A 144,179-nucleotide genomic window follows, 5' to 3' on the forward strand; every position below is an offset into this window, starting at 1 on the left:
GGGTCAATGGTTCCAGTAAATTAGTATACCAGACACTTACAAGATCCAGATATGCGATTCCAAACTCTATCCAGACAGATCTTTTGACCTGGCTGCAGAGAATGCGCCCTCCTATTCACAGGACGCCCAAGGGTGGCAGGCCCACAAACATTTCCAAAGTGCTTGCCCAGCGTAGTGGGGCCATTCCCAGCATTAGAGCACAAGGGTTGGTTCTCACTTGTTCAACCTTTGGGAATGCCTCCACAGCTATGTCTCCCATCTCTCTGGAATTTCCCCCTTTTGGCCAGAAGTGTGGCAACTGCCTCCAGCAGGCTGGGTGACGGTTTACAAAGGGCATATGGCAGTGCTGACAGCCACCTTCACATTCTCAATGTTTTAAATCAACAGCTATTTCCAAGCTTATTCTCTACATGCATGATACTGTGTTCGGAGGATGCAGCAGAGAAATCCTCACTTTGGGACTGATACTCCAATCAGTTGGCTTTTACCCATAGCCTTCCCTCGTTTGTCTGAAATCCACCTCCAAACTTGGCCATGGATCTGGGGAAATGAATTGGAGTGAGTCCTTCAATTACATATTCAAGAGTCTGGACCTCTTTCTTGGCAAAATACCAGCAGCGATTTTCATTAAGTAAATCAAAAATAACATATTTAATTGTATAACTAATTTTTATACTGAAAAACTATTTGCGCTACAACGGTCCATGAATTCTTCATAACATGTGGAATGGGATGGAGGGTAATTGTGGAAGCAGAATGTTTAATGCCCTCTGGTGTGAGCAGCACTCTGCCCAGTTTAACTCTTTAAAAACTTATAACAAACTTTTGTCTTTCATTCCTTTCTTTTTCGGCACTTTTTAAAGAACCAATATTCTTTTATTTCTCCAGCCTTCCCCAACTCAAGCAGAGGAACCGTGTGAAAATAGAGGCCAGAATTGCAAAGAACATGCAAGCCTGCTGACGATTCCAGGGCTGGCTCTGAACTCCCTCAATCTCAACCTGCCCAGAATTTGGACAATCTCAATGGGATTTAATTAAATTTGGAAACTAATGAAAAGTGTCACATCAATTTCCTTCTGTCTGGTGATGCACAATTGTACCAAGGTTAAGTGGTTGGTATAATCTCCTAAATAAATAGAACTGCTGCATGGGAAATATTTAGGTGTTATGTTTATGTAGTGTTCCTTTTAGTGTTATGCTTATGGGTGAACCAGCATCTTCCAACTCGGTTATCATTGACTCAATGGACGCACATCTGGAGTGTTGGGGGCTTTGGTGGGTATGTAGGTGACTGATAAGGTTGTTCTGTGCCCGGCACGTTCCGCTGATAATTGAGGTTTGAGATTTTGTCGTCTCGTGTTTTCTCGCTTCCTCAGACATGCGTTGATGAAGGAGGCAGCAGTGTTTTTTTAAATGTGGTCACGCCAGCTGCAGTGTTCCTGGGTGAGTTTCTCTTGGGGCTCATAGTCGATAGCCTAACTTCGAAGTGAAGCCTTCAGTGTGCCCTTGCAGTGCTCCCTTTCACGGGCATGAGAGCACACCAGACTCGAGCTCTCCCAGAACGTCTCGGGACTGGATAAGTTCAGTTATCTCCATATGCGCTCTCTCTCAAGCTGTCTATATTGACAGCAAGGCACAGGCAAGAATTGCCATAGTAAGCGTAGCCTTCGGCTGACTTCAAGCATCAGTCTGGGAATGAAGAGTAAATCTGCTTATCATGTGTATACGGTCTATTCTCGGATTGATATTTTTCGTGGTAAATTGGGCAGCGCTGATGGGGATGATAGGGGCAGAATTTGTGGGAACTGTGATCTTGGATCCACTGATTGGATGTGAGGCGATTGAATGTGAGGCTTAGTTCAGGACATCTGCAAAGGCCAGGGTAGAGGTTAGAATCGGGACTTCTGGTAGACATCGCATTTCATGAGAAGGTGAGAGTGGTGATTAAGAACTATGTGGAGCTTAATCAGAATGGTGAGGCGTCGGTGGACATTTCTTGGGAGGCTTTGAAGGCGGTGGTCCGAGGTGAGATTATTTTGTTTAAGACTCATAAGGGTAGTAGGAGAAGGGAGGAGCACCGGCAGATATTAGACGAGATAGTTGAGGTAGACAGGAGGTACTCGGCAGCCCTCATGAAGGAGTTGATGGCAGAAAGGAAGAAGTAGAAGGGGCAGTTTGATTGGTTGACAACTGGTAAGGCAGAGGGGCAGCTGTGGAGAGCGAGGTGGGGGGGGGGGGGGGGTGCAGTATGACTATGGGGAGAAGGCAAGTGTACGTTGGCCAGTTGGTTGCAGCATCAGGCAATGCCTAGGGATATTTTGCAGGTAAGGGTAGAAAAGGGGGAACTGGTGTTGGAGCCGTGAAAGATAAATGTGGTGTTCAAGGTGTTCTATAAGAGGTTGTATAAGGCCCAGCTGGTTGGAGAGACTGGGGATATGGGGTGGTTCCTGGACGGGTTGGAGTTCCAAGAGCTGGAGGAGGCCTACACTGAAGGAGCCATTGGGGCTAAAGGACATGATGGATTGTATTAGTAGGGTGCAATTGGGGAAGGCCCTGGGGCCATACGACTTTCTGCCTGCGTTTTATAAGTAGTTTGTGACAGAGTTGGCCCCCCACTTGCTGGGATGTTCAGTGAGGGGATGGAGAAGGGTTAGTTTCCAGCAACATTTATCACAGGCGTTGATCTCAATGATCCTGAAAAAGAGGAAGGACCTACTGGAGTGTGCTGTCATAATCTGCACCCATGCACATGAGGTAAAAGCAGGCAGTGACAGACAACCAGGTGAGCCAATCAACATACAGAACAGAACACGACCAATCACCAGACAGAACACCAGAGGGGGGCTTCCAACTATAAAACACACGAGGCATCAGCACTCTGCCTCTTTCCACTGGTGACAACTGTAGTGACAGTCAGGGTGTACAATTCATTCAACACCTTCTACACGTAGATCAGAGCTAGCCTGGTTTAGATAGTTGATGTTAGTTTACTCAAAGTAGTAGAGAGTCAACCCACAGGCAGCTGTGTGCTTCATTACTGAAGTTCAATAAATGTCATATTGAACCAACGCCCACGTTTGGTGTATGCTTGATCAGTTAACTGCATTGTGTGCAGTCCGTGTTACCCCAGGGTGAACAACACAACATGTGGGTCCTACAGGCCCATTTTCTTTTGTTTAACACGGATGTGAAACTGGCGAAGGTGTTGGCGTGTAGGTTGGGAGGGGTGTGTGTAGGTTGGGAGGGGTGTGTGTAGGTTGGGAGAGGTGTGTGTAGGTTGGGAGGGGTGTATGCAGGTTGGGAGGGGTGTATGCAGGTTGGGAGGGGTGTGTGTAGGTTGGGAGGGGTGTGTGTAGGTTGGGAGGGGTGTATGCAGGTTGGGAGGGGTGTGTGTAGGTTGGGAGGAGTGTGTGTAGGTTGGGAGGGGTGTATGCAGGTTGGGAGGGGTGTGTGTAGGTTGGGAGGGGTGTGCGCAGGTTGGGAGGGGTGTGCGCAGGTTGGGAGAGGTGTGTGCGGGTTGGGAGGGGTGTATGCAGGTTGGGAGGGGTGTATGCGGGTTGGGAGGGGCGTGTGCGGGTTGGGAGGGGCGTGTGCGGGTTGGGAGGGGCGTGTGCGGGTTGGGAGGGGCGTGTGCGGGTTGGGAGGGGCGTGTGCGGGTTGGGAGGGGCGTGTGCGGGGGTTGGGAGGGGCGTGTGCGGGGGTTGGGAGGGGCGTGTGCGGGGGTTGGGAGGGGCGTGTGCGGGGGTTGGGAGGGGCGTGTGCGGGGGTTGGGAGGGGCGTATGCGGGGGTTGGGAGGGGCGTGTGCGGGGGTTGGGAGGGGCGTGTGCGCGGGTTGGGAGGGGCGTGTGCGCGGGTTGGGAGGGGCGTGTGCGCGGGTTGGGAGGGGCGTGCGCCGGTTGGGAGGGGCGTGCTCCGGTTGGGAGGGGCGTGTGCGGGTTGGGAGGGGCGTGTGCGGGTTGGGAGGGGGCGTGCGCCGGTTGGGAGGGGCGTGCGCGGTTTGGGAGGGGGCGTGTTCCGGTTGGGAGGGGGCGTGTGCCGGTTGGGAGGGGCGTGTTCCGGTTGGGAGGGGCGTGTGCCGGTTGGGAGGGGCGTGTGCGGGTTGGGAGGGGTGTGTGCAGGTGGGGAGGGGTGTGTTCCAGAGGTGATCTCGGAGGATCATTCGGGCTTTGTGATGGGTTGGCAGCTCTCCAGTAACATTAGGAGGCTGCTGAGTGTAATTGTGACTCCGCCGGGGGGGGGGGGGGGCAGGCACCTGAGGTTATTGTATCCAAAAATGCGGAGAAGGCTTTTGATCAGGTAGAGTGGAGGTATCTGTTTGAAATTCTGGGTAGGCTGGCCAGAGTTCGTGGCGTGGGTTTGACTTTTGTACGTACCCTGTGGGTAGCGTGCGTACGAATGAGACGGGTTTGGAATATTTTGGGCTGCACAGGGGAACGAGGCAGGGTTTCACAATGTTGCCGTTTTGTTATTTGCGTTGGCGATCGAGACCTTGGCGATGTCCCTTTGTGCATCAGCCTGAGTTATGTGGGGTGGGTGGGGGGGGGGGGGAGGCAGGGAGCACTGGGTGTCACTGTATGAAAACAACCTGTTGTTTGTTTCAGATGGGCAGAATTATGGGCCTGTTGGAGAGATTTGGGGCCTTCTCCTGGTATAAGTTGAACGTATGGAAGAGCGAGGAGTTTCTGGTGAATGTGGCAGGGCAGGGCAGGGGGCCAGTTTGGGGGCGCTACCATTTAAGGTGGCAAGAGAGTGGTTCAGGTATTTGGGGATTCGGGTAACGCATGAGTGGACCATGATGTGCAAGTGGAAGAGGGTAAGGGGGATCTTGAGAGGTGGGATACTTTGTGTGGTGATATGATTTGCATAGCTGTCTGCCATTGGGACAGAACACCGGCTTACCATTGGCCCTGGTCGGTCATGTGCCTCTCGACCGATTGGTCGAGAGGCTGAGTTAACCACGCCTCCTTGCTGAGGTATAAATAGTCATACGCCCGGCGGTTGTCCATTTTATTGTAGACAACCGCAGGGCTAAGTTCTAGTTTATTAAAGCCTAACTTTTGTCAAGCAACTCGTCTCTCGTGCAATTGATGGCACATCACTGTGCACTTGACATTGGCAGGGAGGGTGCAGGTGGTAAAGGTGAATGTGATGACAAGGTTACTGTTTGTCTTTCAGACACTCCAGATCGTTCCCCCCAAGGCTTTCTTCCAGAGGGTGGAAGCACTGATTTTGGAGTTCACCGAGGGTGAAGAGGGCTCTGCTGCAAAGGCAGAGGTTCCTGAACCTGATGTATTAATACCGGGCTGTGAATGTGAAGAAGGTGGGGGTGGGGTGGGTGGAGTAGATTAGGTTGGTGGAGGAGTCCTGCAGGGGTTCTAGTTTGGTGAAGGTCCCGTTGCTGTTGGACCTGGGAAAATATACGGGGAGTCAGGTGGTGCAGTCGATTATTAGGATATGGAACAAGTTGAGGAGGCATTTTAATTTGGGTAAAATGTCAGTGTTGACGTCACTCTTTGGGAACCATAGATTTAAGCCTGGCCTGGGGGGGGGTGAGATGTATGGGAAGTGGAGGGAGGTGAGGCTGGAGCGGGTTATGGATATGTTCTCTGAGGGGAAGTTTTCTACACTGGACAAGCAATGGAAGAGGTTTTAGTTACCGAGTGGCAGTGAGTTTATGCATATGCAGATGCGGGACTTTGCACGAACGTTGCTGATGTTCTCCCAGCTACCAGAGTACACATTATTGGAGTGATTGCTGCTTCCTGATGACTTCCGGGAGGTTACGATTGGGGACATATATGGATGGTAAGGATTGCAGATGAAGCATAAGTGGGAGCAGAGAGGTGACATGGGGCCTGTAGTGTGAGACGATGTGGCGAGTGAACTCAACCTCCTCCTGTGCAAGAATGAGCTTGATTCAGTTCAAAGTGGTGCACAGGGTACACATGGCTCGGGCTAGGATGAGTAGGTTCTTTCCGGGGGGAACAGATTTATGTGAGAAGTGCGCGTGGGGGCTGGCGAATCATGCTCACATGTTTTGGAGCTGCGAGAAGTTAGAGTTTTTGAGGGGCTGGTGTTTGGGACGTTATCCAGAACAATGGAGTCAGAGGTCAAGCCGGACCCTATGGTGATGATCTTTGGGGTCTCGGAGGAGCCGGGACTGCTGGAGGGGAATGGGGCCAATGCTGTAGTTTGCCGCTCTGATCACCCGACGAAGAATCTTGGTGAACCGGGGTGGCAGCTTGGCTGGAGGACCAGTCTGATTTTCTATGGCTGGAGAAGATTAAGTTCGCTCTACGGGGGTCAGAAGAGGGCTTCAAAGTGTGGTGGAGGAAGGGAGGGGCGAGAGGAATTAAAAGGGGAAAACTTGTGCAAATTGTTAATTATTTTGTGTTGGATTGTTGTTTTTGTTATTGTGTATGTTTGGAATAAAATATCTTTGGGGAAAAAAAAGTCTGCTTACCAAACTATGCGCAATGGTCCTGCCCACTCTGCTGTACACACACCTGGACTGTGTACCAGTGTCACGCCAAGAAGCTCAATCACTTCCACTTGAGTGGCTTTTGGAAGTTTCTGAAGATCAGATTGCAGGACAAAATACCTGACACTGTTTGTTGCTCACCTGAGCCGCCAAGCCAAGCATCCGCACCATATTGAGACGGTCATAACGGTGTTGGATTGGCCGAAGAGCCAGAATGTCAGACACCCGTTGACCTCAGCGAATCTCCTGTGGAGAGCTCGAGTCTGGGTGAACCAGAGATTGAATTTGAATCCACAATGAAAGGTGCGAGAAGTGCTCTGTTGTAAAATTTCAACACTCTGACTCCAGATGCAATGTTCAAGTGTTTTTATTACGCACACAGGGAGCAAATGATGGACATCCAGATGCTTCTCCACTGAGATGCAAATGAGCACAGTTTTTCGTTATCAGTTACAACTTAAGTAGACAAAGGTCACAGCACAATGGCCTCCAGTGGGTTGATAATTGTGTTCCTGTACAGTAATTGCACTGCAGAGACTTTGATCTTGTCCTTCCAGAGATAGTAGAGAATGTGTGTATTCTGCACAATAGTTTGCGGTGATGAATTGATGTGCTTTGGGACCAGCAGACAATGTGACAATAGCCTTCCACATTTGATGAGGTTATCTTGTATATTGTTTGTGTGTCTCCCCATTTCTCAATTGCAACTGCTCTCATGTAAGGCTGTGATTCAGTATATATTTCAGCACCATAACCACTGGTCCTGACTGGCACTCTCGAGAGAAATCCAAATTTTGCACCCCCTTTTCGGTGTGTAACCGTTGGGTTAAGCTAGCCAATTAATCTGCATCCAATGGCTCTCCCAGGTTTAATGCTTCTTACCGTCCGAAACTCCTGTTTTTCTGGTGGTGTGCGGCGCCAAGACAGAAGCAGCCGTTGTTCCTTTAACAAGGGAGGCATAGTGGTTAGCACTCACTGTATCAGGGACCCAGGTTTATTGCGGCCTGGGATCTGTCTTTGTAGTATTTGTGTATCCTTCGCGTGTCTGTGTGGGTTTCCTCCCAAAGTCCAAAGATCTGTGGGTTAGGTGGGGTTACAGGGGAGTGGGCCTAGGTGGGGTGGTCTTTCAGAGGGTCCGATCAGACTCGATGGGCTGAAGGCCTCCTTCTGCACTGTAGGAATTTTATGGTTCTAACATTATTTTAGTTTGACATTTTAAGGGCTCTCCTCTTACATGCATGACATGCTGCAAGCCACCATTCTAATGCCAACACTTGAGGCATGGCGACGCACTGCTGTCTCAAGGCGCCAGGTCACTGTCCATGGAGTTTTACATGTTCTCCCCAAGTTTGCATGGGTCTCACCCCCACAACCCAAAAGATGTGCAGGTAGACAGATTGGCCAGGCTAAATTGCCCCTTAATTGGAAAAAAGATTGGGTACTTTAAATTCATGTGGGGGGAAAAAATAAAAATAAAACACTCACTGCATTGCGACAGGTATGTATGTGAGAGATTATTCTGATATGGAGGTGTATGTCTACATTCAGCCCCCAGTCCCACATTTTCTCCCACCATGTGCTTCTGTATCATTGATTAGTTTTTAAAATTTTGTCTCTAACATATAGTACTGTTTCATCACCTTCCGCAAGTCATGGGAAAGTATGGGGATCGGAACCAAGTTCGATTCAGCCAGAGCCGTTGACTGAGACCTGACTTCTTCGTTGTATGTATACCATTCGTGTATGTCAGGTAGTAACTAGGAGCCAGGGTGTAAAGCAGAGGTTGGGTGAGATATTGTCCTTGCGGAGATGGTACAGAATGTGTGTATTCTGCATAATAAGGCTGTGATTGTATATAATTCAGCACCCTCGCTGCTAGTCCTGGCTGGCACTCGGAGATAAATGCAAATTTTACACCACAATAACATGTTTCCAATGTTCACCCTGTATCAAATCACATCCCAATGTCATGGAATAACTTGAAGGAAGCACACACTCTGAATAGTTCATTTTTCATAATTTAACCTTGTGTAGTTCAATATGCTGTATAACAGACACAAAACAAGAGATTATGATCCCTTAACATTTTCGGATGTAAAATCAAAGCGAAGCAATTGTCATCCAAGGTAATGTGGGTTTTTTGTCTAGTTTACTTCTCCAAAGGTTACGATAACTGCATTGAGTCTATGGCACATTTGTCTATGGCACATTTACCGCATGATCACTGAAGGTAAAGTTGTCTCACACACTTACCAGCATTAGCTATCTATTGAAAGCGCTGTGATCATGGTAGTGTGGAATGTAAAGCCATAGATAGAAACAGAAAACTATTAATTTATTCCAATCACGTTATCTCCTCACAATCCGTGGCTAAAATGATTGAAGCCAACAAAGCTCGACTGAAGGGAGTTCCATAAGTCATTCTGCATGTTCTCCAGGTCAGGTCAAACAATGTTAAAGTATGTTTTAAATGTAAAGTCACAATAGGAGACCTTGCTTAGTCACAATAGGTGGGAATGGGAGGTAGGCTCCGTAGGTACAAAATTTCTAGTTTGGTGGGGAGAGTGAAAGCTGATCTGGCAAGGTGGGATGGTCCCTCTGTCGCTGGCTGGTCGGGTACAAGCGAATAAATTCATGTGTTGCTGCGATTTTTGTTTATTAGGCCGGTGTGTGTGTGGGGTTGGGGGGGGAGGATTGACCACGCTAAATTGCCCCTTAATTGAAAAAAAATAATTGCGTACTCTAAATTTATTTTTTAAAAAGTGGGAATGTTTACGGCAGACTGCACAATGTTCAGTACCATTCGTGATTCCTCAGATAATGAAGCAGTCTATGTCCAAATGTAGCAAGACCTGGGCAACATCCAGGCTTGGCTGACAAGTGGCACGTTACATTTACACCACATAAGTACCAGGCAATAGCCATCTCTTACAAGAGAGATTTTAACCACTGCCCCATGACAGTTAATGGCATTACCATCGCTGAATCCCCCAGAATCAACATCAGGGGGCTGGGTACCATTGCTCAGAAACTGAACTGGACTAGCCGCAGCAGCGCACGTCAAAGACTAGGAATTCTACGGCAACTAACTCACCTCCTGACCCCCCTCCCAAAGCCTGTTCACCATCTACAAGGCACAAGTCTGGAGCGTAATAGAATACTCTCCACTTGCCTGGATGAGTGCAACTCCAACAACACTCAAGAAGCTTGACACCATCCAAGACAAAACAGCTTGCTTGATTGCTCCACCTTCCACATTCAAACCCTCCACCTCTGATGAACAGTGGCAACTGTGTGTACACACGTGTGTAGCACCTACAAGATGCACTGCAATAACTCACCAAGGTTCCGTAGATAACATCTTCCAAATCCATTGCCCATGACCATCTCAGAGGACAAGAGCAGCAGATACCTGGGAACCCCACCACCTGGAGGTTCCCTCAAAGTCACTCACCACCCTGAAATACCCAGGGTATTCTATATCACCATTCCTTCACTGTCGCTGGGCAACATTCTGGATCTCCCTCCCTAACAGCACTATGGGTGTACCTAAACCTCAAGGACTGCAGCAGTTCAAGAAGACAACTCACCACGACCTTCTGAAGGGCAACTAAGGATGGGCGATAAATGCTGGCCTAACTAGTGACGCCCACAACCCGTAAATGAATTTTAAAAAAGGAAAGTGGAGTTAAAGTCACAATCGTATCAGCCATGATCTTATTGATGGGCAGACGAGGGTAAAGAGACTAATTTTCTTGTTAGGAATTTCTGTATTCATCACCTGGCTGATGAGTGGCCTCTGTGAAGATGGAGAAGCCAAGCTGGATCTCCCACTTAGCTTCTCTGGATGAAGATGTTTGCAATGCCTCAAGATCTCCTGCCTTGCCTTTTGCATATGCATGCCTTCAGGGTGGTGTGGTTCTCAAGAGTTTTCCCTTTCTGCTCGGAAAGTCAACCACCATTCACAACTGGATGTGCGAGGCTTTCATTCAACTGTTTGTGGGATCATTTGGCAGTGTATATATCATGCTGCTTACACTATTCAACATACATGTAGTTCAGTATTGTAGCTTTACAGATTGTACCTCATTTTCAAGTTCTCTTTCGCTGCCTTAGCTTCCAGGGCTACGGGGCAAATGTTGTAAAATGAGATTAGTCAGAAGTCTGTTGACCAGCATGCACATAATGGTCAGGAAGCTGTGCTGTGAACGTCTATGAATCCACCTAGTACTGGTTGGCATGATCTTCTCGACATTTCATTGGACAAGAGTTGGTCTTCCGGCTTGATGCTGAAAGTAGACTGGGGAGATGCACCACGAAATAGAAAGAGCATGTCAGAAAGGCAAGGTCACAGTGATCATGGGGGACTTCAATATGCAGGTGGACTGGGTAAATAATGTTGCCAGTGGACCCAAAGAAAGGGAATTCATTGAATGTTTACAGGATGGCTTTTTGGAACAGCTTGTGATGGAGCCCACGAGGGAACAGGCTATTCTGGACTTAGTGTTATGTAATGAGCCAGAATTGATAAAAGATCTTAAAGTAAGGGAACACTTAGGAAGCAGTGATCATAATATGGTAGAATTCAGTATGCAATTTGAAAGAAGGTAGAATCAGATGTAAAGGTTTTACAGTTAAATAAAGGTAATTACAGGCGCATGAGGGAGGAACTGACGAAAATCGACTGGAAGCAGAGCCTAGTGGGAAAGACGGTAGAACAGCAATGGCAGGAGTTTCTGGGAGTAATTGAGGACACAGTGCAGAGGGTCATCCCAAAGAAAAGAAAGGTTATCAGAGGGAGGATTAGGCAGCCATGGCTGACAAAGGAAGTCAGGGAATGCATCAAGGCAAAAGAGAGAGCCTATAATGTGGCAAAGAGTAGTGGGAAGTCAGAAGATTGGGAAGGCTACAAAAACAAACAGAGAAATAAGGAAGGAGAGGATCAAATATGAAGGTAGGCTAGCCAGTAACATTAGGAATGATAGTAAAAGTTTCTTTAAATACATTAAAAACAAACGGGAGGCAAAAGTAGACATTGGGCCGCTCCAAAATGACGCTGGTAATCTAGTGATGGGAGACAAGGAAATAGCTGAGGAACTTAATAAGTACTTTGCGTCAGTCTTCACAGTAGAAGACATGAGTAATATCCCAACAATTCAGGAAAGTCAGGGGGCAGAGTTGAATATGGTTGCTATCACAAAGGAGAAAGTGCTAGAGAAACTAAAAGGTCTGAAAATTGATAAATCTCCGGGCCCAGATGGGCTACATCCTAGAGTTCTAAAGGAGATAGCTGAAGAAATAGTGGAGGCGTTAGTTATGATCTTTCAAAGTCACTGGAATCAGGGAAAGTCCCAGAGGATTGGAAAATCGCTGTTGTAAACCCCCTGTTCAAGAAGGGAACAAGAAAAAAGATGGAAAATTATAGGCCAATTAGCCTAACCTCGGTTGTTGGCAAAATTCTAGAATCCATCGTTAAGGATGAGATTTCTAAATTCTTGGAAGTGCAGGGTCGGATTAGGACAAGTCAGCATGGATTTAGTAAGGGGAGGTCGTGCCTGACAAACCTGTTAATAGAGTTCTTTGAAGAGATAACAAATAGGTTAGACCAAGGAGAGCCAATGGATGTTATCTATCTTGACTTCCAAAAGGCCTTTGACAAGGTGCCTCACGGGAGACTGCTGAGTAAAATAAGGGCCCATGGTATTCGAGGCAAGGTACTAACATGGATTGACGATTGGCTGTCAGACAGAAGGCAGAGAGTTGGGATAAAAGGTTCTTTTTCGGAATAGCAACCGGTGACAAGTGGTGTCCCGCAGGGTTCAGTGTTGGGGCCACAGCTGTTCTCTTTATATATTAACGATCTAGATGACGGGACTGGGGGCATTCTGGCCAAGTTTGCCGATGATACAAAGATAGGTGGAGGGGCTGGTAGTATTGAGAAGGTGGGGAGGCTGCAGAAAGATTTAGACAGTTTAGGAGAATGGTCCAAGAAGTGGCTGATGAAATTCAACGTGGGCAAGTGCAAGGTCTTGCACTTTGGAAAAAAGAATAGAGGCATGGACTATTTTCTAAACGGTGACAAAATTCATAATGCCAAAGTGCAAAGGGACTTGGGAGTCCTAGTCCAGGATTCTCTAAAGGTAAACTTGCAGGTTGAGTCCGTAATTAAGAAAGCAAATGTAATGTTGTCATTTATCTCAAGAGGCTTGGAATATAAAAACAGGGATGTACTTCTGAGGCTTTATAAAGCACTAGTTAGGCCCCATTTAGAATACTGTGAGCAATTTTGGGCCCCACACCTCAGGAAGGACATACTGGCACTGGAGCGGGTCCAGCGGAGATTCACACGGATGATCCCAGGAATGGTAGGCCTAACATACGATGAACGTCTGAGGATCGTGGGATTATATTCATTGGAGTTTAGGAGGTTGAGGGGAGATCTAATAGAAACTGTGTAAACTGGGCATCACATTTTCCTGCATTGCTGTGACTACACCTCAGAAAAACTATCATCATCTCTGCTGGCTGGTGTGAAAATTGCTCAGTCTTTTCTCTGAATGACATTCAGCTTGCGCATTACCTTACATTTGCTGGTATGCTATGAGGATACCTTTCATTTGTCCCTGGTGGTAGCTGATGTTAAGGAAAACTGACATTTAACCACTCAACCGGTAATCCACCCAACTACCAACACTTAATTTGGCTAATTCTAAAAAAAAGCTGACGGTTGTTTTGGAGTGGTTGCTGGGGTGGGAGGAAAGAGAAGAGAATGAATAATCTATTCTACAATAACACATTTTACTCATAATAAGTCAGTATTTATTAATCAGGCTCTTATGCATCATATTGCTCAGTTTCAAAAAGGTTAATCTTCCACATTAGCAGATATTTCAAACCAAAGTACAGTATTACTTTTATACAAAACAAGCAATTCAGCAAACAGCATTTTTTCCACATTTACATTCTTCAAAAATACAAATCCATTGATATTCCTCACTCTTTGGGTTTTGGAGACATTCTCTTCCTTTGGAAGCAACTGTAACTTTTAACTTTTTTTTCACATCAGCATTCAGGAATGAAGACATTCCCATATATTTACACATTTAAATAGGTCCAGTAATACAGTACACACTGCAGTATTTCATCTCCAACATCCCTAATCCAAACCCTTGGCTTCACCATGTAAGGCTTGTTGAACATTACAGAAAAGTCTCATACAAGAGAATATTTTTCTCTGCCCATACCACAGTTTACAATGGTGATGTGGTTAGCTCGGAGGTTGCATATAGTCAAGATCCAACAATCCAAACACGTGTTGTGAACCAACTGTACATCAACAAACGACTGGACAAATAAGTCACATCTAGTGTGCAGCATGAATGTTGCAAAATATGTAGCAACGGGCTCACCTTAATATCACCATACAGATCTATACCTTTTCAAAAAATCAACCAATTACAAAGGATTAAGATTAAACACAGTCCTGTCTTTATTTAATTATTCGGGATGTGTGTGTCGCTAGCCAGGCCAGCAATTATTGCCCATCCCTAGTAAACATTTACTGTTGATCCCATCAGGAGAAAAGAATTAACGTCCAAATACATGTGGGCGGCATGGTCACAGGTCTAGAGATGCCTTATAAAGCAATATATAGCATATAGTTAAACTACTTTTCGCTCCTATTGCATTGTTGAGCTCAGTCACTGCTCCAGGGCAGCTTATCCCATCTGTCGAAACAGATTTCATTTCTACAGATCTAGAAGTATGAAAAATAATACATTAGAAAAGCGACAGTACAGCAGCGAGGGAAACCATTTCCCCATGTCGCCGAGGTAGCTGCACTGCTGTTTCAAGCAGAGACCAGGGAGGGGGAAGGTCAGAAAAAGAGAGTTGTCCCTAACCTGGAGAACAGAGGCAAAACAAAAAGGATAAACCATAAAATAAACACAAAAATGGTTCATTATACTTCTTTGTAATGGTTCAATTTTCAAAACCATCGCCAACGTTGTGACTCACTCTTAAAAAGCATTGCAAGCGGTTTGTAAGTCCACTTTAAGATGGCCATGAATCCAACTGAGGAAGCGCAGAAATATCTCTGCTACATAGATCACAATCATGTTTTTCCACATTAAGTCAAAGCAGCTAAAAACAAATGTAAATGTGCAGTGTTCCCATGAGCAATATTATATATATATATATATATATATACATACATATATATCTAGGTCAGGAAGAGAATCCCATGGGCATATCCACAGGCATAGACTCAGCCTGGGCATGGAAGAGTTGCTCTCCAAATTATAAACCTGCTCAGTAATAAGTCTATCTGCCTCAGTCTATCTGAAGACCAAAGTTTCAGCTCAATTTACTGTGTTCGTTTGCCTGTGCAAGTTAAGAGATCATTTTGATTGGCATCACCAGTTGGCATGTGCAATAGATTTAAAATGGACTTCAGACCAGTTCACTGTGCATCATTTACAATAATATATTTCTAAATCAAACTTTAAAAAAATATTTCTGCATCACGTATCCAGTCAAATGGTTATACAATGGAACAAAGTGGTTTGACTCCCAAGTTTGCATAGAGCCGAATAAAAAGCAGAGTACCACTAACAAAGTGTATGAAATTATTACAGTTAACAGGGGCCTGCTGAATGAAAAGAACAAGCTCTTTCCAGAGATGTATTCACATCAGAGCTCCCCTGAGGACTTATAGAGCACTCATCAATGCTAGTATTAATGTGAAATGACATGGACATAGTCTCTACTCATCATACACCCATAAAATGTTCAAAAGTAACATGTACAAATTAAAGCAAAATATATCTACATAAAGTTTTTGCAACAGAAAACAAAATAGTCATCTCAGTAGAGTGCAACAGAATACAATTGCAGATTAATCAACTTAAAGTGCTTCAATTTAAGGGATAAACAAAAGAAAAAGACTTGTACGGTAGCATAACAGTTTTCCTAGTGTATAGGTTCAACTAAAATGAAATGGCAGAAACTTCAGATGAAGCTTTCTTTCATTAATTCTTTCTCTCCCTTACCCGACTGAACAGCAACACAGTACAACATACATCTCACTTGGCATCAAAATAAGAACCTTCGATAGCTTACAATGTACTTCAGAGTTTTCAAAATACAATGAGCCGAAGATCATTTTCTGGGAAGGACGAACAAAAGTTGGTTGCTGTGATCAGCGAACAGATGGATGGGAAGATTTTCCATCATCGATTCTATACTAATCACATCGTGATTTTGGCACATAGTTCTCTGGGGAAAGTGGAAGAGGGAGGCATTCATTTGGTTCCGAAACAGATTTTAGGCAATCTTCACCATTCACGTGCCCCACCCTGTTCTGCCATAAGGTTCAATGCTCCTGTGTGGCATTACTATGAACTCGGAACAACTCTGCCACTGCAGATGGTGTACATTTCATTATCACCTTTGATAAATCAAGACGAGTGCAAAAGGTAACAGTGAACTCATTATAAAATCCCATTTTTGGAATTTTATATTTGGTCAGTGAATTTACATCAGCTGCAATTGAGGAGATTTAAACTCTAGCTTCGAAAAGCAAAAATATAATCAGTGATACAGACCATCATGCTATACAGTGGCCCTCAGATTCAACAATAATCACAATCTCAGTGCAGTTTGCAACAAGAATGAAATATTCCATTAAGGTGCATGAAAATATAAAACCAAGCCATAACCCCAAGTGTTAATATATGTAGGTGAAGTGTAGTAACACTGCTCAACAATCAGAGGGGCTGCTTGCAAGTTGAGAGAATCCATTTAAAATTTGCAGATATTAACACTTTTCACATAGAGTGCATTCTTCTTCAGAGATTATATTGAGACTGAGATGACGAGAATAGCTTCAATGGCCAAGAGGGGGAAATAGACATCTAAACTTGCTGTGGGCAAACACAGTCTGAAATTTCTCACTAAATTTATTCTGGGGCTTTCTCATTGTTTTGTCATTGTTGAGGACTACACTAAGTCAGTAAGTTTATAATTGGACGGATTCAATGGTGAAATATGACATGGTATTCACAGCAGGCTATGAAGCTGTTCTGCTGCCTGGCTGATAATTGCATACTGTCTGCCAAGATGTGCTGGCATACAGCTCAGACCACTGCTCCCAGCTAACACATTTTTTGTCAGTTTCAAGATGTGCAAGTCTTGGTGCCCATTTTGTTAAAACAACATTCTGGAGTTTGTACCATGCCCAACAGGTCCTAAATAGTCACCAGACATTTTTTGAGGCCACGATCCTCTAACCTAAGTGACTGAAATGGTTCCCCCACATTCCAGGGGCCTCACATTCCTACATGCCACATTCTGATTAGGCTCCAAATCGCATAATACTATACTTGTTACTTCCATTGTGTTAACAGAAAAATGGCAGTATACATATCTTTTAGCATGCGATTGCCTACTCAATGCTTAACTTTTGAGTTAAAAGAAAATTGCCCAAGGGGCACCACTGCTGTCTCACAGCATCGAGGACCTGGGTTCGATCCCAGCCCCGGGTCACTGTCTGTGTGGAGTTTGCACATTCTCCCTATGTCAGAGTGGGTCTCACCCCCACAACCCGAGAGAATCTCCTTGCTCCCCGTTACTTTCAAAAGTTGCAGCATTTCAAGCGTTTAAAACCCACATGATTTGAGCTTTTAGTTAGAGGACATTTCGGGTGTTTGCACGGATATTAAAAATTATTAATTGAAACTAATGGGAGGCGCACATTTTCAATTGGATACCGCTTCTAAAAGCTCCCAATTCTGCAAATGCGTTTTAATGAAACCCAAGGAATAGATTTTTTTGCCAATACAGTATAGCAATGAATGACAATTAAATACCAGTTTGTCTTTATCTTCTTGCTATTTTACGCAGTGAAAGAACTGTTGGCTATCAAAAAAACTTGAACAGAGATAATAATGCACTTATTTCTGGCCTGATAAATAACAGATGAAACTCATTCTTTTACACATTTGATATCTAGATTTCAATGTGTACAGAGGTTTTTAAACATATCAACTAGTTAAGGTTTCAAAGTTCTTTACTAGCCCATAGACCATTGCTGTTTGATCTTGACGATATTTGAGTTCAAATCACCCTCCTACAGTTCAACACTGAATTTCTGAATCAACTCCACTGCATAGTATTTCTACTTTTTCCTGTTTCATATTAAGTTAATGTTGAACAAATTGGCCAATGTGCAAGATTCTAAGAGATAAAATTGGACCAACATATAACCATAAGCATGCCTGATCAAGTATTCTGACCTATTAATGAGACTGCAATAAGTGGTAATTAGAAAGGTTGTGCCATTGTACTGTACATGTTTAAATAAAATTTAGTTTACCAGTTTTATTATTTTATTTACAGACCCTCCATCCCTTTGCCTTTCTTTATTTAAAAAATGCTATACACCCTGGTGACCTGAATGCAGTCTACAGTGCATTTATATAAACCCTGAATATTCCTATGCAATCTAAATTTCTGATCATTCAAATGTTGCTTTTTCCAGTCATTTTTAAAGGGAATCTACTCAAAGTATATCTTATTTTTCAAGTCAAGGTAGTTGAAGTCAATCCATTTGAAACCAATGGCCCATGTTAAATTGGAAACAAAATTCTGTCTCACATACAAATCGGAGCTACTTTACTCAAGCATATTCTATTATTTGTACTTCCACACACCTGACTCACAGGTAAAAGACTGGCCAACATCCAAGTCTATTTATATCATAGGATGTGTCTCACAATTCATCTGAATTGTACAAGAATAAAACATTAGAATAATGGATTACTGTAAATTACAAGCTTAGATTGGGTGGTAACATACAGTAACTTAAAAAAGGTTACATTCAAACACTTCCAAGTTCACCTTTTTGAAGCAACTTGTACACATCATTAAACAATCTTGAAATCCTGTTGTCCTACATAGGATAGTAGTTTGATGTGCTAGAGAGAAGTCACTCTTAACTACCGCGCTTTCTAAGGGATTCAATGAAAGTTAGGCATTGTGTCACTGGAACGATGGGGAAGAGGAAAGTTGGCAGAAATTACTCTTAAGTCCATACACACCACTCACAGCAATAATGGCACAGGTCCAGATAGAAATTTGTCACACTGTGCAGGCAAATTGTGATGGGGCAAGTTATTGGAAGACCACTGACCTGTGGAATTATAAGGCTTCAAGATATGAAAAGGAAAATAGAAATCACAGGTAAAGGTTAAGGAATGGGATTAGCTGCATGTGGAATTAATCCATGGAAAAGTTCTGTGATTTACAAAAGTCAACAGAATTAGGGCAATTCAAGTCTGTCATGAAAACAGCCTCAGTTCCCTCAGCAGCATTGCATCCATACATCATTGCACAGATAAAATATGCCTAACTGGAAACTACTAATCAGACAACAAAATTGAACTGAAAGCAGACTCCAAGTCTGCTCTATTAACTTTTTAAGTGTAGGGTGCAAATGGACATGCATTTTCTCCAACATAGTGCAGTAAAATCTAATAGTACAACCAGCAAGAGACCGTTAGTACACGGCTAGCTTCTTATTCAGGTTTAATTTGAAATGAGGATTACAAAGGAAAAAAAGCGTTTGCTTTTGGTAGCAATTTGGAAACTCTGCCCTGCAACATCTTAGCTATCTTAGAAAATGCATAGATTTAGCACATGGATCGATCCAGAATGGAATTTATAGGTCTGCAGGATATAGTAAACTTGAAAGAAGCTCGAGGTGACTTATGTCTCAAAACTGAATTGTAGCATCAACTCCTATCCCAGCATGTGTAAATGCCCGGATTTTGCATGCAGTAGTGAAGGGAAACGCTTGCCATTCGCCTTGTAGAAAGTCGCTCAGAAAGGTCTTGTGGCATGGACTTTCCCTTTCTTGATGCTAGTTTAAAATTGGGCTCCAAATCAAATCGCCAGGTGTCTGGAAAAAGTGATGTTATTTAGTACGGTAAGCAGCCAATCACATGGAAGTATCGCAGCAAACCAGGAAGTAAAAATGTACTGATTATCCTTCTATTTTTTTTTTCTTTATACATTTTAGAGTACCCAATTCATTTTTTCCAATTAAGGGGCAATTTAGCGTGGCCAATCCACCTACACTGCACATCTTTGGGTTGTGGGGGTGAAAACCACACAAACACGGGGAGAATGTGCAAACTCCACACGGACAGCGACCCAGAGCCAGGATCGAACCTGGGACCTCGGCACCGTGAGGCAGCAATGCTAACCAGTGTGCCACCCTTATCCTTCTATTTTTTAAATATCTATTTACAAAGAACAAAATAAAATGGGTATATGCATGGGATTAATGAGCATAAATGCCAACTTTAAAATATGTTTGAATGAGCAAGTTGAAGAAATTTGACATTCCACAATATAAAATGTGTTTCAGTGCCAAAGGTCTTTCAGAAGTAATTCCAACCTTAATACACTTAAAAACCTAGTTTCATTTCATGCAACAAAATAAAGCCTAAGGGTTTTTACAGTGAGATGAACAGCATAAAATTGCAAGTTCTGGTCAGTTCAGTGATTTCAAATTGATTGCACACTATGGGGACTTCAACATACCCTACGACGAATTTCAACTCACACAAGCGGACTCCAGAGGTTGCTGTATTTTGAACGCTGACTGTTTTGCCATCATTATTACTGCAAAGGTCAGTTTACAAGTTCTGGTTATCTGAGCTTTTTTTCATGTTTACACACAATTGGAATCATTGTATGTTTATCATTTTGCACAGAAGAAATAGGTCATGCTCAGCATTATATTGTGTGATGAGCATAATAACTGGACGACCTTGATGTCAACAAAGCAGTAACTTGAGATGGGCAGTAGTAATGAGGAAATGGTGCTTTTCACATCCTCAGAGTGTAACATGCAGTTAATAGAAGTATCCACAAAGAATTATCATCTGAACTTGTAGCTAACCAAATTAAATTAATGGCAGGAAAAGATTTACAAAGACAGAGAGTAAAGAGAGGAAGAAGGGCAACATTATTCATTTCAATACATCAGTCAAGGAGAGAAAATCACATTTTAAGGTTCGGAAAAGTACTTTCCAATACTTCTGAGAAAAAAGTTTCCAATTATGTTTGAAGACATAGAATAACTGGTTGGTTCTGCCAACAGATTATTGACTTAATACTATTATTAACAAGGATGGTACCAGATAGAGAAGTCCACTATTGGGAAACATTGAACAGTTAGGGCTTTCTTCTACAGAAAAGAGTCTTAGAGGTGACCAGACAGAAGTGTGTTGGACAGGGTAGCTGCGAATCGAACGGCTCCTCTTGTGAGATAATCTGAAGCTTGGGGGTTTTAATTACAAGATAGCTATTAATAAATCTAATAAGAAATAAGGGCTCAGGTAAAGTTAGAATGTGGAACTCAGTGCCATAGAAAGAGATTGAGGCAAACAGCATAGATATGCTTTCAAAAGGAAACCAGATGAGTCCAGGAGAGAAAAATGAGAGAGGAAGATATGCTGGAAGATTGAGATAAACTGGGTAAAGAGGATAAACACCAGCACAGGCTGGTTAGGCTAAATGTCTTGTTTCTCTGCTCTGTAATTCTATTTAACCGTTCGTACTGTTGGAAAAGTACGGAGTAGCTGTTCTTTTAGACTAAAAATAATCAAATAGTTAGATTTATGGGTTCCAACTCAATGATTCTAAGCTTTAAACTAAACTGATCAAAAGAGCAGATTTCTTAAACACTTCTGCTGTTGGGTTAGGCAGAAGAGATAAAGTAATATAACCAAAGTTCCCAAGTTCTGGCTACACTGAATCCTACATTAGTTAATATCCCAAATAATGTTCAAATTCTCTTTTCCTGATTTGATTTGATGTAACACCTGATGAGGGAACAAACCTTCTCACTCACTCCCAAAAACTGCTTTAAAAATTTCTGATGGATAATTAATTTTAAGCCATTTGAAAACAGTTCACGTATAAGTGCAATATTAATGCTGAGCTACTACTAGTGTACAATTATATGATTTGGACTGGGTAATCATAATTCCTCATGTGAGTGGGATTGAATTGGTGTAGTGATATAGGAAGGAAGTGAGTGTGGTAAGGGTGGAATGCGGTAAAGAGAAAGGTTTCCACATTTAACATGACTCTCATTCATCTTGTAGAAATTATTCTAATGTTAATAAAATAAATTTTATTTGCTTTTTAAAATTTAGCCCTAGCAAGAGCCATAAGATTCTTTGTTCGGTTTAGAAATCAGTGAGGAAAGATGATGTCTCACCACACAAAAAGATGATGTCTCACCACACAGTCTGAGCATTCTCCTGTCACCTAACCTGGCAATCAGCTCAAATGGTAGGCATCATAAGCCTAACAAGAAAACTTGGTTTAAATTAGATCTTTCACAACTGCAACATTGTAAGATGATTCACACTCAATGTGATTTTAAAGGCTGGTATAAAAAAAGTAACGTGCAATTTGGGAGAGAACAGAAAGAGTTCATGATCAACAGCATTCACTAACAAAAATCTGACTAGCAAAATGATATTTTTGCAAGGTTTGTGAATCAGAATTGGAAGCAGAGGTTTCATCCAGTGATCCTATAAAAGGCATGCCAAAATGTTAAAACTAAATGCAAGCACTTCCAGAAAGTTAGAATTCCAGAGAGTCTGGATCATCCATAATGGGTTTGGATTTAAATTTTAAAACATTTCACATTTTTCATATTTTCACGAATGCAAAGTTTAATTTAGTTGACAGGAGCCACATTAAAAAGCATGCTTCATGGAGTTGATCAATGGAGTAGTTGTAAACAGTGCAATTAGCACCCGCAGATTATTGGGTGTGGATACAAAGTCTAATGCAATTTGTCACTTGGAGGAATCAAGGATAACCAGATCTAAATACAATGCGGAAAGGCAATCAATCCAGTACTTTCCCTTCTGAGCTGTGGGTGTACTTGCATCACATGGACTGCAGCGGTTCAAGCAGCAGTTCACCACCACCATCTCAAGCGATAAATGCTGGCCGAGTCAGTGATGTCCACATCCCACGAACGAATACAAACTAAAAAATGCCTCTTGCTTATTTGTTTTTTTGCCAATATTCAAAGTAGGGCATAATCAGTCATTTTTCAAGAGACCCAAGGTCAAATAATAAATTCTAGGGTTACAAACGGTGATTAAATGTATTTTCGAAAGGGCGACACGCGGCGCAATGGTTAGCACCGAGACTGGGGTGCTGAGGACTCGGGTTCGAATTCTGGCCCTGGGTCACTATCCGTGTGGAGTTTTGCACATTCTCCCCATGTCTGCATGGGTTTCACCCCCACAACCCAAAAATGTGCAGGTTAGGTTGATTGGCCATGCCAAATTGCCCCTTAATTGAAAAAAAAAAATAATTGGTACTCTAAATTTATTTTTAAAAATGTATTCGCGAAGATTTCATTCATCACATGACTTATCCTCACACTCCGGCCATTTGTCAGCCAACACATTCATCCTCAGGACACACTGCCTTTCTACACTAATTGGAAACTAAAAGGACTCAATAACTAATTGACCATCGGCCAAACAGTCTGCACACAACCCTGGAGATTGATCTTCAATACCTTGAAACTCTAGGCCAATCCTGGAGAGTTGGCCATCCTAATGACAAGGCGAAACGGTGTCATCTACTTTATCCATTAGCAGTGTTTAAATATTTGTTCATGCTTTTATTTCATGAGCAGCTAATAACCATTGCTAACTTAATGTAATCAAGGATGGTCACAAGAAACAAAAACCCATCATTTAAACTCCATGAATTAGATCAAGTGTTCAATCACTCCATGGTGTCTTACCTTCTGGGCCTAGTTTTATATCAGCAGTCACCATGTGTGATGCTAATTCAGCTTTATATTCATACTGCAGGATAGATAGTGCATTACTATGTTTTATGAAGTAATTTGCATATAACTAATGTGCAAGAAATGCCAAGTTGTCCGGATCTACTTCATTCATAGGTGGCTGAGAGTCTCATGTATATTGTACAAGCCCACGGCCTATAAGAAATATCCTACGCCTTTGTCATTTCACCCTGACTATTCACTTTGAATACATCCATGTTTGCTTAAAACCTTTTTTATAAAATTCTCTGCATTTGAATACATTGACTTCACAGAACAACGGCCGCTGGGTAATACAGGAACCAGAAGAATTTGGATCAGTGGTGAAGAAAAATACTTTTCACTGTATCTTGGTACACGTGACAATAAACATAATCCAAAATAACGAACAAAGGCTGCAGCCTTGTAGGATACAGGGTCAGGTACCACAATGTCCAACACAGAACAACATTTGTTGGGTTACAGAGAGATCATGTACATGGCCATATTTTGCCTCACGTTTGATGCCAATTATGGGTTAAGTTCAGGTTTCAATCGTTAGGCAATACATCAAAACTTCCACCAGGACAGTTAGTTTTAGGTCTTCATTATTACTGGATTCCATTAAGAACAAAATTGCGTCTAAACTGAAATCAGATGGCAATTCAACATGTCTTGAGTGGGTCTGAAGCTTGAAAAATTGGAGATGTGTTGAAACTTACCTTTAAAAAAAAAACTTAATTTACCTAAATCTATCCGTATGGCTTTAACAAATAAAACTTCAGATTTTCCAATGTTTATTACACTGTTAAGCAACAAATATTCTGATAAATATATTTTGATATTTGAACTATAAAATGACATCAGAAATAAACTCTTTCTACAAAGATTAAATTAATTGCACTTTCCAGGCCAGCAACATTGGAAAGGAAACTGCTGCTATTGCACATAAACTTAACAAAAAAAGGAATAACTTTAGGCAATTGGTTTAAAATCCCTGCTCCAATTTGCAGTCTGCTCTTAATTCTGATTTGCTCTTAATATCACTCAATTCAAATGACTGGATAATTCATTTTTTACAACACAAAACAGCTTGGAGTTAGTGACCGTAGGCAGATTTCTCGAGGCAACTAATAGATTTAGAGCTTCCAAACAGTGGTTCAAGATACCACCAACTGCACAGTGAAACCAAACATCGACCCCATGACTGAATGCTTAATCCAATCACTGGTCTATTTGCAAAATGCCAACATTCAGGAAAAGTTTATTAATGAAATGAAAGCATGACTATTGTTGTGAGAATATCTCCATTACTAATACGCATTACTAATACTCTGATATTACAGAGCTGATCCTCCAATTCTAGTTAGATGATTGACATCATTTTCCAAGTCAGATCTTTAACATTCATACCTTTCCTTCTACCTTCAATTGATGGGATGCTGCATTATTCCACTCCTCAAAGAAAATGCGCCAAAACAATTGATGGAATGCTTCCTTCCCTTCTCTGATCACAACTTTAAGGTTAAGTGTTTTGTAGATTTACTTAAAATTGTGGCCACAATGGCAGCACCACGATTCTAGATTTCATTTTACGTTATCTTTAGTTTTATCCAGAAATTTCAAACCTCCAAATACATCTTAACAAAATCTTGCAGCAGAAAGCTTATGCCGAAAAGGGTCATAACAGATTGTGATAAATATGTCCAATATTAATAAAGAAAATAGACATATTAACACAACTATTAAAATCTAAATCTGTGGGGGGATTTGGTGAACTTTTGCAAGTGGCCTCAGGACTCATGTGTAACACTCAAATATGTCTCACTATATTCCTATATATTCAACTCCTCCATTCATAATCTAAAGGGTTCTATTGTACATTCACATGCAGTTTACAAGTGGAATCTGCATCACTAGCAACTTTACACAGTTGACTAAGTGTTAATTGGAAGCAGTTGGTTATTTAATATGCATGCGATTCCAAACTGCACTGGATTATTGGGAGGACTGTACCACGGCAGTAAAATGTGCAAAGAATGCTAAATCACCCAATATATTAAATTATTCATTTGCCAAATTCTCAATTGTTAAGTGCTGGAAACATTTTGGGACACAAATGGGACATATGGCAGACTTTTGGTAGAGTGACTTGGATTTGTTCTAATTTTGGGACACAGCAAGTTTAAATTTTTTCTTTTCTCAATGGAATGGTTTTGCAACTACAGAGAACTCTTTCTGACTCCTTTTTAAATTGAGAAGAGAAGATTGCATGCTCCAAGGATGAATAGGCATATTAATTGAAAACATTCTCTTATCCTGCAGTGTTACTTGTGTTAAATACAGCTGAAAGCTTAAGTAAGACCGTCAGACACATGTGCCTCGACCCAAGCTCAGAACAGCTTTTCTTACTGCACCAGTGTGATATTGCCATTTCCCAAGCCAGACGCCCCAAAGGCTTCTCTGGTAGAGATCTGCCAATTTGGATCAGTGTTCAATTGTATAAAGGTTAATTCTGTCATCTCATGTCTTTCATGAATTATTAGATGGAGATAGTTTGAAAAATATTAGCAGCTCATTCCATTGCCCTGGACAGGATCCAAATCTAGATTTTAGAGACAGCATTGTCGCACAATCCAACTTAAAGTCTTACTTTACTTTGGAAAATGGGCCAGGCCCATTCTAAAAAAGTGAGATTTTCAGCCATCATAATCCAGGGAAAGAACACGAGGACTAAAGTGACTTGAATTTTTGTTTACATCTATATTATCTGAAGTGGGATAACTCCAATTCTGGGGTGAAAATAAATTGTAGAGTTACTACCACCTGATCGTGTAAAAATATTTAGATCCAATGCTTAATGTAGATTCACTCAATGCTTTACTGCTACAGTTGTGTTTGGTCACTAGGGGCTCTACGTGAACTACAAAAAGGCTATTTTTAAAAAGCCTCTGGTGGCGGAGAGCAGATGCTCTACCATAATTCTTTTTATTTTACTGGTCCATCAGAACTTTCATCAGCATTTTCTGTAGGTCAAGAAAAATCAGCTCCCAGACGTTAAACCAGTAAAGTAATCCAAACCCAACTGCCCTGTGATCTGCCAGTTACGATGCAGCCAATTCAGCAGAACCCTCAATGCAGCTTTACTGTTCAATTCATTTGAACACCAATAGGCTGCCCTTGCATCACAGCACTGATGTTTGCCATTCTTTTTGTAGAACAAACCCTGGCTCCCCAACATCCACTCTCCCTTTCACTTGATGAGACTCCAGATACAATCCAGGCCCAACCAAATCTTCCAAGTGTGTTGCAAGTTTTGACTCCAAACTGAACCTGGAATAGAAGCATCCTCCTTTTCAGTTTACACAAAGCATTTCTGGATCCATTTAACAGCAAAATGCTAGGTGTAAACGGCACTTGTGTACACGGGACCTTTTTAAAAAATCCTGCATAAGTAAAAGATGGAAATTTCTTTGAATATTTATCCAGAAAAACAGATATGACTGAGCAACTTTACTTGGGGAAGCTGTTCAAGTCTATTTCTTCTTCCACCTTTTGCAGCAACGCCTGAATGTCATTCGCCTCTATACCAGACAGATTTGAAGGGGTCCCGGGACTCTCAAGAGAAAGAAATGCAGTCATATCCAGATTGTTCAAGCCTGCTTGAGGGTCTGTCTGCAATGGTTGCTGTGTGGCCTGACTGCTTTCCTCAGAGTTGGAAAGGAAAGTCTTAGACTGTAGCCGAGTCTGCTCCTGATCAGGGGGAATTTGGGAAGAACCGGCTTCCTTTGATGGATTTTCCTTGCTACTGGAGGCTTTTTCTTTGCTTGAATCACGGCAGGCACACTGGCACTGACAGGACTCCTCTTGTTTGATGATGATGACCGGAACACTCAACCCTATTTGCTGCACTGGGTTTCCTGAAAAAAAAATGATAAATGGAACATGACACACTTATCTACACAATACAACAAGCCCAAAAGAAAGGCCAGGGTAGAGATATTGCAATGACATTACTCACTGGTTTGTCCTGTTGGGGGTTGGAGCTGAGAGGGTAACAGTTTGTTGCAGGGTTGCTTGATTTTTAGATGATGTTTAAAGGCTGGGCTGGGCTTGCAGCTAGATAAATGCAGCTGAATGAAGTATCAACTTCATGTGCACACCCCCCACACTCCTCTCTGGGCATTAACAACTTGCATTTGTATAGCACTTTGAATGTAATGAAACGTGGCAAGGCCTTACACCAAGTATTATAAAACAAGTTGTGCAGAAAGCCACATAAGGAGATATTGGGCCAGAAGAGGTAGGTTTAAGGAATGTCTTAAAGGAGGAAAGTGAGGTAAAGAGGTGAGGTTTAGGGAGGGAATTTGAGAGCTTCGGGTTGAGGCACAATTAGAATTTGGGATACATAAGAGACCAGAATTATTGGATCAAAGATTACTCAGAGAATTATGGGTTGGAGGAGATTACAGAGGTGGGGACGGGCAAGATCATGGAAGGATTTGAAAGCAACGATGAGAAAGTTAAAATAAAGACATTGCTCGAATGGGAGCCAATGTTTGTGGACAAGCACAGGGGTAATAGGGGGGACAGGACTTGAGAGTTAAGACACAGACAGAGATTTGGAGGACCTCAATTTTACAGAAAATGTGAGACACCAGCCAGGAGTGTGTTGAAATAGCTGAGCCTGACTTCCGGTTGCGGCTATGCGGAGCTAAGCCGCACGTTCGGCAGCTCCCGCGTTAAAAGGACTTGTGGGCTCTCTTAAGGGCCCCAAACGGCGCTGATTCGACGATTCTCGGTGGATAAAGGGGTCTGGAGCAAAACCCCCAGGATTTATGGTTCGGACTCGAAGTGGGGCGAGGAGAAAAACGGCAGCAGCTCCCCTGGAAAAGCGGGGGAAGGTGGACAAAATGGCTGCCGGTGGAGCCCCTGAGGAGTGGAGGCAGTGGGCTGAGGAGCAGCAGGCGGCCCTTCTGCGCTATTTCACGGAGCTGAAAGGGGAGTTGTTGGAATCCCTGAAGGTGACGACGAGTAAGCTGCTGGAGACCCAGACAACCCAGGGTGCAGCGATACTCGAGTTGCAGCAGCAGGCCTCTCAGCGCGAGGAGGTGGTTTCGGCCCTCGTGGGGAAGGTGGAGATACACGAGGCACTTCATTAAAAAGTGGCAAGATCGGTTCGAGGAGATGGAGCTTCGGTCACGGAGGAAGAACCTGCGGATCCTGGGCCTCGAGGAGGGGTCGGACCTGCCGGCCTATGTGGCCGTGATGTTGAACTCGCTGGTGGGGGCAGGATCCTTCCATCTGCCCCTGGAGCTGGAGGGGGCCCATAGAGTGCTGGCCAGGCGGCCTAAGGCGAATGAACCCCCGCGGGCGGTGCTGGTGTGGTTCCATCGATTCAGTGACCGGGAGTGTGTTCTCCGATGGGCCAAGAAGGTGAGGAGTAGTAAGTGGGAGAATTCGGTAGTGCATATCTACCAGGACTGGAGTGCGGAGGTGGCCAAGCGGAGAGCCGGGTTTAACCGGACGAAGGCGGTGCTCCATGGAAAGCAGGTGAAGTTCGGCATGTTGCCGCCTGCACGCCTGTGGGTCACCTACAAGGACCGGCATCACTACTTTGAGTCCCCGGAGGAAGCGTGGGCCTTTGTGCAGGCTGTAAAGCTGGACTCGAACTAGAGATTGGGGGCTGTGGGAGATTTTCTATTCTATTCATGTATCATTGTTTATGCTGTAGCGGGTTATTCGGTTTGTTTTTGTTTTTTCTCTCGCTTTCGGACGATGTGGATTATGGTTCTGTGTTCTAAGGGGGGTACTGGGGTTTATGGTTGATCTGTGTCTTTGTACGCAGTTGGTGGTTGGGTTGGGACTGCGGTTTGGGAGCTGCATTGGTGGGGTGGGGCAGTGTGAAAGCGCGGGCGTTTCTCTGGTTTCCCGCGCTGCGGGACGAGGGGGTGGAGCTGGTGGCGAGGGGCGTGGTTATTAGACCGGGTTTCCCGCGCTGAAGCGGTGCCCAGGAGCTGATGCAGGGGAGGAGGGGGGACCTCATATCAGGAGGGGTCGCCGTTAGAGCGGGAGCTGCCGGGGTCAGCAGAAGTCAGCTGGCTCACGGGAGTACAGTGGAGGGAGAGTCGTGGCTAGGAGGGGTCCTAGCCTGGGGGGGGGGATACCGGGTTGCTGCTGGATTGGCCAAGGAGGAGTTCGGGGGGGTCGGGGTGATGTTCTATCGCCGTGGGAAACGGGCCGAATGGGTGATGGCCAGGGGCGAGCAGTCGATGGGTTATGGCTAGTCGACGGGGGAGGGGGGGCGGGGTGCCGCCTGATCCGGCTGATTACGTGGAACGCGAGGGGGTTGAATGGGCCGGTTCAGTGGGCGCGGGTGTTTTCGCATCTGAAGGGGCTGAAGGCGGACGTGGCCATGCTCCAGGAGACCCACCTGAAGGTGGCGGACCAGGTCCGTCTGAGGAAGGGATGGGTGGGGCAGGTTTTCCACTCAGGGCTGAACTCGAAGAACCGGGGGGTGGCGATCCTGGTGGGGAAGAGGGTGGCATTTGAGAAATCTGAGGTTGTGGCTGATAGTGGCGGCAGATATGTGACGGTGAGCGGTAAGCTGCAGGGGGAGAGGGTGGTGTTGGTTAATGTGTACGCCCCGAATTGGGATGATGCTGGTTTCATGAGGCGTATGTTGGGCCGGATTCCTGGCCTGGAGGTGGGGGGCTTGATCATGGGGGGGGGACTTCAATACGGTGCTGGATCCGCTACTAGATCGTTCTAGTTCAAGGACAGGCAGGAGGCCAGCGGCGGCCAAGGTATTGAGGGGGTTTATGGACCAGATGGGAGGAGTGGATCCCTGGAGGTTCGGGAGGCCGAGGGCTCGGGAGTACTCCTTTTTCTCCCATGTGCACAGGGTTTATTCCCGCATTGATTTCTTTGTTTTGAGCAGGGGACTGGTCCCGAGGGTGGAGGAGGCCGAATATTCGGCTATCGCGATTTCGGACCATGCTCCACACTGGGTGGATCTGGAGATGGGGGAGGCGCGGGGCCAGCACCCGCTTTGGCGTCTGGACGTGGGGTTGTTGGCTGATGAGGAGGTGTGTAGGAGGGTTCGGGGATGTATCGAGAGGTACCTCGAGGTCAATAATACTGGGGAGGTCCAGGTGGGGATGGTGTGGGAGGCTCTGAAGGCAGTGACTAGAGGGGGAAGCTGATCTCCATCCGAGCCCATAGGGAGAGGGGGGGAGAGGAGGGAGAGGGAGAGACTGGTGGAGGAGCTGTTGAGTGTGGATAGGAGGTACGCGGAGGCCCCGGAGGAGGGATTGCTGGGGGAACGGCGTAGCTTGCAGGCCAAGTTTGATTTATTAACCACCAGAAAGGCGGAGACACAGTGGAGGAAGGCGCAGGGAGCGGTCTATGAGTATGGAGAGAAGGCGAGCAGGATGCTGGCGCACCAGCTGCGTAAGCGGGACGCAGCTAGAGAGATTGGTGGAGTGAAGGATAGAGATGGGAATGTGGTGCGGCAGGGGGCAGAGGTCAATGAGGTCTTTAGGGACTTCTATAGGGAACTGTACCGGTCGGAGCCGCCGGCGGTGGGAGGGGGAATGGAGAATTTTTTGGACAGGCTCCGATTTCCAAGGGTGCAGGAGGAGCAGGTGGAGGGACTGGGGGCGCCAATCGAGTTGGAGGAGCTGGTCAGTAGGATTGGCCACATGCAGTCGGGGAAGGCGCCGGTACCAGATGGGTTTCCGGTTGAATTTTATAAGAAATATGCGGACCTGCTGGGCCCCCTGTTGGTCAGGACCTTTAACGAGGCATGGGAGGGGGGTGTTCTGCCCACGACGATGTCTCGGGCACTAATCTCCCTGATCCTGAAGCGTGATAAGGACCCCTTACAGTGCGGTTCATACAGGCCGATTTCACTGCTGAATGTAGACGCCAAGTTGCTGGCGAAGATCTTGGCCACTAGAATAGAGGACTGTGTGCCGGGGTTGATACATGAAGATCAGACGGGTTTTGTGAAGGGGAGGCAGCTGAACACTAACGTGCGAAGGCTGCTAAATGTGATAATGATGCTGGCAGCAGAAGGAGAGGCGGAGATTGTGGTGGCATTGGATGCGGAGAAGGCCTTTGACAGGGTTGAGTGGGGGTACTTGTGGGAGGTGTTGGAGAGGTTCGGGTTTGGGGTGTGGTTTATTAAATGGGTGAGGTTGCTGTATGAGGCCCCGATGGCGTGTGTAGCGACAAATGGGGGGAGGTTCGAGTACTTCAGGCTCCACCGTGGGACGAGGCAGGGGTGCCCCCTGTCCCCCTTGCTTTTTGCGCTGGCAATAGAGCCTCTTGCAATGGCTCTCAGGGAGTCAAGGAGGTGGAGGGGTTTGGTGCGAGGTGGGGAGGAACACCGAGTGTCGCTGTATGCGGACGACTTGCTGTTGTATGTAGCAGACCCGGTGGGGGGAATGCCGGAGGTGATGGAGATTCTTGCTGAGTTTGGGAGTTTCTCGGGCTATAAATTGAACCTGGGCAAGAGTGAGCTGTTTGTTGTACACCCGGGAGATCAGGAGGGGGGGATTGGTAGGCTCCCGCTAAAGAGGGCAGTGAGGAGTTTTAGGTACCTGAGGGTTCAGGTGGCTAGGAGCTGGGGGACTCTGCACAAGCTCAATTTTACTAGGTTGGTGGAGCAGATGGAGGAGGAATTTAAAAGGTGAGACATGCTGCCGTTGTCATTGGCGGGTAGAGTACAGTCCGTTAAAATGACGGTGCTCCCGAGATTTTTGTTTTTGTTTCAGTGCCTCCCCATTTTCGTTCCGAGGGCCTTTTTTAGGAGGGTGAACAGCAGCATTCTGGGATTTGTTTGGGCACATGGGACTCCGAGGGTAAGGAGGGTCTTTTTGGAGCGGGGCAGGGACAGAGGGGGGCTGGCGCTGCCCAACTTTTCTGGGTACTACTGGGCGGCTAATGTCTCGATGGTAAGCAAGTGGGTAATGGAGGGGGAGGGGGCAGCATGGAAAAGGATGGAGATGGCGTCCTGCGGAGGCACGAGCCTGAAGGCACTGGTAACGGCTCCGTTGCCGCTCCCTCCAACGAGGTATACCACGAGTCTGGTGGTGGCGGTCACCCTCAAAATTTGGGGGCAGTGGAGGCGACACAGGGGGGAAGTGGGGGGCTCGGTAGAGGCCCCGGTGCGGGGGAACCACCGGTTTGTCCCAGGGAACATGGATAGCGGGTTCCTGGGGTGGCACAGGGCGGGCATTAGGAAGTTGGGAGACCTGTTTATTGACGGGAAGTTCGCGAGCCTTGGTGAACTGGAGGAGAAGTTTGAGCTCCCCCTGGGGAATATGTTCAGGTACCTTCAGGTCAAGGCGTTTGCTAGGCGACAGGTGGAGGGGTTCCCTTTGCTGCCCCCGCGGGGGGTAAGGGATAGGGTGCTTTCGGGGGTGTGAGTCAGGGATGGGAAGGTGCCTGACATCTACCAGGTAATGCAGGAGGTGGAGGAGGCGTCGGTAGAGGAGCTGAAGGCTAAGTGGGAGGTGGAGCTGGGGGAGCAGATTGAGGAGGGGACATGGGCAGACACCCTGGAGAGGGTGAACTCCTCCTCTTCATGTGCGAGGCTTAGTCTCATCCAGTTCAAGGTGCTGCACCGGGCCCACATGTCCGGGTCTAGGATGAGTAGGTTCTTTGGGGGCGAAGACAGGTGCGTCAGGTGTTCGGGGAGTCCAGCGAACCATGCCCATATGTTCTGGGCATGCCCGGCACTGGAGGAGTTCTGGAAGAGGGTGGCGGGGACGGTGTCGAGGGTGGTGGGATCCAGGGTCAAGCCAGGCTGGGGACTCGCAATATTTGGGATTGGGGTGGAGCCGCGAGTGCAGGAGGCGAAAGAGGCCGATGTCTTGGCCTTTGCGTCCCTAGTAGCCCGGCGGAGGATCTTGCTGCAGTGGAAAGATGCAAGACCTCCGAGCGTGGAGACCTGGATTAATGACATGGCGGGATTCATTAAGTTGGAGAGGGTCAAGTTCGCCCTGAGGGGGTCGGTACAAGGGTTCTTTAGGAGGTGGCAGCCTTTCCTCGACTTTCTGGCTCAACGATAAGGTACTAGGTCAGCAGCAGCAGCAACCCGGGGGTAAAGGGTGGGGGGGGGGGGGGGGTGGTTTAGGGGGATAGTGTTTAAGTTAATTTGCTTATTGTTAAGTTATTCTGTTGTTTATTGGGGTTGGGGGGGGTGTTTGTTATATGCGTTGTTACGGGTGCCGGGGGGGTGTTTATTATTATTATTGTTATTATTGTTTTGTTGATATATATTTTTCAAAAAATTCCAATAAAAATTATTTTTTAAAAAATAAATAGCTGAGCCTCCTTATGAAAGCACGGATGTGGGTTTCAGCAGCAGGTGAGCTGAAAGGTGAATGTTACGAAAATTGTAATAGGCAGTAGCAGTGATGGTATTAGTGCGGGATTGGAAACTCATCTTGAGATCAAATTAAAGCTTGCAAACCGATTGGCTTAATCTCAGACTATGAGAGGGATCAACTATCCACAGGTGGTAAATGTACAGCAACCCGAGGGGTAAACACGGTAGCATAAGTGGATAGCACTGTGACTTCAGAGCTCTAGAGTCCCAGGTTCGATTCCCCGCTGGGTCACTGCCTGTGCGGAGTCTGCACGTTCTCCCCGTGTCTGCGTGGGCTTCCTCCAGGTGCTCTGGTTTCCTCCCACAGTCCAAAGACGTGCAGATTAGGTGGATTGGCCATGATAAATTGCCCTTAGTGTCAAAAAAGGTTAGGGTGGGTTATTGGGTTATGGGGATAGGGTGGAAGTGAGGGTTTAAGTGGGTCAGTGCAGACTCGATGGGCCGAATGGTCTCCTTCTGCACTGTATGTTCTATGTAACCTATACACCTTTACCAATTACTGTGCGAACCACAGAAGACAGAATTTGGTAGGTCTGTCCTCGCCGCGAGAATATCTATTTCCATAAGAAAGCCTGGCTTTTGCATTGTCTTCTGTGGTGAACAGAGAATGCAACCTCTTGCCATCTCTTGCAATGAGCACAAATGTAATATAGCAAAACATTTACTTTATAGATACATACAATTTACAGTGCCGAAGGAGGCCATTCAGCCCATCGAGTCTGAACCGACGCTTAGAAAGAGCACCCTCCTTAAGCCCATGCCTCCACCCTAACCCCATAACCCAGTAACCCCACCTAACCTTTTGGACACTAAGGGGCAATTTAGCATGGCCAATCCACCTAACCTTCACGTCTTTGGACTGTGGGAGGAAACTGGAGCACCCGGAGGAAACCCACGCAGACACGGGGAGAAAGTTCAAACTCCATACAGAGTCACCCAAGGCTGGAATTGAACCCAGGTCCCTGGAGTGGTGAGGCAGCAGTGCTAACCACTGCACCACCGTGCCACCCTTTATCAGAGACTTAGTATGAACGTTGTTAATGTTTCGCTTCTGCCACCAACTATCCCAGTAATTTCATGGATTTTCAGGCCAGTCTGCTAAATCACATCCAACAGATCTTCACAAATTACCATTATGTATTCCAGAGGTATCCCCGGGCCACATGCCAAGCCCTAGCATGTCCACGGAATTCAGTTGTTTTACCAATATTTCCTGTTCACTGACTTGTCATCCACAATGTTGGACTGGACTTTTATGTAGCCAGATTGGGCAGGGTTGGTAGTTCTATTCCCTATTGAATATCAATAAGCCAGTTGGAGTTTTGTAGGTTATTTTTGAGCCAACAAATGGCTCGATTTTGAAACTTGCCACGGACCTGTGGGTTGAATCATGTCCCCAGGACAATAAAAACATGCCTTGCCAGCATCATACACGTCGCAAAAACAAAACGTCTAACAAATAATTCTAAAGGTTTGGAAAGGATACTCTCGTCTCTGATGGATAAATCCTAAATCAGAGCATCTGATGTCTATGGGATCATAAATTTTGCCCATGTGGCCCATGAAGACAAAAGCTCACACTCCTTGATGTGTTTCATTTGATCATGAATTAATCAGCTCAAAGGCTATGCCAAAATTTTTAAAACCATGGCAATTTGAAAAAAAATCTAAAACATTAAGTTACCTGAGTTGCCAGTGACTGGTATGGCTGTGGTAAAAAACACTTTTTCTACTTTAGGCCCTTGATGCTGAAATGTAAAAGGCAGTTATTAGAAAAAAGGCTAAACTTAATCATTAATCACAAATAACACACATCAGTTCCATAAAATAATTAATTTTGCCATCTAACAACACTGAAGATATTCACAGGGTCACATCAAATTTATTTTCCACTCTTGTAGTGAAATAGCATTTTCGGACTGGTGACAAGAGCCAAGCTTGAAGATGACCCCAACAGTAAACGTTCTGCATAGATTTTCTAAACAATTATTGGCAGCTTTATAAAGCCGGACAAATGTAAATCTTGACAAAAAAAACGTATTTTCTTTTAAATCCTCCACTTTATATATGGGCTAAATTCACTCAGTTGACTGAAGACAACCAAGGTCATCATTGCTGACTTCACTGGTTGCAATTCAGAGCAAGTAGAAGAGCAGCACATGGGACAAAGTGAAAGGAAAATTAAACAAAGAACTTTATGGTACATATCACCTTTCACAATCTCAGAACATCCGAAGGCACCTCACAGCCAATGGAGCAACTTGAAACATTGTCACTGCAGCCAGACAATTTACACAGCTAGATTCCACAAAAGACAAGGTAAATAGCCAGACGTGATGATTAGAAACGACCCCACTCTTTCAATGGGAACATATGCATGTTTATGAGAGAGAAGATAAAAGACTCCCCAGTGGTGATTGTTTTGATGTTGTTACCAAGCGACTGTTAGGTTTAATTTCTACCATTCTTTCTTTGCTTACCTAACCTTGATGAGGCTTTACTTCCCTTAGTCAGACTTGAGCTAATCAGTACTTTTTAACACGCAAAACCTTTGTTAAGAACTATTTACAAATGCCTCGGGGCAGTGTTGGGCAACCTGTAGCCCAGCGGCCACATGCCGACCCATCTGGGTTGAGTGCGGCCCATGACATTTTGTTGACCGTTGCCCACTCACAGGGTTGCCACATTCCGCTAATTTCCATCCACATAGTGTTTTGCTTATCAATATATCTGAAGTGATACGCACGCAAAATAAGGGCAAGTGAAGTGAGGTGCAGTCTGAGGTGCGCACAACGTTGACTGCGAGAGCTGTCCGCTCCCTCTGCGTCCAAGGTGTAAATATTTATTTTGTTTTTACCATTTGAAGTTGATGATGGTTCTCTTAATATATGAACAATTAAGCATTTTCTATAAATCAGTATGAAATAATTAACATACATTAAATGTATTTATGTGATTAATGTACGAATTTCATATGTACACACACACATACATATATGTATCTGGTGCAGTAATGGTTAAAAGTCTGGATTAGTGTGTGAATATCGCTACTGCAGTAAGAGTTTAAAAAACCATGGTTTAAAAGGCAGGCAGACACTGGGACTACATAAATGGATAATTAAAGCACTGTAAAAGTAAGAACATAATTCATTCCAACCATGTAACATGTTTACCAAAATAGGACTAATGGAATTTTGTTTATAGAAAGGTTCCTTGGGGAGTAAATAGTTAAGAGAACTATGTTCAGCCTTAAAAAGATGGTGATTACTCAATTACTTGGATAGAGATGATGTAGTTAATGGGAAGAGCCAGGGGCTGGAGCAGTCAGGTGTTGAGTTTTCATTTAAAGAACTTGCTATGAACAGAACAGGGGATTTTGCAAAATGCTGGGCAGTTACACAGTAGTTTGACACATGCAAGCTGAATCTGCAGGCTGTTTTCTGAAGGATCTCTCTCTCATTCAAAGCAGTTTATCCAAGACTTCTCTATACAGCAAATATTCCTGAGTTTGCTAACTATGGGTTTTGACTCGAGATAGGTTTGCTTGATTGGGGGCAAAAATGATAGCAGCAAGGGATTAAATGTTTCATTTTATTATGAAACATTGTTTAACTGTTAATTGTAAACCTTTTTTGGATGATGTTAAAGTTAGTTTAATACTGTTTTAGTAATAAAGTGTATTTAATATACCATATCCCTATTTATGCGTGTAGTCACTCCTGGAGCAAAGTGTCCTTTCGTCGGTCTTACAAATTAAATTAAATATTGGGGTTTCTGTCCAGTATGCTAGCAACTGTTGTGGTCGGGTCCGGGATCATATTATTTAATCTTATTTCATGTGGTCATGGTTAACGATCAGATCAGATTTCAATCTTGCAGCCCACTGAGATGAAGGAGGGCCACTCATGCGGCTCACTCACTAGCCTAGGTTGCCTATCATTGCCTTAGAGTAAGCACATGGTATTCAGGAGACAGACCATTCTGCTCCTAACGCCCTTGGAACCTCTTGTCATCCGACTACTGATGTCACAGTTCCATCATTAATATCATGGTTTCATTAACACATTTATAAACCCATTACTCTACAGTGACTGACCTCATCCATTCCCAGCATTTCCTGTTTTATTTGTAAGAAAATTCCTCTTAAAACGCTGAAAGACCAAGGGAGTTTCATGCTACACTATGTAACCTTTAGGCAGAAACATCCAGATAATGTACGACAATTCATTTCTTCAGTTCATTAGTATTTTGCACGGTGCCCTTTGTAGAGTAAGAAAAACAATATGCCTTTGGAGGCCCAGATGAAGTACTGGGGGTCTCCAGAATCTTTTGTTTTTTGACTGGGCTGCCTGTCACAACAAGTCAATAAGAATTGTGTCTATGGAAGACTTGCCAAATAACAACATGCAGTGACTGAATGAAAAGATTCTTTCTGGAATAAGATTTTGGACTCGGGGTTTTTCGGAATCAGCTGAAGCATCTGCTTGCTGAACGAGAACATAATGCCGTCTGGGCAAAGACGTTATCCTGGATACTAAAGCGATGCTTTTAAAACTTCTCTTTGTGAGGATCTTCTGAAATTACTAACAATCCCCCTGGGGTTGCAAATAGCTATGATTTCTGAATGACGGTGCAGAAAATGCTTTTGTTAACATCCAGCAATAGAAAAGCGCTTATAAGCAAACACAGAAGAAAGGCAGACATTTGAAGGTTTAAAAGATTTCCCAAGGATGAGGAACGAGGCAGGCAAGTAGGATTATGGGTTAGTACCAGCAAGGGAGATGAACCAAATGGCCTCCTGGGCTATATTTTCTGAGTTTTATCTGATGACTTTGCAGACTTCCCTCCTTCACCTAGGTTCCTCTTACAGACATCCTGGTGACTGGACTTTAAAACAATCCTATTCTCAATTCAGCAGGCTAAAAAAAGGCTTGCGACTTCCGGTTGCGGCTATGCGGAGCTAAGCTGCACGTTCGGCAGCTCCCGCTAGAAACAGACTTTTGGGCTCTTTTTAGGGCCCTCAGCGGTGCTTGATCGATGATTCCCGGCGTGGGAAGGGGTCTGTAGTAGATCCCCAGGGTTCTATGGTCCGGACCAGGAGTGGGGCGAGCAGAAAAGCGGTGGCAGCGCCTCTGGAAAAGCGGGGGAAGGAAAACAAAATGGCGGCCGGCGGAGCCCTCGAGGAGTGGAGGCAGTGGGCGCAGGAGCAGCAGGAGACTCTTCAGCGCTGCTTTCAGGAGCTTAAGGTGGAGCTGCTGGAGTCGCTGAAGGCTACCACCGATAAGCTACTGGAGACTCAGACAGTCCAGGGGGCCGCAATCCGGGAGCTGCAGCAGCAGGCCTCCGAAAGAGAGGATGAGGCCGCGGCCCTCGCGGGGAAGGTGGAGATGCACGAGGCGCTCCATAAAAAGTGGCAGGAGTGGTTCGAGGAGATGGAGAACTGGTCGAGGCGGAAACATTTACGGATCCTGGGCCTCAAGGAGGGGCTGGAGGGGTCGGACCTGGCGGCCTATGTGGTCGTTTTGTTGAACTCGCTGATGGGAGCTGGGTCCTTCCAGGGGCCCCTGGAGCTGAAGGGGGCCCACAGAATACTGGCCAGGAGGCACAAGCCGAATGACCGGCCGCGGGCGGTGCTGGTTCGGTTCCACCGGTTCGTTGACCGGGAGTGCGTGCTTCGGTGGGCCAAGAAGGAGCGGAGCAGCAAGTGGGAGAACACGGTGGTGCGGATCTACCAGGACTGGAGTGCAGAGGTGGCTAAGCGAAGGGCCGGGTACAACCGGACGAAGGCGGTGCTCCACAGACAGAGTGTGAAGTTTGACATGTTGCAGCCGGCGCGTCTGGGGTCACCTACAAGGACCGTCACCATTATTTAAAGTCCCCGGAGGAGGTGTGGGCCTTTGTGCAAGCCGAGAAATTGGACTCAAACTGAGGGTCAGGGATGGGGGTTTTGTATGTAAAATTTACTGTGTCTATTTTTTGGAGGGGGGGTTCTCTGTTTCATGCAGGATGTGTGTTGGCTTCAGGGTGGGTGGGGTGATGTCTTTTTGTATGGGTCTGGTGGACGGGTTCAGGCTGGGAGGTAAACTGGGAGTGCGGGAAGCTGGTGGTGGGGACCGGCAATGGGAGCTGCCCTAGAGGAGGCGGGGTTGTGCAGGGCTTTCCTCTTGTTTCCCGCGTTGTGGGGTGATGGGGGCGGGGTCAGGGCTGAGAAGCGCGGGCCTTTGTTTGCTTGTTTTTATTTTCCCGTGCAAGAGGGGGGGGGGGGGAAGTGGGCCTGCTGATGGGCACGGAGGAGGAGTAGCCCCACGTGGGGAGGGGTCGGAGGTGTGGCGGGTGTCGCCGGGGTCAGCAGCAGAGGTTAGCTGGCTCATGGGAGTGCTATGGAGGGGGGGGGAGGGGGACACAGCTAGGAGGGGTCCTAGCCTTTGGGGGGGGGGGGGGGGGGGGGGGGGGGGGGAGTTGGTGGGCAGGGGATGGGTTATGGCTAGTCGGCAGGGGAGGGGGGCAGGGAGCCCTCTGATCCGGCTGATAACTTGGAATGTGAGGGGGCAGAACGGACCGGTCAAGCGGGCCCGGGTGTTTACGCACTTGAAGGGGCTGAAGGCGGATGTGGCCATTCTCCAAGAGACGCACCTGAAGGTGGCGGACCAGGTTCGACTGAGGAAGGGATGGGTGGGCCAAGTATTTCATTCAGGGCTGGATGCGAAGAATCTGGGGGTGGCGATCCTGGTGGGAAAGAGGGTGTAGTTTGAGGCGTCAAATGTGGTGGCTGACAGTGGCGGGAGGCATGTGATGGTGAGTGGTAAGCTGCAGGGGGAGCGGGTGGTACTGGTGAATGTCTACGCCCCGAACTGGGACGATGCTGGGTTTATGCGGCGCATGGTGGGCCGCATTCCGGATCCAGGGGGCCTGATCATGGGGGGGGGACTTCAACAGTGCTGGATCCCCCATTGGATCGATCCAGGTCCCAGACGGGTAGGAGGCCGGCGGCGGCTAAGGTGTTGAGGGGGTTTATGGATCAGATGGGAGGGGTGGATCCCTGGAGGTTTGCAAGGCCAAGGGCCAGGGAGTACTCGTTTTTCTCCCACGTGCACAAGGCCTATTCAAGGATCGATTTTTTTGTCCTGAGCAGGAGGCTGGTTTCGAGGGTGGAGGATGCCGAATACTCTGCCATAGCCATTTCGGATCATGCCCCGCACTGGGTGGACCTCGGGCTGGGGGAGGAGAGGGACCAGCGCCCGCTCTGGCGCTTGGAGGTGGGGCTGCTGGCAGACGAGGAGATGGGCGGGAGGGTTCGGGGGTGTATCGAGAGGTACCTTGAGGCCAACGATAACGGGGAGGTCCGAGTGGGGACGGTCTGGGAGGCATTGAAGGCGGTGATTAGAGGGGAGTTGATTTCCATCCGAACCCATAGGGAGAGGGGAGAGCAGAGAGAGAGGGAGAGATTGGTGGGGGAGATGGTGAGGGTGGACAGTAGAGATGCGGAGGCTCCGGAGGAGGAGCTGCTGGGGGAGCGGCGTAGCCTTCAGGCCAGGTTCGATCTACTGAGCACTAGAAAGGCGGAAGCTCAGTGGAGGAAAGCACAGGGAGCGGTGTATGAATACGGGGAAAAGGCAAGTAGGATGCTGGCACACCAGCTCCGAAAGCGAGACGCGGCCAGGGAGATTGGGGGAGTGAAGGATAGAGATGGGAAAGTGGTGCGGAGGGGGGTAGACGTTAATGGGGTCTTTAGGGACTTTTATGGGGATTTGTACCGGTCTGAATCCCCGGTGGGGGGGGGGGGGGGGGGAGATGGGGCGCTTCTTGGATAAGCTGCGATTTCCAAAGTTGGAGGCGAGGCAGGTGGAGGGACTGGGGGCGCCGATTGAGCTGGAGGAGCTGGTCACTAGGATTGGCAGCATGCTGTCGGGGAAGGCGCCGGGGCCGGATGGCTTTCCAGCCGAATTTTATAAAATGTATGTGGACCGGTTGGGCCCCCTGGCCATGGCGCTGAGGGAGTCGGGGAACTGGAGGGGCCTGGTGCGGGGTGGGGAGGAGCATCGAGTGTCGCTTTATGCGGACGACCTGTTGCTGTATGTGGCGGACACGGTGGGGAGAATGCCGGAGGTGATGAGGATTCTCAGCAAATTTGGGGGCTTTTCTGGGTATAAGCTCAACCTGGGTAAGAGCGAGCTGTTCGTTGTGCACCCGGGGGATCAGGAGGAGGGGATTGGTAGGCTCCCACTGAAGCAGGCAGGGAGGAGCTTTAGGTACCTGGGAGTCCAGGTGGCTAGGAGCTGGTGGGCCCTGCACAAGCTTAACCTCACAAGGCTGGTGGAGCAAATGGAGGAGGAGTTTAAAAGGTGGGACATGTTGCCGCTGTCGCTGGCGGGTAGGGTGCAGTCCGTCAAGATGACGGTGCTCCCGAGGTTTTTGTTCCTGTTCCAGTGCCTCCCCATCCTTATCCCGAAGGCCTTTTTTAGGAGGGTCAACAGGAGCATCACGGGGTTTGTATGGGCACACGGGACCCCGAGGGTGAGAAGGGTGTTCTTGGAGCGGGGCAGGGATAGGGGTACCTGTGTGGGTATTACTGGGCTGCCAACGCAGCAATGGTGCGTAAGTGGGTAATGGACGGGGAGGAGGCAGCATGGAAGAGGATGGAGATGGCGTCCTGTGTGAATACGAGCCTGGAGGCGCTGGTAACGGCGCCGTTGCCGCTCCCTCCAATGAGGTATACTACGAGCCCGGTGGTGGTGGCTACCCTGAAAATTTGGGGGCAATGGAGACGACATGGGGGGAGGTGGGGGGCTCGATGGAGTCCCCGATACGGGGGAACCACCGGTTTGTCCCGGGGAGCGTCGATGGGGGGTTTCTTAGCTGGCACAGGGCAGGTATTAGGAGGTTGAGGGACCTGTTTGTAGATGGGAGGTTTGCGAGCCTGGGTGAGTTGGAGGGGAAGTTTGGGCTCCCCCCGGGGGAACATGTTTAGGTACATGCAGGTTAGGGCGTTTGCCAGGCGGCAGGTGGCGGGGTTCCCTATGTTGCCCCCGCGGGGGTTCGGGGCAGGGTGCTCTCGGGGGCATGGGTTGGAGGAGGGAAGATTTTGGACGTGTACCATGTTATGCAGGAGGTGGATGAGGCCTCGGTGGAGGAGCTGACGGGTAAATGGGAAGAGGAGCTGGGTGAGGAGATTGAGGAGGGGACGTGGGGCGGATGCCCTGGAAAGGGTGAACTCCTCCTCTTCTTGTGCGAGGCTTAGCCTCATACAGTTCAAAGTGCTGCATAGGGCTCATATGACCGGGACGAGGATGGGCAGGTTCTTTGGGGGCGAGGATAGGTGTACTAGTTGCTCGGGGAGCCCAGCGAACCATGCCCATATGTTCTGGGCATGCCCAGCGTTGGGGGACTTTTGGAAGGGGATAGCAAGCACGGTGTTGAGGGTGGTAAAATCCAGGGTTGAGCCAGGCTGGGGACTCGCGATATTTGGGGTAGCATCGGAGCCGGGAGTGCAGGAGGCGAAAGAGGCCGGTGTTCTGGCCTTTGCGTCCCTAGTAGCCCGGCGTAGGATTTTGCTTCAGTGGAAGGATGCGAGGCCCCCAAGCGTGGAGGCCTGGATCAATGACATGGCGGGGTTCATCAAGTTGGAGAGGGTGAAATTCGCCCCGAGAGGGTCGGTGCTAGGGTTCTTTAGGCGGTGGCAGCCTTTCCTGGACTTCCTGGCGGAACGGTAGAGAAGTAGGCCGCCAACAGCAGCAACCCCGGGGGGGGGGTTTGGTTCGGTGGGGGGGAGAATTGTGTACATGGGTTTGTTGGATGTGGCGGGTGTTATCTCTTTCCTTTTTGTTGTTTTCTTTTTTTTGTTTTTGTAGTTGCTGGGGGGGGAGAGGGGGGTTGGTTTTTACCATAGTTGTTTGGTTAATATTGTTTTGTTGTTTATATTTTGTGAAAATCTTAATAAAAATTATTTTTTTTAAAAGGCTTGCATGAAATGAGTCTAGAAATCTGTCATGTAAGGAATAAACCTCCTGTGAAAGATAATTATTACTGTTACAATTACTCCCTTACAAGGGAAATTAAAGGATAAAAGGTTATAGAAAAGCAACAATCATGATCAAACACTTCACTAAATATTATGGCACCAGTCTTGGAGGAAGGGAGAGGAATCTTTATTTTGCAATGCAATTGGCAGAAGCATATAATATAAAAGCAAAAGCAAGATGCTTCTGCTCTACTGCTTACAGAAGTTTAAATTTCTCTGCATGAAGAGTTTCCCTGTGGTTCTTCATTCGATGCAAGAGATTAAATAAAATAGCAAGCACCCAAGAGTGCAAACTGAAGTTTGCCGAAAGCAGTGTTAATGGGCAATCTTTCTTTCCATTCCACAGTTAGTTATTATGAGCACCACCTCCACAACTCAACGTGAACAAACTTTCAAGTTAAGCGCCAATAAAACCACCCAACATCTTAATTATAAAGTGCTGGTTAACATGCTCTAGATGCTCTTCTATTGAGTATAGAGTTTTAGGTTTTTAAACAGATACCAGATACCTGTATTCTATTTAATTGATGACAGGCCCAGCACATCACATCACATTTGTGGGAGTATTGCCTATTTAAAAGCTTCACCCTTCGATGTCACATGTTCTTTTGGTGTTTGGGAATAAAAAGAGGACAACATATTTAGGTGAGGACAGCTCCAGCACAGATGGCAAATATGCATCTCATTCTTTTCTGAAATAAACATTGTTGTGTCCCATCATTGTGTGCTTTGGCATGATTTGAATTACATTTGAAGTCAATAACAGTTGTTTTCTCTGAAAACCTGCCACCATTTCCCCAGTAACATGCCCTAGAAAACAATGAGATGAGCCAATTGGTTAGCCGCTACTCTGCGGTGTTAGTGGAGGGATAAATGTCGGCCAAGACACTGGGAGAAGGCCTTTCTTATCAATTATGGAAATATGTTAGATGTTGCACTCTCATGCAGTGCATTCCAGACCCTAACCACTTGCTACGTAAAAAAGTATTAACTCATCCTTTTGCCAATTATTTTTAAATCTGTGCCCTCTTGTTCTTAATCCTTTCACACAAATGGGAATAATTTCTCACTATCTACTCTGTTCAGACCTCTCTTGATTTCGAATACCTCTATCAAATTTCCTTTCAGCCTTCTCTTCAAGGAAACCAGTCCCAAGTTCTCCAATCTATCTTCAAAACAGAAGCTCATTATCCCTAGAATCAACCTTGTGAATCTTTTCTGCACTCTCTTCACATTCTTCCTAAAGTGCTGTGAACAGAGCTGCAAGCAATACTTCAGCTGAGGTTGAGCTCGTCTCAAAGCTCAACATAACCTGGTATTCTATTAAAGAAGGCCTTGAATACCGAATTGTGTATTAACCACTCTCAATCTGTCTAGCCACCTTCATGACAATGTCAACCAGGTCCCCACTGCTCCTGCACCCCTTTCAGAATTTTACATCATCTCTCCATGTTCTTCGAATAACGAATAACCTCACATTTCTCCGTATTGAACTTCATCTGCAACCTATCCACCCATTCGTCTATGTCCTTTTAAGTTTGACACTATCCTCAAAGTTTACAATGCTTCTAAGTTTCATATCATCCCCAAATGTTTGTACTCTGTGCACCAAGGTTTAGGTCATTAATATACATCAGGAAAAGCAAGGATCCCAACACTGACCCCTGGGGAACTCCACAACAAACCTTCCTCCAGCCTGAAAAACAGCCATTAACCATTACTTACTGTTTTCTATCACGTGACAATTTAGTATCCTTGTTGCTACTGTCCCTTTCATTGCATCAGCTATAACTTTGCTCACATGTCTGTTATGTGGCACTGTATCAAATACCTTTTGGAGGGACATGTAAACCACATCAACAGCATTGCCCTCATCAGTCCTCAGTGTTACCTTTTCAAAAACTATAGCAAGTTAAACAGGATTTTCTCTTAAGGAATCCATGCGGGCTTTCCTTAATTAACCTGCATTTGTTCGGATAACTATTAATTTTGTCCTGAATTATTGTTTTGAGACGTTCACCACACCAAAGCTAAACTGACTGCCCTGTAGTTGCTGGGCTTTAAACACTTTCTGAATAAGGGTGTAAACATTTGCAATTCTCCAGTCATCTGGCAGCACCCAAGTCTAAGGAAGACTGGAAAATTATGGTCAGTGTCTAGGCACTTTCCACTTTCACTTACCTCGGTATCCTTGGATGCATCTCATCCGATCCTGGTGCCTAAGTATTGACAGCCTATCCACCTCCTTATCAATTTAAACCCTTCTAGTGTCTGAATTACCTCCTCTTTCACCATGGCCTGGGTAGCATCTTCTTCCTTGGTAAAGACAGATGCAAAGTATTCATTTAATACCTCACCTATGCCCTCTGACACCATGCGTAAAATCCCCTTTGTGGTCCCTAATTGACCCTATTTGTCTCTTCACCACTCTTTTGTTATTTATTTACCTAATTTGGGATTCCTTTTGTTACTTTTATTATTTTTTCATGTTGGCAGCTAGTCTCTTTTCATGCTCCCTCTTTGCTTCTATTATTTTTGTTTTTGTTTTACCTCGCCTCCGAATCTCCTATATTCAGTCTGGTTCTGAATTGTATTTTCTACTTGGCAACTATCATAGTAGAACCTTTTCTTCTTTATCTTAACTTCTGTCTCTTTTGTCAACCAAAGAACTCTGGATTTATTTTCCCTACCTTTCCCTTTTAAGGGACTATACATAGACTGTGCTCAAACTCTCTCTTTTTAGAAGGTAGCTCATGTTTAACTACAAATTTTCCTGCCAACCTTTGACTCCAATTTATTCCGCCCAGATTCCTTCTTCCCCCACTGAAGTTAGCTCTCTCCCCATTAATTATTTTCACGTTGGATTGTTCTTTATCCTTTTCCATATCCAGCCTAAATGTTATGATACAATGATCATTGTCACCTAAAATGTTCGCCTGCTGACACTTAATCCATTTGGTTCACCTCATTCCCGAGAACCATGTTGAGCAGTGCTTTCTAACTTGGACTGGAAACATATTGCTGTATAAAATGTTCCTAAACGCACTTTGGAAAATGTTGCACCTCTCTGCTCCTTGCACTACTAATATCCCAGTCTATATTTGGGTAATTACAATTACTCTAATTTTTTCACCTCTCTGTAATTTCCCAGTAAATTTGTCCCCCACATCCATAAGGACATATATTTGTGTGTTAAAGGGACCACTAGTGTACAGTAAGTTCTGGGATGGTGCTCAGATGCACACTTGTTGATTGTAACATAATCCAAAAGTTTTGGTTAACAGTACACACTCACCGTTTTATCAGTGTTTTGCTGAACAGTGCTGGCTCCATTAATGATCCACTGTAGATTCTGGTCTCCCATTACAATGCTGGGCTGCAGAATAGTGGTATTCTGTGATGGAGTAATTGTTATGCCAGAAGTGTTTGTACCTAAAGACACATTTTGTAGCATGGATGGCATTGACTCTGTGTTACCAGATGATGGTAGACCATTACTTGACATTGCTGGAAGTCCTTGAGTTGGTGGTTGAGGTGTTGGGGTAGGTTGAATGAATTCTTGCTGACTGGATGAGAATTGCGTCATAGCTGGGACAGGCACTTGAGGTGTCTGCAAAATGCTGGTGGGATTCCCAAATGCTGTTTGTTGTGGGTTGGTAGCCAAAGCATCCAATGAAGTGGAGAGGGGGCGTGGTGCTTGCTGGGAATGTTTCTCAGCATTTGACTGTGTTATGGTTTGAAGTGGGATGGGAAACGACAATAGTGATCCAGAATCTGCTAGAGAAGTATTAATGGCTGCAGGCTGAGTGTCGCTGCCGTATGCTCCAGGTATCCCAATTATCCCGTCTGAGGAGAGAAAACAATATTTTTTCATTAAAGTTTTTAGAAAATCACAACAACAGTTTAATAGGGAGCTTTCAGGCATATTTTGCAACTGTAATTTTATTCCTTCGTTTTACCCTCTCAAATCACAAATTTCTCGATAGGCGAGTAGCAAGAAACACAGCTGTAAATCCATGTTCAATGACCAGCTAGAAATAGCAAGCTTGCACCTAACGAAGGAATAAATAAAGTATTTCTAAATAGACCATTTTCCCAGTAAACCCAATAAAAACTTGAGCAATGTCTAAAGTTGTACTTCTTTTTGGAGTGAATATTTATTGTAATCAATTGTCTGGAAAGGAAGGAAAGTCACCATAATCACAAATGACCAGAGGCTGATTTCCCCTTTGAATGAGAGAGCTGACTGGTGGCGATTTAACCTGGGGGTCACCACACCTCAGGGGAGGGGCAAGATTGAGAAGGCGGGCCTACATGAAAAACCTCAGCCAGTATGGGAATTGAACCCACCCTTTTGGCCTTCTTCTGCATCACAAACCAACTGCCCAGTCAACTGAACTAAACCAACCCCCAATCAATATGGACAATCAATTGTCTAGAATTCAGAGGAAAAGATCTTTGGAGAACTTTGATTCTATCTATTTTTATGCAATAAAAACTACCGTTGTGGTCAAGAACCAATATTCACAATCCAATAGCTCTGAAAGGTGTTCTGAGCATTGAAGCAACTACACAAGGGAACTGGGTCAAGTCTAAGGTTGAAGCTAACTGAAGCAATTTTTCCCCTGTGAAAATTGACATTTGCCATTCCTTTCACTCTTCGGAGATCAGCTGAAGAGGAATTTGGAGTCTCACTTACTTTTGCCTCTTACTCTGTGCCAGTAGAGCTTGTGCGGGTGTTTGGTGGGGGTTGGAGGGAAGAAGACAGATTTCACCAAAATAATGGTCAACTACACTGCACTCTCTTGTTCAAAAGAATAAACTTCAAAATCTTCAGGGCACTCTCCCTCCTCTTTCCAGTAATCTGGAAATGAGAATCCACGTTTTCACCTACTCCATAATTAATCTTGTTTGCATGGGACACCGGCCACATTATTTTTCTATGCTGTAGAAGTGCCAGCGTTGGACTGGGGTGGGCACACTAAGAAGTCTTACAACACCAGGTTAAAGTCCAACAGGTTTGTTTCAAATCACTAGCTTTCGGAGCACAGCTCCTTCCTCAGGTGAATTTTCTAATTATCTCTCTTCCTCCCCCAAGGCAAAGCTTGTGCTAGTGCACATTCACAGAGACATTGACAACACTTCACTATTTCAACCAACTGCTTTCTAGTGTGCTTGAATGAGTTATTCCAAGCATGGAGATGAGCACAGTCCGGTCCTGTCCTCATTTAGCCTTCATATGTACTTGTTTTCTGCCCCACCCTCTCTCCCGCCCCCCTCCCTCTCCTGCCCAGTTCCCCCTCCCGCTCACTCTCCCCCCTACTCACCCCTCCTCTCCCGCCTACTCACCCCTCTCTCTCACACCCACTCACCCCTCTCCCTCACACCCACTCACCCCCCCCTCTCCCTCACACCCACTCACCTCCCTCTCTCACACTCACCTCTTGAACCCCCCCCCCCCAAATACACCTCTGAGGCTTCTTTTTGCTGCTGGAACCATTCTCGGGATGATTCAGTGCTGTTTTTTAAAATTCATAATATGGTGTGGCGCTGGTCGATTAGGCCAGTATTTATTGCCCATCTCTAGTTGTCCTTCAGGAGAAGATCGTGGTGAGCTGGCTTCTCTGAACTGCTGCAGTCCTTGCGGTGCAGGCACACCACAGTGCTGTTAGGGAGGGAATTCCAGGATTTTGGTCCAGTGACAGTGAAGGAACGGCATTATATTTCCAAGTCAGGATGGTGAGTGACTTGGAGGGGAACCTCCGGGTGGTGGGGTTCCCAGATATCTGCTGCTCTTGCCCATCTACATGGCAGTGGTTGTGGGTTCGGAAGGTGTTGCCTTGGGAAACTTGATGAGTTCTTGCAGTGGATCTTGCAGATGGTATGCACTGCTGACACTGTTCATTGACTGTTTGCGGAAGGCGTAGAAATAAAGCTGGCTGTTTTATCCTGGATTGTGTCAAGCTTCTCGAGTGTTGCTGGAGCTGCATTCATCTAGGCAAGTGGAGAGTATTCTATTATACTCCTTGTGCCTTGAAGATCGTGGACAGGTCTTGAGGAGGGGTGGGGGGAACATCATGAGTCGAGTTACTTGCTGCAGGATTCTTAGCCTCTGACCTGCTCTGGTAACCACGGTATTTATATGGCTAGTCCAGTTCAGTTTCTGGTCAATGGTAACCCCTATGATGTTGATACTAAGGGATTTGGCGATGGTGATGCCATTAAAGGTCATGGGGTTAGATCCTCTTTGTTGGAGTTGGTCATTGCATGGCACGAATGTTACTTGCAACTTGTGAGCCCAAGCCTGGATCATGGAATCATAGAATTTACATGCAGGAGGCCATTCGTCGGCCCATCAAGTGTGCATTGGCCCTTAGAAAGAGCACCCTACTTAAGCCCACACCTCCAACCTATATCCGTAACCCCACCTAACCTTTTGTTTTGGACACGAAGGGCAATTTAGCATGGCCAATCCACCTAACCTGCACATCTTTGGACTGTGGGAGGAAACGGGAGCACCCGGAGAAAACCCATGCAGACACAGGGAGAATGTGCAGACTCTGCACAGACACTGACCCAAGCCAGGAATCGAACCTGGGACCATGAAGCTGTGAAGAAACTGTGCTAACCACTGTACTACCATGCTGTCCTGGATGTTGTCCAGGTCTTGCTGCATTTGGACATGACCTGATTCATTATCTGAGGAGATTGCAAATGGTGCTGAACATTGTGCAAGGATTTCTGCCCAGCAACAGCAAGATGGAATAAATCAAATGGGCCAATAAGTAGCCAATTAGCATCCAGTTCTTCAAGAGGCTTTGCTCTAATTGGCCTATTTCATTACTGCAATTAGTTTTGAAATTGGTCAGTTGTTCCTTTCGAACCGGTGTTTGCCCGTCACATGGCAGCCACTAGCTCAGTGAAATCCCTGGAGACCCTTCATGGACTCCGGAGGGTATGTTTGGGAACCCTTGCTCTACAGAATACCTATGCAATCGAAGAGGCTTGTGTCAATACTGCTCTTTAAATAGCTTAGAGGTGGACAAGAGCAGCCTGTGAAGGTTGCAATCCCTTATATTTTCCCCCAACCTCAACTGTTGTATTCCATTCAGCAGTGTGTACAATCTCAAGTGGCCATTTAGAAAGAATGCACCTCGAGTCTTCTTATCTTCTCCCGACTCAGTTTGGCTACTTAATTTGTAGCTTTCTCACAAACAGAAGTCTATTTAGTTTATTTTGCTATTTTAATATGTAATGTGAAAACCTCCCAATTATCAAAAACCATTAATCTATACACTTTAACATTATATGCCTTGACACTCCATTTCCAAACAGGTAATTACAACTCCTATCAAATCGCCCATGTAGTCAATATTTTAAATTCCTGTAATGGGGACTGTAAACCCCCCCCCCCCCCCCCCGTATGTGCAGACAAATAGGTCTTAGAAAAAAGTCATGGTAAAAATAAAAATCACATGAGTTACTCGAAATTTACATTTATTTTTAACTGAAGAGAGTAGACCTACACTATTAATAGCAGACAGCAACTGCATTATAGCAAAGAGAGATTATTCAGCCTATTCATACCTGTCTGTTGAGAACCATCATGGCTGGTGCAGCTATCAGTATTGTTAAACATAGATTCAAATATACTTTCTGCTGAAATGGTGCTTAGGTCCCTTCCTTGAGTCTAACAGAGGAAACAAACAGGAATTAATAACTGCTAATTGGCAGGTGGTGGCAGCAGAACAGAGAAGTCATCAGAGAACAGAACTAAGTGCCTCAACATTTCCAATGTCTAATAAATATATTTTTAAATAAATTTAGAGTACCCAGTTCATTTTTCCAATTAAGGGGCAATTTAGCGCGGCCAATCCACCTAGCCTGCACATCTTTGGGTTGTGGGGGCAAAAGCAACGCAAACACGGGGAGAATGTGCAAACTCCACACGGACAGTGACACAGAGCCGGGATCGAACCTGGGACCTTGGCGCCGTGAGGCAACAGGGGTAACCCACTGCCCCACCGTGCTGCCCTAATAAATATATAACATGGCAATTGGCCACCCCAATTTGTTTCATCACAACCAATCTTAATTTTTCAATATCTTTGCCACCAATCACAAATTTACATTCCAACTGTCTGTTTATTTAAGAACTACAATTCCACTCTATGTAAACCTTCTCCCCTCCTCTCCCAAAGCCACAAACACTTGCTGGATTTAGATTCCATGGATCTTTCAACAGTGCAGCCTTTTTTGTTAAGTATCATCCTGTTTCTACTCCACATTAAGTTCAGTGATCCCAGGAGCAGACGTTAGGGCCACTCTGCCATAAAACCTCTGATTTGCAACTGAGGAATCACTGAATTTAGCCCTTTAGATTTACATCAATTTTCCAGGTAGGATCACAAAATTACAAACGGGAATAGGAAACCGGTCATATACACCCCACCTCAGCTCAGAAACACCCCTAACTGATAAAATCTATGCTCCAGTTAACAGCAGTGGGAAAGGAAAGCCTGACAAATAAGAAAAGGCCAATCAATCTTGGGACAAGACTTTATCTGTGTGCGAGATGTGGCAAAATTACATTGTCCTTTATACACACCTTCATGATTTTGCGATAAAGAGTGGACAGATTTTTTAAAAAACATTACCTGATTAAAGCATGTCTGTTCAGGGGAAGTGAAACACTGAAAGAATAGGTCCAATTACCAATTAAGCAATGAGCAAGTCTGGTACACTGTATATATTGTTAGATAGCAAATAATTTGTTTACAACAGAATTGATTATGGTTATCCTAGTGATAAAGATCCCCTTGTGGAATGAAAGGAAAACAAAATAGCCAAGCAAAGAACTTTTTCATTAATTTTGCACCCCATGTCCTCAGGACCTCCCTAAAGCACTTTACAGCCAATGAAGTACTGTCCTTGGGAAGCATAGTGACAAAATGTGGATGCAGAAACTGTATGCAACAAGGTTCCACAAACATCAGAGAGATAAATGACCAGATAATCTGCTTTTGTGGTGCTGGTGGAGGGATAAATGCACACCTGCATACTGCCTCTCTTCAAATTGCAGAATGGGATATTTTACAATCACCACAGAACAAATTGGGTCCTTGGTATAATCTCACATTAGAAAGAAGATCTGATGGAAGAGATGCACTCAAGTCTTTAAAGAGGGACTTGAGCCCACAGCCTTTTGAATCTAAATACAGCATCAGTTTGAAAAACATCCTCCTTTTGGGGAAGTGAACAATTTATCTCAGTAAATTGGATGACCAAATATGACTGCATTCAATGATAATAAATTCATAGAATTATATCCACAGTGAGATAAAGTATACATTCAGAGCAGGCTGGGATATTCAGCCAATTCAGATAAATGATGTCCCACTGAGATCTGCAAAAATAGTCTGAAAAACCGCAGCATCAAAAAGGTAACTGTCATTAAAAGTAGGAGCATATTGCAGTCCATGACTAAAGACAAGCAATGGCTTACCGACTGTGGATTTTCTCGGAGTTCTGAATCTGTAGATATCAAGCTCAGATCGCTTAAACAAAGAGATTGGCTTGTCTCCTACAGAGAAAATTGAAAACGTCACACTATCCCTTTATAAATCCAAATAAATCTTTAATATAATGGACAGTACTTTACAATTAATGTTCCATGATGCTTTCAACAGATGCAGATTTTCCACAACAACAATATGCAGCCTTGACAAAGAAGAGTCCGAAAATACGTGAAATGCAGTTCCCTTTCACTGGCCCAATAGAAGTCATTTTGCGCTGCATTGATTAGAATAGGTTTAAAACAATTTGGCACGTTCATGATTAAATCAAAATGAGAAACATAGCATCCAGTGATCCGCCACAAATCCAATGGTGACAAAACTTTATTAAGGTTAACAGATTCATATCAACCCACCTCCATAATGTTCAATATACACATTTAATTTTAATCAGGGCACTATACATAATTAAATTTTGCAGGGGAAAATTATTAACCAGTTAAATATTGCCTTTCTTATTTCCAAATACATAGGTCTAAAGAAAGGTCTTCACGCAAAACATCATAATTTTTTCTCTCCGATGTTGGCATACCAACATGTAGATTTCAAAAATGTTCTGGTTTTATTTCAAAACATTGCTTTTCTACTACCTCACTAATTCAACCTCCTGCTACGTTCCAACAACTAAGTGGGTCAAATACAAACCCATAATTCTATTTTAGATGATTCCCACGTGCACGACTGGTGGAGTAACTGAGAGCATACTCAAATTGCTGGCAGAGCTCCGAAAGAACGACTACATGCAGCTACTAACCTCATTCATGGAATTCTGGTTCGACACGATAAATGGGTTCTCTTTGTCATGAGCCTTCATGTGACTCTTGAGACTATATTGTGTGCTGAAATTCTTGTCACAGCCATCGCTGGGACACAAGAATGGTCGCTCTCCTGCAACATAGCAACAACAATTTGGTTTGAATTCCCAGTCACCTTAAAATTCACACATCAGATTCCAACAACACATCTTATTACACAAACATTTTCAATGGTATTTGCACCAACAGATACACTTAATTTCAATTGAAGGCAACTATGCTTGATACACATACGGATGTATGGGAATACATCACATTCAAGCTCATTCTACCCATCCAGTGGGGTACAGTAGCATAGTCACAGAAGTCATAGAATTCCTACAGTGCAGGAGGTGGCCATTTGGCCCATCGAGCTTGTACTGACCATCACCATTCCAATAACTCAACCTAAACTTTAGACACCAAGGGGCAATTTAGCATCTTTGGACCGTGGAAAGAAACTGGGGCACTGGGAGGAAACCCACGCAGACAGAGTGAGAATGTGCAAACTCCAGTCAGTCACCAAGGTCAAACTCAAACCTGGGTCCCTGGCGCTGAAGCTGCAGTGCTAACCACTGTGCAGTTGTGTTATTGGACTAATAATCCAGAAGCCTAGACTAAATGGTCCAGAGATGCTAGTTTAATCCCCACCACAGCAGCTGGTGAATTAAATTCAGTTAATTAAACAAAATCTGAACTACAAAGCTAGCATCATTTATGGTGGTTACAAATGTACCAGATTCATAAAATCTATTCATAGAATGGTTCCAGCAGAGGAGGAGACCATTTAGCCTGTCAAGTTAATGTCGGCTCCGTGCAAATGCAATCACCTTTCTCTATAACTACTATGGGTTTGCTTTTTAGCCCGAAAAGGGTAGCAGAGGCAGAAATCGTAATAATATATAAAGAGTACTTGGAAGTGGCAGTATATTCAACAACTACAGCCGGAAAGTGGGTTTAAGGTGGATAGCTACTCGCCAGCCAGCACATGCACAATGGGCCCTTGTAAATTTCTCAGATTCTAAAATGTATGGTTCCCTACTTCTCTGCATAAAATCTCATCTGTTGCATGTTCCACCAATATCACCATCCTGTCCATGTTCTCTTGAAGTCAGGAACCATCTTCCTCACAGTTCTCTTGCAGGTCTTGTGCCATCAACAAATTTTGAAATTGTACCCCATAGATCAAAGTCTAAATCATTATGGTCAAGAAAAGCAGAGGTCCCAGAAGTGACCCCTGTGGAACAGCTATATACCTCTCTCCAGTCTGTGACACTATTGTCACTGTTTCCTGTCACTCAGCCAACTCCATATCTTTTCCACAACAGCCCTTTTTCCATAGGCCTGAACAATGCTGAAAACCCTGTTATGTGACGCTTTATGGCCTCTCAAAGTCCATATACACATCATCAACCGCATTACGTTACTTGGCCCCGCTCACCACCTCAAAAGTTAGTTAAGCATGATTTGTCTTTAACAAATTTATGTTAATTTTCCTTAATTAATCTACCCTTGTCCAAATGAATGCTCATTTGCATTCTGATTATAATTTCTAAAAGCTTTTCTACCACAAGGTTAAAATACCGGGCCTATAGTTGCTAGGTTTATCCTTGCACAATTTCTTGAACAAAGGTGCAACATCTGCAATTTTCCATTCTCTGGCACCATCCCCATATTTGAGGAGGATTGGAAGATTATGGCCAATACCTCCACAATTCCCTTACTTTCCTCAGATGCATCCTATTCAGTCCTGGTGACTTATCAACTTGGCCACCAGCCTTTATAATACTCTCCTCCCCCAATCAGCAACTTTTAGCTGATCAAATGCCTCAATTATCTCCTCCTTCATTACAACTTTGGCAGCATTTTCTTTCTTGCTAAAGAGAGATGTATGGTCCGGCCCCTCCTCTTACTACGCTTTTGCTATTTGCGCACACATAGAAAACTGTTGGATTCCTCTTTATGTAATTGTCAGTCTCTTCTCGTACTCTCTCTTTCCTACTCTTATTTTCTTTTTCATGGTCTCTCTGAACTTTCTATATTCAGCTCATTTCTCTGACATCTGTCATATGCACTCATTTTCTGTTTCATCTTGCTCTCCATCTCAACTCATCCAGGGTGCTCTGGATGGGTTTGCCTACCTTGCTTCCTAAATATTCCCATGCCGATACTTGATCTACCTTGCCCACCTCATTTCCCCAGAACCAGATTCAGTAATGATTCCCTCATTGGGTTGGAAATGTATTTATCAAGAAAATTCTATTGAACACACTTCAAAAACCCTTCTCTGTCCTTTACACATTATTTATCCTAATTTATATGAGGATTCCCTATCTGGCTGGCATGTCCTTTTAAGGAAGGAAATCTACCTTCCTAACCTGATCGGGTCAATGAAGTTCCAGACTTCCAGCGACTCTTAACTGCCCTCTAAAATGGCCTACCAAGCCACTCAGAATTCATCTTACCATCACCTTCAAGGGCAATTGGAGATGACCAATAAATGGTCTGACCATTGACATTGTGATCCCAAGAATGAATAAAAAGTACACCATATACAGCTCAATTCTACTAATCTCCAGCCCTGAATAATGCTGTTTATGTTCCTGCTTTGCTCAAAACTAAAGTGCTTGGTCCTCTCCAAGGCACAGATTACTACTATAGAAAACTGCAGGCACCGTCCTGTTGTAGTCTTTTTGCATTCTGTGAAGATCAATGCTTTTAGATAACTTTGAGTAGTTTGAGCGGATTCACAGTGCAAAATGGTGGGATGTTGTCATTTCTTTTTACCAATAAACACCATTTGTGAAGTTTTTAAATTATGAAATTAACCTGGTAACACAATAAAAATTCTTCAAACATGACAAAATATTGCCTTCTTCCACCACACAGATGCTCCCAAATGGACAATTCACAGCAAAGATTCCTGGTAAAATCCACACACTTTGTCAAGAGCTTGCACCAATCTATTAGTGTGTACACAACAAAATGGTGTGTTAATTCCTCTGGGCAATAGACTTTAGAGGCACCTTATTTTGCTAACCGCAGATTAAAAAGAGTCTCAAAAGCAATCCTAATTTTAGAAAGCATTAGTTTTGAATATGGGAGATGGCTACCGTAAAATATGCTAAACCTTTTTAAATTTTCCCAAAACTGGGTACTAATTTTGAATGGAGATTTTAATTGTTACAAAAACAAATCAGAAGCATTTAAAAATAAATTGCTCAAAAAACAATTAAATCACCATCCAATTTTCTTGTGCCTATTCAGCGTTGAGACCAATGTCACTTGGAACATTTCAGACTGCAATTCATTTTCATATCAGTGAAAACACAGAGGTAGGTTTTCAAACCTTTTAACTATAAGATGCATTTACTGTGCTACGTAACTTCCATAGTTTTACCACTGCCCATACAAAAAGCCTAACTGTTTCTTGTGATTCACAAAAAATCTGAAGATGCTCCAAGTTAGTAATTAATAATGCTTTGCTCTGGGTCTATTCCCAATAATTACTCAAAACGCGTAACCATTCCTGTCTACTCCACCCCCCTGCCCCCACCAAAAGAATTTAAATCAATAAATAAGTGACAAGGGTTCTGAAAATTTTGGTAGGTCTTTTCAGTCTCTTATTACAAAAGCAAACATTACAATGAAAATAAATTGCCTCTTTCAAATCAATGCATGCAAGCTCTTATCTTGGAAAAATGTACTATTCGGAGGGGCCGAGTGAAGCTTTTTCTAATATGAGACTAACAACATCATCAACTGTTATGCAAAAGAATTGTTGCTGTAAGAGAATAGAATAGCTTGTGCATACATCACTAAAACTTTGTTCTTTCCCAAACGGAAGGGTGGGTGTGCGAGGAAGAGAATAAAACACTAGATTGATTACCTGTGTGCGTTCTGACGTGCGTTCTGAGATGGTGACTAGCAGCAAAGGCCTTCCCACAGCCGTCATGATCACACCTACAAATGCAACACAAAAGAACGATGGAATCCCCAATCATTCCTGTACCACATACAGCCTATGAAAATAGCTGCAGTGCTAAAAAGTCTCAAACTTGATTTAAATTTGGAGACAGTCATTTATATTCTCTATCTAGGCTCAATGATTCTGCACCCATGAATATTTTATTGAGTGCATGCTTACTTTGATATATTAAAAAAGTATTAAGGGGTGGAGAAACAGTTTGATGAATTCTAAATTAGCCAACAGTTCTCTATTTTGTCTGAAAGGCTCCCTTGTAGCTCCCAAAGAACATTTTGTAAATGGAGTGTCTTTTTTCCTGAAGAAACAAATAGAAATGGTAATGGGGTTTACCCATCAAGCAACCACTAATTCAAGTCAATATTGCCTTCATAAGAAAGCGCTTCTGATTCAATAAATTTTGCCGTTGGGCAGCTTTGAGTACCTCAAAGCTCAGCAGGGTGGCTTGGATTTAAAAAAAGCAAACAATGCTCCCTTCTCAGCCACAATGAACTCAAATCACGCTGGAATCAACGGTGCCTGTTGGCAGCTTTGGAATGTCAGCCTGTGAACTTGACTTGTTGGCAGCTCAAGAACAGTACTCAAAGAGGAAAGAGTTGCAACATAAATAGCTATGTGAAAAAAACACTTGCTTTTCCTCTCTTGGAGGCATCAACTATTCAATGGTCAATACTACAGAAGATAGTAGCCCTCTGGTATCTCACCTAAAACCCACGGAGTCAGCTGGCTGTTCACGTGCTAACACATCCTAACAATTCACTGGATAGGCATCAGGCGTGGGAACTTTAATTGATTTACTTTTTTAAAAAACTCCTCTTCCCCAACTCACTAAAACATTTACATTCCTCCTTCCCCAGCAATCTTGCTAATTTGCTTATGTTGAAATACTTATTGAATCACAAAAGGCTAGTATACAGGTAGAGCAGATAATTAGGAAAGCAAATAGAATGTTATTATTTATTGTGAGGGGAATTGATTGCAACAGTAGGGAGGTTATGCTTCAGTTGTACAGGGCATTCATGATACCGCATCTATAGTATTGTGTACAGCATTGGTCTCCTTATTTAAGGAAGGATGTAAATATGTTAGAAGCAGTAGAGAAAGTCTATTAGACTAATACCAGAAATGGACACATTGTCTTAAAAGTGAAGGTTGGAAAATTAGATTTGTATCCACTAGAGTTTAGAAGATTAAGAGGCACTTGATCAAACCTTTAAGGTACGTGAGTGGCACGGTAGCACAGTGGTTAGTACAGTTGCCTCACAGCTCCAGGGTCTGAGATTCGATTCCTGGCTTGGATCACTTATCTGTGCTGAGTCTGTATATTCTCCCTGTGTCTGTGTGGGTTTCCTCCGGGTGCTCCGGTTTCCTCCCACAGTCCAAAGATGTGCAGGTTAAGTGGATTGGCCATGATAAATTGCCCTTAGTGTCCAAAATTGCCCTTAGTGTTGGGTGAGGTTACTGGATTATGGGGACAGGGTGGCGGAGTGGACCTTGGGTAGGGTGCTCTTTCCATGAGCCGGTGCAGACTCGATGGGCCGAATGGCCTCCTTCTGCACTGTAAATTCTATGATTATCTATGACAAGGTGGATGTGGAGCGGATGTTTCCTTTTGCCGTAGAATCTAGAACTAGGGTCACCGTTTAAAATAAGGTGTTTTCCCTTCGACCATAAGACATAGGACAGAATTAGGCCATTTGGCCCATCGAGTCCGCTCCGTCATTCAATCATGGCTGATATTTTTCTCCCCCTAGCTCCTGATCCCCCTACTAATGAAGAATCTATCTATCTCTGCTTAAAGACATTCTTTGGCCTCCACTGATTTGGCCTCCACTGCCTTCTGCGGCAGAGTCCCACAGATTCACCACCCTCTGGCTGAAGAAATTCCTCCTCATCTCGGTTTTAAAGGATCGTCCCTTTGGTGTGAGATTGTGTCCTCTGCTTCTAGTTTTCCTACAACTGGAAATATTCTCTTCACATCCACTCTATCCAGGCCTTGCAGTATCCTGTAAGTTTGAATAAGATCCCCCCTCATCCTTCTAAACTCCAACGAGTACAGACCCAGAGTCCCCAACCGTTCCTCATACAACTAGCTCTTCATTCCAGGGATCATTCTTGTGAACCTCCTCTGGACCTTTTCCAAGGCCAGCACATCCCCTTGCAGCCACATCTCTGTGATGTCCACAACATCGTACCGGCCAAATTCAATGTGCGCAACAAGCTCATTTACCTTGTTCTGTATACTGCGCGCATTTAGGTGTCCTCTTGGCTAAATTAAAGATCTCAGGGTACTATTTCAAAGAAGAATTCTTCCCAGTGTTCTGACCAATATTGATCTCCCAACTGACGCCTAAAAATAGATTCTGCGCTCTCAGAACAGCAAAAAACTGGAGGGGGATCCAAACGGGAGTGAGAAAGCACAGAGTCTCACTCTAAGCAGATGATCTGCTCCTCTACATCTCAGACCCACAAAGCAGCATGGAAGGAATCATCGCGCTCCTCAAACAGTTCTGTGCCTTTTCGGGCTACAAACTCAATATGAGCAAAAGTGAGATCTTCCTGGTGAACCCGCAAGGGGGAGGGGCAGCACTGGGCGAACTGCGGGGATCCAAATCGCTCACGACTGGGAGCGGGTTCACAAATGGAACCTGATCCAGCTGACAGAAGGGGAAGTCAAAAAGGACCGGCAAAGATGGAACACACTCCCACTCTCCCCCGCGGGGAGAGTGCAGATGATCAAAATGAATGTGGTGCCCAGGTACCTCAGTGGTGGTAACCACCCTCCAGACCTGGAACCAATTACGACAGCAATTCGGCCTGACTAAATGTCCGACAAAGCCCCCATCTTCAACAACCATAGGTTCTTGCCAGCACTCACTGATGCCACCTTTCAAAGGTGGAGACAGGACGGGGGGACACTGACAGTCAGGGACCTATACAGCGACTGCAGGGTCACAACACTGAATGTACTCACGCAGAGATTCCAACTCGCTAAAGGCAACAAACTCAGATACTTGCAGCTTAAAAACTTCCTGAGGAAGGAGACAAGGATGTACCGACGACCACCACGACAGACACTACTAGAGGAATTACTGGACGCAAACATTCTAGGTAAAGGAAAATGTAGCGACATATACAAACGACTGATAGAGTGGGTTGAGGCTGTACTGGAAGCAACGAGGAAGAAATGGGAGGAAGATCTGGGACTGAAAATAGGGTGGGGACTCTGGTGCGAAGCACTACATTGGGTCAACTCCACCTCCACGTGCCCAAGACTCAATCAAACGCAACTAAAGGTGGTACATAGAGCCCATTTAACAAGAATCCGAATGAGTAGGTTCTTTCCGGAGGTGGAAGACAGACATGTGAACGGTGCCAAGGAGTCCCAGCTAACCACGCCCACATGTTCTGGTCTTGCCCCAGACTTGCTGGGTACTGGCCAGCCTTCTTCGAGGCAATGTCCAAAGTGGTGGGGATGAGGGTGGAGCTGTGCCCGAAAGTGGCGGTCTTCGGGGTATCAGACAAGCCAGGTTTCTTCATGGGAAGGAGGGCAGATGCCCTTGCCTTTGCCTTCCTGATCGCCCGCCATAGAATCCTATTTGGCTGGCGGTCAGCAGCGTCGCCTAAAGCTGCAGACTGGCTGTCAGACCTGTCAGAATTTCTCCAAATGGCGAAAAACAAATTTAATCCAGGTTTCGAAAGAAGGCTTCCTCAGAACATGGGAGGCATTCACCCAACTGTTCCGGGACCTGTTCATGGCCAATGACCAAACAAATAAATAATTAAGTAGCCAAGAGCCAGGGGAAAGTAGCTAAGCCATGAGAAAAGAGAGGGAAGACCGGGGGCAAAGAAGAATAGAGGGAGCCAGAGGGGAGGAAAGACGAAGGAACACAAACTGGGAGGAGAACTCGGGAAACTACAATGACCACAACAAACACAGCAGGGCAACAGAGAGTAAGAAAGTACAGGAGGAAAGAACGACAGACAGCCGAGGCGGAGGTAAACACAAAACAACAACAGCAAAAATTGACCGGCAGAAGCAAGTAACATCAGCGCCCCGCCTACCCAGTTTTGTTTTGTTTGTTTGTTCTGTATATATTTTACTTCTTGAAAAAACAGAAAAGGGTTGGGGAGAGCCCCCCCGCCCAATGACAATGACATGTATAACATACTTGTCTCTCTGTTGCTTCTATGTATATATATACATATACTCCCCCCAGTTTTTATTTTCCCAGTTTTTTTAGTTATGCAGTGTTTTTGTTATCTCTTTTTGGTTTCTCTATGTGTACAATCTGTAACTATACCATGTCTAAAAAACACAATAACTTTTAAAAAAACAAAACAATGTTTTGGGGTGGGCCATGTTCAGTGGGCAGGGCCCGGAGTTATAATGATGGCGGAAAGGAGGGGTGCGGAGTGGGGTGGGGTGAGGTGAGACACCCCCGGTCAGGATAGTTACATGGAATGTGAGGGGTTTGTTGGAGGGAGACTTTCAGTGTTATCTCGGGCAGTGCACGTGAATTTGGAACCAGGGCCATTTTCGGGGGGTCAGACTGGCTCAGGCAGCAGGCAGGTCCCAGCGGGGGCAGATGTTTCTAGCCTTTGCCTCGCTGATTGCCCGGAGGCGGGTCCTGTTGGGGTGGCGGTTAGCTTCTCCATCCTGTGACACGGCTTGGCGGGGGACCTACTTGAATTTTCACTTGACCCTTGAGAAAGTGACGTTTCAGCTTAAGGGGATGAAGGAAGAGTTTCACAATTCATGAGGACTTTTTATTGTGCACTTTCAACAATTGGTTGCCCTTGAACATTAGGGGAGGGGGGGGAGTGAGTCGGCGTTATTGTTCTCTTTGATTACACCGTTTACGGATTGATTGTTATTTTTTGTTTTTACCTGGAATGTACGGGTGGATGTTTTGGTCTGTATATTGAGCGGGGTGCAGTTTGTGTGGGGGGGGATTGTTATTGTTTTTGTTTGTTACTTCTTTGGTTGTTTATTGATGAAAATGTTGAAAATGAGGAGAATAAAAAGATTGAAAAAATAGATTCTGGTCATGATCACAATGCAATTTTTGGGTGCTTGTTATGTACAAATTGGCTGTCACGTTGGTCACATTACAATAGTGTCTACACTTCAAAAATAATTAATTGGCTGTAGAGCACTTTGGGACATCTGGAGGATTTATTTTGTTATTTATAATACAGGAGGCCATTCAGCCCATCGTGTCTGCACTGGCTCCCAAAAGAGCTACCTAGCAGTCTCATTCCCCAGTCCTGTCTCTGTAGCTCTTTAAATTAATCACTTTCAAATATATATCCAGCTCCCTTTTGAAACCTCCTATGCAATCCGCCTCCACCACTCTCCCAGGCAGTGCATTCCAAACCCCAACGTGAGTAAAGACATTTCTCCTCATCTCACTCCTCGCTCTAATGCTGACCATCTTGAAATTGTGGCCCCTAGTCACTGACGTACCAACTTGTGGAAACAGAATATTCTTCTTTACCCTGACAAAACGGTTCAGAATTTTGAATACCTTAATAAATCTTCTCTGCTCCAAGGAGAACAAAATCAAATTCCTCCAATCTTTCTTTGTATCTAAAATTCCTCATTCCTGATATCACTAGTAAATTTCCTCTGCCCTCTCTTCAGGACTTTAAGATCCTTCCTTAAATAAGGTGCCCAGAACTGAACACAATATTCACAAATGTGGTCTGACCAATGATTTGTAGAGGTGTAGCTCACTTCCTTGCCTCTATTTATAAACGTAAGGATCCTATAAGCCTTCTTAATAACTGTTTCAATTGTGGGAGGGCAGCATGTGGCACAGTGGTTAGCATTGGGACTGCGGCGCTAAGAGCCCAGATTTGAATTCCAGCCCTGAGTCACTGTCTGTGTGGAGTTTGCACATTCTCCCGTGTTTGCTTGGGTTTCACCCCCCCCAACCCAAGATGTGCAGGTTAGGTGGATTGGCCATGCTAAATTGCCCCTTAATTGGAGGAAAAAAAATTGGGTATTTAAAATTTTAAAAAACCCAAAAAAAAACAACTGTTTCAATTGCCTGGCCATCTTCAGAGAATTATGCAATTGAACCCCATGGTCCCTCTCCTCCTATACTCCCCTCAAAGCTGCACCATTGAGCCTATATTGGCTCTGCATGTTTCTTCTACCAAAACATTCACCTCACACTTCGCTGCATTGAAGTTCATTTGCCAGCTGTCTGCCCATTTGGCCAACTTGTCAATGTCCCTCTGAAGTCGCTCAGCATCATCTTCGCAATTCACTATTCTCCCTAGCATAGTATCATCTGAAATGGAGAGATTTATCCCGCAACAACCACTTGTAAAATCATCTATGTAAATCAGAAAAAGCAATAGTCCCAAAATCGAGCCACTTTCAACTCATCTCCAGTCAGCGAAATGCTCATTTATACCTACTCTCAGTTTCCTATCTCTTAGCCAACTTCCAATCCATGCTGCCAAGGACCCATCAATCCCAAACATTTTTAATTTCATAACCAACTTGCCTTGTGGCACCGTATCAAATGCTTTCTGGAAGTCCAAAATAATCAACATCCACGGCACTACCTTCATCCACTGCCTGTGTCACCGCGTCAATTAAACTTGTCAGACATGACCTGCCCCTGACAAAGCCATGTTGACTGTCTAGTACAACGTAATTTTCTCAAAGTGTATATTTATCTCAACCCTTATTATGGCCTCCATCAGTTTTCCCACCATTGATGTCAGCTGACAGATCTGTAGTTTCCTAGGTTATCCTTTGGTCCCCCGGAGTTTTGCTGCAGCTTTATAAAACCCTAGTTAGACCACAGTTGGAATATTGTGTCCAGTTCTGGTCGCCTCATTATAGGAAGGATGTGGATGTTTTGGAGAGGGTACAGAGGAGATTTACCAGGATGCAGCCTGGAATGGAGGGCATGTCTTATGAAGAAAGATGGAGCGAAGAAGGAAGAGAGGTGACTTGATAGAGGTGTACAAGGTGATGAGAGACATGGATAGAGTGGATAGCCAGAGACTTTTCCCCAGGGGGGAAATGGCTGTCTCGAGGGGACATAATTTTAAGGTGATTGGAGAAAGGTACAGGAGAGATGTCAGAGGTAGGTTCTTTATACAGAGTGGTGGCCGCATGGAATGCACTGCCAGCAGAAGTAGTGGAGTCTGAGTCATTAGGGACATTTTTTTTTTTAAAATAATTTTTATTAAAATTTTCACATTTTCACAAAAAAGAAAGCAATAACAGAAAATTCTAAGAACAAAAACAACAGAACCCCCCCTCCCCCATTATATACAAAAGAGAAACAATAAATTAACGCCCGTCGTTGGCAAAAAAACAGATATTCAACCCAAAACAAAAACAAAGAGACAACCCCCCACCCCGGGTTGCTGCTGCTGATGACCTTTTATTTTTACCGTTCTGCCAGGAGATCTAGGAATGGTTGCCATCTCCTGATAAACCCCTGCACTGACCCCCTTAGGGCAAATTTCACCCTCTCCAATTTAATAAACCCCGCCATATCGTTGACCCAGGCCTCCACGATTGGGGGCCTCGCATCCTTCCATTGAAGAAGAATCCTCCGCCGGGCTACTAGGGACGCAAAGGCCAGAACACCGGCCTCTTTCGCCTCCTGCACTCCCGGCTCCACTGCAACCCCAAATATTGCGAGTCCCCAGCCTGGATTGACCCTGGATCCTACCACCCTCGATACCGTCCTTGCTACACCCTTCCAAAATTCCCCCAGCGCTGGGCATGCCCAGAACATGTGGACATGGTTTGCTGGGCTCCCTGAGCACCTAATACACCTGTCCTCGGTCCCAAAAAACCGGCTCATCCTTGTCCCGGTCATATGAGCCCTATGCAGTACCTTAAACTGTATGAGGCTAAGCCTCGCACACGAAGAGGAGGAGTTCACCCTTTCTAGGGCATCCGCCCACGTCCCCTCCTCAATCTCCTCACCCAGCTCCTCCTCCCATTTATCTTTCAGCTCCTCCACCGAGGCATCGTCTACCTCCTGCATCACCTGGTACACTTCCGAGATCCTCCCCAGCCCAACCCATACCCCCGAGAGCACCCTGTCCTGAACCCCACGCGGCGGCAGCAGAGGGAACCCCGCCACCTGACAAACGCCCTTACTTGCATGTACCTAAAGGTGTTCCCCGGAGGAAGCCCAAACTTCCCCTCCAGTTCACCCAGGCTCGCAAACTTCCCGTCTATGAACAGGCCCCCCAGCCTCCTGACACCTGCCCTGTGCGAACTCAGGAACCCACCATCAATTCTTCCGGAACAAACCGGTGGTTCCCCCGTATCGGGGACCCCATCGAGGCCCCCACCTCCCCCCTGTGCCGCCTCCATTGCCCCCAAATCTTGAGGGTAGCTGCCACCACTGGGCTCGTGGTATACCTCATCGGAGGGAGCGGCAGCGGCGCCATTACCAGCGCTTCCAGGCTCGTGCCCACACAGGATGCCATCTCCATCCTCTTCCATGCTGCCCCCTCCCCGTCCATTACCCACTCACGCACCATTGCTGCTTTGGCAGCCCAATAATACCCACAGAGGTTGGGCAACGCCAACCCCCCCATCCCTGCCCCGCTCCAAGAACACCCGTCTCACCCTTGGAGTCCCGTGTGCCCACACAAACCCCGTAATGCTCCTGTTAACCCGCCTGAAAAATGCCTTCGGGATAAGGATGGGGAGGCACTGGAACAGGAACCGAAACCTCGGTAGCACCGTCATCTTGACTGACTGCACCCTACCCGCCAAAGACAATGGCAGCATGTCCCACCTCTTAAACTCCTCCTCCATTTGTTCCACCAGCCTTGTGAGGTTTAGCTTATGCAAGGCCCCCCAGCTCCTGGCCACCTGAACCCCCAAGTACCTGAAGCTCCTCTCCGCCCTTTTCAGTGGGAGCCTCCCAATCCCCCCGTCCTGGTCCCCCGGGTGTACCACAAACAGCTCGCTTTTCCCAAAGTTAAGCTTATACCCTGAGAATCCCCATCACCACCGGCATTCCCCCCCACCGGGTCCGCCACATACAACAATAGGTCGTCCGCATAGAGCGACACTCGGTGCTCCTCCCCACCCCGGACCAGCCCCCTCCAATCCCCCGACTCCCTCAGCGCCATAGCCAGGGGTTCAATTGCCAGCGCAAAAAGTAGGGGGGACGGCGGACACCCCTGCCTCGTCCCTCGGTATAGTCGAAAATACTCCGACCTCCTCTTATTCGTGGCCACACTCGCCATCGGGGCCTCATACAACAGCCTCACCCAACTGACAAACCCCTCCCCAAACCCGAACCTTTCCAGCACCTCCCACAAGTACCTCCACTCGACCCTATCAAAGGCCTTCTCCGCTTCTAGCGCCACCACTATCTCCGCCTCCCCTTCCACCGCTGGCAAGATAATAATAACGTTCAAGAGCCTCCGTATATTAGTGTTCAGCTGCCTCCCCTTCACAAACCCCGTTTGATCCTCGTGGATAACCTGCGGCACACAATCTTCTATCCGCGTGGCTAAGATCTTTGCCAACAACTTGGCGTCCACATTCAGGAGTGAGATCGGCCTGTATGACCCACACTGCAGGGGATCCTGGTCTCGCTTAAGGATCAAGGAGATCAGCGCCCGAGACATCGTCAGGGGCAAAGCCCCCCCCCCCCCTCTCTCGCCTTGTTGAAGGTCCTAACCAACACGGGGCCCAGCAGGTCTGCACACGCCTTATAAAATTCAACCGGGAACCCATCCGTCCCCGGCACCTTCCTCGACTGCATGTTCCCTATCCCTTTAACCAACTCCTCAAGCTCAACTGGCGCCCCCAGACCCTCCACCTGTCCCTCCTCCACCCTCGGGAATCTCAGCCAGTCCAAAGTCATTAGGGACATTTAAGTGACTCTTAGACAGGCACATGGACAGCAGTAAATTAAAGGGGTGTAGGTTAGGTTGATCTTTGATTAGGATAAATGGTCGGCACAACATTGTGGGCCGAAGGGCCTGTACTGTGCTGTACTGTTCTATGGTCTATGACTAATCCTGTGTTTAGAGGAGCCTGGAAATCAACGGCTCCTCAACATGTCCCCTTATCTCTCTCAGCAATCTAGCATGCATTCCATACGGGCTGGCAACATCTCTACCTGGAGTGCTGCCAGCCTTTTTAGAACCTTTTCTTTATCTATCACTATACTGCTCAGTTGCTCAACATCCACATTTTCAACTGGGCCATTGCCACCATCTTCTAATTTGGTAAAGCCAGAAGCAAAGAACTCATTTAGTAACACTGCCATACCCTAACTGCTTCAGTTAGCAGTGAAGAACATTTTCAAATTTGTTTTAGCACAGCCTGCCATCCTTTCCTCATGCTTCCTCTTAGCCCTCCATATTCTAGCCTTAGCTTTTCTCCTGCATTTGAGATACTCTTCCTGATTTCTATTGCTGCTATTCTTCAGGTATGCGTCATGTGCCTCTTTTTTTCTTCCTTATTTTATCAATATCCTTAGTCACCCAGCTTTGGATACCCTATATTTACTTCTCATGGGTGCGTACCGAGTTTGCATCCTATCCATCTCTCCTTTGAAAGGATTTTTGAATTGCATACTTTCTATCTTGCATTGTAGGTAGAATTATGAAGGACATAGATAGGGTAGGTAGAAAGAAACTTTTCCCCTTATTAGAGGGGTCAATAACCAGGGGGCATAGATATAAGGTAAGGGACAGGAGGTTCAGAGGGGATTTGAGCAGTGTTTTGGAACTCACTGCCTGAAAGGGTGGTTGAGGCGGGAACCCTCAGAGAATTCATGTTGCATTCAAATAAACCTGTTGGGACTTTAACCTTATGTTGTGAGACTTCTTACTGTGCCCACCGCAGTCCAGCACCGCCCATCTCGACAAGTTGCATTCAGATGAGCACTTGGAACAGCACAGCATACAAGGATTTGGACCAAGTGCGGGAAAATGGGATTAGAATAGATCAGTCTGCGCAGGCACGATGGGCTGAAGGGCCTCTTCTTGGTGCTGTGAAACTCAATGACTCTATAAGTAGAATGGTTACAGCACAGAAGGCAGCCATTATCATAGAATCCCTACAGTGCAAGAGGCCATTTGGCCCGTCAATTCTGCACCAAACCTTCGAAGGAGCACCCTACATAGGCCAATGCCCCACCCTATCCCCGTAACCCCAGCTAATCTTTGGACACTAAGGGCAATTTAGCAAGGCAGGTTAGATGGATTGGCCATGCTAATTTGCCCCTTAGTGTCCAAGTGGGTAGGTGCAGACCTGATAGGCCGAACAGCCTCCTTTTGCACTTGGAGGTTCTGTGATTAGGTAGTCTGTAGGACTAAACATATGGACACCCCCAATTATTTACAAGAAGGATATTAGAGTCATGGAAAGGATACTTCAAAGCAACAACAAAATTAGATCATGAACGAGAGGTTATAGTTATGGAAAAATATCAAAATTAATTAAATTATCATTTCACCCCCCCCCACCCCACTGGAATAAAGACAATTAAATGGATATCTAATAGAGGCTTTGAAAATTATAGTAGTCTTCTTCTCACAAATATGTCCTGAAGAAGTACATTTTAGGAGCACTTTCAAGAACAGGAGACCACCTGGAGACTAGTCTGGAGCAAAAGAAACTGCGACAGACTAGCAAGGTGCCAAACCCTTGCTGCCTATTAATGCGCACAGGGTCAGATTAGGCTGATAGAAGTGTGAAACTTTTTCTCCACAACTGGCCCCTTCCTGTTTCTATGTTGAGAAGCTGGATAGTGGAGTTTACACTGGTTGTCAAACCAGAAATAAGCAGCAAGATCATCGCCACTAGAAGTGGGAGTCTAAAATAATTAATTCATTTGAAGGATCATTAGAAATGCCTTAACATAGTTGTATTTTGAGGCAGAGACACACGTTTAAAACAGGAATAGGGAAAGTGTTTAAAAAGATAACAAGAAGACGAGGAACTACAACGAGAGTAAATCCTTCAATTGAGGGACTGGCACAAGTGGTTGAGTGTCGTACAGAGTGACTTGTGTGGAATCTTTTTAATTTGGTGACACGGAATCAATGAAAACTGTTGGACTTTAACCTTGTGCTGTGAGACTTCTTACCAAAGTCAATTGAATGTTATCTATCAGTTGTCAGAATGTTATAATTCTAGGATACCTAAATTATGCCCTTAGTGCCCTTAAATTAGGGGCTGTTTAGCTCACAGGGCTAATCGCTGGCTTTGAAAGCAGACCAAGGCAAGCCAGCAGCACGGTTCGATTCCCGTAACAGCCTCCCCGAACAGGCGCCGGAATGTGGCGACTAGGGGCTTTTCACAGTAACTTCATTGAAGCCTACTCGTGACAATAGCGATTTTCATTTTCATTTCATTATGCAAAGTAAAACTTTTTCAAGCCCAGATTATCATAGAATTATAGCATTTACAGTGCAGAAGGAGGCCATTCGGCCCATCGAGTCTGCACCGGCTCTTGGAAAGAGTACCCTATCCAAGGTCAACACCTCCACCCTCTCCCCATAACCCCACCCAACACTAAGGGCAATTTTGGACACTAAGGGCAATTCAGCATGGCCAATCCACCTAACCTGCACATCTTTGGACTGTGGGAGGAAACCGGAGCACCCGGAGGAAACCCACGCACACACGGGGAGAACGTGCAGACTCCGCACAGACAGTGACCCAGCCGGGAATCGAACCTGGGACCCTGGAGCTGTGAAGCAATTGTGCTAACCACAATGCTACCGTGCTGCCCACTGCCAGATGGTATAAGTAGCACCCTAATCTGCAAGTCTCAACCCACTATAGCAGTATACTATGGTGCCTGCGATTCAAAGATACTATTCAAAGATGTGCCTAAGATATTGAAGTACTTGAAGGCCACAAGCTAATTTACTATATTGGAGTGAAAAGAGAAAGCAGAAATCTAAACTGGTATCGGAGTGATTGAGCACCTAAAGTACCTTTTCATTTAAAACTGTTTGACATTGCTTTTGGGGTAAACAATTATACGCTCAGTCTAAATAGAATAGGTCCTATTACTGTATTTTGAAAACCATTCAAGTGCATTCCCAAAACACAAACTCATTGCTCACTGCAACAATGTATGTATGTATTAATGTCTGTCATTATATGCATTGGTGGGATATATTCCAAAATCAACAGATTTACCAACTCCCCTCAAAAACACCAACGAGTACAGATTCCTCAAAAAATGAACAGACGATAAAAGGAACAAGTTTACTGAAAAGAAATTCTACCCAAATCATATAAACATCTCACTCTTTCGAGTCGTTTGATTCCTGTTTGAAAATATATGTAACACTTGTATTTGTGTCAAGTTGACAATGGAATATGTCATAATAGAGCCACTGGATACTTTGCAGTCTAACATCGCGTTCTAACCGATGCTACATACAAATTATCGGCTTTATAGAAGAACTGTGGCAGTGTCGAAAGCTTTTACCTAAATGGCTTCTCTCCTGTATGGGTCCGGACGTGCTTCCTCAGGTCACTGAGTGTAGTAAAGTACTTAGTGCAGCCTTCTGATTCACAGTTAAATGTTTTCCCTGTGTGAAGCCTCTGATGGGCTTTCAGCCTGGAAATGAAATGGAAATGAGGGCAGTTACTACTAGAGTGGATAATTCAGAGTTGGCAACTTGATGCATGATACATTAGCAATTGCTAAATCACTGGCTACAATATTCTACATGGAAGAGCTGTCAAAGAATTTAACTTCAGGAGAACTTCACTTAAAGCAGAGAGTAGCATCTAAGGTCACAAATCAAAGAAGTTCAGCTATGTTTACAAAAGCAAATGACAGAAATCAAATAGAAACAGAAAATGCTGGAAATTTTCAGGAGATATGGCAGCATCTTTGATGGGAGAAACAGAGTGCTGTACATCATTTCACCAATTTCTAGACCTGATTATTTCCTTTTCACCATTCCTCTGAACCGCCATCCCCTACCAGGGCCATCGGAGGTCTCTCCGCTCCTTCCTTGAACAGAAGTCTCCAGCCACCACCACCCACCTAGCTGAACTCGTTCTCACATTGAACAACTTATTTTTTACTCACATCCTCCAAAAAGGAATTTGGGTGGTTATGGGTCCCCACATGGCACCTGCCTTTTCATGGGTTGTGGGGAACATTTCTTTTCAGCCCCACTCTGGCCCCCATCTCTCACCTTTTTCCGATGACCGTATCAATACATTTCCTGCTCTTGCCCTCAACTCGAAGTTAGACTCTTTTTCCATTTCCACCTTGCTCACATGGTCCTCCTCCAACTCTTCCTTTTCGTTCTTGGTCTCAATTTCTGAGGATAGATTTCAACTAATATTCACGAGAAATCCAGACTCCTATAGCTATCTTTGTTACACTGCCTCACATCACATCTAAGAACTCTGAAGCATTCTCTGAGATTTCCTCTGTCACATCTCTTCTGACACTAAAGTTTCCATACTAGTGCTTCTAATCAGCCTTCCTTATTCTTCAATGATTGCCCAACTGTGACTAACAAGGAGCTCAAATGGGTCCATTCACGTTAATAGAATTTTGTTCTCACCCTCTCGCCACTTTCCCAGATCCACAATCGGGTTTACCCTTGTCCTCATCTTCCATCCCAGCACCTTCTGTATTCAATACTAAAGGGGCTGGTTTAGCTCACTGAGCTAAATCGCTGGCTTTTAAAGCAGACCAAGCAGGCCAGCAGCAAGGTTCGATTCCCGTACCAGCGTCCCCGAACAGGCGCCGGAATGTGGCGACTAGGGGCTTTTCACAGTAACTTAATTGAAGCCTACTCGTGACAATAAGCGATTTTCATTTCATTTCATTAGCCTCCGCCATCTTCAGTGTAATGCCACCAACAACCTCTTTCAGCATTCTGAAGGGACTGCACCCACCACGGTACACAAGCCTAGTCCTCAGACCCCCACACTTCCCTCCACAATAGTCCTCAATACCGGGGCCCCGCAAGGCTGCATACTTAGCTCCGTACTCTACTCCCTGTACACACACGACTGCATGGCACAATTTGGTTCCAACTCCATCTACAAGTTTGCTGACAATACAACCACAGTGGGCCAGATCTCAAATACTGATGAGTCAGAATACAGGAGGGAGATAGAGAACCTAGTGGAGTGGTGCAGCGACAACAATCTCTCTCTGTCAATGCCAGCAAAACTAAAGAACTGGTCATTGACTTCACAAAGTAAAGTGCTGTACACACCCCTGTCAGCATCAACGGGGCCGAGGTGGAGATGGTTAGCAGTTTCAAGTTCCTAGGGATGCACATCTCCAAAAATCTGTCTTGGTCCACCCATGCCAACATTACCACTAAGAAAGCACAACAGCACCTATACTTCCTCAGGAAACTAAGGAAATTTGGCATGTCCACATTAATTCTTTTACAGATGCACCATAGAAAACATCCTATCTGGCTGCATCACAGCCTGGTATAGCAACTGCTCGGCCCAAGATTGCAGGAAACTTCAGAATCATGAACACAGCCCAGTCCATCACATGAACCTGCCTCCCATCCATTGACTCCATCTACCTGCCTGGGGAAAGCGGGCAGCATAATCAAAGACCCCTCCCACCCGGCTTACTCACTCTTCTAACTTCTTCCACGGGCAGGAGATACAAAAGTCTGAGAACACACACCAACAGACTCAAAAAAACAGCTTCGTCCCCGCTGTTACCAGACTCCTAAACAACCCTCTTATGGACTGACCTGATTAATATTATACCCCTGTATGTTTCACCCGTTGCCGCTGTTTATGTAGTTACATTGAGAACCTTGCGTTGAACCTTATGTATTTTCTTTTTTTCCCCTTTTCTTGTCATGCACTTAATGATCTGTTGAGCTGCTCGCAGTAAAATACTCTTCACTGTACCACAGTACACGTGACAATAAACAAATCCAAATCCCTGTCACACAGCACATTTCCAGGTGAGCATAGAAGATACAACACCTGTCGTTTTACCTCTTCCCTTTTCACTGGTCTCACTGCTTCCAGATGAAAGTGATTTATTTGACCTCAATTTCATATACTCTACTCAAAGCTCACAATGTGATCTGCTCTACATTAAAAAGACCAACTGGGTTACAAGGTGACCACTTGGTGAAACACTCATTCCTCCACAAGCATGATCCCAAACTTCCAATTGTCAGTCATTTTAATTCTCCACTTTTCTCCCACTCTGTCCTCAGCCTACTGTAGTGGTAACCCAGGGTCACCCAGTGACAAAAACCAAAGTGCACTTTTTAAAAAATGGTTGTGCACTGTTCACTCCGTGGCGTCATTGATAGTGACAGAGTAGGCAGCCCTCCAGGACAGAAATAAAACTGCAATTATATCTTTGGTGAGGAATCTAGGATTTAACTTTCCTAGGTTCATTGTGTTGACCCAAACTTCTGCACAAATGCTGCAGAACCTGCTTATTTTGTCCAACATTTTCCATTTATAGGTAATTATTTCTGTATTTTACCCTTTTTCCTGTTTTGTGGTTGGAAAATTACATCAGGCAGCTGTAGAGCTGACACAGACCAATACAAAAATCTACAGCATTAGGTGTGCAATAATTTACAATTTCAAAATAGCCCCTGACACATCCCAAGTTAGGAAGGCCCAAATCCATCACTGGTTTTCTGCACATGTACAGAGGGGTATCAGCATCATCTTGCGTTGGCAGGTGGCAGTATTTCCAAAGGAAAACAAGATGGGCAAAACTAAGTGACTAAATAATAAAACAAAGAAACAATATATCATTAATATCTATGTGCAGCATGCCACCCCCCCCCCCTCCCCCACACACCCCCAGTTCCTTTAGTGCCCATCTGGGTGTTGAAAGCTGCTAGTCTAACAGTAGCACCACAAGCTCATCCAGAGTCACCTGTGTTTTCCAGACAGCGGCCTCATATGTAACTCCAGGCAGGTATTTTAAAACAAGAGTAATCGTGAACCAGTGAGTGATGTGGAAACCACGTCCACCAGATGCTTAAATAATATGCGCAATTAATGTGATTGTGTTTTTTTCGAAAGCATTTTGACGTATGCTTCATTTATTTTAATATCAGCAGACAGTAAACTAAACAGTTACATGCGCAGAAGCTTCATTTGTTCAAAGTATTGCTTCTCACTCAGATCATTAGAAGTTCACATCAGGTTGCTCTTGAATCATTTAAAATCAGAGAGCCAATGAATCAGAAACATGCAATATAGTCGATTTAAAAGTTCTTCAGCCCCTCCACTGTTTCTACTTTTCAGACTGCTTTGTCCGCCATCCAGTACTGGGTGAGCAGAAATTTCCTTCAACTAAATACTGGGAACAAAAAACCAGTCTTTGATTCCCATCACAAACTCTGTTCCTTCGTCACTGGTCCATGCTTCACCCTGGCAAATGTGGAGTTGAAGTCCTTCTCGCCACAAATATGATCCATCAGCGAGAAAGCCTCATTCTTCCTGCATAACGCTGGCCGATTCCATCCTGGCTTCAGCACATCTGCTGCTGAAAAACTCAGGCATGCCTTTGTTACCTCTGGACTTTATTATATTCCAATGTTTCCTGGTCACCCTCCCAACTTCCACCCCACATAAACTTGAGCTTATCCAAACTTTTGTAGCCCATGTCCTAAATCTCATCACGTTGAATTCATCAGTCACCCCAGTGTTTGCTGACCTATAACAAATCCTGGTCCAGAAATGTCTCAGATTTAAAATTCCATCCCTTTATTTAATCTATTTCTTTCATGTTCTCACCCAGCCCCATTTCTGTAGCCTCCTCCAGGCTGCAAAGACTTGGTGATCTTGACGCTGCTCCAATTCTGGCCTCCTAGATTTTAAATTGCTACACCCTTGGCAACTGTGCCTTAACGCTTTTTGCCCCAAATTCTGCAATTCAGTTTCTGAACCTTCCTCCCCTCCTTGAAACCTACCTCCTTGCTCCCCCTCCCCCCCATAAACCTACCGCCTTTCCCTCCCCCCCCCCCCCCCCCCCACCCACCCCAACATAAAACCTAGATTTTTGCCCACGGTTCTGGTTATCTGACCAAGTAGCTCATGTGGCTCAGTATCAAATTTGTATTACCTGTGAAATGGCTTAGGATATCATACAAGGTTAAAGACATTAACATGAATTGTTAGTTCTGTACTTAAGGTTGAATGCACAAATTCAAAAATTACAGCAATTCATTAAATTTTATAAAATACATCTTTGGCTTTCGGACTGGGAGGAAGGTTTATTGTGAATTTCTGTTGTATTCTTCCTGTCATATAATTAATGAGCTAGACCTTGATGTGCAGTTCACAATTCCATCATCTGTGGATGACACAGAACTTGGAGACTTTACGAACTGTGAAGAGAACAGTGTTTTTCAAACTTTTTTTCCGGGGACCCATTTTTACCAGTCGGCCGACCTTCGGGGCCCACATCAGCCGACCTTCGGGGCCCACATCAGCCGACCTGCGGGGCCCACGCCAGCCGACCTTCGCGGCCCACCATTTTTGCGTGGATGTGACAGGTGAGCCTGCTTGGTTCTCACAATCTCACTTGCTTTGTCATTCAATGTTCCTTTTCTGTATGGGATGTTCATCAGAGGTCCTGGAGCTCACACCAGCACTGCTTTGCCCTGGCGTGGAATCTCCTGCGAAGCTCCTCCAGGAGATTCAGTTGTGAGATCCTGACCTGTTTGTGTCTCTGTCCCTCTCTTCCTTACTCCAAAAAGATCCATCTTCAGTTCTTCATGCAATCCTATTGCTTGCTTGCTGGCAACTGCAAGATGGAGGAAGCTCTCCTCAGAGTACGTGACGTCAGTATACCGGATGCGTGACCTGCTCTCTGCCACCGCTTCTAGCAGGAAGAATAACCAATTTTTTTTAAAAACCTACTTCTGGAACAGCAAGCTGCCGTACGGAGGTGGTGGTTTGCACCGCTGGGCTCCAGGCCTGTGCACTGCTACATCCAGCTGACGGGGCAGGCATGCACGAGACGAACGACATTCTTGAAAGTCGGCTTTCAAGTAGAAGTGTTGCGCATTTCTTCCCGCGTTCAGGAACGTCACGACCGATTGCTCCGTGACCCTCCCCGGGTTGTGACCCCGAGTTTAAAAATTACTGGTGTAGAACTTCAGGTTGGTGGAATGGGCAGATAAGCACAGATAAAAGTTAATGCAGAGAATTGTACAGTGATTAGTTTTGGTAGGAAGAATGCAAGAAACAATCTAGAATTGAGGGCATAATTCTAAAGAGGGCACAGGAACATGTGGGTATATGGGCATTTATCATTGAAAATGACAGGGAAGGTTAAGAGAGTAGTCAATACATGGGCAACACGGTAGCACGGTGGTTATCACAGTTGCTTCACAGCTCCAGGGTCCCAGGTTCGATTCCCAGCTTGAGTCACTGTCTGTGCGGAGTCTGCACATTCTCTCAGTGTCTGCCTGAGTTTCCTCCGGGTGCTCCGGTTTCCTCTCACAGTCCAAAGATGTGCAGGTTAGGTGGATTGGCCATGATAAATTGCCCTTCATGACCAAAAAGATTAGGAGGGATTATTGGGTTACGGGGATAGCGGGGAAGTGAGGGCTTAAGTGGGTTGATTCAGACTCGATGGGCCGAATGGCTTCGGCACTGTAAATTCTATGATTCTATGAATAGATCATAAGACACCTTCGGCTTTACCAATAAGCGGATAGAGAACAAAAGCAAGGAAGTTATGATAAACCTGTATAAAACACTGATTTGGCCTTAATTGGAGCATTGCATTCAGTTCTGGGCATCACATTTTAGGAAAGATGAAGGTATCTGAGCAAGTACAAAAGAAGATTCTGGAGAATGGTTCCAGGGATGAGGAACTTCAGTTACATAGATAGATTGGAGAAGTTGGGACTGCTTTCCACGGAGAAGGTTGAGAGGAGATTTAATAGGTATCCAAAATTCTATTTGGATGGAGTAGACAGAGATAAACTGTTCTCATTTGCTGAACGATCAAGAACCAGAGGGCACAGATTTAAGGACATTGGCAAAAGAAGCAATGACGATATGAGGAAAACCTTTGTGCAGTGCTTGGTTAGGATCTAGAATGCACTGCCCGAGAGTGTGGTGGAGGCAGGTTCCAATAAGGCATTCAAGACGGAATTGAATCATTATCTGAAAAGGAAGAATGTGCAGGGCTATGAAGAGAAGACAGAAGTGACACTCGGCGAATTATTCCTTCAGAGCGCTAGCAGACACGACAGGTCAAATGGCCTCCTGTGTTCTAAACATTCTTATGATTTTATGATCATAAACCAGGGGCTGGTTTAGCACAAGGCTAAAAAGCTGGCTTTTAGCAGACCAAGGTAAGGCCAGCAGCACGGTTCTATTCCCGTACCAGCCTCCCCAAACAGGCGCCGGAATGTGGCGACTAGGGGCTTTTCACAGTAATTTCATTTGAAGCCTACATGTGACAATAAGCAATTTTCATTTTGTTTCATTTCAAAAACTTAAAAGGAAGCTTTGCAATATTAATGTGCTTTTAGTTTTCTCTAAAAGGAGAAGAATGTTTTTTTAAAACATCCCATCAGAATTTCTTTGATGCAAAAGACTGAAATTAAATGGTGGTATCAGAGCTGGGGTTAGCTTAATTTCCTGAAATGACTCAAACACACAAGTCAAAAAAAAAATCGATGCATAGATGCAGTGGCTAAGATAACAAAGTGAGTAATTGTGTGACTGACCAACTGAGTACCTGCTATTTTTGCATGCAACACCTAGCCTCAATTAAGAGAATGTGGACATTTAAAACAACACTCCTTCAAAAGGCAAGCATAAAACTTCACAAGAATACTTAAGGCTAACTAACACACAACTACGCTGCTGGAGCTGCGTTAAGCAACTCAGTGCAAGTGGGCATGGTCACTTGCATGGCTGTGTTCTGAGATTGTTCAACAGAAACTGCTGACCAGTCGCAGGTGTGGCTACAAAGACAGCGACAGCTCAAGTCATTTTAGTGGAAAATGTCTTGTACATGAGGAAGGAAATATTAGTCATCTATGTGTACTCAAAAATCAAGTATTCAGTAATCAAGTATAGCACTCCAAAACAAATCATTCACTCTCTTTTATTTTCTTGGCCATTTTACAAAGAGGACTATGACTGTATACATGCAAATACTAAGGATACAAGTCTAGAGATCACGTGACAAATTCTTACTGCTCATTATAAACCAACTCTCCATTGTTTGTAAGCTCTGGTCACATGGAAAAAAATGGTCACGCTGTCCCAAAGATCTGAAAGCAGTAAACAAACATCTACAAGTTGCATTGCAGGAACTCACCAAGGCTCCTTAGGCAGCACCTTCCAAACCCATGACCACTACCATCTAGAAAGACAAGAGCAGCAGATACTTGGGAACACCACCACCTGGAGGTTCCCCTCCAAGTCACTCACCATCTTTTTTTTTTTTAATTTGTTTTTATTAAAGCTTTTTTCAAACAGAATTTTTACATAACCAATAATAGAAAAATAAAAGGAAAATATTTAACAAAACTAGGTGGCTGTTATCATTATGTGAAAAGAGAATTTACATTAAATGAACAGTTCCCCACCTAAGCCTCGCCCCCCCCCCCCCCCCCACCCCCCCCCAGATTGTTGCTGCTGCTGACAATTTAACACTCTCCGAGAAAGTCAAGGAATGGTTGCCACTGCCGGGAGAACCACAGCAAGGACACTCTCAAGGCAAACTTTATTCGCTCCAGGCTGAGAAACCGAGCCATGTCATTAACCCAGGTCTCTACACTCGGGGGCTCCACATTAACAAGATTCGTCTCCGGGTTACCAGGGAGGCAAAGGCCAAAACCTTGGCCTCTTTCGCTTCCCGCACTCCTGGATCCTCTGACACCCCAAAGATCGCTATTCCTGAACTCGGCTTCACCCTCGTGTCCAAAATCCTGTACATAGCCCTCGCAAAGCCCTGCCAGAATTCTTTAAGCACCGGGCATGCCCAGAACATATGGACATGGTTCACTGGACTCCGTGAACATCTCGCACAGCTGTCCTCCACTCCAAAGAACTTACTCATTCTCGCCGTCGTCATGTGCCCGATGTACCACCTTGAACCGAATTAAGGAGGAATTCACCCTTCCCAGGGCATCAGCCCACAGGCCCTCATCTAGCTCCTCACCCAGCTCCTCTTCCCACTTGCCCTTCAGTTCCTCCACTGGGGCTTCCTCCGCCTCCTGCAGCTCTTGGTATATGTCTGACACCTTCCCCTCTCCTACCCAGATGCCAGACACCACCCTGTCCTGAATCCTATGAAGCGGTAGCAACGGAAGTTAGGGTTTTTTGAGAAAAGTCACGGACTTGGAGGTATCTGAAGGCATTTCCAGGGGGCAGGCTGAATTTCTCCTCCAGTGCCTTCAAGCTATGGAAAGTCCCATCTATGAACAGGTCCCCCATCGTTTTAATGCCTGCCGTGTACCAGCTTTGAAACCCCCCGGCTATCTTGCCCGGAACAAATCTATGATTATTCCATATCAGGGTCCAAACCGAGGCCCCCTCCTCCTTCCTGTGCCTTCTGCACTGACCCCAGACCCTCAGTGCCGCCGTCACCACCGGGCTTGTGGTGTATCGTGCCGGCGAGAACGGTTGCGGTGCCGTTACTAGTGCCCCTAGGCGGGTGCCTTTGCATGACGCCACCTCCAACCGCCCCCACGACGACCCCATCTCCATTACCCATTTCCTAATCATGGCTACATTCGCTGCCCAGCAGTAGCTACAGAAGTTCAGAAACGCCCAACACGCCCCCCCCCCCCCCCCCCCCCCCCCCTCCGACTACGCTCCAAAAAGTCTTTTAACACGCGGGGTCTTGTTGGCCCACACAAATCCCGTGATAATCCTGTTCACCGCTTGAAGAAGGATTTGGGGATGAAGATGGGAAGGCACTGGAAAACAAACAGGAATCTGGGGAGGACCGTCATTTTCATGGTCTGCACCCTTCCGCCAGGGAAAGCAGGAGCATGTCCCACCTTTTAAAGTCTCCCTCCATCTGCTCTACAACCCGAGACAGATTGAGCCTGTGTAGGGCATCCCAGTCCCTGGCCCCCTGTATTCCTAGGTAGCGAAAGCTCCTCTCCACCATCTTGAGTGGGAGCTCTCCCAGTCTCTCCTCCGGACTCCTAGCGTGGATAACAAACAGCTCACTTGTCCCCACGTTCAACTTGTACCCCGAGAAGCTCCCAAAGTCTCTTAGGGATCCGCACGACCTCCCCCATCCCCTCTAACGGGTCTGAAATATACAATAGCAGGTCGTCAGCGTAAAGCGAAACCCGGTGCTCCTCCCCCCTCCGCACCAGCCCCCTCCAGTTCTTTGAACTCCTCAGCGCTATGGCCAACGGCTCAATTGCCAGGACAAATAGTAGCGGGGATAGAGGGCACCCCTGCCTCGTCCCTCGGTGCAGCCTAAAATACAGCCGGTTCGTGGATACACTTGCTACGGGGGCCCGATACAGTAGCTTGACCCACCATATGAATCCCTCACCAAATCCAAACCTACTTAGCGCTTCCTACAGGTACTCCAATTCCACCACCGGTCAACGGCTTTCTCTGCATCCATTGCAGCCGCTACTTCTGCGTCCCCTCCTTCTGATGGCATCATGATAATGTTTAGAAGACTCCTCGCATTTGCGTTCAATTGCCTGCCCTTGACGAAACCCATCTGATCCTCATCATTCACTCCCGGGACACAGTCCTCCATTCTAGTAGCCAGCAGTTTAGCCAGCAGTTTGGCATCCACGTTCAGGAGCGATATCGGCTTATTGGACCCACATTGAAGCGGATCCTTCTCCCTCTTCAGGATGAGCGAGAGAGAAGCCTGCGACATCGTCAGAAGGAGGGTTCCTCTCTCCTTAGAGAGAGATTAAAGGTTCTTAGCAGGAGTGGGCTCAGCAGCTCCGAGAATTTCTTGTAGAATTCTACAGGGAAGCCATCCGGTCCCGGGGCTTGCCCGACTGCATACTTTCTAGGCCCTTAACTATCTCCTCCAACTCAATCGGGGCCCCCAGTCCCTCCACCAGGCCCTCGCCCACCCGTGGGAACCTCAATTGGTTCACAAATTGCTTCATCCCTTCCCCTCCCACCGGGGGCTCTGACTCGTACAGTTTACAATGAAGGGCCCAAATATCCGAACTCGGCGGGAGCTGCCGCGTGTGCGACCTATTCGGACATGGCCGCTCCCAGAAGTTCGTCAGTCACCACCTTGACTATTGAAATATATCACCGTTCCTTCACTGTCGCTGTGTCAAAATCCTGGGATTCCCTCCCTAACAGCACTGTGGGTATACCAATACTACATGGACTGCGGTTCAACTAAGTAGCTCACCACTACCTTCTCAAGAGCAGCTAGGGATGGGCAATAAATGCTGGCCATCCAGCAACACCCACATCCAGTAAATTATTATTATTATTATTATTTTTTTTTTTTTTTTTAAATCAGGGCATTTGTACAGAAGGATTACAGCAGAAATGCTAACTTGTCAGGTCTCTCCAGATACTGGGCGGCAACATATAATAATCTTTATTGTCACAAGTAGGCTTACATTAACACTGCAATGAAGTTACTGTGAAAATCCCCGAGTCGTCACATTCCAGCACCTGTTCGGGTACACCGAGGGAGAATTCAGAATGCCCAATTCACCTAACAGCACATCTTTCGGGACTTGTGGGAGGAAACCGGAGCACCCGGAGGAAACCCACGCAGACACGGGGAGAACGTGCAGACTCCGCACAGACAGTGACCCAAGCCAGGAATTGAACCTGGGACCCTGGTGCTGTGAAGCCATAGTGCGAACCACTATGCTACCGTGCTAAGTGCTTCCATCGTTGACTGCTTTTGTTTTAGAATTCCATCTTTTATTGCTATTGTCTAATGCAAGAACAATCTTGCATTTATATCATTATACAACCTCAGAATAGCCAAGTACTTTGTACGGTCAGCGTAAAGTAGAAAGCACAGCATGGTCGCATAAATAGAAATGTGAATGATCAGATAATCTGTCATTTCATGTTGATTCAGGGATAAATATTGGCCGGGACCCTGGGAAGAATTTATTTTCTTCTTCCGAACTGTGCCACAGGATCTTTTACATACACCGGAAAGTCAGATTTAATGCCTCATCGGATGATGCTACTTGTAACAATTCCCTTCGTATTGTACTACGTCAACCTAGGGTTTCTGGAGTGAGGAACCCACAATCTTCAGATTTAGCTCTTTCTCAACTGGCACTGCTCTCTCATGAACTGCAACCTTAAATGAACACTGTTCTTCTCATTCTTTGCTTTATGCCAGTGTCATGTGAGAGTGCCTTTAAGAATTGGATGTTTAAGAAATGTTCCTTTAAGAAATGAAGCTAATCATAATACTGAAGTGATGTCACGAGGGGGGGGGGGGGGGCGAAGATGAGCTCACTTCTGCTTTTTGGGCGTTTTTGTTTCAGTTTGAAGAAAGCTTGGGTGTGGCTGTGAGCTGCATTGCTGGTGATCTCTGCCATGAAGGACTACCTCTCAATTCTTTGGTGAAATCGGAATTGTAAAAATATAAATCTAATGTGCTTCTGTTTGAAGGATTTGTTAAGTCTTTTGGAAGGAACAATTTGCAGGATTGGGTAGTGTTGTATTATTTTCGGGGTTATCTTTGAAGTAAGGGGTGTTTCCCCATCCTGCTATTTACTTTTATGCTGTTCCTTTTTTAAAAAATGTTTTATCTTTTATTTTTCCTTTATGATTTCATTTATGATGAAGGTTCACACCTGATAGATTAGTTTATCTGTTCTGTCACAAACCTGGATTAATCTGTAGAGTGCTTGCAATATTTTGGTTTCTTTGCCCAAAATATCCTTGTATAAATACAAAATTCTATGTCACTCCTTTCTCACGAATGGTGTAACACCAGTCTGTCGCCAGCACCCTGATGCAATGCAATACTGCATAAACAGCAAAAGCCATAATACTGTATTAAGCAAAAGTATTTATGTTTCCCATCTTAATACAGCTCCGGTCTGAATGGCTAAATATAGACCAACTAGTTCTTAAAAGAAATTTGGTATGATTTGACCTTGCTTTGAACTATAATCAAGATTGCTATGGTTATATATTCGGGATTATTTACCATGACGAATGACGCGAGTTATTTAAGAGCCGGGATGCAGGAAGAGATGCTGGAATTGCCCAATATGGTCAAAATAGTTTTTTGTTTTTTTTAAAAGAGCAAAATTTGGTAAGGAAGTTAAGGATTGGATGAAAAGGTAATATCAAGTCCACTTCAGCCGAATTTCAGTTTCACTGCCTGTTTCAAATCTGCATCTCTAGATTAATGAAACTCTGCTGTTAAGTGTGGAGGATGAAACAATGAGGAAAGATAAACATGTAACATGAATAATACATTAGTATCGCTGAAAGCTTTTTGTCTTGTCAGGACAGTTCACAAAAATACCAAAATGTAACAGGAACAATTTATTGAACAATTTTTAAACAACATTATCCATGACAGTCTCTCTACCAGAGTCCACTTGCCAGTCAGCACTCTCTTCTCATGGTATAAATTGTTGTTCCCTTTGTATTTGGTGTTCCTGTGAACTGTCCTGATGAATGCATGACAAAACGTTTCAACAAAAAATATGCATCTTGGACAGCACGGTGGCCTAGTGGTTAGCACAACCGCCTCACGGCGCTGAGGTCCCAGGTTCGATCCCGGCTCTGGGTCACTGTCCGTGTGGAGTTTGCATATTCTCCCCGTGTCTGCGTGGGTTTCGCCCCCACAACCCAAAAATGTGCAGAGTAGGTGGATTGGCCACGCTAAATTGCCCCTTAATTGGAAAAAATAATTGGGTAATCTAAATTTATTTTTAAAAAATATGCATCTTTTTCAGCAATACCACCAAATGAGTATTTGAATATTATGTCACTCGAGGGTTGTGAGTGCTCACCGTGATAGCAGCTGGTTGCTTTACCTGCCTGAATTTCACCAGTGCAATGAATGACAAGCCCCCACAATAATTAGAGCATTTTATTAGTGCACTGAGTGTATCTTTCAATTCGGCCCCCAACTTAGGCAAGTCCTCCTTAATGGACATCAAGTCTCAAGATTTTCAGGCACAAGAACTTTTCGACTTTTAGTTCATGGAGTGATGCAGAATATCTTAATGGGTTTAAAACTACAAGCTGCTTCAAACCATCTTGATTAACCCTCGCAAATCACTGTAACAGCAAATATATCACACCAGCCTTATTACTTCTAATGTGAGAAAGGCAATAAAATTAATCAATATCCAACTCTACATGGCAAAACCAGTGATTCATATGTCCCACGCTGATTTAATAAAATTAGAATGCTTCAATCAGGCCTCCGGTTGAATAATAATCTTTACTAGTGTCACAAGTAGGCTAACAACACTGCAAAGAAATTACTGTGAAAAGCAACTTGTGAATAGCAACTTGTAGTGTCAAGAAAAACAAACTTTCTTTCTACTACTTTTTAGTCGGAACCTGTAAAGTGCTAGGCATAACTTGGTATTCTGAAGTTAGAAAGGATTAAGCTTCAGTAAATTAAGTTCCTAAAATATAGGAGCAGAATTAGGCCATTCAGCCCATCGAGTCTGCTCCGCCATATGGCTGATAAGTTCCTCAACTGTCACCTATAATGTTACAGGCCAAGAGCTGGATTGCAAAATTAGCTAGAGCATCTTGAAGTGTTTTTTAAGCTTTGAAGCGTACTTTTTTCTTACATTCCAAGGAATATAACGACGCTTCCCATGGTTGGTGGGAAAAATTGTGATCACAGAAATTTTTTTATGTCTTGCCAAATTAGAAATCAGTTCAAAACACACGCATTCAAAAACTAAATCTGAAAAGAGTCAAAATCCACAAGGGCAGACCAGCAACTAAGACTGAAAGTGCAGAGTTAGACTAGCAGAAGACCCTACTGCAACTGTGTACACAGTGACTCTGCAGTTGGACTGGGGCTGACGCCATTTTTTTGTATTTGATAGGGTGGACAGCACAGTGGTTAGCACTGCCACCTCACAGCTCCAGGGGCCCGGGCTCAATTCCGGCCTCGGCTGACTGTCTATGTGGAGTTTGCAGCCAGCTTTCCTCCGGGTGCTCCGGTTTCCTCCCACAGTCCAAAGATGTGCAGGTCAGGTGGATTGGCCTGCTAAATTACCCTTAGTGTCCAAAAGGTTAGGTGGGGTTACTGGGTTACAGGGATAGGGTGGAGGCTTTAGTAGGGTACTCTTTCCAAGGGCCAGTGCATTTTCGATGGGCCAAATGGCATCCTTCTGCACTGTAATATCTATGATTCCATGTTATAGATAATTCAAGTTTACAAAATTGACAAGGAAAAAATAGCTGATCAATCTAGCTTTTCCATGACGCTGTACTTTAAACAAGATGGGGACAGTGGAATTAAAGTTTCCAGTTTTTAACAAATATATTACAATTGGAGTGGGTAATGGGGACTAGTATTTGAAATCCTGCCAGCAGTATACCTTCATATAAAATTCTTTTGATCATGTCCTGTTAAGATCGCAAATGTTGATCAGGCACGGGTGCGGTTTTTCATGCGGAGATCAATGCAATGACTCATTAGCAAAACACTATTTTCCAAGATCAAAGAGCTGCTAAGTGTATGGGGGGAGAAAACCCAAACTGAAAATAAATACATGAAAGGGCTGGTGGTACCAAAAAAGAATGGGACAAGCATTGCAGAGTTTAAAGATCAACAATTTTAGAGCTAAACAAGTAAACCATTGCTGGGTGCATAGGAGCAGTTGAAAGGCCATTGATACAAGATTTAACATAAGCGATCAGAGGCAAGAGTATGTATAATTTCTTTAGAGATATGAAAGGCAGTAGTTGAGGCAGAAAATATCATGAGGTTGAAGATTAGATTGGATAGGTGGATAAAGGTAAAAGAATATGATATAGGAGGTGAATGCGATTAGGTCCAAATGGAACTTATCCTCGGTTGCTAAAAAAAAGCAAAAGTAGCAGATTATGATCTTTCAGTTCCCATTCATGGATAGAGTAGTAGTATCAGAGGATTGTTAATGTTAAAGAATAAAGAAAAGTACAGCACAGGAACAGGCCCTTTGGCCCTTCAAGCCTGTGCTGATCATGATGCCCTAACTAAAATAAAACCTTCTGCCCTTACTCGGTCTATATCCCTCCATTCATTTTTTTTTTAACATGCATTTTATTACAAACATGTATCAAAACAGGTTACAGCAAATAAATACCCTGGGAAACATACTTCCCAACAATCAACCATACAGTCTGCACAGATTTTCCCCCTTTTTCACCCCCCTCCCCCGCGATGAACAGCCCCTCAAACACAGTCACAAACATTCCCCACCTTTCCTCAAACGCCCCTGAAGAGCCCCTTAACTCATACTTTATCTTCTCTAACTGCAGGAAGTCGTACAGGTCACTCAACCAAACGTCTACCTCCGGTGGCGATGCTGACCGCCACTCCAGCAAAATTTGCCGCTGTGCAATCAGAGAGGCGAAGGCCTTCCTCCTCTCCATGAGCTCCAGCTTCTCTGAAACCCCAAATATCGCCACCAAAGGATCCGGGTCCACCTCCTCCTCCTCCACTATCCTGGCTAAGACTGCCCAGAACCTTCCCAATTTTTCGCAACCCCAAAACATGTGCGCGTGATTCTCTGGGCCCCACCCACACACCTCTCACTCATCTGCTACCATCTGAAAGAAGCCACAAATTCTCGCCAGAGTCATATGAACCCTGTGCACCACCTTAAACTCAGGCTCATCTTGCACAAGAGGAGGTTATATCCCTCTATTCATGTATCCATCCAGATGCCTGTTAAATGTTGCTAATGTGCCCGCTTTCACCACACCACATCCTCTGGCAGCGCGCTCTAGGCACCCACCACTCTGCGTGAAAAACGTATCTCGCACATCTCCCTTAAACATTCCCCCTCTCACCTTGAATTTGTGGCCCTTTGTAATTGACACTTCTACCCTTGGAAAAAGCCTTTGACTACCCACCCTGTCTATGCCTCTCATAATTTTGTAGACCACTATCAGGTCTCCCCTCAGCCTCCCTCTTTCCAGTGAAAACAATCCTAGTATATTTAACCACTCCTCATAGCCAACACCCTCGAGACCAGGCAACATCCTGGTGAACCTTTTTTGCAATCTCTCCAAAGCTTCCATGTCCTTCTGATAATGGGATGACCAGAATTGCACTCAATACTCCAAATGTAGCCTAACCAAGGTTTTACACAGCTGCAACATGATTTCCCAACTCTTGTACTCATGCCCTGGCTCATGAATGCAAGCATGGCATATGCCTTCTTAATCACCGTGGCCACCTGTGTTGGAACTTTTAGGGAACTATGGACCTGCACGCCCAGATCCCTCCGTCTGTTAATGTTCCTAACGGTTGTGCCATTTACAGTATAAATTCATACCTGGATCTGATCCTCCGAAATGCATCACCTCACATTTGTCTGAATTAAACTCCACCTGCCATTTCTGTTCCCTCTGCATCCTCTGACATCGGCACTATAAGCAATTCCACCAATCTTCAGGTTATCCGCAAACTTGAAAATCAGACCACCATATTTTCCTCCAGATCATTTATATATACTACAAATAACAGAAGTCCCAACACTGATCCCTGTGGAACACCACTAGCTACAGATCTACATTCTGAAAAACACCCTTTCACCACTGCTCTATCTTCCATAAAACAAGCCAGTTCTGTATTCATCTAGCCAGCCCACCCTGAATGCCATGTGATTTTAGCTTTGGTACCAGTCTGCCATGTGGGACCTTGTCAAACGCCTTACTAAAGTCCATATAAACTACATCCACAGCCTCATCAATTTTCTGTCACTTCTTCAAAAAACTCAATCAAGTTGGTGAGACATGACCTCCCCGTACAAAACAATGCTGCCCGTCACTAACTAGTCCAATTTCCTCCAAATGTGCATAGATCCTGTCCCTCATTATCTTTTTCAAAAGCTTCCCCATCACTTTTGTCAGGTTCACTGGCCTATAATTTGCTGGATTTGGATTGTCCCCGCTTGCTTTCTTAAACAAGGGAATAACATTGGCTATTCTCCAGTCCTCTGGAACCTCGACTGTGGTCAGAGGATGTGAAGATATCTGTTAAGGCCCCAACTATTTCTCCTCTTGCCTCCCACAGTAAACTTGATAGATACCATCTGGCCCCGGGGACTTGGCTAACTTAATGCAATTCAGATGACTCATATTCCATGGGGCACCTGACCATGTCCAACAGTATGGCCTAAGAATGTGACTTGGACATTCGGAAATGCAATTTTTGTAATCCTTATTGCCAAGCCAGTTTCCTGTAGTCGATCGAACAATTCCTTGAAATATTCCAAATGCTCCTTCCATGTTTGACTGAACACCACTAGATAGTTTATGTACAGTACACAATTCTTCAGTCCAAACATTACCTTGTAGGTTAGCCTTTGGAATGTTGCCACCGCATTCTTCATTCCAAACAGCATAACTTAAAACTGATAAGAGACCATTTGGCATTGCAAAAGCCCTTCGCCCTTTCTCATAAGGGAAACTTGCCAGTTTCCCTTAAGATAACTTTGGTAAGACAATTTGCTTGTTCCACCTTTTCAATAAAGTCTTCAAAACAAGGAATAGGTTAGTAATCTGACTTCATAACACCACTGACTTTCCTATAATCCACATACAATTGTTGCGTTCCATCTGGATTTTGTACCATCACAATAGGTGAGCTCCAATCACTACAACTCACTTCAATGATAACATTCTTAAGAACGTTTTCAATCTCCTTTTCAACCTGTGCCAACTTCAGTATATTAGGTCTATATGGATATTTCTTTTTTTGAATAGAATTTTCTACATATACATAATAACCTTTGTACTTGCTAGTTTGTTCCCACATATAGTTCTCGGTGACTTTAATCTTCCTCCGAAAAGTAACTCAGTAACTTATTCAATATCTTATTCTTTCCTCATTCTCCAATTGAATTTAGGAAAGACAATTTCAGAAGCTTCTGGATTTATCTCTTGGGAGTCATGGCTCGGACCTAAATATTCAAGGATTCGAGTCGTTTCAGAAGGACAGAAAGGTGGGCTGGTCCGCATGCCAGCAGCTCATGCCCCATCATGCCAACCTATTCCGGGGCTGATTAGAGACATGCCATTGTCAAGGGGGTGGGTCTTGGAGTAGCTGGTGGCCACCGTCACTACTCCATAGGGTGGCTCTTGGTTGGCACCCAGCATCCCCTCCTCCCGGTCGGCACTCATCGGGCCCTGGAGTTCACCTCGGGAGGGAGGGGGTAGCTGGTTCAAGCCCCAGCGTCATTTGGATGTGCCAGCCCTGGTGGCTACATATATAGATACATAGAAGACAGGAACAGGAGGAGGCCTTTTGGCCCTTTCAAGCCTGCTCCGCCATTTATCATGATCATGGCTGATCATTCAATTCAATAGCCTAATCCTGCTTTCTCCCCATAATCTTTGATCCCATTCACCCCAAGTGCTATATCTAGCCGCCTCTTGAATATATTCAATGTTTTAGCATCAACTGCTTCCTGTGGTAATGAATTCCACAGGCTCACTACTCTGGGTGAAGAAATATCTCCTCATCTCTGTCCGAAATGGTTTACCCTGAATCCTCAGACTGTGACCCCTGGTTCTGGACACACCCACCATTGGGAACATCCTCCCTGCATTTACCCTGTCTAGTCCTGTTAGAATTTTACAAGTCTCTAGAACTCCAGCGAGAACAATCCTAACGTAGTCAACCTCCCCTCATATGACAGTCCCGCCATCCCTGTAATCAGTCTGGTAAACCTTCGCTGCACTCCCTCGAGAGCAAGAATATCCTTCCTCAGAAAAAGAGACCAAAACTGCACACCAGGTGTGGCCTCACCAAGGCCCTGTATATTTACAACAACACATCCCTGCTCCTATACTCAACCTCTTGCAATGAAAGCCAACATACCATTAGCTTTCTTTACCGCCTGCTGCACCTGCATGCTTACCTTCAGCGACTTGTGCACAAGGGCACCCAAGTCAAATTGCACACTCCCCTCTCCCAATTTACAATCATTCAGGTAGTAATCTGCCTTCCTGTTTTTGCTTCCAAAGTGAATAACCTCACACTTATCCAAATTATACCGCATCAGCCATTGATTCGCCCACTTGCCCAACCAGTCCAGATCGTGCTGTAGGATCTCTGCATTCTCATCACAGTTCAGCCTCCCATCCAATTTGGTATCATGTGCAAACTTTGAGATGTTACACTTTGTTCCCTCATCCAAATCATTAATATAATAGCTGGGGTCCTAGCACTGATCCCTGTGGCGCCCCACTAGTTACTGCCTGCCAATTTGAAATGGACCCATTAATTCCTACTCTTTGTTTCCTCTCTGCTAACAAGTTTTCTATCCACCTCAGTACACTTCCCTCAATCCCATGCGCTTTAACTTTGTCAAACGGCTTCTGAAAGTCCAAATATAGCACCTCGACTGGCTCCCCCTTGTCAACTGTACTAGTTACATCTTCAAAGAATTCCAAGAGATTTGTCAAGGATCATTTCCCCTTCATAAATCCATGCTGACTGTGGCTGATCCTGCCACTGCTTTCTAAATGTTCCACTACAAATTCCTTGATAATGGATTCAAGAATTTTCCCCACTACTTGCTGGTTTATAATTCCCTGCAGTGTCTCTACCTCCCTTTTTGAATACTGGAGTGACATTAGCTACCCTCCAATCTGCAGGGACTATTACAGAGTCTATGGAATTCCAGAAAATGTCCCAGCATGGTGCCATATGATTCATATAGAATCATAAAATTTACAGTGCAGAAGGAGGCCATTCGTTCCATCAAGTCTACACCAGCCCTTGGAAAGAGCACCCCATTTAAGCCCACACCTCCACCCCATCCCAGAAATCCCATCCACCTCTTTGGACACTAAGAGCAATTTAGCACAGCCATTCCACCTAACCTGCACATCTTTGGACTGTGGGAGGAAACCAGAGCACCCGGAGGAAACCCACGCAGACACAGGGAGACTCCACACAGACAGTGACCCGAGCCGGGCATTGAACCTGGGACCTTGGAGCTTTAAAGCGACAGTGCTAACCACTATGCTACCGTGCCATCCCATGCGATGAACCTCAGTAACTGGGTCATGCTCTTGACTGCCGCGGCAATGCCTACCTGTGACTGGGACAGGCTCCTATATCACTACTCGAAGGAGAGGGATAAACCGAAAACTGCAGGCCAGTCAATCTTAACACTGGCATCCAATAACATCCCTTCCAGCAATATCAGGGGCAAAATAAAGGTTAATTTGGAAAGGCATGGATTAATCAAGGAGAGGTCGCATGGACTTAAAGCTCAATCATGTCCTACAGAATCATAATAAGGTGGTTTAATAAAAACAGGGATTATTTGATCTTATAAATAGAGGAATATAAAATAATAGATACATCCATTTGGTTAGTGGGTCAATAATAGACGTCAGATCATTGGAAAAAGATCGAGGGAGGAAGTTGAGGAGAATTGTTTTCATTTGGTTGTCAGAAGCGTGAATGCTCCACCTGAAAAAGTGGATTGAAGTAGATTCCATAAATTATTTTAAAAAGGCAGCTGGAAAGGTACTGGAGGTCAAGGACATAATAGGATTGCAGACAAAAATAGGGGTGTGGGACTAAGTAACACTGCTCTGCCCAAGTGCTAGCACGGGCATGATGGGCTGAAAGTTCGCAATCTGTGCTGGAAGTTTCCACGATTCTATTTGCTTGCTTTTTTTTTTAAATAATTTTTATTGAAATTTTTCGATACAAACATTTACCCCTATTACATTTTAAATTATAACACCACAAGTCCCCCCTGGAAAAACCTCCCCACGCCCTCCCCCGCGCGCACCCCCCCACCCTCCCTCCCCCCCCCCCCCCCCCCCCCCCTCCGCGCTATCAGTCTAGCAACCAAACCGTTTTTCCCTTTCTGCCGATGGCCTCGGGCAGTCCTTGCCCGCGACCCCCCGCTGACGTGCTCCCTTCGTTGCTATCCCCCCTCCCTTCCCCCCCCCCCCCCCCTTTTTCTCCCCGGGTTGCTGCTGTTTCGGCCTCCGGTTCCTATCTCTGATCCAGAAAGTCAAGGAAGGGCTGCCACCGCCGGAAGAACCCCTGTACCGACCCTCTCAGGGCGAATTTGATTCTTTCCAATTGGATGAAGCTTGCCATGTCGTTTAACCAGGTGTTAACGCTTGGTGGCCTTGTGTCCCTCCACTGAATCAAGATCCTTCTCCGAGCTACCAAGGACGCAAAGGCCAATATTCCGGCCTCCCTTGCCTCCTGTACTCCTGGCTCCACCCCAACCCCAAAAATCGCTAGCCCCCACCCTGGTTTGACCCTGGTTCCCACCACTCTCGATACCGTCCCCGCCACCCCCTCCCAGAACTCTTCCAGTGCCGGACACATCCAGAACATATGTACATGGTTCGCAGGGCTTCCCGAACACCTAACACACCTGTCCTCCCCCCCGAAGAACCGACTCATCCTAGTCCCCGTCATATGGGCTCTGTGCAGCACCTTAAATTGGATGAGGCCCAACCTTGCGCACGACGACGACGAATTGACCCTCTCTAGGGCATCCGCCCATGTCCCATCTTCTATCTGCTCTCCCAGCTCCGCTTCCCACTTGTCTTTCAGCTCCTCTATCGGTACCTCCTCCACCTCCTGCATTATTTTGTAGATGTCCGAGACCTTCCCTTCTCCGACCCAGGCCCCTGACAGCACCCTATCACTCGCCCCTCCATCGGGAAGCAAGGGGAATCCTTCCACCTGTCGTCTGGCAAATGCCTTCACCTGCAGGTATCTAAACGTGTTCCCCGGGGGGAGCTCAAATTTCTCCTCCAGCTCTCCCAGGCTCGCAAACCTCCCCTCTATGAACATGTCCCTCAGTTGCCTGATGCCCGCCCTGTGCCAGCTCTGGAATCCCCCGCCAGTGTTCCCCGGGACAAATCTGTGGTTCCCTCTCAGTGGCGCCGCCATCAGACCCCCCACTTCCCCCCTGTGTCGCCTCCACTGCCCCCAGATTTTAAGGGTGGCCGCCACTACCGGACTCGTGGTATACCTTGTGGGGGGGAGCGGCCATGGTGCCGTTACTAGCGCCCCCAGGCTTGTATTGCCGCAGGACGCCCTCTCCATATGTTTCCAAGCTGCCCCCTCCCCCTCCATCACCCACTTGCGCACCATCGATGCGTTCGCCGCCCAGTAGTATCCGGAAAGATTGGGTAGCGCTAATCCTCCACTGTCCCTACTCCGTTCCAAGAAAATCCTTCTCACTCTAGGGGTGCCATGCGCCCACACATAGCCCATAATGCTGCTAGTTACCTTCTTGAAGAAGGCCCTGGGGAGGAAGATGGGCAAGCACTGGAACAGAAACAAGAACCTCGGGAGGACCGTCATTTTGACTGACTGCACCCTCCCTGCTAGCGACAGCGGTACCATGTCCCACCTCTTGAACTCCTCCTCCATCTGCTCCACCAGCCTTGAAAAGTTCAGCTTGTGGAGGGTCCCCCAGTTCCTTGCCACCTGCACCCCCAAGTACCTGAAGCTCTTTACTGCTCTCCTAAAGGGGAGCCGCCCAATTCCCTCCCCCTGATCTCCCGGGTGTATCACAAAGACCTCACTTTTACCCACATTCAATTTATATCCCGAAAAGTCCCCAAACTCCGCTAGTATTTCCATTACCTCCGGCATTCCCCCTTCCGGATCCGCCACATACAACAACAAATCATCCGCATAGAGTGATACCCGATGCTCCTCCCCTCCCCTTGTCAGTCCTCTCCAACCCCCTGAACCCCTCAGTGCCATCGCCAACGGTTCGATCGCTAATGCAAATAGTAAGGGGGATAGGGGGCATCCCTGCCTGGTACCTCGATGGAGCCCAAAATACTCCGACCTCCTCCCGTTTGTAACCACACTCGCCATCTGGGTCGAATACAGCAGCTTCACCCACTTGATAAATCCCTCCCCAAACCCAAACCGTTCCAGCGTCTCCCACAGGTATTCCCACTCCACCCTATCGAATGCCTTCTCCGCATCCAGTGCTACCACTATCTCAGCCTCCCCCTCCACTGCTGGCATCATAATTACATTCAACAGCCTCCGGACATTTGTATTAAGTTGTCGTCCCTTTACGAAACCCGTCTGGTCCTCATGGATTACCCCTGGCACACAATCCTCTATTCTGGTTGCCAGGACCTTTGCCAACAGTTTGGCATCTACATTCAAGAGGGAGATAGGCCTATAGGACCCGCACTGTACAGGGTCTTTGTCCCGCTTCAGGATCAAGGAGATCAGGGCCTGTGACATTGTCGGGGGCAGAGCCCCCCCCTCTCGCGCCTCATTGAAGGCTCGCACCAGCACTGGACCCACCAAGTCCACATACTTCTTATAAAATTCCACCGGGAACCCATCCGGCCCCGGCGCCTTCCCCGCCTGCATCTGGCCTATCCCTTTATCTAGTTCCTGCAGCTCTATCGGCGCCCCCAGCCCTTCCACCCGTTACTCCTGGACCTTTGGGAACCTCAATCTATCGAGGAAGTTCTCCATTCCCCCCCTCCTCCTGGGCGGCTCAGACCGGTACAATTCCCTGTAGAAATCCCTGAAGACCCCGTTCACCTCTTGCCCCTTCTGCACTACGTTCCCTCCCTTCTCTCTCACTCCCCCAATCTCTCTGGCTGCATCTCGCTTGCGCAGCTGGTGTGCTAGCATCCTGCTCGCCTTTTCCCCGTACTCATAGACCGCACCCTGTGCCCTTCTCCATTGCGCCTCCGCCTTCCTAGTGGTCAGTAGGTCAAACTGGGCCTGTAAACTGCGCCGCTCCCTCAACAGCCCCTCCTCTGGTGTCTCCGCATATCTCCTGTCCACTTCTATAAGTTCCCCCACCAGTCTCTCCCTCTCCTGCCTCTCCTTCCTTTCTCTGTGTGCCCTTATGGAGATCAGCTCTCCTCTGATCACTGCTTTCAGGGCCTCCCATACTACCCCCACCTTCACCTCGCCCGTGTCGTTCGTGCCCAGATATCTCTCAATGCCCTTCCGGACCCTTCCGCACACCTCATCGTCCGCCAGCAGCCCCACATCCAGGCGCCACAGCGGGCGCTGGTCCCGTGCTTCCCCCAGTTCTACCTCTACCCAGTGTGGTGCATGGTCCGAAATCGCAATGGCCGAGTACTCCGTGTCCTGCACTCTCGAAATCAGCCCCCTGCTCAGTACAAAAAAGTCTATTCTGGAGTACACCCTGTGGACGTGGGAGAAAAAAGAATACTCCCTCGCCCTTGGCCTGCCAAATCTCCAAGGGTCTACCCCCCCCATCTGCTCCATGAACCCCCTTAGCACCTCCGCCGCTGCCGGCCTCCTATTCGTCCTGGAACTCGATCTGTCCAGCCCAGGGTCGAGCACTGTGTTGAAGTCCCCCCCCATGATCAGGCCTCCTGCCTCCAGACCCGGAATGAGGCCCAACAGGCGCCTCATAAAACCCGCGTCATCCCAATTCGGGGCATATACATTTACCAGCACCACATTCTCTCCCTGCAGCCTACCCTTCACCATCACGTACCTACCCTCCTTATCTGCTACCACCTGCGCCGCCACGAACGACACCCTCTTTCCCACCAAAATCGCCACCCCCCGGTTCTTTGCGTCCAAGCCTGAGTGGAACACCTGTCCCACCCACCCCCTTCTCAGGCGCACCTGGTCTACTACTCTCAAGTGAGTCTCCTGCAACATTGCCACATCCGCCTGCAGTCCCTTTAGGTGTGAAAAAACCCTTGATCTCTTGACCGGTCCGTTCAGCCCCCTCACATTCCAAGTAATCAACCGGGTCGCGGAGCGACCCGTCCCTTTCCCCTGTCTATTAGCCATGTTCTGTCCCCTGTTCGCCCCGGGTCGACCCTCCCCTTCTGACCCGTTCCCCATGGCGATGGCCCCCCCCCCCCCCTCTCTCCTCCCGTTCTTCCCTTCCCGTCCTCAGCCTTTCCAGCAGCAACCCGGTATCCCCCCCTAACCCCCCTAACCCCCCCCCCCCCCCCCCCCCGGCTAGGACCCCTCCTAGCCGCAGTGTATCCACCATCGTACTCCCGAGAGTCAGCTGGTTTTCGCTGACCCGGCTGCCCCTGCCACACCCCGACTCCTCCCGATGTGGGGGGGGAGGGGCCTCCCCCCCCCCTTGCCATCCCTCTCTGACTCCGCTTCAGCGCGGGAAAAGCCGCCATTGCTGGCCACACCCCACTCTTCTCTCCTCCCCCTTCCTCCGTCCCGCGCGCGGGAAACAGGGGAGAGCCCGCGCTTTCGCCCGGCCACACCCTACCCCGCCATCTTCAATTCCACCCCCGTCCCCATCCACACCGATAACAAAGCCCCCTTAAAACGAGAGGAAGAAAAAAGAGAAAAAGAAAACACGCATAACCCACTTGCTCCCCCCCCGTCCCGCCTCCCCAACTTAACAATATAACAATATAAATAACAAATCGCAAATAAGTACATAAATACATAACTATGCCTGCATAACTAAATAACTAAATAACTACCCAATAATAACGTACTTAACCAACAGTAACCATAACCCTTAAAGAACAGATCAAAAAAACAGTAAAAAAGCCCCCCCTACAACAACAATAATTAAGGGAAGTTGGCAACGGGAAGAGACACACAAAAAGGAACAAAGAAACCCCCCATAACACAAGTTTCAAAGAAACCAAACGATCCATCAACTTTAACCAAGTTCCGACCTGGCCTAAGAAAGACATGGGCCACTTGATCAGTCAAGGGTACTCGAGCGGCCTCGACCGCCGGCGTTCCCAAGTTCTAGTTCAGGTCCAGCTTTTCCTCCCGAACAAAAGTCCATGCCTCCTCTGGGGTCTCAAAGTAATGGTGCTGGTCCTTGTAGGTGACCCACAAGCGCGCTGGCTGCAGCATTCCAAACTTGATCCTTTTTGCGTGCAGCACCGCCTTCGTTCGGTTAAACCGGGCCCGCCGCTTTGCCACCTCCGCACTCCAGTCCTGATATATCCGCACCGTCGAATTCTCCCATTTGCTGCTTTTCTCCCTCTTGGCCCACCTCAGCACTTTCTCCCGATCGCAGAGACGCTGGAACCGCACCAGCACCGCCCTCGGGGGCTCGCTTGCCCTAGGCCGCCTAGCCATGACCCGATATGCTTCTTCCAGCTCCAGGGGCGATGGACCGGCCCCCTCTCCCATCAGGGAGCTCAACATCTCCGCTACATATTTCGGGAGATCAGGCCTTCTGCTAGGCCCAGGATCCTCAAGTTCTTCCGCCTCATTCGCGTGTCCAGCTCCTCAAAGCGGCTCTGCCATTTCAGGTGGAGTGCCTCGTGCACCTCCACCTTTCCCACGAGGACCGTGGCTTCCTTCTCCCTCACCGCCTTCTCCTGCTGCAGCTCTCGTATCGACGCCTCTTGGGTCGCCTGGACCCCCATCAGCCTTGTGGTCGTCGCGTTCATGGACTCTAAGAGTTCCACTTTCAGCTCCGTAAAACACCGGAGGAGAGCGGCCTGCTGCTCCTCCGCCCATTTTCTCCAATCTTCTAGTGCACCACCGGCCGCCATTTTGGTCCTCTTCCCCCGCTTTTTTTGGGGAGCTGCTGCCGCTTTTTTTGTCGCCCCTCTCCGAGTACCGACCATAAAGTTGGTCTCACTCTCCTCAGGGAGCCTTCCCCCACCGGGATTCGTCTTTACAGTACCGTCGGGGCCCTCCAATCGGCCCTTAAACACCTTTGTCGCAGGAGCTGCCAAATGTGCGACTTAGCTGGTCATAGCCGCAACCGGAAGTCTCTATTTGCTTGCTTGATCACAGTTTTTTTTTAATAAACATTTTATTGAGGTATTTTTTGGTTTTACAACAACAAAATAACAATATACATGAATCTATAAAAATAGTGCAAAAGCCATCTTCCTCCCTTCCAGGTCCCTGCTTGATCAGAGTTAGGCTGAATAGTGTGTTTGTTATGTATGTGCTTCTATTATAATAATAATTGTTAGCTTTCTATAAGCAAACAAAAGACCTTGTGGGTCATTTTCCTGTAGTCTTTGACAAGTCCTTTGAGAAAGGTTGTTCAGTTATACAAGAAAAACATGGAAAATGCACAATTAAGAATAAGGAATAAAATATGAAACAACAAACAGCAACATATCCACATCTGAAACACCACATGGATCAACAAGGCAACCGAAACAAGAATCCAATTCAAAACTAATAACCCAAAACAATCATAAAGAAAGCTCTGCAAGAGTTCTCATACCCAATCCACGGTTGCTAAACCGTAACAGATTAAAATCAGACCTGACAAAATGAAACATCTCATCTCTCAGGAATGGAGGAAATTGGAAATGCTATTAAATAATGACTGAATGGAATTTGTTCAATCATGTGACTATCAGTGAATCAGGAGGCATTAGCTTAACAGTACAGACAGTGAAGTCAGAATATTTTGTGACCAGAACCTCAAAGTCTTAAATTAGGCACTTAGCTTTGTGATCACACACTTTTTGTTCCGCTCAGTGACAGTTATTACCTAATGTAATAGTGCCGTGACAAAAATTAAATGGAACTAGAGACCGAAAGCATGTGGCATCAAGTGACTGACACCCATGCAATATACCCACGGGAACAGATTATTGGGAAAATACACCAATTAATTCATGGTGATCAAATTTCAACACAGAACTACTTGCATTTATATAGCACCTTTCATGACATCAAGGACTTCCCAAATTGCTTTACAGTCAAGTAAGTACTTTTGAATTTCAATCACTGTTGTAATGTAGGAAGCCTGGCAGCCACTTTGTGCTCAGGGTGCTCCCACAAACAGCAATGTGACAATGACCAAACAATATTTTTGACTAAGGCCAGGGCACCAAGGAGAACACCCCTGCATGCCTCGAAAATGTCATGTCATGGTAATAGATGACATGATATGGAGCAGTACAGAATAAGATCTCCTCATGAGTTAAAAAACCACGGTGGACGCTCACCAATATTAGTGATTCTGAAGGTTGACACAACCTGTCGCTTACTGCACGTACGGTGCGGATCCAGGTACTTTTTAGAGTCAAAAGGATAAAATAATTTCCCTTGGTGGAGAATTCTAGAACCAGGGAACTGTGGCGAATGTAACGTAGTAATTCACACTGTATTTACCAATACTATTGTAAGTGCAGTAGCGTTATCCGACCACTAGGGGGAGTAGCTCTGGGAATGCTCAGGAGTTTGTACAGGGCTCCACCCTTGGCTCCGCCCATGACTCCTCCCCCTTGACTGCTGTATAAATAACTGTGTCCAGGGCCAGCCTGCAGTTCATCGAGAGTTCAACGGGTAACAGGCTGGCTCTGTAGTAAGTAGATTAAAACCACTGTTCATATCTTAAAACACGTGTCTCATGAATTGATGGTTCCATCAATTTAATCTACTTAAGAACAGTCAGGATCGATCATGGAATCAGCCCTCAAGCCTGGACCTCGACCCACAGGATGCAGAGGCAAAATAAATCTTCTCCCACTGGCTGCGGTGCTTTAAGGCCTACCTGGCAGAAGCGAGCACAGCCGAAACAACAGAGGAACAGAAGTTAAGTCTACTGCACGCGAGGGTGAGCCACAGAATCTCTACGCAACTAAACTCGGCCGGTTCATATACTGCAGCGCTAGCGATACTCGATAAGATGTATGTAAGGCCCATTAACGAAGTTTACGCACGCCATGTGTTCACGACTCGCCGCCAGCGGCCTACAGAACCACTCGCCGAATTTTTGAGAGAGATCAATAATCTATCTAATGACTGTAGCTATCAAGCGGTTACCGCGGCTGAACATAGAGAACTTGCTGTACGCGATGTTTTTGTAGTGTGCCTCAGGTCTAATTATGTGCGCCAACGACTGCTGGAAAAGGGGGCCCCAAGACTTAGAAACAAGTGCGGAAATTGCTACCACGATGGAGGTCTCCTTCCGCAGCCTCACCTCGTTCCCCGCGACCCAATCATGGGCCCCCGACCAGCAACTCCCCCAGGCCTGTGCCATGCGGCCGCCCAGCCACCATGCTGCTCCTGCCAGCCACTATGCTGCTCCAGCCAGCCACTATGCTGCTCCAGCCTGCCATTTCTGCGGCCAGAATCAGCACCTGCGGCAGCACTACCCGGCCCGCAATGCGACCTGCAGCAGCTGCGGGCGGAAAGGCCACTACACGAGAGTGTGCCTCGCATAAAGGGCCCCAGCTTCCAACTCCCCAGCGGCACGAAGTAATCGCTCCCCACACCCGCAGGGCACGAAACGCTGCGGCCTATGCCCCGACACCTCCCGCCACGTGCGATCCATGGGCGACGCCATCTTGGCAAACCTCCACCACGCGGCCGGCCACGTGCGACTCATGGGGGCCGCCATCTTGGATGCCATCTTCCTCGCCGCCCGCCACGTGCGATCCATGGGCCCGACCTGCATCTCCACGCTCGGACAACTAATTGGAAGAGTACGACCTCCCCGGGCGCTCGTCACGCGGCCCACAACTCGGCGCAGTCACCCTGGATCAATCACGCCCCAAGTATCTGCGAAATTCGATGGCAGAGGTCCAAATCAACGGGTACAACACGCCATGCCTTTTTGACTCCGGGAGCACTGAGAGCTTCATACACCCAGACCTGGTAAGACACTGTTCGCTCCCCATTTTCCCCGTGCGGCAAACTATCTCGCTCGCTTCAGGCTCCCATTCTGTACAGATCCAGGGGCGCACCGCCGCGACACTCACAATCCGAGGCGCTAGCTACTCAAAATTTCAGCTCTACGTTTTGCCTGACCTCTGCACGCCACTCTTATTAGGCCTAGATTTTCAATGTAACCTTAAGAGCCTCACCCTCAGCTTCGGCGGGCTCCTGCCCCCACTCACTATCTGCAGCCTCGCAACACTGCGAATCTCCCCCACCTCCTCTCTTCACCAATCTCACAAAGGACTGTAAACCCGTAGCCACTCGTAGCAGGCGATACAGCCTGCAGGATAGGGTATTTATCAGATCAGAGGTCCGAAGGCTTCTCAGTGAGGGGATTATAGAGGCCAGCAATAGTCCCTGGAGAGCTCAGGTGGTGGTCGTTAAGACCGGGGAAAAATTCCGCATGGTTGTCGACTATAGTCAGACCATAAATAGATTTACGCTCCTCGACGCGTATCCCCTCCCCAGGATTGCAGACATGGTAAATCAGATCGCCCAGTATCGGCTCTATTCCACGGTGGATCTGAAGTCTGCATACCACCAGCTCCCAATCCGCCCGGAGGACCGCCACTACACGGCATTCGAGGCCGATGGCCGCCTCTTCCATTTCCTCCGGGTCCCCTTCAGCGTCACTAATTGGGTCTCGGTATTCCAACGAGCAATGGACCGAATGGTGGACCAGTACGGGCTGCGGGCCACGTTTCCGTACTTGGACAATGTCACCATCTGCGGCTATGACCAGCAGGACCACGACGCCAACCTCCACCGTTTTTTCCAGACGGCACAGAAATTAATCACACCTACAACAAAGAGAAATGCATTTTCCGCACAGACTGGCCATCCTCGGCTACGCCGTGGAAAACGGAGTCCTGGGCCCAGACCCGGACCGTATGCGCCCCCCTCTTAGAACTCCCCCTCCCCCGTTGCCCCAAGGCCCTCAAACGGTGCTTGGGCTTCTTCTCCTACTACGCCCAGTGGGTCCCTCAATATGCGGACAAAGCCCGCCCACTCTTTAAGGCCACACGATTTCCCTGTCAGCTGAGGCACGCCAGGCCTTCAACTGCATCAAGGAGGACATCGCCAAAGCGGCCATGCGGGCGGTGGATGAATCCACTCCATTCCAGGTTGAGAGCGATACCTCAGAGGTAGCTCTAGCAGCCACACTAAATCAGGCAGGGAGACCAGTCACATTTTTCTTCCGTACCCTCTCCGACACTGATCAGTCGAGATGAAGCACAAGCCATTGTGGAGGCTATTCGTTACTGGAGGCACTACCTCGCAGTAGGAGGTTACCCCTCATCACCGACCAAAGATCGGTCGCCTTTATGTTTGATAACTCGCAAAGGGGCAAAATAAAAAATGATAAAATTCTTTGGTGGAGGATCGAACTCTCCACCTACAGCTATGATATTAAGTATTGACCCGGGAAGCTCAACGAGTCTCCGGATGCCCTATCCCGCGGGACATGCGCCAGCGCGCAGATTGACAGACTGAAAGTCATCCACCACGACCTCTGCCACCCGGGGGTCACCCGGCACGCCCACTACATCAGAGCCCGAAATCTGCCTTTCTCCAACGAGGAGGTAAAAGCCGTCACCAGGGACTGCCCGATCTGTGCGGAGTGCAAACCGCACTTTTATAGACCAGACAGGGCCCACCTGGTCAAGGCTTCTACGCGCTTTGAACGCCTCGCGATTGATTTCAAAGGACCACTCCCATCAACTAACAAGAACGTTTACTTTCTAAACGTCGTAGATGAATTCTCCCATTTCCCATTTGCTATCCCGTGCCCCGACATGACCTCCCACACAGTCATTAGGGCCCTGCATAGCATCTTCACCCTGTTTAGTTTCCCCAGCTACATGCACAGCGACCGGGGTTCGTCCTTCATGAGCAACGAGCTGCGTCAGTACCTGCTCGACAAGGACATTGCCTCGAGCAGGAGTACCAGCTACAACCCCAGGGGGAACGGGCAGGTGGAGAGGGAGAACGCGACGGTCTGGAAGACCGTCCTACTGACCCTCCGGTCTAGAAAGCTCCAAGTCTCCCAGTGGCAGGAAGTCCTCCCAGACGCGCTCCACGCTATTAGGTCCCTCTTATGTACAGCGACCAATCAGACCCTTCAAGAGAGGCTCTTCATTTTTTCCAGGGGCACTACCACAGGGGTCTCACTTCCGGCATGGCTGAGGACACCGGGCCCAGTACTCCTGAGGAAACACGTCAGGGCACACAAAACCGACCCCCTTGTTGAGAAGGTGCGCCTGCTCCACTCCAACCCCCAGTACGCCTTCGTTGAGTTCCCTGACAGCCGCCAGGACACAGTATCCCTCCGGGATCTGGCACCCGCCGGATCCAGAGCCCCCTCGACCCCCACAGAAGGACCCCTCACCCTACACCCCATGCTGCTGCCCCCTCGCGCTCCCGAGCCCACTCCACCAGTTCCGTGCACCCGCGCCGGCCAGTCCCCAGTCCCCGGTCGTACCAGAAGAGTATGAAGCTCGGACACAACCCTCCCTGGAGTCAGCCATTGTACCCCAGCACACAACACCCATCCAGCCACCGCAAGAGGCTGCAACCCCGGTGCTCCGCAGATCACAGCGGACAGTTCAACCACCGGACAGATTTACTTTGTAGACCACCACCCCCGCCGGACTTGATTTTTTTGCAGGGGGTGAATGTGGTGAATGTAACGTAGTAATTCACACTGTATTTACCAATACTATTGTAAGCGCAGTAGCGTTATCCGACCACTAGGGGGAGTAGCTCTGGGAATGCTCAGGAGTTTGTACAGGGCTCCACCCTTGGCTCCGCCCACGACTCCTCCCCCTTGACTGCTGTATAAATAACCGTGTCCAGGGCCAGCCTGCAGTTCATCGAGAGTTCAACGGGTAACAGGCTGGCTCTGTAGTAAGTAGATTAAAACCACTGTTCATATCTTAAAACACGTGTCTCGTGAATTGATGGTTCCATCAGGAACATAAATTCAAGATAAGTGGCAGAAAGGGTAGAGAGGACATGAGGAAGAACCTTATTTTACGTAGAGGGTAGTGGGTGTCTGAATTCCGCTGCCGGGTTGATGGGAGGCAAGAACCCTAAATTATTTTAAAATAATGGATCTGCACCTTAAGAGCTGTACGTTACAGGGCTATGACCTCCAAATTATCTCCTTCTGTGCTGTAACTTTTCTATGCTTTTAACCTGGATGCTCTGGAGCATCACCGTATAATCAGAAAAGGAAAAGGCTAATCCAGGATAGAATCAGGTTCGGGTGAACTCATTTTATTGTCTGGGGGAGTGGGTCATGTTGGATAAAAGATAAATAGTTTTTACATGCTTAATGGGGTTTTATGTGAACTGACATTACAGACTCTATGCTGTCTGCAAAGGATTCACTCACCTTGTTTTTCCTCAATAATGATGACAAACAAGGTTTACACTGTTCCCGAACCTATTTTGTCTATTACATGCTGAGTGGCATCATACGGTGCATCCTTTGAGTGCCTGATGCAGGCATTGCTGGAAATATTGTGCTGCTCCATTTGTAATTATAACTGCACTGTTGGCACTTAAGAGGCAAAATTCTCCGACCCCCAGCAGGGTCGGAGAATCGCCTGGGGCCGCTGAAAATCCCGCCCCCACCGTGGCAGAGATTCTCCGCCACCCGGGAAGTGGCGGTGGCGGGAATCTCGCTACTCCGATCGGAGAGGCCCCTGCGGTGATTCTCCGGCCCGGATGGGCCGAAGTCCCGCCACTGGGAGGCCTCTCCCGCCGCCGAGGTTTGAACCACCTCTGGAACGGCGGGATCAGCGGCGCGATCGGGCCCCGGGGTCCTGGGGGGGCGGGGGGCGATCGAACCCCGGGGGGTGCCCCCACAGTGGCCTGGCCCGCGATCGGGGCCCCACGCTCAGACTCCGGGCCAGTGCCCTGGGTGCACTATTTCTCCTCCGCGGCCGCCACGGCCTCCGCCATGGCGGAAGCGGAAGAGAACCCCACATCGCGCATGCGCCGGCAGTGACGTCAGCGGCCAGCTGCCGCTGACGTCACTGCCGGCGCATGCGCCGACCGGCGAAAGCCTTTCGGCCAGGCCCGCTGCCGGGGGCGCCGGTTTTTTGCGCCCGTCTTCTGGTGCCAACCGCTCCGGCGCGGGGCTGGCCCCCAAAAGTGGGGAGAATTCCCCACCTTTGGGGAGGCCCGACACCCGAGTGGTTGGCGCCACTCCCCAACGCCGGGACCCTCCGTCACGCCGGGTAGGGGAGAATGCCGCCCAAGGTTCAAGTGTTCTCTCCATACTATGAAAGTGGTTGCACGGAGGGTAGGTTCAAAAGCATACCAATTCACCAAGTACACTTGTGTGGAGGGGATGGGTGAAACATTTTTAAAAATAAATATTTTTTAGCTTTTTCAACATTTAAAAAAAAATATAATTTATATAACACTCATTTAACATTTAACAATTCCTTCCTCAACCCGAAAACAATTCATCAACTAACTACCCCCTTTCCCTTTAACTGCTGACTGAGGCTAATTCCTTAAAGTGAGAGATGAACGGGCGCCATCTCTTGTGAAACCTGTCCTCATTCCCATTGTGCTAAATTTAACCTTCTCCAGGCTCAGAAACTCAGAAACAAAGTAGAGCAACTGACCTCCAACCCAATAGGATCCGCCTCCTCACCACCAGCGAGGCAAAGGCTAAGACATCTGCCCCCGCCCCGGTCTGGAACTCTGCCAAGTCCAATATCCCGAATATGGCCCCCAGGGGACTGGGTTCTAGGTCCAATTGCAACACAGTCGAATTGGTGCTCAAGAACTTCCTCAGTTTTAGGCACAACCAAAACAGGTGCACATCTCTGGTGTGAGGGAAACATAAGATAACAACATAACTAGGAGTGGGAGTAGGCAATTCAACCCCTTGTGCCTGCCCAGCCATTCAATACGATCATGGCTGATCTCACCTCAGCCTCATCTCCAACTTCCTGCACACTCTTATAACCTTTCATCCCGGTACTAATTAAAATACTATCTATCTCCTCAAATTTGTTTAGTGTTCCGCCGTCCACTGCACTCAGGGGTAGAGAACGCCATAAATTCATCACCCTTTGAGTGAAGTAATTCCTCCAGGAGGACAGGTTTATGTTCACAGGCTTCTGTTCAAAATTTCTCGAGAGCTAGATTAGACAACTCATGATGAAGCCTGGTGCCAGTATTTGCTTCTTTGGAGCATCAATTTGTCCAATGCTGATTTCTCCACCAAACTAAAAGTAAATGTCCAATGCATGTTGAGTTGAGCTTTGGCAGAGTTTGGTGGTGGTGGTGACAGCTGTTTTGCAGCTTTACTTGGAGGCTTATCATTTAATTACAGTTCAGTGTTACCACAAATGGTTTTGAAACAATGGACCTCCAACAGGCCAAATAATTGGATGGGACATGATGATGCTGTGATTAGAATGGTCATAAAGTACCAATCATCTAATGTGGAGTTGTGCCAACCATATCATTTTTAAGGGCCAATACCTGCTTTCCACTTTATCAGGTTCAAGGCCTCAATTCTCAGTCTGAACCAGCTAATAACTTCTTTTTTTTTGGAGCATAAATTTATTTTTATTTATTTATTCATTCATTCATTCACGGATGTGGGTGTCGCTGGCCAGTTACAACCAGAAAGAATATTTCTATGGTGCATATGTAAAAGTTGGTGAGAGTCGTGGCTGACAAGCCAAATTTCCTTAGTCTTCTGAGAAAGTAGAGTCGTTGGTGGGCTTTCTTAACTATAGTGTCGGCTTGGGGGGACCAGGACAGGTTGTTGGTGATCTGGACACCTAAAAAGTTGAAGCTTAAGACCCTTTCTACTTCGTTCCCATTGATGTAGACAGGGGCATGTTCACCACTATGCTTCCTGAAGTCGATGACAATCTCCTTAATTTTATTGACATTGAGGGAGAGATTATGGTTGTCGCACCAGTTCACCATCTCATTCCTGTACTCTGTCTCATCATTGTTTGAGATCCGACCCACTATGGTGGTGTAATCAGAAAATTTGAAAATTGAGTTGGAGAAATTTGGCCACACAGTCATAGGTGTATAAGAAATATAGTGGGGGCTGAGGACACAGCCTTGTGGGGCACCGGTGTGGAGGATGATCGTGGAAGAAGTGTTGTTCCCTATCCTTACTGATTGTGGCCTGTGGGTTAGGAAGTTCAGGATCCAGTCGCAGAGAGAGGAGCCGAGGCCCAGGCCACAGAGTTTGGAGAGGAGTAATGGTGTTGAAGCCTGAGTGTACTCAATAAATAAGAGTCTAACATAGGTGCCTTTGTTATCTAGGTGTTCCAGGGTTGAGTGTGAGAGAGAGAGCACGAGAGCGCTGGGTCCGGAGTTTCTGCATGTGAAGGTTCTCTTCCTGCCAGTCCTTTCGCAGGCTCAGAACTGTTCACAGACCTGTTCCCAGTGACAAAGGTGTTTTTCAAATTAATGTGCAGTCCGAGCATGCCCTTGTTAAGACCAGCACTTATCCCCAATTATCCCCAAGAAAATGGTGATTAGCCATTTTCATGAATACAACGGACTGGCTTGCTTGGCCATTTTAGATGGCTGTTAAGAGTCAACGACATTGCTGTGGATCTCGACTCATACATAGGTCAGACTGGATAAGGACATCAATACCCGAAGAGTATTAGGAAACCAGATGGGTTTTTAAACTACACTCCAGTAGTTTCATGATCGCCATTGCGGATATTTTTTTTTTAAATTCCAAATTTTAATTAATTGAATTTAAATTCACCAGCTGCTATGGTGGGAATTGAATTTGTGTCTGGATCAGCTCACGCCTTTGAATTACTAGCCCAGCAACATTGCCTCTCAGCTATTGTAACTAGTATGATGCACAACTGCAGCCAAGATGTGCAATTGCAGCCAGGCGTAACTATCTTACCCAACTTCCAATCAAATACTTGGTGAAGTCATGTCACCTGCTCTGAAATAGGAAATAACTAACCAAATTTATTTTAAAACTGTTCTTGTTTGCAGATGCTGTGTCAGTCTTTTTCCCCCTCATTGAATGCACATGAAAAGATGCAATTGCACAATTGCAACTGAGCTCTCTTAAACTAAATTCCCACTTCCTAAAATGTTGGTTTCAGGGGTCAGGTCATTAAGACATGGCAAGAACAGAAACCAGATCGGTCTTAAATTCACATTCTGCAGATCACAGAAGCCCCTCACTACATGTGGACGCTTCCAGCTGAGGGTCTTTCATAGAGAAGGTTCATAGAAGGCACCTTTAACAAACAATGATTCTGTAAATTGCCGAACAGCCTTGCACATTACATGATTTTCTTCATTTTTCCAGGAAATTTTCACTTATTAATTTCTCCCTGTATTTAAAAAGTTAAAAAGGAATTTCTGTTGAGAACTCCTTTGAGGACAATGTACAGACTGACCTCGACTCACCATAATTTTAATGCTCAGAGCACAATGTGCCTTTCCTAAGGGAAACCTCATTAACCACTAACAAGACTCTGTAAAGTTATTGTACGTGAACAAAATCCACATCCTAAGACATTAATTAACTGAGACAAGATGTGTTTCCTTTGCTATTAATTCCACAACATTACCTCAATAACTCAGCTGCTTGAGAAAAAGTGGTAACTACCGATCCGAAATGAAGCAAACAGCCATCAAGTTACCATTTCTTTCAAGTATCAACTTTGCTCAGTTGATGCCACGAACACTGGTTCACAAGGTCATTAAGTTCAAGTCATGGATTCAGACTGGAGCACGTCCTATAAATGGCGTGCCACTGCAGCAGAGACTGTCTTTTGGATGATATCTTCACTATCAGGCTGGGTTGATGCAAAACATTCCAAAACACTGAGCAAGGGGTTCCCCTTGTGCCCTGGCCAACTAACAAAATACAAACATGTTAATTGGTCAGGCATCATATTGCTTGTGGGCATTGCTGTTTGCAATTTGCCACCACTTCACATAAGTGACAGAATCGCATTTGTAACATTGGGTCTGAAACACTTGGACATTTTGATAATGCAGTAGAGCACTTGCAAATATTTTAATTCGTGCAGAAAAAACATTACATGCAGTTAGCTGCCCAGTGCATTAGGTAACATATTATGAAGAACAAATCTGAGAAGTCATTCCCTAATGCACATCCCTTAAGATGGTGAGGAAAACAATGCTACCTGTTGACCAAGTTCTTCAAGCACTCCAGGTGTATGTAATCATAATTTGAGTGTCAAGGGAACACCAGTGCTCATTAATGTTCAACCCTGCACAGATTTTCAAAAATAAAGGCTCAAAAATCAATTTGATTGGTAATGAAAGTTCGCCCCTCTTGACTATTTACAGCTAAGTCAGGAGCGAAAAGCAGGTGTTGCAACATATTTTGCTCAAGCAGGTTAAATTTAGCATTGTAAAGTACGGGTTACTGAAGCTGTCCTACTTTTCAGTCCTGATGTTACTTGAATGCATTAGGAACAAATAATAAAATGACTTGAAATTAAAAATAGAATGCTGGAAATGCACTATAGGCCTTCCAGACTACCAGATCTAGGAAAAAAAATCTTGCTTTTAACTCTTGTGAAATCTATTTCTTTGTTCATTAGTCCAAAAAAAGTAGAAATGGTTGAACTCGGGAGCATTTAGGCAAGACTGATCATTGCTTGAAAGACCAGGTATCACAACGTGACAAAGTTTGGGTTGAGTGAATCTGAACCAATTCAGAAATAAGCGAAACATGTGACTGCGATCCCTTCAGGAAAGCTTTCTTTAAATTTCTGGAAAAGTGCTCAATTAAAAAAGTCTATTCCCCTTCTCCACCACACAAAGCGGAGAACCATCTCGTGTTAATCAATTCACATGATAAATGTCTTGTTCAAAGATAAGTTATAAGGAAGTCAAGATGTGAAAACATCCATGAGAGAGAGAAAGTTATAACGAGGGAATCAGAGAGAGTTTTAAACTGAATAATCATGGGGGCAAGGGATCAAATTTGGGAAGATGTGGGACACCAGAGTAGAGACAAGGCGTAGAGCAAAAGCTATTAATATGGGTAAAGATAAACAGACCACGACAGGAAAGGACAGTGCTTATAAACCTAAGAGTAAATCAGCCGCTAAGGCTAGATGCTACAAAAATAATAAAAAGGACAAAACTAAAGGCTCTGTATCCTAAACATATGTAGCATTCAAAACAAAAACAGATGAACTGACAGTGCAAATTGAGGTTTGCTGATGACACAAAGATAGGGATGAACATATATTGTGAAGAGGATTTAAGAGGCTACAAAGGGACACAGATAGCTTAAGTGAGTGAGCAATGATCTGGCAAATGGAATATAATGTGGGCAAATGGAAATTGTCCATTTGGCAGAAAGAATAATAAACCTCATTATCAAAATGTGAGATTGCAGAGCTTTGAGGTGCAGAGGACTGTGAATGTCCCAGTGCATGGATCACAAAAGGCTACAGGTACAGAAAGTAATTAGGAAAGCACCGGTGGTACAGTGGTTAGCACAGCTCCAGGGTCCCGGGTTCAATTCCGGCAAACTTGGGTGACTGTCTCTTTGGAGTTTGCATTTTATAACGATAATAATAATCTTTATTGTCACAAGTAGGCTTACATTAATACTGCAATGAAGTTACTGTGAAAAGCCCCTAGTTGCTACATTCCAGCACCTGTTCTGGTACACCGAGGCCGAATTCAGAATTTCCAATTCACCTGACAGCACGTAGTTCAGGACTTGTGGGAGGAAACCGGAGCACACGGAAGAAACCCACACAGACACGGGGGAAGAACGTGCAGACTCCGCACAGACAGTGAACCAAGCCGAGAATCGAACCCGAGACCCTGGCACTGTGAAGCCATAGTGCTAACCACTATGCTACCTCTCCCCGTGTCTGCGCGAGTTTCCTCCAGGTGCTCCGATTTCTTCCCACAGTCCAAAGATGTGCAGGTTAGGTGGATTGGTTATGCGAAATTGCCCCTTATTGTCCAAAAGGTTAGGTTGGGTTACAGTGATGGGGTGGAGGCGTGGGAAGTAGGGTACTCTTTCCAATTGCCAGTGCAGACTTGATGGGCCGAATGGCCTCCTTCTGCACTGTAAATTCTAGGATTCTATGAAGTTATGCTTCAGTTGCACATGGCAATGGTGAGACCACATCTGGAGTATTATGTACAATATTCGTCTCCTTTTTTAAGGAAAATGTAAAATGTGTTAGAGGTAGTTCAGAGAAGGTTTACTGGACTAATACTAGGAATGAGCAGGTTGTCTTATGAAGAAAGGTTCTAGACATTGTATCCACAAGAATTTAGAAGAGTAAGAGGAGACTTAATCAAAACCTTTTAAGATCCAGTGGTGTCTTGAAGGGGGGGATGTGGAAGGGATGTTTCCTCTTGTGGCAGAATCTAGAACTGCGGGTCACAGTTTAAAAATAAGGGGCTGATCATTTAAAACAGAGATTAGGAGAAATTTCTTTTCTCAGAGGGTCGTGAATCTCTGGAACTCTCTTCCTCAAAGGCAATAAAGTAGACTTAGATAAGATTCCTGATTAACAAGGGGGCGAAAGATTATTTGCATAGGCAGCAATGTGGGGTTGAGGTTACAAGCTGATCCGCCATGATCTTATTGAATAGTGGAACAGGCTCAAGGGACCAAGTGGACTACTCCTGCTCCTTTTTTTGTATGTTCGATTAATATCAGCAGAGGAGGAGGATTAGCGAAATTTAAGAGTCTAAAAGCCCACTAATCCTGGCCTGCATCCTAAAATTCTAAAAGGCTGCTGCAGAGACTGGATGCACTGATTATGATTTCAACATTCTCTCAATACCAGAACGTTTCCAAATGCAACAACACTACAACGTAACATGGTTTACAAAAGGGAAATCAAGCTTGGCAAATTTATTGGGAGTTATTTTATGGAAGTAACTAATAGGGTAGATAAAGAGAAACTAATAGCTGTTAGCATACTTGGATTTTCAAAACATTAAACTCAAAATAAGAGTTGGAGGCAATTTATTAGAATGGAGGATTGGTCGACAGGAAGCAAAAGGAAGGTAGGTATAAGTGGTGCATTTTCAGGTTCGCAGGATTGCTGCAAGGGTACTGGGGCCTCAACTATTTACAATCTATATTAATGACTTGGACAAAGGGACCAAGAGTAACATATCCAAGTTTGCTAATGACACAAATCTGTGTGAAGCACACAGAGGTTGCAGAGGGATCCCAACAGGTTGAGTAGGCAACAAGGTGGCAAATGGAGTGTCATGTCAGGTTATTCACTTTGGTAATAAGGATACCAAAACAAAATAATTTTTAAAAGGCATGAAAAATTTTAACACAGAGAAAGACTTGGGTGTACACGTACAAGGGGCACAAAGTTAGCAGGAAAGCACAGAACGTAGTGTTGGGTGGGGTTACTGGGTTATGGGGATAGGGTGGAGGTGTGGGCTTGGGTTACTATACCATACCTGGAGTACTATGCACGGTTTTGGTTTCCATGAAAGAATATCCTTTGCATTGGAGGTGGTACAGTAAAGATTTGTTAGATTGATCCCTGGGAGTACTGGTCTGCGACAGACCATGCTAGACAGCTGGTTTAAGATGCAGAACAAGGCCAGCAGCATGGATTCAATTCCCATCCCAGCTGAGAATTCTGAATTCTCCCTCTGTGTACCCGAACAGGCGCTGGAATGTGGTGACTAGGGGCTTTTCACAGTAACTTCATTGCAATGTTAATGTAAGTTTATCTACTTGTGACAATAAAAAGATTATTTATATGTAAACTCTGCTGTTTAGAAGAATAAAAGGTAACTTAACTTACCTATAGAGTGTATTAAATGCTTTTTCACAACCCTGCACGTCACACTCGAATGGCTTTTCCTTGGTGTGAACTCGTACGTGGATTTTTAGGCTGTACGAGGTGAGAAAGGCCTTTCCACAGCCCTGCTGATTGCAAACAAATGTATATTCACCACGGTGAGTCTTCTGATGTGTCCGCAGATTCCCTGCTGTGCTGTACGTACGTGGGCAGCCTTCAAATGTGCACTGATATCGTTTTACCTTGGCGGGGGGAAAGAGGACAAAGATTATTACAATATTACACTTTCCAGCTGGAGTTTATACAGTCAACATCTGTCATGGTTTAAATTGCAACAACCCACCAAACAGCTTTACACGAATATGTCCTGATGCAATATCCTTATTCCCAAGTGGACATGTTTAACTGATGGCCGAGGAAGTAAATTAAGCTTCCAATAAAGGATGGCAAAGAAACTTTGAACAAAAGGAAAGAGCCCATGGGTGCAGCCACAGCAACAACAATGGCGTACGCCTGGCTGGTCGCAAACACGCCCCTGTATGTTTTGATACCATGGGGCCACAGGTAAATAGTCAATCAGTACAGTTGCGGTAACCGATTACTGGAGACCCAACGTTAAAAGGCCTCGCAGCTGTATATATGTTTCCTGTGCATTCATACCTGATTACTCGGATTTTTCTTTTGTCGTTTTATTTTTCTGTTTGTATTTTTTTTTCTTTTGCCTTTTTGCAACGTTGTCACAATCAAATGCAAAAAAACAATAAAAAATATATATTTTTTTAAATTCTCATCCTTGTGTTTGAGTTGGTTACTTCCCAAATCATTTCCCTTTTACTCCCAATCTCCATTCCCACAGCCACCACAGGTTGCTTTCTTAACCATGGCCTCTTGTCTATTCTGTCCCCTACCCACCCATCATCCTAACATAAGGTTCATCAACTGTATCTCTCCCCTGACCCCCATGACACCATTTAGTAGTCCTGTTGTTAGCTGTCTAGATTCCTGGCTCTGAAATTCGCTCCCTAAATCCTTTCATCTCCCTCTCTTTAATCCCCCAGTGTGACTTTCTTTTGTTGCCACAGTCCCAGATGACCACAGGCTGCTCTCCCCTTTTGAGGGTGAGAACTGACAAACAGTGATTTAACGTAAGGATCACAACATCTCAGGTGAGAGGCAAGGTTGAGAAGGCAGGGCCCTCATGAATAATCTCAGCCGGTACAGGAATTGAACCCGCATCACAAACTCTGCATCACAAACCAGCCAACTATGCTAAACCGGTCCCACTGTGCCTCAACAATTAGAGCAGGATTGGTGAACACTGCTGAGGGAGGTCAGGAACCACAAGTGGAGGCTACGCTTTTGATCATTGTTCCCAACATTTCCTCCTTTGGCTCAGCATCAATTTATGTTTGATTACGCCAGAGGTACCATGTGGATATCAGTAAAAAGTTGGTAATGCCGTAGAAATCACACCAATTGGTGCCTTAACTATGCAAACTGGCCGCCTGCCTCTGTGCAGCACTCACCCAATTTGCTTTCCAGGATATCCTGCAGAAGCTCCCTAGCAGCAGAAACAGTTTGGGGAACTGTCCTGCTTGATTCCACCCTATTCCACAGGGGCTGGTTTAGCTCACTGGGCTAAATCGCTGGCTTTTAAAGCAGACCAAGGAGGCCAGCAGCACGGTTCGATTCCCGTACCAGCCTCCCCGGACAGGAGCCGGAATGTGGCGACTAGGGGCCTTTCACAGTAACTTCATTGAAGCCTACTCATGACAATAAGTGATTTTCATTTTCATATATTCCCAGCCTGGCAGCAAAAGGCCAGGAAACATCAGCCCCAGGTTTCTCAATCATTTACTACTTTAAAAAAAAAAAAATTTGGAGTACCCAATTCAATTTGTTTTCCAATTAAGGGGCAATCTAGCGTGTTCAATCCACTTACCCTGCACATCTTTGGGTTGTGGGGGCGAAACCCACATAAACACAGAGAGAATGTGCAAACTCCACATGGACAGTGACCCAGAGCTGGGATCGAACTTGGGACCTCGGCGCCGTGAGACTGCAATGCTAACCATTGCACCACCGTGTCGCCTTCAATCATTTACTTCTAAAGAGCCAGCTATCACAAAACAACAGTTCAGGAGCTGTAACCAATTCAGAAACAAAAAAAAAACTAGATAAAGTTCAATTTAGCATAGTTTTCTCCCATTTTCCAGCAAATGAGTAGACTGCCCCATGCTGAATCATTGTCTGTTCATAAAGCTAATTATGACCATCCACAAATTATACTGGAGCTTTAACTTTTCAAAAATCTAATGTGTTTTTTTTTTGCTCAAGGTGAGGGTAAGAATAACTCAGGAACACTCAGTCAAATTTCCCTCTTTTTGGCCATACCAACCTCAACAGTTGGTTCAACCCCGGTCTAAACAGCTACTTGCCACACCAAGACCTGACAGTTATGTTTAATGCTTGCCGCACAATTAATCAAGACTAATCCTATTGCAATTCAGATTTTTTAAGCATTGGCACAAGTTGGGCTGAATTTAAACCTGATGCGGACCAGAGATCCATAATTAGTTTCATTTTCTACTCATTTCTATTTTCCTCCAAATTCCACTCCAGAATAATATGACAACTCTTCAGTTCAATACTAACAAAGCTTTGCACTGTGAGATGGACTACCTTTTGGTTGAGTCATTAGGGCAAGGACCAATTTATCTACACTGACAGGCACAAGATATCCCAGAGAATCCATAGAACGCGCAGGGTGTCCAGTTCATCATGGTCCAAACCATTATGCATCTCTCAACGAACTCCACCAAAACCAGCGTATCAGATTTGTATATACTTGATTTTGATATAGGGAAATGGACCACAATTTCTGCCAATGCCACAGTGACTTTACGTAATTAATTCATTGGACGTGGAGCAATTTGAGCAGCTCAGTCCTGAGAAATAGGAGGATGATATCAATTAAAGTTATTTTTTTGTACCCTAGGAAAACTAGGAGAATGAAGCAAGTGGTTCTGGCTGCAGAGGGTTCTGTTTGGCCCCTATGGCAAGGTGACAAGATGAATATATGCATTTTAAGTCACATTAGTGCACAGGAAGAGGAGCTGCTTACAGGCACAATGTTCAAAATTAAAGAAAGAAAATATTGAGTAAAATCTAAGCCTCATACTTTCTAGATGTGAGGGCATGAAACTGGAGGAAATCAGCAATGCAATGAGTGCACAGATTATTTGAGAAGCAAGGAGTTACTACAGCAATATGTTTTACAGCGAGTGATATGCTAAACAGAATCTTCCTGCAATCAACTGTTAATTATTCCTCGTAAGGTTGTACTCAAGCCATTTACTAGAGCAGTGCTGCTCTGTGATTGCACTAAATAATGGATTTAGCCTAACAGAAAGGAAGCCGATTTCCAACAGAACAAAATTAACATGGCAGTGAGGACAGAGTTCAGGACTGCTTATGCTCCGAGACATCATTTGAACCACTTGTTAGATTAAAGCTTTGCAATTCATTTCCAGTAATCTATTATTTATTTGAAAATGAGCTCCAGTTGGCATCATTCCCATTGGAGCACATGGTTCAAGGAAGTGTGATTTTACTGCAGCTCTGCTGAATACTTGCAGGAAATGTCAAAGTGACATTCAGAGGGCAATGCACAGGATGCTATATTTTTAAAAATAATTCTTCATGAATGCTCTGATTTAGTCAATAATGACAGGACTGCCCTGCTTCAGAGATATACTGTGTGGAATTTACATGAATAATGAACTAGCAGCACTGATTATATGTTGCTCTAATTAAAGTTATACAAGGAATTAGTTTCTGGTCTTCATAGAATTTACAGTGCAGAAGGAGGCCATTCAGGCCATTGAGTCTTCACTGGCTCTTGGAGCACCCTACCCAAGACCACACCTCCACCCCGTCCCCGTAATCCAGTAAACCAACCTAAGCCGTTTTGGACACTAAGGGCAATTTAGCATGGCCAATCCACCTAACCTGCACATCTTTGGACTGTGGGAGGAAATCAGAGCACCCAGAGGAAACGCACACAGACACGGGGAGAATGTGCAGACTCTGCACAGACAGTGACCCAAGGCGGGAATCGAATCTGGGACAGAGGGCTGTGAAGCTATGGTGCTAACCACTGTGCTATCACATACAATGTGCTGAGAATTTCATGGCTAACAAAAGTACCTTCAGCATATCAAATTTTATACAAAAGAACCAGCTGAATACACACAGCCCAGATGACAAATTAGCCCATTTTGCAGATTTGTTGAGGCACACTGCAGGAACGTAATGGTGCGCAACACAGGTAATACTTTTTAAATTCAATGTAAAGGGCCCAAAACTGGCATGTGACCTGCTCAGCCAACAGAACTGTAATTGAGTAAAACTCCTGACCACTTGTACACAAGAATGCAGATCCCATGCCAATGTTAGGGACGGGGTCATTACCAAAGACCAGGCAGCCCAGGTTGTTGGTGCACCAAAAGCACCCATCCCATCAACTGCCCACAGCTGCTTTCATAGTGGATCTTCGTGGTGAGAGGTAGGAAAGCTGAGCAAAGTAAGAATTCAGTGTCACGGCTGAAACAGTAATTGATGTCTCTCGTGTCTTCAATGACAGTCAAATCCGTCACTGCCATTGGATCAAAATCTTTGAACTGCCTTCCTGGTAGGACACATGGACTGCAAAAAGTTCAAGAAGGCAGCTCACCATAACCTTCTCAGGGGCAATTAGGGATGGGAAATAAATGCTGGCCTAACCACTGATGTCCAGATCCCACGAATGAATAAAAAAATCCCCGAGTGGAATTTAGGGCTGAAGATAAATCCACCTGAAACTCAAATGCATCTTCACCGTGCCTATTCTGTGCAATTTTGACAGTAAAAGGTCGGCAATAAACGGAGTTCCTAAAGGTCCCAATTAGTTTTAAAATTGGGTATTTGGGAAACGACTTGAAAACAACATAAAAATTGAGGCAAAATGGCTACATGAAACATTTCAGGATTGCTCACTTAATGCCATTGAAGCACAGACAATTATTAGAAGAAATCCATGTTCCCACTAAATTACATACTTCTCAGGGAGGTAAACAATAGGCTTGTATTCGGATTGGGATTTATCCACCTGTGAAGCAACACTTTTTCCAGCCTTTTGCAAGCCAATATGAATTGAAATAAATATCAAACAGGTAACTGGGCTTGGAAAACCAATCTAAAAGAAACCACTTTGTTTGACGTATCTGGAAATATCACTATCCATTCTTCCTCCCCATTGTGTTACACCAAGCCAATGCAAATTAGTTCCAGAGGCAAATAATAAGTGAAATTGCCGAGCAAAGGTTAACACAAAGTCCATGGACAATTGTACAACAAACAGGAGGTTATGACATTTCAGAATTCCCTGGATTCTGGAAGGATCTCGGTGCTTGAAACACGCTATTGTGATACCCCTATTCAAAAAGGGAGAGGCGCAAAAAGTAGGAAACTATAGACTGCTTAGCTTGATCTCTGTGGTGGGGAAGTTGCTGGAATCGATCATGAAGGAGGAGATGACTTAGCATTTGGAAAGACAAAGCTCAACTCATCATTGTCAGCATGGTTTAATGAGGGCTAAGTCATGCATTCCAAATTTGCTCGAGTTCTTGGAGGACGTAACCAGCAAGGTACATAATGGAGAACTTGTGGATGTGGTATATCTAGACTTCCAGAAGGCGTTTGAGAAGGTTCCACATAGAAGACTGATCCGGAAGATGCGATTGCAGGGTATTGGGGGTAACGTACTAGATTAGATTGAGGATTGACTGACTGACAGAAAGCAGAGAGTCGGGATAAATGGATTCTTCTCTGGCTGGTGAACTATAACTAGCGGGATGCCACACGGGTCAGTCCTCAGACCTCAACTGTTTACAATTTATATAAATGATCTTCCAGCAGGCACAGGGTGTAATTTGCAGACGATACTAAAATAGGTGAGAAAGCAGACAGTAAAGAGGAAATAAAGATTTTACAGACTGATATAGATAGGCTAGGATATTGGGCCATAATTTGGCAGGTGACGTTATCTGTTTTGGCCGAAAAAAATAGAAGGAGAAATTATCTAAATGGAAAGCAGATTCAAGATGCATCTGGTCAGGAGGATCTGGGTGTCTTTATTCATGAATCACAGAAAGTCAGTATGCAGATACAGCATGTAATTAAAAAGCAAATAGGATGTTAGCATTTATTGCAAAAGAAATGGAGTATATAAAAGTGGCGAAGTATTGTTGCAATTGTATAGGGTGTTGGTGAGACCACATATGGATTAGTGTATCCAGTTTGGGTCTCCTTATTTGAGGAAGGATGTGGTTGCAATAGAGTCAGTTCAGAGGAGGTTCACCAGATTGATTCCAGTGATGAAAGGGTTGATGTATGAGGAGAGATTAAACAGTTTGGGCTTATACTCACTGGAGTTTAGAAGAATGAGAGAGGATCTGATGCGGTGTAGAAAATACTAAAAGGGATTGATAAAGTAAACATAGACCAAATGTTCCTCCTTTTGGGGAAATCTAGAATAAGAGGTCACGGATATTGGTTGAGAAGTGGTAGATTTAGAACAGAGATGAGAACAAAGAACAAAGAACAAAGAAAATTACAGCACAGGAATTGGCCCTTCGGCCCTCCCAGCCTGCGCCGATCCAGATCCTTTATCTAAACCTGTCTCCTATTTTCCGAGGTCTACTTCCCTCTGTTCCCGCCCATTCATATACCTGTCTAGATGCTTCTTAAATAACGCTATCGTGCCCGCCTCTACCACCTCCGCTGGTAAAGCGTTCCAGGCACCCACCACCCTCTGCATTAAAAACTTTCCACGCACATCTCCCTTAAACTTTCCCCCTCTCACCTTGAAATCGTGACCCCTTGTAACTGACTCCCCCACTCTTGGGAAAAGCTTGTTGCTATCCACCCTGTCCATACCTCTCATAACTTTGTAGACCTCAATCAGGTCCCCCCTCAACCTCCGTCTTTCCAACTAAAACAATCCTAATCTACTCAACCTTTCTTCATAGCTAGCACCCTCCATACCAGGTAACATCCTGGTGAACCTCCTCTGCACCCTCTCCAAGGCATCCACATCCTTCTGGTAATGTGGCGACCAGAACTGCACGCAGTATTCCAAATGTGGCCAAACCAAAGTCCTATACAACTGTAACATGACCTGCTAACTCTTGTACTCAATACCCCGTCCGATGATAGCAAGCATGCTGTATGCCTTCTTGACCACTCTATCAACCTGCGTTGCCACCTTCAGGGTACAATGGACCTGAACTCCCAGATCTCTCTGCACATCAAATTTCCCCAAGACCCTTCCATTCACCTCTTGAATTTGATCTTCCAAAATGCATCACCTCGCAATTGCCTGGATTGAACTCCATCTGCCATTTCTCTGCCCAACTCTCCAATCTATCTATATTTTGTTGTATTCTCTGACAGTCCTCCTCGCTATCTGCAACTCCACCAATCTTTGTATCGTCTGGAAACTTGCTAATCAGACCACCTATACCTTCCTCCAGGTCATTTATGTAGATCACAAACAACAGTGGTCCGAGCACGGATCCCTGTGGAACACCACTAGTCACCCTTCTCCATTTTGAGACACTCCCTTCCACCACTACTCTCTGTCTCCTGTTGCCCAGCCAGTTCTTTATCCATCTAGCTAGTACACCCTGAACCCCATACGACTTCACTTTTTCCATCAACCTGCCATGGGAAACCTTATCAAACGCCTTACTAAAGTCCATATATACGACATCTACAGCCCTTCCCTCATCAATTAACTTTGTCACTTCCTCAAAGAATTCTATTAGGTTTGTAAGACATGACCTTCCCTGCACAAAACCATGCTGCCTATCACTGATAAGTCTATTTTCTTCCAGATGTGAATAGATCCTATCCTTCAGTATCTTCTCCAACAGTTTGCCTACCACTGACGTCAAGCTCACAGGTCTAAAGTTCCCTGGATTATCCCTGCTACCCTTCTTAAACAAAGGGACAACATTAGCAATTCTCCAGTCCTCCGGGACCTCACCCGTGCTCAAGGATGCTGTTAAGGCCCCAGCTATTTCACCCTCGCTTCCCTCAGTAACCTGGGATAGATCCCATCCGGTCCTGGGGACTTGTCCACCTTAATGTCTTTTAGAATACCCAAAACTTCCCCCTTCCGTATGACAACTTGACCGAGAGTATTTAAACATCCATCCCTAGCCTCAACATCCGTCTTGTCCCTCTCCTTTGTGAATAGCGATGCAAAGTACTCATTAAGAATCTCACCCATTTCCTCTGAGTCCACGCATAAATTTCCTCTTTTGTCTTTAAGTGGGCCAATCCTTTCTCTAGTTACCCTCTTGCTCCTTACATACGAATAAAATGCTTTGGGATTTTCCTTAACCCTGTTAGCCAAAGATATTTCATGACCCCTTTTAGCCCTCTTTATTGCGCGTTTGAGATTCGTCTACTTCTCGCAGAGAGTGATGAATTTGTGAAACTCGCTGCCCCATAGTACTTCTGGAACCTACCTCTTCATTCATCTGAGGAAGGAGCTGTGCTCCAAAAGCTAGTGATTTGAAACAAACCTGTTGGACTTTAACCTGGTGTTGTAAGACTTCTTACAATGCCCTTTCAGGTGTCCATCTTACTGTCCTTACCCCAGTCCAACGCCAGCATCTCCACACCATAGTGCGGCGGAATCGGTGTCATTAAATGGTTTCAAGAAAGAGAGATATGTTTTTGAATAAAAACGGGTTCAAGGGATTATGGGCAACAGGTGGGAAGATGGGTTTGAGACTAGGAAGAGATCAGCCATAATCTGATTGAACTGACTCTAATGCAACCAGGCTTGAAGGGCTGAATTTCCTAGTTCTGCTCCAAATTCCTAAGTTCCTATGTGGGCATTCAGCAAAATGCATCCAGGCTTGATATTTATACAAAATCAGGGAAAGATGGGAGTTGACATTTAAAAGTCACTATGGTGTGGAGATGCCGGCGTTGGACTGGGGTGAGCACAGTAAGATGGACACCTGAAAGGGCACAGTAAGAAGTCTTACAAAACCAGGTTAAAGTCCAACAGGTTTGTTTCAAATTTACAAGTGTAGCTTGTAAGCCTTAAGCAAAGACAGGCACAAGAATAAATTCTGATGATAGGTCATCGATCTGAAACGTTAACTCCAAGTTTCTGTCCACAGCTGCTGCATGACCTACTGAGCTATTCCAGCTTTCGTTGCCCTCATCACAAATATAAATTTGTTCTAAAACATCCATGTTATAAAGTGCCAATAAATAATTGCTTACAGCACTGAATATGGAGGAAGCAAGGTCAAAGTGTTTATAAGGTGACAGGTGGTTAAACTGGGGAATAATGTCTGATACTACACTAACTGCCAAGTTTACTGAAGTGGAATTAGTCCAGAGAGACTGCTGCTAAAAGCCTTAAATTCGTCATGTCATGATTATTAATGTTATTTTCAGTTAAAAATGAGGCTCCGCTGCACAGTGCCTGCCTTTCAGCTAGTTTCAGGACAAGATCACTGACGCAAAAGGAACACTTTCAATTCTCTTTTAACTATATGTTGGGCCTTCTATAACAGTCCATCATAGGGGCTATACCTCATTACTAGGTGTGTTTATCTTATGCTAGATTTTGAAGACACAAACAATTATTTTAGGATGAGGAGGAGAGCCTAATCTTGATTCCAATTTGTAAGTGTTTCTCTATCAAGATGGTACATTCACCACCTCCAAACCCTCCCATCAAAATAGAAGAAGCTCCACAGATTAGAGTATTGAACAGGTTGCCGTTGGGGCCCGCGAGGGGATTGGGCTGACAATGGGAGCTGCTTTAGAGGCGGGGTCGGGCAGGTGGAAAGCGCGGGCTTTTTCCCGCGCTGAGGATTGATGGGGGCGGGGTGGGAGCTGGGAAGCGCGGGCTTTTTTCCCATGTGAGAGCGGGAGGGGGAGGAGGAGAGCCTGCCGGTGGGTACTGGGGAGGAGGGGTAGCCCCACGCTGGGAGGGGTCGGAAGAGTGGCGGGAGTTGCTGGGGTCAGCAGGAGTCAGCTGGCTTACAGGAGTACTATGGAGGGATTAACACGGCTAGGGGGAGTCCTAGCTGGGGGGGGGTTTGCCGGCGTGGGGAACGGGCCGAGCGGGCAAGTGGCGGGCAGAGGAAGGGTTATGGCTAGTCGGCGGGGGAGGGGGGCAGGGAGCCCCCTGATCCGGCTGATAACCTGGAATGTGAGGGGACTGAATGGGCCTGTCAAACGGGCCCACGTGTTTACGCACCTGAAGGGGCTGAAGGCGGACGTGGCTATGCTTCAGGAGACGCACCTGAAGGTGGCGGACCAGGTTAGACTGAGGAAGGGATGGGTAGGCCAAGTGTTTCATTCAGGGCTGGATGCAAAAAATTGGGGGGTGGCGATCCTGGTGGGAAAGAGGGTGTTGTTTGAGGCGTCGAATGTGGTGGCGGACAGCGGTGGGAGGTATGTGATTGTGAGCGGCAAGCTGCAGGGGGAGCGGTTGGTGCTGGTTAACATATACGTCCCGAACTGGGACGATGGCGCATGTTGGGCCGCATTCCAGATCTGGAGATGGGGGGCCAGATACTGGGGGGGGGGAAAGAGAGAGACCAGCACCCGCTCTGGCGCTTGGAGGTGGGGCTGCTGGCAGATGAGGAGGTGGGCGGGCGGGTTCGAGGATGTATCGAGAGGTACCTGGAGGCCAATGATAATGGGGAGGTCCGAGTGGGGACGGTCTGGGAAGCATTGAAGGCGGTGGTTAGAGGGGAGTTGATCTCCATCCGAGCCCATAGGGAGAGGAGAGAGGAGAGAGAGAGGGAGAGGCTGGTGGGGAGTTGGTGAGGGTGGATAGGAGATACGCGGAGGCTCCGGAGGAGGGATTGCTGGGGGAGCGGCGTTGTCTTCAGGCCAAGTTCGACCTGACCACCAGAAAGGCGGAAGCTCAGTGGAGGAAGGCACAGGGAGCGGTGTATGAATATGGGGAAAAGGCGAGTAGGATGCTAGCGCATCAGCTCTGTAAGCGGGATGCGGCCAGGGAGATTGGTGGAGTTTAGGATAGGGGAGCGAATGTGGTGCGAAGGGGGGTAGGCATCAATGGGGTCTTCAGGGACTTTTACGAGGAATTGTATCGGTCTGAACCCCCAGCGGAGGGGGGGGAATGGGGCGCTTCTTGGACCGGCTGAGATTCCAGAGGGTGGAGGAGGGGCAGGTGGAGGGACTGGGGGCGTCGATTGAGCTGGAGGAGCTGGTCAAAGGGATCGGGAGCATGCAGTCGGGGAAGGCGCCGGGGCCTGATGGGTTCCCGGTCGAATTCTATAAAATGTATGCAGACCTGCTGGGTCCCCTGTTGGTTAGGGCCTTCAACGAGGCCCCGACTATGTCCCGGGCGCTGATTTCCTTGATCCTTAAGCGGGACAAGGACCCCCTGCAGTGTGGGTCATACAGGCCGATCTCGCTATTAAATGTAGACACCAAGCTGTTGGCGAAGATCTTGGCCACAAGGATTGTGTGCCGCGGGTCATCCACGAGGATCATACGGGGTTCGTGAAGGGAAGGCAGCTGAACACCAACATACGCAGGCTCTTGAATGTTATAATGATGCCGGCGGTAGCGGGGGAAGCGGAGATAGTGGTGGCGCTAGACGCGGAGAAGGCCTTTGATAGGGTTGAGTGGGGGTACTTGTGGGAGGTGCTGGAAAGGGGAGGGGTTTGGGGACGGGTTTGTCAGATGGGTGAGGCTGTTATATGAGGCCCCGACGGCGAGCGTGGCCACGAATAGGAGGAGATCGGAGTACATCCGGTTATATCGAGGGACGAGACAGGGGTGTCCCTTGTCCCCCCCCTGCTCTGTGCGTTGGCAATCGAACTCCTGGCCATGGCGTTGAGGGAGTCGAGGAATTGGAGTGGACTGGTGCGGGGTGGGGAGGAGCACCGAGTGTCGCTTTATGCAGATGACTTATTGTTATATGTGGCGGACCCGGTGGGGGGAATACCGGAGGTGATGCAGATTCTCAGGGAATTTGGGGACTTCTCAGGGTACAAGCTCAACCTGGGGAAGAGCGAGCTGTTCGTCGTGCACCCGGGGGATCAGGAGGAGGGGATTGGTAGGCTCCCACTAAAAAGGGCGGAGAGGAGCTTTAGGTACCTGGGAGTCCAAGTTGCGAGGAGCTGGGGGGCCCCTACACAAACTTAACCTTACAAGGCTGGTGGAGCAAATGGAGGAGGAGTTTAAAAGATGGGACATGTTGCCGCAGTCGCTGGAGGGCAGGGTGCAGTCAGTCAAGATGACGGTGCTCCCAAGGTTTTTGTTCCTGTTCTAGTGCCTCCCCATCCTGATCCCGAAGGCCTTTTTTTTTTTAGGAGGGTCAACAGGAGCATTACGGGGTTTGTGTGGGCGCGTGGGACCCCGAGGGTGAGAAGGGTGTTTTTGGAGCGGGGCAGGGATGCTGTTATATGTCCTGGCGCTGCCCAACCTCTGTGGGTACTATTGGGCTGCCAACGCAGCGATAGTACGTAAGTGGGTAATGGACGGGGAGGGGGCAGCATGGAAGAGGATGGAGATGGCGTCCTGTGTGGGCACGGGCCTGGAGGCGCTGGCAACGGCACCGCTCCCTCCAACGAGGTATACCACGAGCCCGGTGGTGGCGGCTACCCTCAGAATTTGGGGGCAATGGAGACGGCACAGGGGGAGGTGGGGGTCTCGATGGGTCCCCGATACTGGGGAACCACCGGTTTGTTCCAGGGAGAATTGATGGCGGGTTCCTGAGTTGGCACAGGGCAGGTGTTAGGAGGTTGAGGGACCTGTTTGTAGACGGGAAGTTTGCGAGCCTGGGTGAGTTAGAGGGGAAGTTCGGGCTTCCCCCGGGGAACATCTTTAGGTACATGCAGGTAAGGGTGTTTGCCAGACGGCAGGTGGCAGTGTTCCCTCTGTTGCCCCCGCGTGGGGTCCAGGACAGGGTGCTCTCAGGGGTGTGGGTTGGAGCGGGGGTGGATTTCGGACTTGTACCAACTGATACAGGAGGTAGACGAGGCCTCGGTGGTGGAGCTGAAGGGTAAATGGGAAGAGGAGCTGGGTGAGGAGATTGAGGAGGGGACATGGGCGGATGCTCTGGAAAGAGTAAACTCCTCCTCTTCTTGTGCGAGGCTTAGCCTCATACAGTTCAAGGTGCTACATAGGGCTCATATGACCAGGACGAGTAGGTTCTTTGGGGGCGAGGACATGTGTACTAGGTGCTCAGGGAGCCCAGCGAACCATGCCCATATGTTCTGGGCATGCCCAGCGCTGGGGGAATTTTGGAAGGGGATAGCACTCAAGGTGTCGAGGGTGGTAGGATCCAGGGTCAATCCAAGCTGGGGACTCGCAATATTTGGGGTTGCAGTGGAGCCGGGAGTGCAGGAGGCGAAAGAGGCCGGTGTTCTGGCCTTTGCGTCCCTAGTAGCCCGGCGGAGGATTCTTCTTCAGTGGAAGGATGCGAAGCCCCCAAGCGTTGAGGCCTGGATCAATGATATGGCGGGGTTTATCAAATTGGAGAGGGTGAAATTTGCCCTGAAGGGATCAGTACAGGGGTTTTTCAGGCGGTGGCAGCATTTCCTAGATTTCCTGGCAGAACGGTAGGGAAAAAGGTCAGCAGCAGCAGCCCGGGGGGGTCGTTTCTGTGGGTTGGGTTGAAGGGACGTGTATATGTGTTCTTTGTTTATGACGGGCGTTAATCTATTCCTTCTTTTTTCTATTTACCGGGGGGGGGGTTTGCTCTTTTTTGTTTTCTCAGTTGTTAATATTTTCTGTTATTGATATCTTGTAAAAATCTGAATAAAAATTATTTTTTTTAAAAAGAACAGGTTGCCATCATCTATCTGTGCTGCTTTTCACATTTCAAATAAACATATCTTTCGAGAGCACATCAAAGGGGGGGGGTAATTTTCAAAAACAGCGAAGTTTTGTTTGCAAAGTGATTTTTAAAACTGAAATAGCTATGAGGATTCATAATTCCCAAGCACAAATGTTTCAGTAACCTGCAAAGTGGTATTTGGGACTGACTTGTGTCGCTTGAACCAGGAGACCCTTAAAACAGATTTCAAAACATTTACCAAACCTCCTAAACTAAAGAAAATACATAAATAATTGATATGCAGCAATAGTGATTGCAAAAATAAATTTAAAAGACATATTTGCATTATAGCAAGTTCCGTGTTGTAGTGGATTGCTTTATAGTGGGGTCCCAGTGTATATATTTATAGACTTATATAATATACATTACAAGCTGTAATTTTAATATAACATTCAATTCAAAACTATAGAAAGGTGATGTGGCTCATTAGGTCAGCAAGTTTTATTTTACTGCTGTAAGTGTATAGGATATCCATTCACAATCGGAGTGCAGTTATGAGCCTACCAATGCTCCCTTTGATTATTTTTTTTTCAGTTTTCACATTTGTTGAGCATGGCCTTTTTGCTGCACTGTGCAGTCCCTTTAAGATTGATGCTTGGCCGCACTTATGCGCACATTAAAGGCATATATGATTTTGCACAGCCTGAATGCTTTGCTGTTTATTGTATGCCAGAGATTGTTTTGAGATACACACCCCACACAATGTCAAGGGAAAATTGACGCCTCCATAAAAACCTTTGGCTGCACTCACTGCACCCAACTGGACAGCCAGAAAGAAATATCTACATTTATAAAGGACCTTCCATGGTCTCAGGCCAATTAGGTACTTTTGTGGTGTAGTCACTGTTGTTTTACAGGAAATCTAGCAGCCAATTTGTAAAAGGCAAACTCCAAGAAGCAGCAACAACCAGATAATGTTTCTTCAGAGAAGGTCTCAGTTTAACACCTCACCGAAGATACACCAGCTTCAACTGTGCAGTACTAGCACAGCAATGTTCTGAAGTACAGCGTCAGTATAGATTTTTTTTATTCCAACAGAAACAGCAGTAGGCTATTTAGCCTTGAGCCTGTTTCCCCCAATGGGATTGATTGATGATCGTCAGTCTACCGAAAAACTCTCATCCCTTCAGATAAAAAAAATAGGTCAATCTCAGATCTAAAATTGATTGATCTCGTATAAATTGCTGTTTGCGCACAGCAAGATCCCACAATAAGATTACAACTAGATGGATCGATTTTAACAATGTGGATTGAGGGACTAATATTGGGCTGTAAACAGATACTTCACACAACAGTAAGCAAATCTTTTCACGGTCATGCTAAAATATTTAAAGCATGTTAAGTATCTGGTCCTAATGAGGCTGGATAAGTTTTCTGTTGCAGATGTCCTCAGTGAACTATGAAAATGCCAGAATTACCTCCATTAGCACAGAAGAGCAGTATAATATTGGAATTCATGGAACAGTTTCCACCGACTTCTGACTTTTTTATGGTGGGGTGGAGGTTGGAGGGCAAGTCTGTAAGACCGCAAATATATTTTTAAATTGGAAGCTCTACCATTTGGCCTTCTACTCCAGAACTTCAGCAATCAAACTTCTGATTAAATAATTGGATCCACATAAAAACAATGTTAGTCATGGTTTATTACTGAAACCATTGGCAGAGATTCAAACACAATCTAGGCCAAAACTTCACAGGTGTTTTAATTACATAAATTAAGATGGAATGTGTACAGATGGTGGTCCCTCACTCGATAAAGGTAAGCGTTCTCCAAGGCAGCGTTCAGGACGCGCGACAACGCAGAATCACCAAACAGAAACTTATAGCCAAGTTCCACGCACGAGTACGGCCTCAACTGGGACCTTGGATTCATGTCGCATTACATTCACCCCCACCACCTGGCCTGGGCTTGCAAAATCCCACCAACTGTCCTGGCTTCAGACAATTCACACCTCTTTAACCTGGGATTACCCCTTTCTCTGGATCTGTAAAGGCTTAATTACCTGCAAATACTCGCATTCGAAGCATTGTCTTGCATCTATGACTTTGTCTATATATGAATGAAATGAAATGAAAATCACTTATAGTCACAAGTAGGCTTCAAAAGAAGTTACTGTGAAAAGCCCCTAGTCGCCACAATCCGGGGCCTGTTCGGGGAGGCTGGTACGGGAACCTACCTCTTCATTCACCCGAGGAAGGAGCACTGCTCCGAAAGCTAGTGATCTGAAACAAAACTGTTGGACTTTAACCTGGTGTTGTAAGACTTCTTACTGTGCCCTTTCAGGTGTCCATCTTGATTTCATAGCACCATTTCAAAAAAAAGGCATTCTCCCCAGTGTTCAGATCAAACACTTATCCCTCTCCCAACAATGAAAACAGATTATGTGGTCATTATCATATTGTTATTTGTGGGACCTTGCTGTGCATAAATTTGTACGTGCATTTCCTGCATTACAACAATGGCACACTTCAGAAACATACTTCAGGGCAATGTGGTTGTGGAAGGTGCTTTGAAATAGTTTTGTTCTAATATCAGATTTTGAATTGCCAAAACAAACAAAACTAGCCAAAATATTATGCTGTTTTTCCCTGACCTGGAACTGTAATTTACATGCACTATCTAGTTTGTTGGACTACAGTTAAACCCAGTGTACATACTCATAGCTATTAGGCATTGTGGCTTTTAAAGGGCTGACCTATTTAAGCATAACTTGACCAAAACAACTGAATACCTTATGTTTCATAGTATAATGGCTCCATTACAAAATGTGTTGCTCACAGCAAGTCAAGGCTGCAGAGATTGCTAGTTTTAGTATAATTATGGGAATAATTAATTTAAGAACAGGACAATTCCTTGCTTGTTGGTATGCTGCACACAAAATAGAAAGGAATACAAGAAAGTCGTCTGGAAGTGGCATTTACACAAAACACCCTGGGTATAATAGTCAAGGTATATTCAATAAATCTTGTTGGCTAGTCTGAAATATTAGAGTGTTCAGAACAAGTGATAGCTTAAGCAAGTTGTATGTGCATTTGTACATGTTGGAAATAAGCTCTAGCTTTTCAGTTTAAGTTTTAATTTATATTTCCACATATATTAAGATGGGGATTACCCGAATTTTGATTTCACTTTAGAGAGTGGTCCCATGTCGGTGGGTTTGTTTGCATATCTGCATTTTATTGGGGTTTTATGACCCTTGAAGTGGGGAGTCATGTTATCAAAGGGAGTCAGTGGCTTAGGGAGGTTAAAACAAAAAGGAGCAAAAACTGAGCTGTTGCCTAGCAACAGGCGATCCACACAGACACAGGGAGAAAGAGAAGGCAGTTTGGACGCTGGTGCCAGGAACAGCTGGACACAGGACAGGGAACTGCAAAAAGTAGATTTCTCAAAAGAACAGGAGAAAGTCCCAGAAACCAGGGAGTTGAACAAAAAGGCCTAGGAGGGCATTGAAGGAGGGGTCATCACCCTGAAGGTGGATTCTTGTTGAAGATGTCCAAGTGACATCCAAGAACTAATTTGTAAAGAGCTCAGTTCTACTGCAAATGCTTGAAGAATTTATTGGACACAAGCACAAATGTCCTTGCATAGTACACTGGCACTTAAAATGAATATACACTGTGTAGGACTGAGCTCTTTCCAAATTGGTTCTATAGTACTTATAAAACTTGTTCCTCAACCGTATTTGTATTTCAAAGCATTTATTTCACCAAGCTAAATATACTAATATGGAGCTGCGAAGCAGGGCAGGAGAGTGGACCTGGGTAGGGTGCTCTTGGGTTTGTTGCAGACTTGATGAGTTGAATGGCATCCTTCTGCACTGCTGGTATTCCATGGTTCTACGGATATATTCCAAGTCAGAATAGAGAGAGAGACTTGGATGTGGTAGCGTTTCCATGTGCCTTAGTCTTCTAGGTGGTAGAGGTCACTTAAGGGGGAGCTGGATAGGTATACAAGGGAGAGCACATTGGAATGTTCATAGGGTTAGATGAAGCAAGGAAGCTTCTGTGGAGCATAAACACTAACATAGATCAGATGGGTTGAATGGCCTTGTTCTACTCAGTAAATACTATGTACATCAGGGATAAAATTTGTTTCTAAAAAAAAGTTTCGAGTTCCTAAAAAAAACTAATCTCTACCTTTAATATATTGTATTTCAATATAATAACTTCATAATACATACACACCTCCTTGATATTTAATAACACTCCCCTGATGACATGGTCACTGTACTTTGCATGATTCATCAGTCCGGACCAAGAAACCTACTCACCATCTGCAAGTGGTCCATAACAACCATCTAACTACTGGAAGCCATTGACCTCAGTTATTAGAAAGCACATGCCCACAACCTATAGTCAGTTGTCAGAACCCACCCACTGACAGCCAAGCAACACACAGCGTTCCCCCCCAAATCACTAGTAGCCAGTCACAACACATTAGCCATCTATCACAAGCAGCAAGCCCACTGTCAAATCACCACCAGCCAGCCCAGTGTGCATGCTTTGCTGCCTTAGAGTCCTGTTGCTTGCAGAGCTGATGTGATTGAACCAGATTGTTTTTTCAGCTTTTACTACAGCAGTAACAGGCCCATTAATAGGTGTAGGACAGGAATTGAATCAGGGTTCCCTGGTGCGATGGGCAGCTAATTAACAGATTTATAATCACTACTTCAAGGTCACTGGAATTGAGCACAGATTGAACCAAAGTTTAATGTGGGTATACACTGCATGCTCTTCACTACATTAGACTGGAACATTCTACTTTGCATTCATTGTGCAAAGCATTTTACAAAGATCAGAACACTTCATTTAAAATGTTTTAATGCTAAAACTCAATCCAGTAAAGTATTTCATTCTACCCATTAAATAAGGAGCTCAGGAATCACTCATCTACCTTACAAACACAATACAGCAGTGGTAATTACACTCGTCATTCCACAATTATAGGTAGTATTGGTACCAAGAGAATGCAACAACCCCAAAGGAACTTAATGCTGTCAAATGGCCTGTTGACTTTAGACGCACTGAAATAATTCTTGATTGTTCAGTGCTCTGGTTATAAATGCCCATCCAGCAGCAAGACAGCTCAAGTAGGAAGTAATCGCTGGCCACAGGAATCCGCTGTGACACCTGCAGTGTGCAACAAACTCAAAAAGCCTAAAATTAAAACAAGTGTCGTTTCTAGAGCTTGGCTGCACAGAATGGATTGAAATGCAGCCATAAAGTCCATATGAGTTTTTAATGAAAAATACTGCTAGAAGAGCATAAACAGAGACAGGTTTATGCTTTCTTCATAGCATATGATGCTGAGGTAAAGGTAAAATTTAGGCATCCTCCAAATAAACATATACATCGACAGGAGAGCTCCTGTAGTTGGTCTTATACGCTTGCAGCATAACATGCTTACAAACAAGCATCTAGTATTGTTGAAATTAAAGTGGTGGCCACAAACAATTATATATTGCCTAGTATCATTATTATTTAAAATATATTTGAAGCAGTTATCACCTGGTTACCAGGGATCCAACAATGATGAAACAGATTCTTAAAAAATTTGACATGAATGTTTAACCGTTACGCTGGAGTATTTATAAATAATTTATGCTCCTCTTTGAACGTATTCCCTTTCCTCCAGAGGGTATTGGCTCAAGCTGGAACAGTTTCATTGTTATCAACATCACCAGAATTGCATCCGAAGTGTTGTGTGTATTGAACAGGCTTGTTCAATTTTTTTTTTAATTTTAAAGTTTTTTTATTGAGTTTTTGGTATACAAAACAAATATAAATATGAACAAACAGTGGGAGATACAGAAGAATATGTAAAACTAGAACTATTTACACCATGATCGGTTTTGACTATTTACATAGATACATCAAGCTTCCCCTTCCTTTTCTTTTATTCCTTCTTTGCAGTGTTTCCCGTGGTAATTCTGGTCTTCTGTGTTACAAACGCTTTCCCTATGGTTCAGGTTGTTGTTGTGCTTCGTTAATGTGTTGTGGCTACAGCATTTCGGGCTAACCAAGATGTCCGATAAAACCCCCATCTGCAACAACATGTTCACGCTGGCGACCATGGACGCCTCCTTCAAAAGGTAGAGACAGGACGGGGGGACGCTGACATTTAGGGACGTATGCACCAACAACAGGTTAGCAACGTTCGAAGAGCTGACAAAAGATTCCAACTGACGGGGGCAGCCAACTTGGGTACCTACAACTCAAAAACCTCCTACGAAAAGAAACAAGGACATACCCATGACCACCACGACAGTCACTGCTAGAGGAACTGCTGGCCGCGGACATTCCTGATCTTTGGCTTCCTGGTTGTTGGCTACAAACAGGTCTTGGAACAACTGAGTGAATGGGTCCCACGTTTTGTGGAATCCCTCTTCCGACCCTCAGATGGCGAATTTAATTCTCTCCATTTGAACAAATTCCGACAGGTCGTTCAGCCAGTCTGCAGCTTTGGGTGGCGCTGCTGACTGCTGAGCAGGATTCTCTGCCAGGTGATTTGGGAGGAAAGGTCGTTGGCCATCCTCCCCATGAAATCTGGCTGTTCTGATACCCACTTCTGCCTTGTCTCGTCCAGTTGGGTATTGGCCCCCCCTTAACAGTCGTCCGTACATGTCCGTAGTTACCTTTCCCAAAGATGTCCGCGGTCAGCAGTTCCTCTAGCAGTGACTGTCGTGGTGGTCATGGGTATGTCCTTGTTTCGTTTCGTAGGAGGTTTTTGAGTTGTAGGTACCCAGGTTCGCTGCCCCCGTCAGTTGGAATCTTTTGTCAGCTCTTCGAACGTTGCTAACCTGTTGTTGGTGCATACGTCCCTAAATGTCAGCGTCCCCCCGTCCTGTCTCTACCTTTTGAAGGAGGCGTCCATGGTCGCCAGCGTGAACGTGTGGTTGTTACAGATGGGGGTTTTATCGGACATCTTGGTTAGCCCGAAATGCTGTTGCAGTTAGTTCCACAACTGGAGTTTCGCTACCACCATTGGGTTTGTTGAATATTTATTAGGTGGGGATGGGAGTGCCGCCATGGCTACGGTCCAGAGGGAGGTCCCTCTGCAGGAGCCCTCCTCCATGAGCACCCACTTAGCTTCTGTCTCCTTTATCCATCCCATTCCTCTCTCTGCGGTCATTGCCCATGTGGTAATATTGCAGATTTGGGAGGGCTCGTTTTCTGCAGTACTCTTTGGGATCATAGCATTCCCCCCCCGCCTCCCCACATAAACACCATAATCAGTTTGTCCAAGGAGCTGAAAAAGGCCTTGGTGATGTAGATCTGGATGGATCTAAATAGGAAACGGAACCTGTGCATTTCGTTCATTTTGATCCTCTGCGCTCTCCCGCCAGAGAGAGTGGGAGTGTGCTCCATCTCTGCAGGTCCTTTTCAACTTTCTCTGTCAGGCTAGTCAGGTCCCACTTGTGGATCCCTGTCCAGTCGTGGGCGATTTGGATCGGCAGGTAGTGGAATTTGTGCCGGGTCCGTTAAAACTGCAGCCCCTCAGCTCTGTCCCTCTCCCCTGCAGGTTGGATAGATAGATAGAGAAATACAGCACAGAACAGGCCCTTCGGCCCACGATGTTGCGCCGAACTTTTGTCCTAGGTTAATCATAGAATTGTGGACACTAAGGGCAATTTTTCATGGCCAATCCACCCAACCTGCACATCTTTGGACTGTGGGAGGAAACCGGAGGAAACCCACGCACACACGGGGAGGATGTGCAGACTCCACACAGACAGTGACCCAAGTCGAAATCGAACTTGGGACCCTGGTGCTGTGAAGCAATTGTGCTATCCACAATGCTACCGTGCTGCCCTTAAATCCATCAGGAAGATCTCGCTTTTGGAATATAAAATAGGTTTGTAGCCAGAGAAGGCTCCAAACTCTTTCAAGAGTGCCAAGATTCCTTCCATGCTGCTTTGCAGGTCCGAGATGTAGAGCAGCAGGTTATCTGCGCAGAGCGAGTCTCTATGTTCGCTGTCTCCGCTACAGATCCCTTTCCAATTTTTTGCCACCAGAGCACAATCAACAGCAGGGATAACAAGCATCACTGTCTTGTGCCCCTATGCAGCTGGAAGTACTGGTGGGGTTTGTCCGTACACTCACTGTGGGAGTGTTGTATAGGAGTTTCACCCAGGCAGTGAACCCTGTTCCAAGTCAGACCGCTCCAGTACCTCTATGAGATATTTCCATTCGACTCTGCCGAAGACCTTTTCAGCGTCCAGGGAGATGATCACCACAGGTGTTCTCCCCCCGATGGGGTCATGATCACATTCAGCAGGCGCCTGATGTTCGAAGTTGGCTGTCTACCCTTGACTAAGGTGTTTCCCTTTATCCAGGGGCCTTCCCAGCTGGTTGCTTGCAGCGCCATTTTGTTCCAAGTCGTTACATGTGGCCTGTTTTGGCCAATCCATCTTTCTTCACCTATTTCTCTCTCATGGTGTCGTCCCAGTCTTCTTCCCAGCCCCCCATTCCATAGCTAAAACCCCCTTCCCCCCCTTTTCTTCCCTGGATTTACATCCCCCCTCCCAGGCGCCTTCCCCTTGCTGGGGATGCGCCGCGGCCTCTTTCTTCATGAGTCCCAGTGTTAGCTACCTCGCTAGTGTGGTGGCCCCTCCCCCAGGAGTTGTAGCACTACCTCCAATTGCCCGATCTCTGGGTTCCCTGTCCGCCATTTCCCCCACCTCACCCTGTGCTTAGCTGTACTTAGATCATCCTTCCCTCGCTTGCTGCTCTCATCTCCAAAACAAGGCAGTGTTCTCCTGCATAAAGCGATTGCTGTGGTAATGGTCTACTGTTGGCTGTAGACTGTAAAGGGAGAGAACTTTTTTTGTTAGAACATTGCGTTATCAAAGTCTCATTCTGCAGGATCTTCATCGCTCCCCCTGCTGCCGTTTCTCCAGGCCGCTCTCAGCGGCAAACGTCACAGTATCCGCAGGGACCGTGAAAAAGTGTTCCCTGACTTGTTATGTGACCCTGAGCTTGGCTGGATACAACGTTACGAATCTTATGCCGTTCTGGTACAGCCCTTTGGCCCAGCGCTTGGCCAGGTCAGCCCCAATGTCCTGATAGATCCAGATCTTATGTCCTTCCCAGCTGCAGTTTTTAGGCTGCCTGGCCCAGCACAGGATTCTCTCCTGGTCCTGGTACCGGTGTATTTTTGCAACTATTGTCCTCGGCTGTTCCCTGGTTTTGGGTTTTATTTGGAGCAACCGATGATGTCTGGTTGGTTGGGGACATTGTAATAGCCCCACAACAGGAAATAACCAGAGAGCTTTGAAGAGCAAAGAGTTGGATAAATGTTTTCACCTCCCTGTCCATTTCTTTATTCTTTCATGTGACATGCACACTAGCAACAGCAGTATTTGTTGCCTATCCCCAATTGTCCGCGAGAAAGTAGTGACGAGTCACCTAATTAAACTGCTGCAGTCCACGTGTGCGGGACACTGTGCTGTCATGGAGAAAGTTCCAGGATTTTGACCCAGCGACAATGCAGGAATGGAGATATTTCCAAGTCAGGTTGGTGAGTGGCCTGCAGGGGAACTTCCAGGCAGTGGTGTACCCATGCAGCAGCTGCCCTGGTCTTTCTAGGTCAAGTTAGATCAGAGACTAGGAATTTTATTGGGTGGGGTTATTACTTGTCACTTATCAGACCAAGTCTGAATACTGTACAAATTATGCTGCATATGGATATGCCGACTTCAGTATCTGGGGAGTTCGGAATAGTGCTAAATATTATGCAATCAGCAGCGAATATACCCAAATCTGACCTTGTAGTGAGTGAAGGTTGCTGATAAAATAGCTGAAGATGGTTGGGCCTAAGACACTACCCTGAGGAACTCCGACAGTGACGTCCTTGGATTCAAGATGATTGGCCTCAAACAACCACAACCATTTGGTGGTGTGTGAGGTACAACTCCTACTAGTGAAGAGCTTTCCACCCCATCCCCGATTCCCATTGACTCCAGCTTTGCCAGGCCTCCTGGACACCACATTTGGTCAAATGCTGCCTTGGAATTCCATTCTTGCTGTTCATGTTTGAACTAAGCCGGACGGGCAGCACAGCAGCATAGTGGCTAGCACTGCTGCTTCACAACTCCAGGGTCCCAGGTTCGATCCCCAGTATGGGTCCCTGTCTGTGCAGAGTCTGCACACTCTCCCGGTGTCTGCGTGGGTTTCCTCCCACAGTCCAAAGATGTGCAGGTTAAGTGGATTGGCCACGCTAAATTGCCTTTAGTGTCCAAAAAGGTTAGGGGGTTATGGGGATAGGGTGGAGATGTGGGTTTAAGTAGGGTGCTCTTTCAAAGAGCCGATGCAGATTCGATGGGCCAAATGGTCTCCTTCTGCACTGTAAATTCTATGATTCTAAGAGGTCAGGAGCCAAGTGGCCTTGGCAGAATCCAAGCTGAGCAGTGATCAGATTATTACTATGCAAGTGCTACTTGAAAATACTGTCAATTACACTTCATCACTTTGCTGCAGCAAGAGGCTGATGGGTGGAATGGATTGTCCGGCTTTTTGTGGACAATTTTTACATTGTCAGATAAGAGCAATGCTGGAACAGCTCGGCCAGTGGTGTGGCGTAGAGCACAAATCTTGCATGCTATTAGTGGAATGTTGTCAGGGCTCAGAAGCCTTTGCAGTATTCAGTCCCTTCAGCACAGAGGATGAGGATAATGGAGACTCCTCCCTCTGTTTAGTTGTTTAATTGTCCACCACCATTCCCAGCAAGATGTAGCAGGACTGTAGGGCTTTTAACTTGATTTGCTGGTGGTGGGAATCACTTAACTTTGATCTATCACAAAAGTAGCTTCTATTGTTCAGCATGCAAGTAGTCTTGCATTGCAGCTTCACCAGTTGACACATTTTTAAGTACGCTTCTGGCATGACCGCTGCACTCTTCACTGAACCAGGATTGTTCCCTTAACTTGGTGGTAATAGTGGTGTGAAATATCTGCTGTAACCACCTGAGATGGCCACTAACAAACACAAAATGGAAGACTGCAAAGAGTGCAGGGAAAACGGACATGTTAAAGAGCAAACAGCTTGCAGAGCAATTATGTATTAGGACAACTGCAGAAACCGGTTTCTGACTGCTGCAGAGACCAGGCAGCGCTGTGAAAGAGAAGTTGTTAGCATACTAATGAGGTGATACCGGGCAAGTCCCAGATACAATGGACACAAATTAAGTATCAATCGATACATTCAATAGGAGGCCAGTCCCAGTAGCGCCAGAGAAGCCCAGGACAATAAGTCCTAAGAACCGCCCCAGCAACCAAGGAACGGCCCTATGATTGGGGGGTTCAAAACATATCGATTGGGAAGAGGCCCAATCGATCCCAAGCAGGTAAGGGAGTCCGCCCAAAGGGGTGCAGATCCCCTGGGACCTATAAAAGAAAGGTCCCACACATGGTTCAGTCTCCTGTCTCCGGCCTCCGGCTCCAGCCTCCAGACCCGTCTTCTACATCAGCCGTTGAGCAGCAGCCACCAAAACGTAAGTGCCTAAACGACGACCGCTACCTGAAACCGGCATTACTGACACCCTTTCCAACAGATAGCGATTCGAAGCCTGCAGTCCAGAACAGAACAAAGGCCTTGTTCCCTGACCTCGCAGTTCCTTCTTAGCTAAGTATTAGTTGTTTAGTGGTAGAAGTAAGTTTAATCTTTAGCGTGTGCATGAGTGTTATTATAATTGTGTTATAATAAACTCTAATTGTTTTGGACTTACTAATTGGTGTACAGCTTTATTGCTTTGAACTTCACCTTGAAACCTGTGGCGGTGTCTTTACGGCACCTGGCGACTCCAGAGCTTAGAATGAGAAACAGAGCCAAAGCGAGTGTTAAGCACACTCACCCAGAACGACCAACATTTAGTGGCGACATCCAGACGGGACTCGATTAGAAGTGGCTCCGAGACAACCCAGAAATTTGAATTGGAAATCTAATTGGGAAAAAGGAAATACCACAGGTGTTCAAGGAGTTCAAATCAATAACGATAACTCGGAAGTGTGTTTTTGCATGCGTAACTAACAGGGTTGTAAGGTTAACCTGAGAGATTTTTGTTGCGACAAACTGTCGGGAGTTTTATAATCGGAACATAGCAAAAGACTTACCCGTATTTAAAAGCATTACCTGATCATCCCCTGTTCCAAATTAAAGACAGAAAGAGGAAATGGCCATGCAGGCAATGGAACGCCTCATGAATCCAGAACAGTTCGTGGTCGCAGCGACCAGCAGTAGCAGAGTAGGCCAGTGTCCTGTATGGGAGCTGGTACTCCGAAAATATCTCAAAGGGAAAGGATGGCCCCTTTGGAATGAGTTTTGTGTGAATGAGTAGACAGGTCCCGGGAGTATAGGACATACTTGGTGGGAAAACCTCTCTCAAATTCATAAAAAGAATCTAAGTAAAGCACGCAAGCCGATGGCAATTGTGTCCTCTTTGGCACAATTGCGAGGCACAGAGGAGGTCGTTCGGACGCTCCGAGCAGAGTTAGAGGGGAGGAATAGAATGAGTAAAGTGGATGTCAGGGACATCAAAAGGGAAAGCCTCGAGCTAAGAGGGAAGCTGGCAGAGAAGGATAGAGAGGTGGATGATGCCAAGAGGGCACATCAGTTGTGTCTAGCCCATCTGAGCAGTTCCCAGACTCAATACGAAAAAGCCTATCAAGATGTGCAGCGTGCAGTCCTGATACGAGAAGAGTCAGAAAAGCAGGTAGAGGCATTGCAGAGGCAATGCTCTGACCTAAAGGCAGCTTCAAGAGCACTCCATGCTGCCACCACTGAGCAAAGACAGAGCACAGTGGACCACGCAAAGTGTAGGAAGCAGATTGCAGAGCTGCAATCGTTGCTTTCAGTACAGAATGGGTTCCAAAGCACCTTTGGAACACAGTTAGATGAGGAAAATGCCCCAGATTGGCAAGAATTGAGCGAGACAGCGCAGCGCTATGTTCAGGGAACATGTGCGCCAGCAGCGCAACAGAAGAGGAAAGCGCCCCAACCCCCCACAGATCAGATAGCACCCGCACCTATGAACCCAGTCACCACCCAAAGAAAGGCAACCACAGACGGCGCACCCGACATCACCTACACCACCCCCTTAACTGTAACACAACTCAGGGATGCGTGTGAGAAAATCACCCCGTTTCTCCCCACCGCAGACCCCCACCAATTTTTCGCGAAAGTGAAACAGCAGGCTACCATGTACGGCCTGGATGAAAGAGAGCAGGTGAAGCTCACTGCTTTGAGTTTAGACTCATCGGTAGTTGCAGCCCTCCCCGACCCACAGAACATTGGAGGAGGCACACTAGAGGAGATGCATACATCTATTTTAGACGCGATAGGGTATAACAGAGGAGACCCAGTCGAAGGCCTAAATAAATGTAGGCAAAAGAGGACAGAGCACCCCACAGCATTCGCAGGAAGGCTGTGGATCCATTTCACTGCCGTTTTTGGCGAATTAGACCGCGCACATTTAACCCGCGACAATATGGTTAAGTGGACCCGCACCATAATCTCCCACGCCACAGATGCAGGACAGAATGTTTGTAGTAGTTATGACCCCTCAGAAGAGGCCCATAATGAGAAATGGGTTCTGAAAAGATTGTCCCGCGCTTGGGAACAATCTGTCCAGGGCAAAGTTAAAGTAAAGACCCCAGAGGAAGCTCAGGCTGCAGCAGATATTCAGGCAGTGAGAGCGCACCAAAACCCCGCATGGGTAAACGAAGGAAAGAACAGCCCCCCACAGAAGTCGCAGGAATGCTACAACTGCGGACATTTAGGACATTTTGCAAAAGAATGCAATGCCCCACAGAGATCTCAGAGAGGCCAGCAGACAGGCACTCTGAACAGGAACAAAGCTAAGCCTATCCACAGTATAGGGACGCAGTCAGGACAGACCAATGTGGACGGAACGGACTGACGGTGTTCGGGCTCCCCCACTTGGGTCTGTGACACCCTCTGGGACCAATCCGGAAGGCCGGTGGTCGCAGCAAAGATTAGAGGGAAGCCCGTAGAATTACTGGGACACAGGAGGGTTCCGCACCATAATTAATTCCTCCATTACAGCACAGGCAGACACGTGGCCGACCACATCCACAATTACACTCAGCGGATTTACAGGTCACTCGCAGCAGGGACACATTACAGCCCCTGTTTCCATTCAGCTAGGGAACATCTCCACCAGACACCCCATTGTTTTAGTTAATCTGCCCCGCACAGCAGAACACATACTGGGTATTGACTTTATGAATGCCCACAGCCTGTCGTTCGACCCAGTAAATCAGTGTGTCTGGAGAATGGCAAAATCGGACAGAGCACCCGCAACTCTCACAGTAGGAGAGTACGCAAACAGGATTAGCGCAGTAGGCGACTATTGTTTCGACCTGACCACGCTTAGCAGGGACAGACAAGTTAGGGCAGTTTTGAACCGACACAGGACAGCATTTGCCAGTCACCGGCACGACTGCGGCAGAATGACTGGACAAGTTCAAGTTACTGGACCTGACCCGAGACCACAGAAAAAGTACCGATTTCCCCTAGAAGCAGAGGGAGAAATTGGAAAAGTGATAGAAAGCTTACTAGAGCAAGGGGTACTTAGGACAGTAGCCTCGACCAATAATGCACCTATTCGGCCAGTGAGGAAGCCCGACGGATCATGGCATCTGACCATTGATTATCGGGAACTCAACAAAGTAACCCCAGCAGTAGCCCCCACGGTAGCAACAAGTCCCAAGACCATGCTCAAACAGGGACTCCACTCCAAATATTTCACGGTTTTGGACATTAGCAATGGCTTCTGGTCAATCCCATTGGCAAAGGCGTGCCAGTACAAATTTGCCTTCACATTTAAAGGACTGCAGTATACGTGGACATGCCTCCCACAAGGATTCCACAATTCCCCCTCCATTTTCCACCGACAGCTGGTAAATGGATTAGTCAAATTTTCCCGACCCGAATGTCTGGTACAGTATGTGGACGACCTATTACTGCAGACAGACACCAAGGCAGAGTACATCACGCTTCTGGCCAAACTCCTGGAACTTCTGAACTCAATCGGATGTAAAGTTAACCCCAGAAAGGCCCAAATATTAGAGAACCAAGTGATGTATTTGGGTACAGTCATCACGCACGGCAAACGCGAGGTCGAGTTCAAAAGAATTGAATCGATTGTCAAATTGCCCCTTCCTCAGAATGTTTCAGCCCTCCGGTCGTTTTTAGGACTGGTTGGGTACTGTCGGAACCATAGCGATGGTTTTGCGACAAAGGCAGCCCCACTCTCAGACCTCCTTAAGAAAGGAGCCCCTTGGGAATGGCTTCCGCAGCATACAGAGGCTGTGGAAGAATTTTAAAAGGCCCTTAGCGCAGCACCCGCGCTACAAGTTCCAGACCAACTCTCCCCCTATGCAATAGAGGTAGCGAGCACAGATCTAACCCTCTCGGCCGTGCTCCTTCAGGAACGGCACGAGCAGCTACGACCCGTGGCTTATGCCTCACGACTTTTAGACCCCGTAGAGCAAGGATTTTCAGCCTGCGAGAGGCACCTCCTAGCAGTTTTTTGGGCAGTTCAGTACTTCTCGTACATTACCGGACTCAATCCCACCACCATTTTGACCGAGCACACTCCCACAGTTACTTTTAGACGGTCGACTGAAGGACGGTTCAGTGAGCCAGATAAGAGCAGCTAGGTGGACGTTATTGTTACAAGGACGGGACATAACAGTTAAACGGACCAGGACACACACGTTTTTAGCAGACAACCTCCAGTATCCAGGACAGCCCCATGAATGTGAAATTGTAGCACCCCTACACAACACAGGACCCTTCATTGCAAAGACGCCCCCCAGAAAGATAGGGAATTCAAGCCAGAGCCCCCAGCACACAGACACGTGTGCCCCACTGAAAATATATGTGGACGGTTCATCCACAGTTTTAGATGGAGAACGCATCATTGGATGCGGGATCTATGTGGAGGATCCGCAGGGTCGCGCACTAGAGGACACCAAGGGATCGACCCGACCACAAGACACCTTAGACAACTCTGTTGGTGGCCCAACTTACGAAAAGATGTAACACACTACATAGAGAATTGTCTAATTTGCGCACAGAATAACCCGGAGAGGTACTCAAAGGCACAACTCAGCCACACTCGCCCCGTTAATGGCCCCTGGACAAACCTCCAGATCGATTTTATAGGACCATTGCCCCCTTGCAGGAATGGCTATAAATATGTTCTGGTGGTTATAGATACCTTTACCAAATGAGTAGAGGCTTTCCCTTCACGAACCAACACAGCTAAGACAGCTGCAAAGATCCTGACCCACCACATCTTTACGAGATGGGGTCTCCCCAGAAGTATAGAGTCAGATCAGGGATCTCACTTTACAGGACGGGTCATGAAGAACGTCCTGACCATATTCGGCATAAAACAGAACTTCCACATTGCGTATCACCCCCAGTCAAGCGGGATAGTA

At 46.1% G+C, this 144,179-nt stretch overlaps 1 protein-coding gene across 1 annotated transcript; it reads right to left on the reverse strand.

Moving 5' to 3' along the window:
* Nucleotides 1–23,598: 23,598 nt before the first annotated feature.
* Nucleotides 23,599–118,420, reverse strand: mtf1 (metal-regulatory transcription factor 1). The gene is made up of 10 exons (XM_038789983.1): nt 118,271–118,420; nt 113,760–113,998; nt 71,602–71,733; nt 58,034–58,107; nt 54,105–54,238; nt 53,281–53,358; nt 51,363–51,465; nt 47,071–47,621; nt 35,442–35,505; nt 23,599–27,278 (listed from the first exon to the last, which is right to left on the reverse strand). Exons 1-10 carry the CDS (start codon nt 118,418–118,420, stop codon nt 26,872–26,874), a joined length of 1,932 nt encoding a protein of 643 aa, XP_038645911.1. The 3' UTR covers nt 23,599–26,871.
* Between the last annotated feature and the right edge of the window lie 25,759 nt (nt 118,421–144,179).

The sequence above is a fragment of the Scyliorhinus canicula genome, chromosome 1, assembly GCF_902713615.1.
Source record: "Scyliorhinus canicula chromosome 1, sScyCan1.1, whole genome shotgun sequence".
In the NCBI taxonomy this organism is placed as follows: Eukaryota; Metazoa; Chordata; class Chondrichthyes; order Carcharhiniformes; family Scyliorhinidae; genus Scyliorhinus; species Scyliorhinus canicula.

Excerpts from the sequence above, each read along its gene's own strand:
- mtf1 (XM_038789983.1), bottom strand. The coding sequence starts at position 118,420 with ATGGCAGTGACGGATTTGACTGTCATTGAAGACACGAGAGACATCAAT. Across the intron at positions 54,239-58,033 it reads GCACGTCAGAACGCACACAG|GAGAGCGACCATTCTTGTGT; the intron begins GTAATCAATCTA and ends GCTATGTTGCAG. Across the intron at positions 53,359-54,104 it reads ACCAGAATTCCATGAATGAG|GAGACAAGCCAATCTCTTTG; the intron begins GTTAGTAGCTGC and ends TTTTCTCTGTAG.